The 121896-nt window shown below is 43.5% G+C and overlaps 2 protein-coding genes and 1 long non-coding RNA gene across 4 annotated transcripts; 1 reads left to right on the top strand and 2 right to left on the bottom strand.

Annotated features, from left to right (window-relative positions):
- The first annotated feature begins 866 nt into the window (after positions 1-866).
- On the top strand, positions 867-81515 carry LOC121607431 (A disintegrin and metalloproteinase with thrombospondin motifs 20). The gene is made up of 41 exons (XM_041938214.1): positions 867-957; positions 1111-1472; positions 5826-5938; positions 7445-7484; positions 8997-9017; positions 16049-16291; positions 18861-18944; positions 19777-19901; positions 20010-20050; positions 20401-20506; positions 24074-24220; positions 27315-27456; positions 28026-28130; positions 38550-38695; positions 39028-39209; positions 40093-40229; positions 41252-41369; positions 44596-44691; positions 46992-47158; positions 47253-47382; positions 48174-48300; positions 48452-48662; positions 48852-49016; positions 49551-49721; positions 50656-50775; positions 51756-51863; positions 53073-53237; positions 54009-54278; positions 55949-56110; positions 56399-56575; positions 68459-68626; positions 72883-73056; positions 73931-74101; positions 74678-74884; positions 75087-75216; positions 76103-76197; positions 76296-76390; positions 76559-76692; positions 78107-78198; positions 78456-78560; positions 78850-81515. The coding sequence occupies exons 1-41, from the start codon at positions 867-869 to the stop codon at positions 78937-78939; spliced, it is 5733 nt and encodes a 1910-aa protein (XP_041794148.1). The 3' UTR covers positions 78940-81515.
- LOC121607432 lies at positions 62022-66941 on the bottom strand. Of its 2 annotated transcripts, XR_006006884.1 has the most exons (3): positions 66625-66935; positions 65646-65699; positions 62022-62554 (listed from the first exon to the last, which is right to left on the bottom strand). It is a non-coding gene; the product is annotated as an uncharacterized LOC121607432 (long non-coding RNA). The 2 variants fall into 2 exon arrangements; XR_006006883.1 differs by having other exon boundaries at positions 62022-65699; positions 66625-66941.
- A 23317-nt stretch (positions 81516-104832) lies between the features above and the next one.
- On the bottom strand, positions 104833-106582 carry LOC121608329 (SLAM family member 6-like). Its single transcript, XM_041939577.1, has one exon. The coding sequence runs from the start codon at positions 106455-106457 to the stop codon at positions 105441-105443; it is 1017 nt and encodes a 338-aa protein (XP_041795511.1). The 5' UTR covers positions 106458-106582; the 3' UTR covers positions 104833-105440.
- Between the last annotated feature and the right edge of the window lie 15314 nt (positions 106583-121896).

The following is a 121896-nucleotide window of genomic DNA, read 5'->3' as shown; positions in this document are numbered from 1 at the left end:
ACTACTCTGAAACCAGTAACTCTGCGCTGACCTTTGGCATTTCTGTGCTGCAGTCTTTTGTTATTTACATGCTGCCATACTTTCCATCCAGATATGATCAGCGATGAGCTAATATTGGTCAATATATCTGTCCGATCACTATATCTGCCTGTGCTCTAGAGTGTATAGAGTAAAACAAATATAAACTCACCATTGACAACTGCAGACTCATCACAAACCTCTATAACATCGGACCAATATGCCGACATCACTATTTCATCACAGGAGACGCTGACTGATGAAATAAGACCAGGTTGCTATTAGAGCTACAACATCAGAGAGTTTGTGCGTCTTCACATTTTTATATTATCAATAACAACTACTGTTGATTTTCACATCCTGACTGATGCATTTTATCCCCAGACATTTTTTTGTTTCGGCTCTGCAGCTCTCCAGCCTGCCCCATGTGTGGTGGTCGAGGCGCACTCACCATTGGCTCGGCAGCCTGTGGGGGCGTTGCTTCGCGGTTGGTGAGTGCTTAGGGTGCACGGGGTGTTCTAGGGATGGCTAAGGGAAAGCTTACTTGGCACTGATCCCTCCTTTCAGTGTAGACTGCGGTTTACATTAGGCAGCATTTTTTTTTATTCCTCCGTAATGTCAGGGGGGTGAATGTGTCATAACGTTTATAGCGGGGTAGTGGATGCATGTTTTAGCAATGCGATGAGGCCAGTGCACTTTGCAAGACTTGCGCTGCAGAGATCCTCCGCGGATCCCACGACCTGTTGCTGACAAGCCGCGGAAAAGGAGAGGGAGAGGGGGAGCCGCTCGGGACGGACGGAGGGTACTGCCTTGGAGACGACAGCCCGGGTTTCTTCGCGGAGGAAATCATGCAGTTTGCAATCTGGCTGGTTGGACTCATGTGTCACCTGTCAGCGCTTGTCCCGGACACTTTGCAATACCGATTGCATCCGAAACAAGGTAGCGTTTCGTTTTGATGTGTGAGTGGAGGTGTTTGAGCAGTAATCTGAGTCTGAGAATGATGCTCGTTGCAGGATTGTCAGGCTGCAACTGCGTTCATCGCACGGGCACAAGTCTGAATCACAACTTTCTCATTCTTTCTTTTTGTTGCAGAAAGCTTCATCAAGCAGCTGTCATCGTATGAAATCATCACCCCGCTCCGTGTCAATGACTTCGGAGAATCATTCCCCCACAAATTGCACTACAGACGGAGACGGAGAAGTTTGGATGATGACCTGTCGGGTTTACGGGTTCACTACAGGATTGATGCGTTCGGGGAGCGCTTTCATCTCAATCTGACCGCACACTCCGGCTTCATCGCCCCCTCTTACACAGTGACACACTTGGGAGCGGAACAGAGCGACGCCGCGGACTCCCACTTCCAGGACGCGAGCGATATGCGCCACTGCTTTTTCCGCGGACACGTCAACGCCAACAGCGAGTACCCCGCTGTCTTCAGCCTGTGCACTGGCCTTGTGAGTATCACTCCTTTTTTTTTTTTTAGACGCTTAAATCAAACCATGCTGACAGGCCTCCACGCTTTCTCCCATTTCAGCGGATTCCACCCATGCATGTCCCCCATAACCCGCAGCTTAAGTGAAGTGTGCAGGAGTGTAACAAGAGCAAGTGTTGCTGGACTAATGGTGTCACTGAGGAGGAGAGGGTGCAGCCCTGCCTCTCAGTGCTTGCGCGGTGATGCTGCTGTTGCACAGTGCAGCCTGGACGAGCCAGCAGCGAGCCGCTCTGCTGCAGTGCTCATGAGCAAGGCACAGCCAAGAGAAAAGGCAGACTTAAGCTGCAAAGAGCAGTGAAGTGTCAGTGGAATTTATGCAGGGTTAAACCTTCAGTATGTGCAGCACCTCTTTGAGAGTGGTCAGTTAATGTAGTGGTTGATCACCAGAAATGTTTGACGATCGATTAATAATGGAAGCAATTTATCAATCAATGTGAAACATTTGGTGGTTCCAGCCGCTCAAATGTGACGGCTTGCTGCTTTTATCTGTTTTATATTGCTGTCATTTGCATGCTTTTGCATTTGAGGCTGCTGGCCGGACAAAGCTATTTTTATTATATTTTTAGACTTTTCGTGGAGAATAGAAGTAATTGATTCATGGGAAAAATAATCATCAGATCAATCGTTAATGAGGGTAATCATTAGCCGCAGCCCCAAGAATCAGATGTTGTCATTCGGAGTAAAACAGCTGTTTGCGTCTTGGTTGCCCTTTGTCATATCTGTTAGATCTGATGGGGCTGTGAGGGAGTTATTGGGTTATAATGATTTTACAGCCCCATTATACCATATGAGCTTCCTGAAGCCTAACTTCTTTTCTTTGCTGACTCCTGTGTGAGAGAATCTGATAAGAAGGGGATGACTTCATGGGTCACGTAAGGTTACTGGTCCAGGGGCAGGGGGTTGACCTCAGTCGCGCCAGCCGGATTCTGCCGTGGACACTGCGTGGTGGGGGTGTTTGGCCAGCCGCAGCAGACGGGAGGACCATAGCCTTGGAGTCTCCCCGTCACAACCCCTATCAGTGACATAATCCTTATTTTAGATAGGTGCACTGTGTACAGTACCAGGATAGCGTGTCACAGAGTGTGTACGAGCTGCAGGCTTTTTCTGCTCGTACATTCACAGTGCATGTAGTGATTGTACTCCTGTTGAAAGCTGGTATGATGATAAATAAAACCTTGTTGTGTATCATCACTTTGTTGGGATTAACTCCCATTCAGTGTGGCTTTGTAGGAAAGAGACCACCAAATAAAGTTTTTTTCATGTGTGTATAGCAATTTAAAACGGGAGGTATGCTGGAATTATCAGGGTAATAAGCCTTTAATTGCCCCTCTGCCCAACTTTGATGTATGACTCGCTTATCCAAACATGTTTGCGTCCTTTTTCAAGCAATCTTTGTTGCTTATCCGCATCATCACTCATTGAGAATGACAGCACAATGGAGACAGCACCAGAGGCCATTGGGTCATAAATGTGTCCGTATCTGATCACTGGGGCTTAATGGCCGGGCACATTTTGTTGGGATGAGGTCATTAAGGAATAATTAAGCCCTAAAACAAAGGGGTCATTCTAGAAAAAGCAGGTTCCCCTTTCGTCCAGAGTTGCTCAAAGCCGCCCCCAGGGGGGAATCGGGGGGGCGGGGTTGAGGAGCTTTTGGCCTTTTCAGAGTGAGCTGTGACGGGCAGAAAAGAGAAGGAGAAATGCTGTGAGGAGCTTGTGTGGATTTTAAGGATCGCTCACACCGTGGGAAATGTTTGTTCCTTAAGGAGAACACTCTCTCACTTCTTTCACATAATAGTCGTGTGTGGTGAGTCAGCCCGTCCTGAGAAATGATCGTCATTCCTGCACCAGGCGATGCACGTCTGTGCAAAGATCAGCCTCACGACACCTTTATGTCCTATTTAACTTTAGAGATTGACTGCAACTGTACGCCACTTTTGCATGACTCAGCGCCCACAGGGTTTGCAAGCGCCTTTGTGGGATTTGCTGAAACAGATGTGTGCCAACAGTCATTCCAACCATGTCATGAGTGTGACCTCGCTTCAAATAGGAGTCCCTCAGTCGCAAGGTCCAGTTCAGCACCCACTGCTGAACAGCAACCATTGTGTCTGCCCAAACTTTTGCCAGAGTTGCTGCTGAGCTAATGCTGGGAAACCCTGAAACTCTGCCCCCTCCATTGACTAAACAGAGCATTTGTCTGTTCAGCCTTCCGTTAACACCACATGAGAACTTTTGAAAGGCTCAACCATAATCATCTAATTAAAGTTAACTCACCATAGATAGTGATTTACGAGATACAGGTAAACATCTACCAGTTGTAACATCGTATAAATCATTCATTACATTTAGATCACTACAACAGTAGTTGCAGCTGGACTGCAACACTCTCATGTTTAAGTAAAGCGGATGAGACAGAACAGAATGGTTTAAGTTCTGGGAGTGCTCTGCTGAAGGTCATGTGATGTGGCTGAAAGGTCCAGAACAGTGTGTTAAGGATAGATATTCACTGGCAAATTCATTTGGAACTTCATTTTGGTGTTTTCTTCCTTAAGTCCAAACATATAGAACTTCAGTCTCTGTTGCCTGTAGGAGTGGACTTGAGTGGAAATTTGTTCCTCAGCAGGCTGAATTCCTGCTTTTTGCTCTGCATGTGCTGTAATGGGCTTCATGATTGGCTCCTGAGCAGGTAAATAAACTGGTGAACGAATGAATGAATTGTAATTTCGACAGTAGAGATAGTTTAGCGAAGCGTTTGTCAAAACATGCTTTGTGTCTGAACTGGCAGTCTGATGCTTGTGTGTGTCCCTGCACCTAATGCTGCATTTGTCCTGAGTAACTGATTGATTGCTGCATTGCAGAAGCAGTTTAATTCATCCACACTGGTTTGTCAGAACTCAGTAAACTAAATATTGACTGCTGAGTACAATGAGAAACAATGAGGTGTTTTTTTTTCAGCGGTTCCATGTTTTCCACTGTTTGAGGTCTGACTGTTTTAATGACGTCATCTCGTTGCACCCACTTCTTCTACTCCGGTTTGATGGCATCTGAGTGGAGAAGCACCGTGTTTATCTCAGGGCCCTTAACTAATCTAATATTCGCAAAATAGTGGTGGATTTCTTTTGCCAATTTTCTGTGAATTCAGATAAAATGTGCACCACATCTGGATGGAAACCTAGAATGTTATATGTTAGCTAACAAATAGAAAGTGAATTTGGTATGTTTCCATCAGCTGGTAGAGGCAAATAACCTTAAGAAAGCCTAAGAGGCAAACAGAAATCTAGTTTTACTTATATGCTCCATTGTTCAGTGCCAATAACTGACTTTTCTTCTTCATAAGTGTGCGTGTTAAGCTATTATCAGGCTTATGCTATGAAAGTGGCATAAAATGAGCAGATAAGACAAATTGTTAATTGCAATTTTTTGTATGACAATTCACCATCAACTCAAATTTCATGATCGGACAGCCCTGTGTGACGTGTTTTCACAAGCTCAGTGCACTGCAGCGCTGAACACATGTAGCACCCAAGGCCTGTGGCACTTTCGAGGGAGTGTGGCGCATACGTGCAAGCCTGCTAATCCTTCACCTTTTGAGAGGCGGGCAGGAAAGGTACGCATACAGTTTGCGCACGTTCTCCGTATCCGATTTGTGTGTTTTCCATTGTCAAGCGTCCATCACCTGTGGGGGACGGTTGTGGAATAATGCAGCCGTAAAGATAACATTCCAGTGTCCAATATCCTGTTTAAGTGCGCGCATGAAATTACCATACAAACACCACCGTGCCTCATGGCTGAGTGAGCTAAGAAGCTTTGTGAGGGACTGAGCTGCCAAATCAATATTAGCATTCCTCTGTCAGCGGCTCTGTCCATATATGATGATGTCACTCCTCCCAGTGTCGGGGTTGTGAGGGGAAACACATTTTCACAGTCGGGACGGGCGCTGTTAGCAGCCTGCGCCTGAAGGTGGGAAATGGTTTACTGAATCACGATGACTTGCTGGTGTGTCAATAAATGTATGAAAGGTTTAAAATGTCTCGTTGATTCTCATTGCCACAATAACTGATATTGAGGAATTATATATATGCTCTTACCTTTCTGAGTCAGCTGTTCTTCCCATGTGCACCATTCAAAAGCACGGAAATAATGTGCACAGCGCCGCCTCAGGGTAACACAGAATGGCTGCGAATAGACCACAATAGACGTCTTTAAATGAAACTATGCCCTAATCTGTAAGTGAAACCTGCTCACATACAGTATGCACACATGCAAGCGCATGCTTCATACCAAAGCCATCAATGACATCTCTTTTTTTCTGCTCTAGATTGGAACTTTTACGACACAACACGGTGAATACTTCTTGGAGCCTCTTTTAAATGCTGCGGGGGAGGAATATGACGAAGAGCACAACAAACCTCATCTTGTCTATCGACATGAGAGGAGTAAGAACATCTCCAACACTGACAACAACACAGAGCCCTGTGCTGCCTCAGGTAACAGACTAACTGCCTGTAACCACCGTCTGTCTGACTTTTGCCCACAAACACTTACCTTCTGATGACCTGCGTTCACTTTCTGAGCTGCAGCAGTAAACGCTGCTCTAAAATGTAAATTATACTCAGTCACGATCTTTGGCTTGCAGGATACCCGAGAGATTTCAACCTTGAAGAAGGGGTGTTGCCGAAAACTCCTCAACTTAATTAAGCGAAACGTGCTCCAGCACTGCCTGGTGTTTTCACTCATGTTCAGCTGGGGCATTCAATCCCAGGTCTGTGGCTGGAACTCCGAGGGAAGGAATAATTACTTTTTAGTTTGCAGTTGCAATGAAAAGAACTGGAGAGGTTTTCCGCTTGGGAGGCTGCTTGAAAGTTCCCCCAATTCCATTTGAATTTTTATGGTTGAGGTCTTTGGGTGGCGGAGAGGCCCTCGAGAGAAAACGGGGTGACTGAGTGGAGTTCACCACGATGAAGGGCGTTAGAGTCGTCCTGGCGGGGAGCTCCGTGGGCGGCCTTTGTTGTGCGATGCAATAAATCTTTAATGTGCAGACCGCTTGATTTGCTTGTTGTCTGAGCTCACCATTGTCGCCTGGTGGTGGCCATTGTGTGTGGCGGCGGTTTAAAGAACTTGGACTGACCTGATGGGCCAGGCCAGTACCTCCTTAATATGCTTTACCCTTTCACTCTCTCAGTCTGTGTGTGGTAAACAGAGACTGAGAAATCTGGAGGGTCTCTCAGCCCCCACTCTGAGGCACTCTTAAATATACTCTCCCTAAAGAAGAAGTGGGTGAAAGCTTGGTGAATGACCAATGACTTCTGATGTCCCCAGAACATCCATTGTGATCAGTCATTCAAGTTTTGGCCAGTTATCTTTTAATATTTACTTAACCTTAAATAAGATACATACTGATATACTACCTGTAGAAATCATATTCAGTGTACAGCAGGAAATAGTAGGGAGGAGGCACCTGTAGGGCTTCATCAAAGGGCAGCAGGTAAACAATGAGCAGCAGGATTAAAAGAACCAGTGGGGCTGGATTAGGACTGTGAGGTGTCCCAGGCTGCGGCTGCTCAGCTTTATCAGATAGGCCCCTCTCCAGATGCGGTGATAAATGAGCTCTTTGAAGGCCATACTGAGCCAAGACTAACAGGCCTGTCCTGTCTTTTTATGGGAAGGAGTGCAGTACACGCTGCTACTAGCAGGTTAGACGTAAACACTGGCTTGGCGCGTGTTGTTCTGCTTGCAAAAGGCTCGTAGTGGCTGCTCCTGTTCTTGGATGTGGACATTTGACTTTTGACTTTTAAAGGTATTAAAAATCTTTGAGAAAACACACATCCGGCTCTGTGTACCATGGTCCTGTCCCTGTTTCCTCACTCCACTCTTCACCACGTCTGTACTGTATGTCTGTCTTCTTGTCCTTATGTTCCCCATCAGACTAAATCAGTGTCTAAATATGAGATTCCTAACCACAGTTTACTGTGTAGTTGTCGGGAAACACAAAACCATCAAGTAGAGTCCTCGTTAGCGGGTGAATTAAGACCTGGATCTCTGAACAGCGGTGCCCTGAAAGTGTACCTTTCTGCAGACAGGTACAGCAAAAATCGTAGAGCGTCTCGTCTAAACATCGTAGCAAGTTTAACTTTGTTATTATTGGGTTGCAGAGAAAGTCCAACTGGGTACAAAAACTGATCAATGGTTCTCAGTAGCAGATTATTGGTGAGTTGAGTATGTGTAACCCAGTTGAAAATATACTGTTTTTGAATGTGGTCACATATATACAGTACATTGTTGTAAGTTATGCCTGTAGCTGTAACATTTGGTCTACCAAAAAATTTAAACTGCCTTTCATTTTAATTAGATATATTTACACAGCACAACAAGCTACAGCCTAGCAAACGACCACAGCACGTCTCAGACAACAAATAAATCACTGTGTGGCTTTTGTGTTGGACTGCATTGATTTAGCTGTGCAAAAAAAAATGGCGATTTAGGGGTTAACAAAAAAATATGCTTTGGTCTAAATTGTTTTTTAAAAATTTGTTTCAGTTTAGTGTATTTCTGTCTTCAGTATGACAGAAATTTCAGATTTATCTAATCATAAAAATGATGAAAAGGAGCACTCTTTGTCAGGTCAGTCATCTTATGGCTTTTCTCGTCTTAAATCAAGATTTGTGAGCTGGAGTTCGGGTGCTGAGGGGTTTGGAAGGTTTGGGGTTTGAAGACGTTTGAAGCTTTAGAGGCCTTGTAGGTCTGAAATATGCCAACTCTCTCAAACACATGGGAACGCCGAATGCCAACAATGCCTCCAACCTGCTCGCCAGGCAACCCTTTTCCCTCTGCAAGACCTATTTACGCACTGTGGTGGCGATTATTATTCTCCATCTGCCTTTCTCTTTGCCCTGTGCCGAAAGAAAACATCTTTTTGAAAATGACAAAGACGAAACAAGCTGCTTCTTATCAGGCGGAAGCAGAATGTGTATCAGCAGAGAGATACCTCTGGTGAGATAAGCTTTTCCCTCAGATATGACGTCTCAGGTGTGCCTCAGTGCGCTACAGACAGTGCCAGAACAACAACTGGAACTTCTGTATCTACTGAGGCTGTAAGAGTTTCCAAAGTTTGCACAGTCCCCGCACACCTCTGCAAAAACGTGTTGAAAGGACAGGAAGGCTATGTTTCCACACAAATTTAACATAGATTAACTTTTTTTTTACGCGTGTCACCTCCGACACGTACAAATACTTGACTTTTTCGTACGTGTGCCGTCACCGCCTGTGAAGTGTCAGCAGCAGAAGTGCATTGATGAGGGCTTTTAAAGTGCTACCTTGATGGGAAATGGTGTTCTGTTATTTCAGCAGTACCTGTCCTCAGCTGCTTTTCGTCACTGTGTGTGTTCGTGTGCCGTTGATAAAGCGCCGCTGCGTCGTTCTTTGTGCTGTTGAATGAATGTGAGTTCAGAATGGAGAGAGACAGGCCGACGGTGCAAATCAGAAATGTGAGAGTGAATCGAATCTGAACAACGTGACGATGAGATTTAGTCCAATGTTGCCAGCGACTGTGTGTCAGCCGACCTGGGTGGCTGCCCTGCTGTTTAGAATACCTCCAGTGTAGGTAGCTCTTGAGTGGGTGATTAATGCTTTTAAGTCACAGAGTGCCTTGTTGTGCCTGGTTCTGGCTGTTAAAAGCCTCAGGAGAAGAAGCTTACTGGGCTCAAATCACAACACTGCTCCGACCGGGGCATCTGTCTCTGAGCGTGCATGTGGATCCCTGCGTCGTCCTTCGGCAGAGATAGCCACAAGGATGAGGGTGGCTGCAGATGGGGGCGGATTGTTCTCCCGCTCTCTCTCTCTCTCTCTCTCTCGCGCTGTGCTTTCTAAAAATCCATGCAAAGACAAGAAAGAGACGGAGGGAAGGGGAGCTGTCTGCCTGTCCGAAGCTGTGGGGTGTCATATTTTGTCTGAATTAGAAACAGTGATCTGAATACGGACAGCTTGACAGCAAACATTACCAGCTGTAAACCAATGTTCCAGTGCTGGCTCCCAAGCGCCTCACCCGATTTCTTAATGGCTAAACTGAGGGCAGATAGGACAGCGAAGTGACGGGCTTTGATGTGACAATACTTGGCACACATGGCATCTGTGCCCCCTGACCCTCAACACAATCATTGTATGGGATTCCCCCCTTGGTGCCCACTGTGTATACATGGTGGTTCAAATGCTAGCATCAGGTTTTTGGTCAATGGGTTCATTTACATGGAAAAATACCCTCCCCCGCCTGGGGTTTGAACTACCCGACTTGAATCGCTGCCTGCTCTCCCTTTGCGCTTTCATGTATGTGAATGGAAGCACTTGTTGATTGTGACCTCACTTCCCCCTTTGTTTGGAGTCACTCACTGGACGGGTGGATGTGACCTTGAGTTTTTTCCCCCTCCTAGAGGTGCGTGGTTACTGGCCTCTCTGGCTTATTTGCTGGGCTTCAGTTGGAACTATATATGCATTAAGCTCTTTGTTTTCCTCTTAACTGCAGCTCTTGACAGGGGTCAGTAAAGGTGGCCAGCCAGGGTGTGATGGACGGGTGCTGATCACTCAGACAACCTCTTTCACCTTTAGGGTTTGGCTTTAGATGGTGTGGAGCTCCTGAATGTCAGATGGCTCCAAAAGGCTTAGGCTTGCTCTGTGCCCTCATGCCCCCTGGACACACTGAACCTCCCCCATTCCAGGAAGTACCTATTGTTGTCAAAAAAAAAGTTTGTTTTTGTCCTTTTGTGCACTCGCATTGATGTGGTTTGTTGTGAGTGTGTGCCTGCGTCCATCAGGAGTGCATGTCGTCTCCGCGGCCTGTCCTCGGGCAAAGTGTCCTGCCGAGTGTTGGGAATTGCTGAGCAAGCAGTGCAGAGGAATGGAGAAAGGAGCTCCCTTCTTCATTTGTTTGAGCAGTCCTAGCCTGCACTGCATGTGCCTGTCTGCTTTGCTCCAGAGCTTGGCAGAGGCCCCAGCATTTTTCCCCAAGCTCCCACTGCCCGCCATTCTTCCTTTACACCTGCTTCTCTAAAGTAGCTGTCTCGCCCACTGCCTTGCTCTTGGCCCGACATAGAAGAGGAATCAGAATTTCTTTTGATTAATTGCTTTCGATTGGAGGTAGCGTTTTCTTTGGAACGCCAACATGTATTATGTTAGTCATAATTGTCAAAGGTGTTGAAAAATATGTTTTGCCATGCACCGACTGCCAGTCTTGAGCCAACACGTACGATATGAGTTTTGCGTAATGTGCACATTTTCCCCTTCAGAGATGATGCTTTGTCCCATCATTGCCTCAAATTTCATGACACCGCTTGACAGATAGTATGGCCCATTGCACTCATTGTCGTGTGATTTTAAGATAACAGATGATCTGGACAGGGCTGAACAGGGCTGGGCCGCTACAGACAGTCTATAACTTTAATAGCTGCCATGTGTCTGCCTGCCCCGAGGCCTCGGCCCTATTGAACCCAACGTGTTGTGTTGTCTCGGGAGTTCCCGTGACAGATTCCAGCTGGGGCTATTTTCTGCCACTGTCTACTGTCTGGGCATTCTTAACAGATGGGGGCTGATTGGAACGGTTAGAGCAACTTGAGTGACAGTGACTGACTGTGTGGTGGCATGGGAGACAGTCAGAGGTGAGAGGGGGTGACAGGTGAGCGACAGTTTCCCACTGTGGTGGACAGGGAGGGGCAGCGCTGAGAGGTGGCCAGTGAAACATCAGTGTCATCGCCTGCAGCTCTGGTTGTTTATCATCTGAGATGCCAGACGTCACTCAGAAATGCAGATTTGCTTGTGTATGTCAAGGCAAAACTACTATAGCAGATGTAATGATTTCTTCCATTGTGACTGTGTTGGAAGAGCATTTGAATATTATAATAAATAACAATAATGAAAAAAATTAATAAACTTGTTTGTACTCATGTTGTCATGATAATAAACTTCTTGATAAGAAAAAGAAAAACAGTCCGAGGCACACAAAATAGGTCCACATTTCACTTGTAATACAGAAAAAGTCATGTACCAACACATTTGTAATAATGTTAATAGTAAGAGGTTTTTTATAGCTTCAGCACTATTGATGCTATCAATTAGATAATTAATGGCGATCATATTGTTTTAAACACTTGGTATCGAAAAGGTATCAATACTTTTGACAACTGTAATTCGTGCTGAGGTATAGCCATGATTGTTTTCCTTTTTTTCCGTGTGTACAGTGATATTTACAAGTTTGTCATGCATGAATTCTGGTTTATTTCAGATTCTGTCTTATTATTTCACAGATTTGTCAATCCTTTCTATGCTAACATACTCACCAAAGTAATTTCTGGACTCGCAGCATGGCGACATTGCTACTCAAAAGTCCCTTTGTCTGACTCAGAGATACTGAGCCCAGAAGTTGGTGAATCCAATTTTTTTGTTACCAATAGGGACGATGGTCAAGACTAAGAAAATAACATCCAAGTTACCAATAAGCCAGAACTGTCCTTCAACAAACCATCTTTGCACTGTAAACCATAAACTCCTTTCTCCCTGTGCATATGAGATACAGAACATGCAATAGTAAAGACTAGAGCTGAGGAGCTATGTTCACAAAATAGTCTGAAATCACGCCGGCGGTCATGTTTCCAGACCAAGTATCCTTGTAAATGTAATTCCATTAGTTCCCTCCACCAATGAAGGATCTTTTCACTACTGTTTGTAAGTTTGTTACCAGGACACATAAAAAAACTGGTTAAGTTATGAGTCTGGATCTAATGACCCCAGTACAAAAGAGATTTTCTGCCATTTTTGCCTGTAAATACCCTTAAAAGTTCATCCAGTCTTCAGCAGATCTGGTCCACGATGAGCCTCCAAGTTTGAATCACTACAGCCGTCCATTAATCATTTGATCTATGGTATGTCTGGATGAGTGTCTTTAAATCTGATACTCAGAAACTTTCATTTTGATTCTGACAAAAGAAAACACCCCAGGCCCCTGCCCATCATTAGGAGCGCAGATCCATAAGTGGTGTTTTGTCTCCTCAGAGGAGGTCTGCTACTCCAAACACATTCTTCAGCTGACCACCATGCTGTCTTTAGCACGTCTTAGAAAGCTGAAAATAACAACTGAACCCTGAGAGCACTGTAAGTGCACGAAGCCCGCCGTCTTCCAGTGAGGTCAGAAACCACGCCACTTCACTTTTAAAAGCCTTCTTCAGCAGCAACAATTAGCTGCCTGTGCTGCTCTCTGTCTAGCCACAGAATTGCACTTAATTGTGCCTCTGTCTGCAGGAGTTTCAACATTTTTTCCCCCTCTTGAGCTGTACTGCGGAGTGTCTGACCTTGTATAGAACCAGGGCACTACCTATACTCAATGTAACATATACTGTCTATTTAATTGGCACCCGGGCAATAGGGCGCTTTAACTCTCAGCGAGCAATCGTAAAAGAATGTTAATTAGTTCAACAGCGAAATGTGTGTTCCCCATTGTTGTGCTCCTGGCATTGATACTTTTGACAGAGAACTGAAGGAGAGTCAAAAAGCAACTCTTTGATCTAGATTGAAATCTCCTGAGATCCTTTTGAACACGCAGGATGTACATAAATGGGCTCAAACAGAAAGTACATATACGAGCATCAAAAAAGCTTCCATACTTTAATGTTTATGAATGTGTGTGAGCATATGGTGACATTCAAGCCCATCTGATATCTTGAAATAAACTCCTCAGTCCTGATGCGTGTGGGGTGCTTGGTGCACAACTGAACGTGCTATTGAATTAATAGACAAACGTTGTTTATAATAGTCGTTGTGTTTGATTAGCTTTTGGCTCGGAGATAAAAAGATTTTTACAACTTTACAAATCAAGTAGGCGTTGGAGCAGAAAAGTGAGCGTGGTGTGGGTCTGTTTCAGCTTTGTGCGCTCTGGAGCCAACCAAATTACAACATTTATAAATGTGCACACTCATGCAGCACGGGGACCATTTTATTGTTCTCTGTTATGAGAACCCGCTGGAGATTTAAAGGCTCAGGCTCATGAAATTAAAGTGTGAAAAGAAATGGCATGTATCACATTTGGTTGTTTGGAAATCAATTCGAACGTGCAGAATCCAGAGATGTGGATGTGGATGTGGATGTGATGCCGATGCGATGGCCAGTGAAGGTGATGTCGGGCGGGGTCAGGGCGGTCACCCCTGTCTTCTCATGGTGTAAGTAGCAGCTCACTACCTAGTGAGAGGGGGATTTGAACCTAAGGAGATTTGGGAAAGGTTGTGTGTGGTTAATCTGCACTGATTCAAAGGCTATTATAACAGAGACCATATTTTCTCCTCCTCCTCGTCTTCTCTTTTTTCATCTCGCTTGCACTGAGACTTAACACCAGTTTCTCTAGATGTAGATGCTTTTCTTTGATAATCCCTTTGATGTCAGACCGTCTGCAGTGATGAGTCTGTTTAAGGGGTTTAGTGTAGTGGGCTTGGCCTCGGAGAGATTTTTCCTGGAAAATACAAAGCTCCGTTCTGGCCCCGCTGCCCGGGCTGTGTGCGCGGGCACAGACGGCCTTGGCGCTGACTTGGATGCTGGCGCTGGCATGGGGCTCGGCCTCACGGCGGCAAGAGCTGTGTGCCATTGTGCCAGGGAGTCACGCTCCGCCTCGCGTGCCCACTGGGGGCATCGCTTGAATAATCTCGGAGCGCTCGACGAGTTTTCTTTCCTCTTTTTTTCTTGCTTTTCTCTGACCTAACAGTTACACACAATCTCTCTCTGTTTCGCTGTCTGGAAAGATTGAGTGTTGAGAAGACAATGGGACTCTTCACTATAATCGGGTTATCCAAAGTTGAGGAGGTTGTTTAGGATGACGGACTCCAAACTATGCTTGGCTCGTAAACGCTTGCATATATAATGTGCACTGAGTGTCATTTCAATTTTAATTCATGTTCCACTAGATTCCAGTTCATTTTTTTACAGTGTGTCCTTTAAAGCTGCAGAAAACATGGCAGAACGTTTGCATATCAGTAACTAGCACAAAGTGTATTTTAACTCCTCAATGTTATCTTTCACATAAGTATTAGGACCACATGGATCACTTAAATACAGTACATAAAGGTTTTTACGCAGTCGAGTCATGTCATTTGTCATGTGTGCAAACTCCGGAGCAAAATGCTCGAGAGTTATGATGCAATAAGAACTCTCAAATTGTGTGTTTGCATGATTTACTATCCACTCCTGCTACATTTTTGTGGCGGTTTATCTGGTGGCTGCTGAAATCCATCTTACCCCAGTTGAGAGATGGCAGAAACTACTGCAAGCAATCTGTCTTGCAGAGTATCACATGTGGCTATGCATCAGTGCAAATCTGGGCAGCACAATGGCCTGTATACCTATACTTAGTCCTCTGATGGCCTGTTTTAGCACAAAAAGGCTTTGGAAACCCATCCAATGCTGATAAATTCTTTCCTGAAACATTTTTGACATTCAGACTACACAGACTATCTTTGATTGTTCATCATTAACTTGATTGATGATGTTGTGGAGGTTTTTCCTGACAAAAGTCCATCACTTAGAGTTTTCAGTGTAGGGTAGTATGCTGGCCATTTTTTTGGAGCTTGACTGTGTGGCGACTGGAGACCCTGCCCCCACCTCTTGTTCCTCTGCTCAGGCCACAGTCTTTGGAAACATCCTCTGGACATGGACATATATGTATCTGTAATCAAACCTGCCACGACCTCAACTTTTACAGGTTTCTCTTTTCATTTCATCCAATGAAACAAGCTCTTTACGCTTTCCTAGTCTGTGTCTCTGCCCCTGTCTCCCTTTTTTAACTTCACTGTGTCATGGTGAAGGAATCTATCGCTCATAGCCAGCTCAACACGTGCAGTTCAGCTCAGAGAATGTCAGTCGGGTATGCACAGTATATGGCTGACGTCCTGGTTCTTGGCTGAGGCCGTCGCTGAAAGCCTTCACCTCGGGCCTATAAATGGAACCGTTTGAATCTGGGATCATATATTTGATTTGTTGCCTTTCAGTGTGATTGTCCACATTTCATTTAACATTCAGATTATATATTGCCAGGATTCAGAGAGGTGGGATAATTTAAGGATTTTTTATATCCTCTTGCAGACTGCAGACTGAGGCTAGTCCCAGTGAAATGCCGTCATGGGATTTTCTTTGCGTGGCTTGTATTCAGAGGGAGTGCACACTGCCTGACCTGAAAGCTCTAAGCTCACCACTGACCCCGTGTCTCTTGGTACAACTGTTTTCCTGAGCACTGGAATGACACAATAATTTATGGCGGGCTTTTGCCATAGAAGCCCCCTGTTATGTCATTGGAATTCAGCTAAGCTAAAACCCTTGGCTCTTAACTGTGCATGTACCATGCTCGCTCATGTCTGTATATTATTTATTTATAGCATAAAGTGGTGGATGTCCAATGTGGAAGAATTTGAGTATCTCATAGTCCAATTATCCCATATGCTCATGATTTAACTTCCAAGCATCGTTTCCTTTCCTCATCATCACTCCGTATGTTTTTTCTCTCTTAAAACAGAAGACTCCAAGAGGTCAGTTGCGTTCGAGGGCAGAGGGAATTTGGGAGAGGAGCTGGACTCGCTCAGAGCCACGTTAGATGAGCGACGCGTTCATGACAACGGCTCGACCAGCATGTCGCCCAGATCGCCACGCAGACGCAAGCGATTCCTCTCCTACCCTCGCTACGTCGAGCTGATGGTGACGGCGGATGCCAAAATGGTGCGTCACCATGGACGCAACCTAGAGCACTACATCCTAACAATCATGTCAGTAGTAAGTAAAATAATGTTTCTAAAAATTCTTATTTTGTCTGAATGTTGAAGATTGTTTTTTATGTATTAGTAGTTGGTTTGGTGTGAGTTTGTTGATGTGCTATCGTTGTAGGTGAAGACTTGTCTACCATTCATATAAATTACTGAAACTAAAAACATGTTTTTGTATCTACCTATACTTTTATCAAGCCATGTAGCTCGATATTTTCGTTTTTACATCTGTAAAAAATCTGCAAAAATGACTCTATGTGTCTTTGTGATATAAGTGATACTTTAAGCTTGGGGACATAGTGACTACACACAGGCTAGCTGGTTGGCGAGCTAACAGCTAGCACACCAACTGACTAGCTTCTTGAGCTAGCTATCTTGCTAATTGTCAGTTAACTACCAGTTGGCGCAAGCTAGCTTTGTTTGCGCACATGAAAATATGTTTATTCCAGAGATGTAACCTTTCTGGAGCAGTTCATGCACCAGCAGAGGAAGGTTAAATAAAATCAGATGGTGTAACACAGCTAGCTAACAAGCTAAAAAAAATTCCCTCTCAGGCTCCAGCTGTTTTTCAGCACCACCATGAATTCACGCTTCAAAGCTCACAGATTAAAAGATTTTCTGGACTTTCACTACGAAACTTAGCTGTTTTAAACACAACAAGGCCTAAATAAATCCTGTTACTCTATCAGTCAACTCGCAAGTTCATTGTATTTACCGTCATTGTATTAGGGTGGCGGCACAAATCTTAAAGCCTAAACTATCTCCATGCCATACATTTGTGTAATTTGGTGAACAAAACCTTCAAAATGTGAAACAAAATCCCCCGGTCCAGGTCTGTGTGTTTCTAGCCTCAGACGTTACTGTTTGACATTTTGGTTGTAAACCCTGTTGTGACCCTACATGCTGCTGCTTCAACAAAAGTGGGCCAGTTAATTGGTAAAATCCTGACTCAGCACCTTGACCTCTTTATGAGGCCCATATCTGACTGGGAGAGCTGGCTGCTAATCAGGCCAGTAAGGCTGTGGCTGACTGTCTCTGTATAGAGTAAAAGTGCTGGGGTAGTCTGGGTGTCAAGGCAGGATAGGTTATCAATTGTACTGAACTGCGTGTCCCTTCTGCTGTCTCTCAGCAGTATTACAGGCAGAATATCCAAAACACATTAACTTATAAAGGAGTAATGATTGTCAGTGGAGTGTTGTCCTTAAGTAAAGTGGAGAGGGTCCAGTCAATGTTAAATGTGCCAGGGCACTTTTTATTTCCAGTTTTCAAGTCAAAACACTACTTCTGCCATGCTTACGTCTGCAGAGCAGCGGCGCGCACACACACGAACACACACTTTTTCTTCTTTCGTCTTTCGCAGCCTCTCGCTCACTTCGCTCCAGCCGCAAGTGAACCAAACCAGCCAAAATATGACAAGTTTAGGCAGAACAGAGAAATCTACCAAGTCAGGTTTTTAGGTGTTCATGCTGATTTTTGTGTCTTTATTAACGCTGCTATTTCTGACATTCAGGTTAGTAGCTAGGATTACAGAAATAATAAATACTAAATAAAGTCCAAACTTTCCTAGAGAAAGAGCCACCAACCAAACTCTGTACAATTTTTGAATATTTTAGAAACTACTTTTTAAATTTTAATTGGTATTTTAACTTATTTTTTTGCCTAAAATAAGTCATTTTTAAGAGATTTTCCGTAGAAAACATTAGAATCATGCTTAAATAAAAAAGCACCATGTGTAATCAAACAATGTGAACCCATTTTTAAGTCGATTAATCTCTAAGACTCCCAGAACAATTACTGAGACTATGACCTTAATGTCCTTGATGGATGTAGCTATGGTCTGCTGACATTTCTCTATACCTTCAGAGCTTATTTGCAGCTACCTGGCCATGTGAGATACTGTCATGATGCTCCAGTGCCAGTGCTTCAATCCCACTCACTTCTGCTTCTTGCACTGGTCATGCAGTAACATACACTGGGGCGTAAGCATACAGAGCAATGTCCCGTGTCACACTTGGACTGAGAGCATGCAAAGACAGGCTCTCTTTGCCCACTGTGGACAGGCCCAGGCCACGTTTGCCTCCCCCCAGGCTAAGACAAGCTAAATGTTTATAGTGGACTAATGAGTTCCTGTCAGGAGGCTGCACACGGCCTCAGCAGAATGCTGGCCGACCGTGACTGGGGTGCACGAGAAAAGCAAGAGAAGCGGAGGGGAAAAACTACAGAGGAAATGTTTTGCTGTCCTCACAGAGGGGCTCTGAGCTCCAGATTTGCTGAAGTTTCACATTTGTTGCTGCGTCCAGGTTTTAGTTTATTTTTTCTTTGCTAAGGTCTGTGGGGGAATTGTAATTGGTTTTAATACCCTGTTGATTAAACTTACCCTGAAGGAGACATTTTTTGTTTCTTCTGACTTCAATGAACTGTTGCTGTTATGATTAAACCCCATGGTGCTTAACCAGAAACCAGAATTTTCTCATTCCAAGTAATGAGTTTGGAGAAGTAGACTAGCTTTTATACTGTCTGTGCTCTGGTTCAGGTTAGTGGAGGTTTGCATTTTTTGTCTGTGTGTTTTGTCTTTACAGGTAGCAGCAGTGTACAGGGACCCCAGCGTAGGAAACCTCATCAACATCATGATTGTCAAGCTAATCGTCGTCCACAATGAACAGGTGAGTGCCGGGTCTTGAATACTACCTGTGTCCAGGTCTCCTATATGGCTTACGTCAGTGCAGGTGTCCCAGGCCTGGCCTTTTCTCTGTGGGGCCTGCTCGAAAGGACACTGCCTGCCTTGTCAGTCTCAAGTCCCAAGAGAGGTCTCCTTGGAAAACAAACGATACCATAGTGAGGCAGCTAGCCACCTGCGAGTGAGAGGTGGCTAAAGAGGCCCGCTTTGCTTTGCTTTGTCATAGTAACTGATTGTTACATAGTTCAATTAAATTCCAGTGTTTGCCAACCTGGGTAATATTCACATATTTTTGCCTGTTCTGACTGTTGGTAATAACATTTTACTCACCACCTCAGTTATACAAAGTATAATTAAGGTAAAGAGCATGACCAAAAAAACTTTTTTTTTAACAAATATTGTCTTGAACACGACATCAAATCTCAAATTCAGAAAGACGTCACCTGGAAGTTTCTTTAAATGTTGCTGCAAACTGAATAGCTCAGTGGATCCAGTGATCGAAATGCTACGCTAGGTTCTTCATGTGAGGTTGTGGCCCACTTCCTGTTTAGGTTCTCTGCACGCTACGCAAGTAATTGTAAAAAAAAGGCACACTGAGGTTGTTTGATCTTTGTCGATGTCATTCTTTATGTTTATGTATCTCCAACAAAGACAGTCAAATATTATCGTGACCAGAAGTCATGATGGACAAAAATAGAATACAATAGATCATTTCAACAAGAAATTTTAAGACATACTTATGACAACTACTATTTGCAACACTACAATATGCACACCCAGTTTCTTGATTACAACCAAAATGGCTTCATCCCAAACAGGAAGGGCCCACAGTAAGCTTCAATGCCGCCACGACTCTCCACAACTTCTGTGTCTGGCAGCAGAGCCAAAACGTCCAGGATGACAGCCATCCCTCTCACCATGACACAGCACTGCTCATCACCAGGTACACGCTCAGCTCCCGTCCTCACTTCGAAAGCAAGGCCAAGTCTCTCCAGAAAACTGTCCTCTTCAAAAAAGTGGAAACATCACTATATGCTTGTGTTTTTTTCAGGGAGGACATCTGCCGGGCGAAAGATAAATGTGACACGTTAGGTAAACTCCTGCCTTTGTCTTTGCACAAATATCTCCACCTCAAGTCCGTTTCAATTAACTTTCCACTCTGTTAACCACAGCTCATAAACTGTGCAGTAATGAGTTTATGGTGAGCTGTCAGCTAATAATATTATAGTGACAGAACAGAGTGGTAGAAAGGGGCGGAGGGAGGGAGGATGGAGGGAGCCGGCGGCGGTGCTAATCTCTCTCTTATGGAACAGAAGTTTTGATGGTTTAATCGCCTTGAACACTCAAGCAGCAGATTTTTTTTTTTTTTTACAAATAATTGTTTGTCTGCGTGTGTTTATGTGCATCTGTGTGTTTTTCTGTGTGTGTACGTGACCCCGCAGGGCTTGCGGAGCTGGGGACCATGTGCGACCAGTACCGGAGCTGCTCCATCAGTGAGGAAAATGGAATTAGTGCCTCCTTCACCATCGCTCATGAGCTGGGCCATGTGTAAGTCGCAGCACAGCACTTGCAGCAAACCTCACCACCCCGACATACACAAACACACACACACATACTGCGCACACACACACACTCTATCTCACCCCTGCACAGCCAGCTTTGACCAACAAAAGCCCTCTTATCAAGAGACGCAGGGCGCAGCAGACACAGGTGCAAAACATAATAAAGTGAAAAATTTGACTTTTAATAACATGCCAGCCTATAATACCTTACTACACAGCTCAAGAAGTTAACCCCGTGTGTGTCAGAGCTTTGTCTTTGAGAGGACGACAAGCTCAGAAGAAATTCTGGGTCTTCTGTTCTCTAAATACAGTAAATACAACCAAAGACTCTGTGAAAGTGGCACATGGAGCTTTATCAGACACCGCAAGACTGAATGGTCTGTTTAGTCATCTGGAGTTCGCTCGTTCCCAGAACCTTTTCACGTATCAGCCCCAAATACTGATAAAACAAGCTGAAGATGTCACAGTGCCGTCATATGTTACTTGTCTGCTCGCGAGTAACGCAGTGTTATCACAACACGCCTGTCTGCCAGGGAGTGTTTTCACAACAAGCAAATATTGCCACATGTGTGAAGTGAAAAAATATGCATCATCTCTATCCAAGTGACCAAGTCAAAACATGTGGCTTTATCTCTCATATGGGGGCCTGTTTATTCCAAACATCCATCAGGCAAAATTATGGTAAATCACTCATTACCACTTCTTTATTGTAACCCAGTTCAGTTAATTGAAATGTGGTGCAATTTAAGAAGCCTTGGATCTGACGTTCAACACGCCGGTTGTCCCTCCACGTGAGCGTCTTGCTCTCAGCGAGCTCGCTTTTGGGCATATTTTTTGAGAGAGCTGTTTTTTTCTTCTGTCCCTGCTCTTTCTTACTGCCTCCCCACCTCCCTCGCGGAGCATGAAAGAAAAAGTGAGTGAGAGGTTTTGTTTCCGGTCTGCCTGTCCATTTGCGTAGGACAATAAAAAGGACCAGTGTCGTGTGAGCTTGTGAGCCATTGGTTAAGAATGAAAGATATTCTTCTTCCTCCTCTGTCCTGCTCACACATTCTTCCAGCGGAGGGATCGGACCAGAGCAGCCAGATGGACGAGTGTACTGCCCCCCCTCCCCAACTCTTCCCCTTTGCATTTCGTGTGGATCTGTTTTTGCTAAAGTTCAAGCAGCTGGAGGCCCACTTGGCTCTGCTTCTTGGCGTGGCTAATCGCTGCGTTCACAGGCGTTAGCTCTCGAGGGTGTTTAGCCCTCTGGGAAAGCCAGTGTCAGGTAGTGGGAGCCACTCAAGAGTATTGCAGATTAAAGAAAGACTTAGACTAATGGATAGGAGGCCTTTCTCAGATGACTGTGAGGACGTGTGATTACTAATAGCCATCATGGGGATTTTCAGGCGAGGCGGCGTCACTTGATAGCCGTTCAAAGGTGACACATATAATCGAGTTTGCCGTCAGAGATTGGCAGAGCTTCAAATGTCTTGGATCACGAATAAATCGTCCTGACATTTTGATATGACGCTAGAGTCTGCAGCCTGCAAACAGACTTTCTTGTTTAGCCACAAAACTTCAGTGGCGTTGTCCTGATCACACGTAACCTTAGCAAGCTGGATGAGTGGGTAAAATTACTGGGATTCTCAAAGGTGGTTTCGTTTGCGAGGCACTAAATTTGTAGCAGCTAAAATGTGTAATCCACTGACACAATCCATTTTTCCCCTGTGGTGTCACTGAGCTCTGTCTCTGCTGAAGTGCTGATAAAGGCTGCTCCTGCAGACTGCGCTGTTTTGCTGTTGCTCTTATTTATGTGCTGCCAATCTGCAGGAATTCACAACCAGGTCATCATCGCTCCAGCAGCCTGTCGTGCTCTTACAGTTATTTACGGCCGTTTCAGCACAGAAATCTGTTTTTGTCTTGCCAATGACAAGGGTGTGATTTGCAAAGCGGTTTGTTTTGATGAGAGCTCTGACTAAAATTGAGTGTACTTTAAGTAATCACATTTTAGTCTGGATGCTAATAATTAACTGCTGGGGTTGACACTCTCCCAGTGGAATTGACTCTGCTATTGATCTGTCCCTCGAGGTTGCCAACAGACAGCCACAAAACTTCCTGATTTATGACCTAATTACACTAAAAGACTCTCATCTCAGGATTTCAAGACAATGCCCTCATTTGTCTCCTTAAGATCTGAGCCAGCTAAATCATCATAATCTGTACATTCTTATGTCAAAGTATTGAGATGTTCATTTTCAACTTGCTTGTCAGTGTCTGCGTGGCCCTGGTGCACCTGTGCACCATCGTAAGTGACAAAGAATAGTCTAGAAATACCATTTGAGCCAGATTTGATTTTGTCAGCATCAGCCAACAGCTTGATTTGTGTTTGCGGAGCTCATTACCGTGCCAGAGGCTTAATTATTCCCTGGGTGTTTGCCTTCAGGCCCTCGGCCCCTGTAGGGTGGGCCTCATGCCAGCCATGCTAGGTCTTGTTTATGTGGCTGTATCGAGCGACCCTCAGGATTGGCCCACATCCTGTTGTAAACATCTCAGACATCATACAGCTGCATGGGTTCCTGTGTGTGTATATACATGTGCTAGCATGTGTGCATGAACTACATTTATTTATGGGTATGTGCCAAACCGCAGCACAAAACAGGACATCCGCACTGGTCAACACTATTCTGGACATGGTCAAGAAGACTTGCTTTATGAGATTGCCAACTGCAGACAGCCTAGATGAATTCAGTCATTTGTAAATGCAACTGGACTCTTGTTTTACTGTTCATTATGACTGACGCTGAAACATTTAGTTGATTAACTGATTCATGGAGCAACAGAAAACACATTACAATTTGAATAATCGTTTAAATTTTTAGGTCATTTATTAAGCAAAATACCAGATGTTTTCCTTTTCCAGCTTCTCAGATATCAGGCTTTTTGCTGTTCTCTGTTTTACAGCAGTGCAAATTGAATATCTTGGACTGTTGGTGAGATAATAATAACAAAACACATGTGTGTAGATGTGCATGGTGTTGCTGCCACTACCTTCCCCTCTGCATTAAGCCCTTTGAGAATGTGAGATGGTGACCTTTGACCTCTCAGCCGATGAGCTGGAGGTGGTTCTCACTAGCATGTTGGCCATGATGGTGGAGGGGTGGAGATACTGATAGATGGATAATAATATTTTGCATGAAGTGTTGCACCATGTACAAGCCAGCGACAGTTTTGTTGAAGCCTTTTGAAAATTTAACTGTGTAAACATTTGGGAGAAAGCGCAAAGAGGGAGACGCATATGTTAAGAGAAACACAAGCAGAAAACAGACGAGCGGAGGGAAAGGTGCAGAGTGTGTGGTATTACTCACAGATGTGTCTGTGGCTACATCTGTGTGTGGTGGCCCACGGGGATGGTGAGGGGTGATCCCCTGTTAAAAATGGCTGAATGTAAATCTTGTGACATTTATCCTCCTTGCCACGACTGAGCCACTAAGCAGCTGATAATCACTTTGTGTGTGTTCCTTATATCCCTCTCCCCATCGCTAACACCCTTGTTCTTTTTCTTTCTCTGCACCAGGTTCAACATGCCTCACGATGACAACCCCAAGTGTCGGGAGGCAGGCATGAAGCACCAGTATCATGTCATGGCTCCCACCCTCAACTATGACACCAATCCCTGGTCGTGGTCCAAGTGCAGCCGCAAATACATCACAGAGTTTCTAGAGTAGGTACCAGCTCTCTTTTCCAGTTTTAAACTGATTTATTATCAAAACAGATTCTTTTCTCATGGAACAGAGACGGATGCTTCTCCATTCCTTTTCCAATCTGATGTTATCACATACACATTTTAAGTGTGCCATTAACTTTTACTTGTTGTGACGTGGCCAGCTAAACAATCTGCTTCTACGTCTCTCGCAGTGCTCTGTAGACAGGTCAGCGCAATGTAAACTGTGTTGAGTTGTTATTGCCTGGTGTTGAAAGAGTATTTCCTGTTTGAATCCGGGGGTCTTCCTCAGCTGACCTGAGCGATGGATATTCTGCCGCCCCTCAGCTGTCTCTCCACTCGGACAGAGCCCTGTTCTCAAGATGCTGGGCAAACAGTAATCTAGTCACTAGCCGGCTTTCCACACCAAAACCTGTAGCACGGGGCAACGGCTCATTCAGCGACTCCAACCCGCTGCCACTGACGCCAGTGAAAGGCTTCCCTTTAAGATGGGAAATGTCAGTTATAATTAGATCTTCCCTGGATATGACCCTTTAATCTTTGCCTCCTTTCCACTGTTAATTGTGGAGGCCTTCACAAAGGATGGCCTTGTTGACCAGATGCATCTCGAGAGCGCAGTGTTAGGCGACGCCTCGTATGGGGTTTGAAGGCTGTGCTTCACATAGTTTCCAGCCAGCGATGACCTCTACAACGAGTGGTCGGAACGTTCAGCTAAAGATGAGGAGAATCTCCATGAATCTCTTCATTATTTGGACTGCTTCTACTGCACAAAGCCAGGAAGTACATGATGTAACTTTCAAATGCATTTGTGACTATATGGGATATATAACAAACACATGCAGGTATGAAGAGAGCAAAGCAGTGTGGGAGCTGCAGTGGTGGGAAAAGCCCTTCAGATTGTAGTCCAAGTGCTTTTGAAATCCGTCTCCAGCCAACAATGAGGAGCATTGATACAAACTAGCGCTTCTACAGTACTGCGCTTGCTCAGCGGGCTGACCTGGTCAAGTACGTCAATGTTTTGACTGCCCACTCTCTCCTCCCACCACTTTAAAAAACGAAAGGCTGCGGCACCTCTCAAACGTCCCTTTTCTAAAGGCAAAGGATTCGCCTCCTTCTCCCTCTCATCTCTCTAATAATGTGCACCTGAAAGCCGATGAAAAGCGTCCTGCTGTTGTGCAGTGTTATTATGTGTCAACCGCTACATAAAGCAACCATTCATTCCCTATCTGGCACTGTGCCGTTTGATTTAAGCCTCAAAATCCAAATATAAAAGCAAAATGCAAATCTTTGACTGTTGCCACCCACTAATTGTTGTGTTCTCTGGGTGTTGAAACCACATAATCATTAGTAGTGGGCGAGCCCTATCATTCTCCATTACCCACCTCAAAAATTTGCCTAACAACTCTAACAGCAGCCGCTCTCAAAAACTCCCATGTGAGATCATTTTTAAGTGCTTTTTTTTTCAATCTGACATTTCCTTAATAAAATCAAGATGGATCTTTATGTTGCCCGAAATTCAACAAAATCTCTGTGATTATCTTGTTCTATATCTCCATGCACAGTAATCAGTACATGCTGTCAGAGACGAAACTCTGACATGACAGCATTGCTGCAGTTTGCTTGCCGCTGTTTGATCAAACGCTGTGCGGTGATTCTCTGTGTCATTCAACCCTCTGCACAAACCGTCAGTCTGACATGCGAGCAGACCTCTTGCACTGTTTGCTGAGGGAAACCCAGTATGATGTACATGGAAACTATTATTGTTTAGTCTCTTAAGACAAGCACACAACAGCCAACTATAAGTCATTTTATAAATAAACTCACTTTTAAGTTTCCCAATGGCTGCCAGGTGTGGAATCCATTCTGGTGCCAGAGAGGATTCGCCTCGCTCTTTCGAATACGCACAGCCGATATTTTTAAAAAAGTAACAATTTCATTTAAAAAACGACCACACTGACCCTGTCTCCCTCTGTCTGTCTGCCTTGGTCTTAATGATAATTCCGCTGGATTCCAGGACACTGATCGGACAGATGACCAACTGCTGAAAGACGTTGTAATATGGGACTGTCTGTATGATTCTTTGACAGGCTGCTCCATAGTTTTCATCCACGGTGTCTTTATTCTTCTTATGCAGTCACTCCCCAGCCACCCAGCGCTGTTTGCAGCAGTTTCTTACATTATGCCTGGAAATGAAAGGGGAAAGAAACAAAGTGACGGTAACTCAGGATAATCCGGTGTAATTATTGCCTTGTCACATCAGCTGGTGCTGTATGGAGCAGGTGTTTTAGCAGCTCAATCCTGGATTACATTTGTCAGAGTGATACAGACATGTTGTGTAATTACACATCTATACATGTCTCATCCGCCAGTTTCCTTTTTCAAAGGTAAACAGAAAAAGAAGAGACCCTTTGAGGCTCGGCTCGCTCTGCTAACATGTTTGACTAGTGCCTTTCAGAGCTGTAAAAGCTGATGATTTTATATGCAGGCTTGTTGGCGCATACATTCAGTCCAGCTGTGCTTTTGTTGTCTCTGTTACTGTGTCGTGGCTCAGGGTGTGGCTGACATACAGCACAATCTGTCATTATAGTTGAGTGCTGGCGCTGGCACAGATTTATGTAACTTAATCGAGGTGCTTTATGAGTTCAAATTCTCTTGTTTGAGAGAAATACGCTTCGGATGAAAATGTGGTCAACGTGCAGATCCTTTTCAGTCTGTGTCAAAATGCTGTTTTATTCAGTCTGTGGCGCCCGACTCCAGTTTCATACTGACAGCATTTACTAACAGGCCATTGAGGGGAAGTGGTGTCAGTCTCTCTTTTAGGTAACTTTACAGACCACCCACAGGGGAAAACACATCAGAGGATGATCACAGACAATGACATAAAAATGTTTACTTTGCTCTTATGAAAGATGATGACACATGTTGATACTGTTTTGGGTCAGAAAATACTGGATTATCCTGAAAATGTTCATATCATGGAAGTTTGCCTTGTTTACGTGTGTGTGTACACGTGTGCATTGGTCTGTTTGTGCACACACTTGTATGGGTTTGTGCTTTTTCATTGACTGTACACACATTCTTGCATGCTTTTCAGCACCGGCTATGGGGAGTGCCTCCTTGATGAGCCTGTAGGCAGGACGTACGAGCTGCCCACCCTCCTCCCTGGTCAAATCTACAATGCCAACAGGCAGTGTGAACTGATGTTTGGACCCGGTTCCCAAATTTGCCCTTACATGGTAAGTTGGCTTGCCCTCGGTGCAAGCAAAACCACACTGACAAAGTGGAGAATTAAGTCTTCAGGTGGAAGCAGATCTGAGATGATGTACAGAAGAACCTTGTTTTTATGAACCCTCAGACATTTGAGCAGAGCACTTATTTATAAAGGCCAACAGATCTGAAACTGTACTCAGTTAATTGCGTGACTCTTTATTGTGATATACAATGGAATACTTACGCACAAAGAGGCAGTTTAACTCAGCCTATTGTTGAATGCACAGCCACTAATTAAAACCTGCTGCTGGGCCATTTAAATGCATCTCGCACATGTCTGGAGTATGAAACAACAAGCATATTTCAATCTGAAGTCACATTCTTCCTCCCAAAAGAAGGAAGGCAATGTGGCAGGAAATAGCAGTTCAGTTTTTCTGAACAAAGTCAATAGTCATTGAATAAATTAAGCGCTTCTTGTTATAAGTGTGTCTTGCTTGTGTTGGAAGCTTGTAGAATGTTCTCACACTGTAGATGAGCTCTTTTCCTTTTCAGCTGAAATGATTAATCGCTCGCTCTCATTGGTTTTCCCCCACAGAAACAGTGCAAGAGGCTGTGGTGTACAAGTGCAGAGGGCGACCATAAAGGATGTCGAACGCAGCACATGCCGCTGGCCGATGGGACTGACTGTGGACATGGAATGGTAAGTTGGTCCACATGCCATCTCTTTACCAGATACAAGCACCATATAAATGCCGAAAGTTATCCGTCATCCAGAAATCTGTTGGCTACATCCCAGAAGTCCTGAAACATCGGCTGTTGCCCCCAGAGGCAAAATCATCTTCAGATGATAGCCGATGTGTTCTGAGATCGGCCCGCATGTGGAACTGTTTTGCTAAAGGAAGAGATTATAGGCGTGTGATGGCCTGTAGTGCATGCACTTTTTAATTAACTCATGGATGTTTTAATAAGTAGACTGACACATGTTGTTCTGCTGTCGAAGTTCAAAGCCTGTCAGTTTGGAGGTGTAGGTGAAGGTCTCGATGCAGCTTCAGTCAGGTTGTTGGAAACTTGTAGCACACCAATAAATATTATAATGAGGATGTCAAGTTTTTTGCCAATGACATGCGGTTGATCCCATTGCAAAGAGAAAAATGTAACACAAACAGTGACTAGTAAATATTGTATTTAGGACAATCACTATACCATTAATCATTAATTTAACAACTTTTTATGGGGTAATTTCCCATTGGCTTGATACATTGAATTACCCTGATGCAGTTAAGCCCACCAACTGGTTCTTAAAGCAGAGCAAGAAAAATGCAACACATGTGACATGTGTGCAGCTACCATTAAACCAAAGTCAGCTTTAAACCCAAATAGGGGTTAGATTTAAATATTTGTTTCAGATCACCTAATTGCAACACTGAATGTATTTTCTCTGTTCCCTCATCAGCATTGTAGTTAAAGCTGGCCTGTGCATTTCAGACGAAATACATTACAGACACAAGCCAAACTGCCCATGCAGTGCTGCTTTGAATCCTGATGCCTTTCCCTCCTAGTTTACTTCCTCTACCAAGAAAAAGGAATAATTTATCATCCATTACTCTCCTGCCTGCTTTCTGGTCGCAGGAGCCCATGTAAATGTGGTCAGGTGATGGCCCTAGTTAGAAACTTGAAGCTTTACCCTCAGTGTTGTTACGGGGCCCCAACCCCCATTAGCCTTCATGTTCTCCTCGCTCTGGGATGCTATGCTAATTAGGGCTGAGACGGTGGGTCAGGCACTGAGGATGCATGGAAAGAAGGGCTGCAGGGGAGGGGGGCAAGAAAGAGAAAGAGGGAAGAAAAGAGAGATAGAAGGGGCAAAAAAGAGGGAGAGAGAGTCTTGAGAGGGAAAGGTGAAGACGTTGGCCCTTTGAAAGAGGATGCCGCCCGCCGTTCACAGTTGAGTCACCTTGTTGTGAACCCATGACCCTAAAACCTCTTTAAAAGGCGGGTGAGTGGGTCAGTGGTCAGGCCGTAACAGAGCCCAGGCTGAGGCCAGCCAGCGCTCACACAAAAGACCTCACATCAGTGATTCTGCAGTGAAGGAGGTGGGAGGAGAGGAGGGAGGAGGAGGGCGAGGAGGAGGTACGGGGGGATGAGGATGTGGAGGGCTGGTGTTTAGCATTCGGAACATGCATGAGAAGGCGAAAGAGAGGGAGAGAGAGAGAGACGGAGGGTTCTCTTCTCTCCTTAACCTTCTGCCCTCAAGGAGTCTTTTGCAGTGTGGGCTCATGGAAGTCTTATATCCCTTATATCCTTTCATCTGGCTTCATCTCCCTCCTCACCATGTTAGGTCCTGGATCAGCCCTGTCTAGTGAGGAGAGGTTAACAGGGGATAGCTAACATCTTAATCCAACTACAACAACCGGACTTAACAGTAATGGTCTTGGGATGGCAGCTCCCAGACTGCTCTCAGCCTGCATGTGGGAGAGACGTTTGAGGAGACACGGTGTTAGTTTAATCACACCAAGTGGTTTGCTTTAATAAGCTACAAACCCTTAACTCAATTTGAGCTGACTTAGCTAGATTACAATACATGTCTGGTGTTTACTGGAAGCCTGTAAACATTGATTTGGTCATTTGTAGCTCCGAAGCACCTCAACATGAAGGTTAGAACCAGGTTAAATTTGTTTCAAGGTGAACATTTTTGAGATGTGAACGTATCACACAGAATAATAGTCATGTAAAGGCTCTAATAACAGTTCTTTTTAACCACATTTAGTTGAATTTGTCCTAGCCCTCTAAACGCCTGTGGATTGTTGTTGCTTTTTTAAAACAAAACTAAGAGTCTGCTCGCTAGCTGCTCCGTGATGCTATACTCAGGTTTAGCATGTTAACAGGCTCACAATTACAATGATAAAGCGCTGAGTTTAGAAGGTATCGTTAAATGTTTACCATCTTAATTTGGCATGTTAGCATACTGCAGTATAACTTGCAGTTATGTAGTCGTAAACTGAAGTATTAGACAAAATAAAAATTAACCTGATGATGGTGCTGCATGAAATTTTAAGTGTTTCACCAACGAGATTTTTTTATCCTGTTGGAAAACAAATCATGCCAAGCCTTGGAATAATTGACAGAACATTTTACTAAAATCCAAAAATGTGAACCTTGTGATGGCGGTAGAGGAACGATCACCACCAAAGCAAACGGGAATTATCCTCAATTTAAAGTCAGTCCATCCAATATTTTTTAAGATATTTCGGCCTGACCCAAAGTGGCAGACTGACATCGCCATCCCTAGAAGAAGACTGGCGTGTTATCTTATAGCGGCGGCTGTTTTCTCTACGAACAAACACACAAACAGTTTTCCTTAATTTCTTTGTGTGTGAGCTGAGGCACCACCTTTGTTTGTAGTGCAGAGGGCCCGGTTTCATCTTCATGCAGGAGGCTGTTTGAAGTAGCGTGAGTTGAAAGAGAGGGGGACCCTGCACCAGCACTCACCTGCCCGCACAAGAGCTCTTTTATGTGGTGTTTAGTTATGGTGTGTTTGTGTTCATCCTTATGCCAGCCTCAAAAGTCTGATAATCTGCAAACCCAGATGATTCCTCTTGATTCTCTTGTGTCAGTATTGTGTTGCTCTTTCTTTGTGCCTCTTGGTGCCTCTCTTGCATTCGTCCACTGCGTCTGTCTCGGTCACTTCTTCCTTCTCACCTCCTCTCCCGACTCCTTTCTCATTCTTTCGACAAAGAAGTCATGAGGTTCAGGTCTAAGGCTTTACAGGGTCTTGGGTCGAGCTCCTGGCTCGGAGGTGTCTGTGGAGCCCTGAGGGGGAGTGTGTGTATGTGTGTGTGTATGTGGTGTGTGTGGAAGGGGGGGAGTGTCAGATCTGGAGGATTACAGCTAAGGCCTCTATGGGGGGAAACTAGCAGCAGGTATTGTCTTAGCAACCACAGCTCCCCTTTGAAGATCTCTTTTGTGGCCTATCATTAGACCAAAGCCTGCCGTGTCATTCTAAGCGATTACACGGGAAACGTCATCTCTTGTAAAAAGTACATTTCTTGAAGGGCTAGCTGTCACCTCTTTTGCCGCCGTTGTCTGGGGAGAGTTTTTGTTTTGTCGGGTTACGAAACAAAGTAGTGACCGCATCGGGTAATTGAGGTCAGTGCCCAAAAAGTGGGAGAGAGGCACGTCCCCTAAATGAAGAGTGAAAAAAAGTTTGTTTGTATACAGCTTAGTTGAAATAGGGCAATGGGCACTGCAGGGTTCATGGGTAGTTTCCTCCCCCTCCGTTCCCTTCTCCTCTGACTCTCTCTGCTTCTCCACTTCTGCCTGCCTCCCTCACTCCCTCTCTGTTGCTCAACGGGCCCTCTCACAGGGCGCTGGAGTGAGTAATGCGGTCACATGACCTCTTGGCGGCGCGTCTGTCATCTGGCTCAGTGGGCCGTGCACTAACGAGGGCATCCCATCACTTGTTGTCTATAAATACCGCCACCACACTCCCTCCCCTCCATCCTCTCTTCTCCTGCTCTTTCTCCCTTACTCCCCCCCTTTTCGGTCCCTCTCACTCTTCAAAAGGATCCTGTGTGTGTGTGTGTGTGTGTGTTTTGATTGTGGGTGCATACGTGCATGTAGTACTTTTGTGTGCGTTTGCATTGATGTGCCTGCAAAATTAAATACATGTAAGTGTGAGCACATGTGTGTGTGTGTGTGTGTGTGTGTATAGATTAGGAGCCAGCCAGTATGGTCAATAAGTGCCTGTCAAGCCAAAGGCAGGGACGGCTTGGCCCTGCATCCACATCCCCAGCATTAGAAGATCCCCGCGCTGCTTCTCACCACATCGTCGCTCAGTGGGTGGCACAGGGAAAAAAGTGGCGACGGAGCTTGAATGCTCTGTGGCGTTTTGTTGTGAAAGTTCTTATTGTTCTCAGTTTTGTTTCCTTTCATCGTCAACTTGAATGTGGTCTTGACTGAAAGCTCCCTTGAAATACGTCCTTTTTCGGGGGGATTTGTTGCAAAACGACAAACGAAATATTCAAGTGTTTACGATTTCATTCAGGACAATGGGCGTTTGCTGAGCTTGTTGAGTAAGTGTAAAACCCAAAAAGCTTTCCCAGATACTCTTATTAGAGGCTTAATTGAGTGGTTAGTGTAAGTGAATAAATGGGAAGTTGTTTTTGATTTCCAGAACATTCCTCAGAAAAGAATGACGACCTGCTCTGGTTTCAGCCAATTAGAGTGAGATAGTGAGGTCTTGAAAAGTGAAGCCAGGGCAGAATGGAGTCTGTTGGCGAAGGCGGTGAGTGTTGGCTGCAGCTCCCTGGCAGCCTGACAGACTTGTCGTACGATGCTGGGACAGGGTGTGTGTTTTGTGTGTGTGTTTGTGTGTGTTATTGTGTGTGCATGTGCCTATGCTGGTGCTTGGGATTGCGAGGTTGGTATCAGTGTCACTCTCAGCTAATCTCTGGATATTTGCAGGATGTTGCCACTTTGATTTGCCATCATCACAGACATATCTGTGGATTTGGGCTAACAAGAGGATTGTTGTCTTAGCATTCACGTAGTTTGCTGATGGAATTACTGTGTCCGGTAGCCATTGAGTGGAGCTTTCATTGCTGGCTGTGTGTAAGGAAGCAAGATGTGGTTGTATGATTATAGTGTGGTGTCAAAACGTGGCAAAAATGTATCTACTAATACACAATTAATAAAATCACATTGCTGTATGAAAGGTGATATATTCATTGAAACTGAAATTGGCAGAACATGTGAATAATTATAAAATGACAGGAACTCTGCAAGAAGCTGAAAACAGCATCTGACATACAGTATATATTTAGTTTTTAATGCTAACATATTAGCAAACAAGTGCCTTTTTACACAGGAGAATTTGCAAGCCTTAAAGCTGCTGTGATCAATATTTTCATACTAACAACGGTTAAAACCACTTGTGGAAAGTGTGATACAACAATTGCTGTACTTAAGTAATATTTTAAAGTACTTTAGATTATTTCCATTTTCTGCTGTATTTTCTGCTTCTGCTCCACTACATTTGAGAGGTAAATATTGTACTTTAATTTGACATCTGAAGTTACTTTGCAGATCCAGATGAACAATAAGAAATATAATATGTCATATATAATGATTATACACTCTGATGTAATATTATGGATAAGATGACCCCAGGGTGAAATTCAGCAGCAGTATATGTAATAAAAAAAGCTCCTCCTTTACCAGTTGCAGCTTTAAAGTAATGTACCTATCAATGCACTAATTGTTGTTCAGTAATATACATTATTCTGAAATGGGCCATTCTGCATAATGGGTACTTTTACTTCATTTCGTAGTTAAGCAAAATTGTGAATGCAGGATTTCATTTGGAACAGAGTATTTCTAGACTGTGGTACTGTTGCTTTTACTTCAGTAAAAGATCTGAGTGCTTCTTCCACCACTGGTTAAAGCAAACACATGTAATGTGAAGGGGGCCACTCGTAGTGTTACAGAGAATTATCACATGACTTTGCAGTTTTCTCCGTACTAGTGTTTTTTTTTCTTGTCCTTTAAGGCATTGTTTTGGGATTTATGGCTCACAGCTTCACCATGTTTAGTCACTCTCTTTGCTCCCATTGGCACTGCACTACCAGCCCAGCACCAAAAGGCAGACTGGCAAGGTTAGATATTAGACACAACATAGTGGAGCATTTATCAGCACTAAAAGATGAATATATGGTAAATCAGAGTACAAATAAATTGGCATATTAATTTCATGTGGTGACCATGTTCCGTTTACAGTTTATTGTGCTGCCCCCAAGTGGCCAAATGATAATGCAGATTTCAAAACAAATCATGCTAAAAGAGGCTAAAAATCTCTGTAGCGCAGCAGAGTTGGATGATAGTTCTGGGTTTACCACTGCAAGGGACACCTTAACACATAATCATTCTGTCCATTGTCAATGGAAAAAATATTAAGACACGTTTCAAAAGTTAACAAGACGTGTGTGTGTGTCTCAGCAGTTGTACAAGGATGATAATAAGTGAGAGAGACCGACAGTAAAAGTGTCACTGAGGTGCATGTGAATGGAACACCTGATAGGGCAAAACTACTCATTCGCTCTAATGACAACCCTTACACTTCTTGGAAAGATGTGGGGGAAGGAGGGCTCGCAGGCAGTGGAAAAAAAGGATAGGAAACAAAATAAGGACAGCAATGCAGCAAGAATAGAGGTTGGTTGGGGTCATGGTTGCATCATGTTGTCTCACTTTCCCCTCCCTCTCCTCGGTTTTCCTCCCCCTGTCTTCACACCCTTTAAACATATAGGAAATATTGAACTAACAGGGAAACAATGCATGCCTTGACTGAGAAATTAGTCAGTGGAAATACGGTCTATAATAACAGCTGTCATTTCATGTATTTCCAGTCCCTTACCTGCCCAGAGAGAGCTCTGCAGAGATCTGTCACTGCTGCGTAAACCTCATGGGCTCTCTGTCGCCTCTCACCTCGGGGTCAAGTTAATAGACGTGTAAGAGTGAATGATGCCCTATTGAAATTCAGCAGTGGTGGTCAGCATTGTGCCGTTTTGACGGGTGACTCCAGATGTTTTAGGTTTTTTGGGATTGTGGTCAGTTTTAATTGTGCATTGTGGAGAAGACAGAGGGCTCGTCAGGGACAGGCCCGACAGGCCAAGGCCAAAGTGAACTTCGAACCCAGATCCATGTGAAAGACACCGCAACATGAAAGGTGATGCCTTTTGGAAATGGCCGTGTTAAAATGAAAGGGCTTTTTAAATCAGTCCTCTGCCTTCTCATTCCTGCAGTGATGTATGGCTTGGGTTCAGAAATGAGGTGCTCTCTGCAACAGTTTCCTCGCAATTACAGGGCGGTGACTTCCAAGCAAGCCAGCTGAGGAGCTCCGAGCAGATGCTGCTGTCCTTAGATACTATTCCTGCTGTGGGGGTTAGCATGCAGGCGGCTGCTCTCTGTGGTTGTGTGGCTGAGTTGGTTTATTTCCTTTGCTGGTGAAATCAGAGCAAAAAGGCCAAGGTATTGTGTGTTCTTCCCTGCGTGCATGTGTATCTGTATACAGTGTGCAAAATGCATGCATGTGATGGGACTGTATGTGAGTGGACATATGCACATGTCTCGTATGAGTTGGTGAGTCAGCGTGTGTCTTTGTGAAATTCCTAATTTGAAACACATGCTAGTCACAGCTGGACAGGTTCCTCTCACAAGACCTTCAAATGTCTCACCACGTTCCCAATTGAGGGCAAATTTTGAAGATCTTTCTAGGAAAGGGTCTGCCGGTGTCCTTATTACTTGTTTGAACTTTGCCAAGAATGGCTCTCACCTCTGCGTTTTCCAAGGGTTTATTTGCGCACTTCAGAAAGAGAGGCTAATTGGAATTGAGCGTGGCCCCCAGATGCCTCCAGACTCTGAGCAATCACTCTCACACTTGACACACATTCACACATGTGTGCGCACACACATACAAACACACAAACACACACGCGCGCGCACACACACACTACATCATCTCACACAGATGTTTTTTTCCTTCCACTCCCCCCTTTCCTTCTTTCTTCTTTTCACCCACATCACCTTTTCAAGCCAAACAAAACGGTTGTAAACACAGGGTGCCAGTGGGGGGAGTGGAATGCCTCAGAGGCTTACACAGGCTTTGGTCCTCTCTGACAGACAGTCCGCCTTGTGTTTGACAGTTCCTTGGGTCCTGCCGCCTGGTTGCACGGCGGTGGTCCCTGCGTGGCCCTTGCAATTTCCCATAAGGGGATAAGGGGGATGGGTGGCTGTGGAGAGAAGGTATAGAAGGGATGCACAGGTCTGGGTTGACAGTCCCTAAACTGAGGTGGGGGAGGTGGATTTGAGGGCCGTAAGGGGAGGGAAGCTCTTTGTTGTGACAAAGAAAAACACTTAAAAAACTGCTTTTCCATGAACTCCAGTTGTTAAGGTCTTTTTTTCTTGAGGAGGTTGCTCAACCAACAAGGACCAGCACCTGTTTGCCCGTTCGTGCTGTGGAAGCCATTTTCACTCATGCAGATGTTTTATCACATTCTTTTAGTGCCCTTTATTTGAATTGTTGTCTAAATCCATTGTTAGTGCACCAACAGCATTATCCTTGCCTCCAGTTTGCATTTACAGTGGAGCAAGATGGGAAGAAAGGCCCAGGCCATTACTCAAACCAGGTCTGGATTATGGAAATGTTTGTGGCTTGTTTAGTCCATACCCTGCAGCTGTTAACACCTGTCTGTCATTGTGCACAGACTTTACACTCCATCATTAGACCCGCAAGAGTGTAAAACACACATGCAAAAAAGGATAGAAGAGACAGCACTGCCAAATTCTCTGTGTACTTACATGTGTGTGTATGACTTTGCACTTTTGCAGGTGTTCAACTGGGCTAAAGGCTGCAAGTTGTGAAATTATGTTAAATTAGAAACTGGCTAGATTAACCATGGTCCAGGAGATGACTTTGATTGATATCCTCCCTTGTTTATTAGTGTAATTATGAAAATCCACTGAAGCGGATCTCACGTGGTTCTGTTCTCAGTTCTCAAGAGTCTTCACAACAGGCGGTCTTAGTTTTTTTTATCTGGAGTAGGGGATTGAATGTCTTGTAGTGGACTAGGCATGTGGCCAGTTGAAATGATAGTAGTTTCATTTCTCATCTGGAAAGATCTGGTATTGGCAGTAACGAGTTGTGCATCAGCCTCACAGACCAAACTCTGAAAACATAGTGAAAAGGACCAACCGAAGTGGAGCATCCTCCTTTCAGGTTGCCGGTTGAAAGCTGTTTGCCTGAGTAGGTAGGCTGCTGAACAGGAGGAGGGAGTTCCTGATGTCAAGCCAGTAATAAACTTTGTTCCTCTTGTTATCACAACTCTAGAGTTTCCTTATCACGGTGCCACTGCTCCCCGTGCCTGTGTGCCCCGCCGGCGGGCTACGTACCCAGACAGACGCCGTCTTGTCCTGCATTCTTTCAGTGAACAGGACCCGTCGATATCTTAGTCACTGAGAAGGGGATTCGGTTACACACAAAGGGAAATGGGCCTGCTTTGCTTATGAAAGCAGTGTTAGCACTTCTTGGCAAAGGTTGGTTAGTGGTTGCACACTGTTTGATACCAGGCGTCTTATTTTCCTTGTCAAAGTGGGTCTACTGTATGAAAGATCTGTATTATGTAATTTTGGATTTACAACCCAAGCCGAAGATGATTTAAGGAGTGATTTTAGCCTGGATTTCCTCCACTGTCAGTGCAGCAAATGCAGCAAATGCTTTTCATTTTGATATGTTTCTGGACGAAACTAATATTGTGCTAATATGTTTTACATACATTTGGCAACGTACGAGACTCAAAGAAACATTTTTTGTATTAAATTATCTCTGCAACTTACTATAGACGTCCCTGTTGTGTTGATGAAATGCATTTCTCTTACTCTTTTCTTTGCAACACTTTATATCAAGGTACACAGATTCACCATTAACTAGTTGCTAATTAGCATGCATATAAGAGGATATTGGCATTATAAAGCACTTATTAGTGCCTTTTTCTTTGGGTTAAGGGAAGATCATAATTCAAATGCAACTACCTACTTACTGACTATCAATAAGCATTATTATGAGGTTATGAGGACTAATAACAAAACTATATGCTACTAATATGCAACTAATTAATTGTGACCTTAATATAAAGTGTCGTCATTTTTTACACAAGTTCAAGCCTAAAGGGAAGTGTGTTGTGTGAACTGTTGACTTAGCTAGCCATTTGACATTTCAGTTTCTGGTTTCTCTCATCAGTTCTCCTCGTCTTTTCCTGTCTTTCGCTTTCTCTATTTCTGTCTGTATCCATGTCGCTCCCTCCCTCTCCCATTTCTCTTTGGACAGCTGGAGGAGTTGGACACCTTCTGTGAGGGTAAACAAATGCTGAATTAGGATTCCTTTTAAAATATAGCTTGAGATCTAAACAGAGGCTTAAGAATTCAAAGAGGAGCACCACTCCCAGCTGTGTGTGCACTAATTCTGCAGAAGAGTTGAGCACAAAACAGTCTGTGTTTGTCTTTGGGACCGCAGGAGTCACAGTCATGGTATTTAACGGGATCTATATGTGTGTTTGTGTCTATTCACATGCAGTACTGCAGACATGGGATGTGTGTAAACAAGGAGTTGGACCTGCAGCCAGTTCATGGAGAGTGGGGTCCCTGGGGGCCCTACAGCGTTTGCTCCAGGTCCTGTGGCGGAGGAACCCGGAGCACCAGCAGAGACTGCAACAAGCCAGAGTAAGAAAGGATCAGACAGTTATGACACTCACAACCATTACAGACTGTCAATATGTGTAAGACACTGAACCAGGAAGAGAAGTAGTGAAAAAGAGAGCAGTCATGCCTGATTAAGAGCTGTAAACAAGCTAAAGCGAGTAAGAAATCTGCGTGTCAGAGTCACTAAGTATCAACCTGGTGTTAAACAACAGTTAGAGAAAGCTTAATTCCTCAGTGTGAATTTTAATGCAAACAAAGTTAGTTTGAAGTCATAAAGAACCAGTCAAACAAGAGCAAGCATGACCTTTAAATTTAAACTAAGTGTAGTTCTCCTGTGATCCATCTCACTTTAGGCCCAGAAATGGCGGGAAGTTCTGCGTGGGTCGCAGGATGAAGTTCCGCTCCTGCAACACTGAGCCATGTCCGCGAGGACGGAAAGATTTCCGCGAAGAGCAGTGCTCTCAGTTTGACGGCAAGCACTTCAACATCAACGGTCTACCTCCCACCGTCCGCTGGGTCCCCAAGTACAGTGGCAGTGAGTGCACCAATTTAATCCTGAAGCAAGTCATTTGAATGTCCTGTGGCCACTTGAGCTTCAACATCAAAAGATGAATACTGTTTACGTTCAAGTACGGAAGCAGTTTGAAGCCAGTGATGCAGTTTGGTGCATTTAGCTTAAATGCTGCATGTCAATTTTTGTGTGCATCCAGTTATTCACTATTTATATTATTACTTTGGTAAACTTCTCGTGCCATTTTCCTGCATGTCCACATTGTGTATAGCAGGGATGTGTTGGCCAAGCCATGCAAAACTGTGATGTCTTTGCATTGTAATACAAGAGGTGAGAAGGCAGAAACTTCTTGTTGACATATTGGTGGATGTGTAAGTAGGAGTGCACATCTGTTGTGTGTCTTTCCTTTGTCATACTTTGCATACCCATGGTAAGAGCTGCCTGGGGTAAAGCTTCAGTTGACACTAAACAACAACAACATTAAAGCAACGCACAGCACTTCCATATGAACCTCCTGGCAGCTTTCCCTCTTGCAGCAGCATCTCATTCCTTGCTGAAGTGGCCTGCCCGGCTACATGAGATTACCATCTGGCAAAGCCCACCATGTCTAAGTTACTGCAAGTGATTCATTCATTTAATTGATGCTACACAAGCAAACAGGCCAAGCCCCGGAGCCAGTTTGCTGTCAGACACAGAGTGATTTTTCCAAACAACGGATTAAAATTTGGCAATTCCAGCAAGAGTCTGTTTAAGTTTGCAAAAAAAAAAAAAAAAGTAGATATACACAGGCAAGTCTACTCTAGGCTTCTCGTCTTGTTATTGTTCAGGATTTTTCTTTTATTAATCTCATTAACTTAATGAGCAACAGTCCAACTTTTTCCATAATTTGTTTTTTTTCTGCGTCCAGTACTAATGAAGGATCGCTGTAAGCTCTTCTGCCGGGTTGCCGGGACGACGGCGTACTATCAGCTGAAGGACCGCGTCATCGATGGCACGCCGTGTGGGCCGGATACTTATGACATCTGTGTTCAAGGCCTCTGCAGGGTATATCTGTATTTGTGAATCTGAATTTTGGCTGTTGCACTTTCTGCTTGTACTTTTGCGTGATTCACATTTTGTAATTACTGAAAAGGATGACGCTTGAGTTTCACTGAAGTGTTGAAGGTCGCAATCAGAAACGCCTGCATTTGCCAAGTTCATGGTGTCCACATGATACGCTGCTGGCAAATCAGTCAAACCAATCATTTTAAGTGCAGTAATGTATATTACACAGTGGTGGAAGAAGTATTTAGATCCTTTACTTAAATAATAGTTCTAATGCCACATTGTGAAAATACTTCACTACAAGTACAAAGCCTGCATTCAAAACCTTACATAAATAAAATTATGAAAATATTATAAGCAGTAGTAAAAGTACATCATTGTGCAGGAAAGATAGTCCCTGTCAGGTTGATACTTTTGTTATATATAATGTTTTTAGACTATGTTGCATTTTATTGCTTTAGATTTTTAAGGTTGAGCTAAATTTGAACTACTTTATATACTGTTGTAGTTTAATCTACAGCAATGCATCATATTCTATAAGATCATGACGTGTTTGTAGTGGGTCCTGTCAGAACCATGTATCTTTAAAAAGTCAACTTTCCATGAGCCCAGACAGCTGTTTTCAGCTCTGTGACAATGCGTTTTCCAGTAAATCCAAGAGTGTTTTTAAGTAGTTCATTTAGCTTTAGAATCAGTGGAGTGTTCTCCGCACATTAAGGATCGCTAAATGTTTATCAGAAACATTCACATTCTAAATTTGGAGATACGTGGTTTTCTTTGGAAAGGAACTATATGAAAAATTGTAATCTGAAAAGTCACCAATAACTAAAGCTGTCAGACAAATGTAGTGGCGTAAAAAGTATAAAGATACATAAAATGGAAATACTCAAGAACAACTACAGTACCTTGAATTTGTACTTAAGGTCAGTATTTGAGTAAATCTACTTATTTACGTTCCACCACTGATGTTACATAATCCTAAATCACAAATTTTTCTCTCCTAATCGTCTGTGTCCCTTCAGCAAGCAGGCTGTGACCACGTTCTTAACTCTAAAGCCAGGAATGACAAGTGCGGAGTGTGTGGAGGGGACAACTCGTCGTGCAAAACCCTGGCAGGGACCTTCAACGATGCTCAGTATGGTGAGTCCCGCTGCTCACATTACATGTAAGGTACACTAATAGCTCACAGTTCAAGGTGTTGCTATTAAACATACTGTGTATCAGCAGCTTCTGCAGATGAGCTGTGATGTACCTGATACTCAGTAAACATAGACGAGCTAAGAAAGGCTTTGTATCCACGTGGCTGCAGCGCTGACATGTTACACGCTCATATTAGGTGCTGATGTCATGTCTGGTTATGTTTAAACATATTAAGCTTGATTTTCAGCAACAATACGTGCTTCATCTTAATTTGGAAAAATGCAAAACTCCTATGTTCAGTACAGCTTGAGAAAATGATTAACAACAGCGATCTCACTCTGTCGGGCCTTTTCGATAGCAAGCGCAAACCTGACGTCACCCCTTTGAACTGTCCTGCTTAATGCTTTGCTTCGATGTGGGCCAACTGCTGATTGCATCCAATCCTTTTCTGGTCTGGGCAGCAAAACAACGGAAGCATAAAAGCATAAAAGCCCTGGGTGTGGCCTCGGCCATGTTTACTCCGCGTTAGTTTGGCGCTGAGCTTTAGCGTCTCTATCCATCTGCTTTCTCCCTGCTGGCTGGGGGCACAGGGTTTAAGGAACCAAACCAAGCACCGTCCTCAGCCCTGGAAATCTGGCTTGACCTTAAGAAAGAGAACACAACTGGGAGAGCAGCCCAGGCAGGATATCCCTCTGCTCCTGGGTCTAGGCCTGTCGTTCTGCCTTTCACCCTTCCATCCTTTTCATGCCAGATGTCTCTCTATTTCTTAGTCTCTACCTTTGTCTCCTTCCTTTGCTTTCCATGTATCAGTCTTTGTCCTAATCTCGTTCTATCTTTTCCTTCTTCACCTGACTAGACAAACCAAATTTGCAGACCAGAGCCTTTTATTTTAGTCTTTTGGAGAAAGTGGAGTCACATCTTCATAAGCAAACTGGAAGAAGCTTCCAAGTGTCTGAATGCTCACCATTGAAATGACACAACATTTGAACATTTTCCTTAATTTGTGTAAATGGTATTTTTATATAACAGAGTCCTTTCACTGCATATGCTTTATGATTAAATTCTGCAGGTGTGCAATGGCTGCCTGTTGCTTTTTCCAGCACTATAGCAGGTAAAAACTTGACACTTACATATTTTTTTAGCTCCTCATCTTTATATCGTCATGATTCAAGAAAGTTAATACTTCAAGCCGTCAGGTGTAATGCACAATTCATGTAGCCAAAAAAAGAGTGTGAGGTTCCAGGTTCAAGTCGGTCCCTGGCATCTTATCCCGTAACCTTTGTCCATCATGCAAGTCATGAAAAACAGCAAGCTATGGTTTGTGTGCACCACCATGTCTTTCTCACTATGATCACCTAATCGGACACAGTGATAATCTCACAAGACAAAAAGATTGTGTGGTTTCCTCTCAGCATGAATCAGGTCTCATTTTTTAACTTAAATCTGACTCGACACCCGAGTCCAAATCTCAACACACACACGTCAATAAGTCTGGATAATACCAGAAAGTTAACTTCTCATCACAAACAGCTTCACCAGACCCAGTGGATGCTTAAACATTGTTCTTGAGATGTTTAAGAAGACTTGATACTTGCTTCTGCTTTCTATGTTTTCTGGTTTCTTAACTTGAAACTAAAGTTAAACGCATTTGTAATTAATTCAGTCGCCATCCTCTGACAACTTGCGTAGCTGGCGACACCCTCTAATTTTCCTCTGCAGGCTATTAATTCATCATCTTCCCTCTTGCTAGTGGCAGATAGAAGCATGTTTGAGGTAAACCCTAGCATTCCCTAAGTTCAGCGTCGTTGTGTTTTCTTTCCCCGAGGCTGTGTTCACTGTTCATTCCTGGGTCACTCTGTGGTTGCTGAGGATCGTGTGTGTGGTCAGCTGCTAAGCTGGGGGAATCTCTGAGGCCTCTGACGGCTCGTGGATACCGTGTTTCCTCCGAGGGGGCCATGTTGGCGGTTTCTGAAGCTCTTGCATCTCTGTTCTTTTTTTTTATGAGCTTATCCTGTCCCCAGTGTTTAAGGAGGGAATTTGACATGACACTTAAATGGGAAACTCAATATAGGTATTTGTGTTGCGGTGAAAAGGTTTTGGTTTTATGTTGGAGGAGTATAAAAAGTAATTTATTTTCATAGAAACATTTTTCAGTCATGGCTTGACATTATAGTGTATGTTTGTGTGTGTTTGTATGTGTGTGTGTGTGAAAAGATGGCTGATGTGAGGAACGTAGGTAAACCAAGTGCTGCCCCCGAGTGGTTCAAGGTGTCAGACTAACCATCAGATCACACTGGCCCACACCTTTCCCCTCATTCCATTCAGTTTTTATTTGATTTTGAAGTTAGCGGTAAGTAGATCAGATCAGAAAGGTCAGATGGCAGCTGACCAAACTTGTTGCTGGTTCAAATTATCAAGCTGAGCTCCCAGAATGAAATGATTGAGAGAATATGGACTCCTACTGTATGTAACATTATTACCGTCATTAGCCATTATTGCACCCACAGTAATCTCTAATTGTTCTAACCTCCAATGATTTTAATGGACTCTGATATTATGGGCTGTGTGTCAAGATCAATCTAAAACCAGATGATAAAAGAGTAAGTGATGAAGAGTGCAAGTCTGAGTAGGCGTTCACTGTCAGCTTACAGTTTTTGATCCGTGCTGCTATGGATATATTTCCATCGGTACCAAAAAGCATTTAGGTTTCATAGCTCTCACAAGAAGATACAGATTCTTAATTATGTCATTTTTTCTCTGCTCATTGGTCCCATTTTTCTTATTTCATACCCTTCCCCCCATTCAGTCTCCATCCCCACATTTTTGCTGTCGCCTCTTGGCTTTCACGTGCTCGCTCTCCCTCATGCTCACTCGTTTTCTTTGTTAGTTTATGATTGGACGACAGGCCTGGTGTAGTAATTACAGGCCAAAGGTAGGTCCAGGGAATAATTACATATCATTTCACGGTCGGGCCTCCGAGACTAAAACAAGGCCTCCTGCAGGTTATTTGAGAGGACTAGACCTTTTTTTCTATTTTTCCAAGTGTGACATTTAAATCCCTGGTGGCTAGAAGCGGACTTCCCTGACTGGGGTTTCGGTGTAGCATAGTGAAGCTATTATGAAAATCAAGGTGGGACCGCTCACCGCTGTTATTGTGGCTACTTTGTTCCCCTCTGTGTCTCACTCTCTTCCTCTGTCTGTCTCCCTGCCTTTTCTTCTTCTTCAGGTTATAACACAGTGGTGCGGATCCCGGCTGGAGCCACCAACATTGATATCAAACAGGTCAGCTACTCTGGAAAGCCAGAAGACGACAACTACCTCGGTGAGTGTGCAGCGTGTGTGTCAGTGAAATAAAATGGTTTTAAGCAACACTGTATCAAATTTCAGGTTTTCTCGTGAGAATCAATCCAAAATGGAAGCAGTCCAAACTAATAAGATGTTTCTATTACACCCTTTCAGTTCTCATCTCATAGGTCAATGCCATTATCCCCTAACATGACCATAAACCACCCAGACTTGGTGACCCTGAGCTGCAGAGGCAGGCTTTTAGTGAAGGAGACCTAGGCCAAACTGTTGTCAAACCGTTTTCATAAGGGAAACTGTCATTTGTACTGAGTGTGTGCGGAGGAAACATGGAGGGGCGCTGGTCCATCTGGTCATGGCAAAGACGGTTGGTTGGGAAAGCAAATGGAGTGTCAGCCCCTGAGAAAGATAAATGAGGCAGCAATAGGTGCTAATTAGAGGCATGTGGAGTCCAGGCTGCATGAAAGTGGATATGGGGGTATAGGGTTAGATAGACCCACCGGGCTCAGAGTGTGTGTGCGTGTGTGTGTCTGTGTGTGTGTGTGTTTGCTTGCATGTGAGAGAAAGAGACAGAGAGGGAGGGAAAAAGCAGAGAAAAGGAGTTTTCCCTAAGTTGTAAGGGCGTGCGCCCATTTTCAGATGGTTCAAGTCAGGTTCAAGATGTTTTAAGTCACATTGTCAGAAAACACATCTGGCGGGGTCTCCATGCCGCTGTGAAAAGTTGACTCCCGCCGTCATTGTTGCCACAAGTGCACGTTGAGCCAGTTGTGTCTGTCTTAAACGTGGTCGATATTTCCAACGCCCTGACGATTTTGTCACTCCGGCTGGTACAGTATGCAGAAAATGTTGTGTGAAGACCACAGCACGCAGGAGACACAAGGAGACTGAGCCTTTGTAGTCGTGGCTCCTTTACTTTGAAACACCCACCTGTTTAGATTTGCCTTTGCTTAGTTTTATTCATTTGTTTTTCATCTCTATTTTATGTCTTTCTTCTGTCCTGTGTTGTACAGTCTCTTCTAGAAATGTGCTATCGAAATACATTTTCCTTGCAGTTCTATGGTGCAATAAGGCTCTACATACTTACAATCCAATGCAAGTATTTGATGATGAAGCCAAGTTTTTTTGCTCACTAGGACTTTATCTGGGAATATGCTTCACAACAAAGCTTCGAATAACATCAAGAGAGCAACTACGCCCTAAACACAGCATGGAAGAAAGAGTGAGGACAAATCTACACAGAAAGCAATCATGAAAGGAAAATAATGTAAACAGAGATAATTCCTTTACAATAATGTCACACTGTGGCACGAGTCTGGTGATCTTCCCACAAACAGCAGCGAAATTTCAGAAGTGACTGTCACTTCACCACCATCATCATCACAACACCAAATATCTTTTGGAAAAGAGGCGTTCATGCTTTCTGCTGAGTTACAGACGCTCTCGGCTTAGCTTCAGAAAAACTGAGGCTGTTCTGGAGGCTCATGGTCGATCAACGCATTTTTAAGACACTTCATGTTGCTTTTTATTTTTATTTTTGAACAGCCTGTATCAAAACACACAAATCTAATAGCACGTCCTGGTCAGCACGGGCCATGATGTGATTGTGTGTCTGCATATTTTCTACAGCATGTTTTTTTTTTCCCTCCATTTCTGCAAAGTGTCAATGATGACAACCAGAGTCTGCAGATCATTGTCAAAACCCCACAGACCCCACAGCTGTCTTTGGGCTAAAGACTAACTGGCATCCAACATTGTGCAGACTAAAATGTCAACAAAGTTGCGTCTGGAGACGTAATCACATACATTGTTTTGGCAGGCACGCTCAGATTGTAACTAACTGCATGTTTCTTGGAATCATAGCATTTGAGGTAGAGAAGGAGGTGGTCGACGTTCATTTTGGGGTTATGTGTGAGTGTCTAGCCATGTGTTCCTGCATGTTATTTATATGTTTATGTACTTGTTTGTATTTGCATTCAGTGGAGCTCCCTTGTTTGCATTGCAGTCATTAGGAAGAGTCACGCAGTCTAACTCCAAATAACAGCAATTTAGTACCACCAGTGTTTCAACATACCTCCCCTCAACAATGGCCTTGCAGAACAATAGGCTGTCAACTCAAACACTGTTTACTTAACATATAGTCTGAAATGATAAACGTCAGTTCTTGTAAACATTCCCAAAACCTTATTTCTGCAAGAGCGAAACTCATTTTAGAAACCAAACCTTCCTACACTTAATGCTGAACTCTTTCACATTTGGGCTTCCGTGTTGTTCATGGTTTGCGGTCAGATTTGTTGCTCATCTGTCCGTCTCTTATTCCAGCATTATCTGATAGCCAGTCCAACTCCCTCCTGAATGGGAACTTCGTGGTGGCCATGTTCAAAAGGGAAATCACCTTCAAGGGAACCGTCATTGAGTACAGCGGCTCGGACACGAAAGTGGAGCGCATCAACTGCACCGACCGCATCGAGGAGGAGCTCGTTCTGCAGGTATAAGGAGGAAGGTTGCTCCTTTTTGTTTTTAGTGTGTTAGTGAGATAGATCTCAGTCTAAAAGGGTGATATCTCTGTGTGTGTTTCCGCAGGTCTTGTGTGTGGGAAACCTCTACAACCCAGATGTCCGTTACTCCTTCAACATACCCATCGAGGAACACAGGGAGCAGTTTGTGTGGGATCCCTCAGGCTCTTGGCTCGAGTGCAACCGCATCTGTCAGGGTAAGATCTCAGCTTGGTGTCTAAATCCCCACACATGAAGAACATGATTGTTTCTCTTCAGTAAATCTTAAAAAGCTTTAAAATTGCACAAACTCTGGGAGTTGAGCAGCTATGATATGCATAAGTTCATTTTGGTCCATAGATATTTCACAAATTGCAGTAATTGTTCTTGTGAAGAAAGGTTTATAGCTGTAGAGCTTTGTGGTCTACTTGTGGTATAAATAAAAGAAATTTACCACGAAAAATCTGTAAAAACTGTAAAATTTATAGGAACCATGATGCCTTACAGCTCTTATTACATGGACATGGATCCAAGTGTCGGTGCACATTAGGATTAGCATTTCTCTTGCATCACTTCCACACACCTCTGGATTTAAGAACATACTCACTCATCCCCTTCTTCCATAAATCCCTCTCCTGGCAACCCCAACGTGACCCCGGCCAATCACATCGCCAGACACCTTCCCTTTAGCCTGGCCCTTAACCTGACTAAGCCCATCAAATTTCCCTTTTAGAAGCAAGCTAGTCAGGCTCCCAGCAGGTCAGAGTGCACAGTGGGATCCAGTAAAGAGATGTATTTGTGGGGTCTGAGACTGACATGGACCCCTAAGGCTGTATGATGAAGGACTGGATGTCAGAAAGCTGGTCAGACCTGTTAAAGGTGAAGGAATGTGATATTTTCGCAAGCGAACTGTCTGCCAGATGTTGTCAGATTGAAAACCTGCTTTTCTTCATGTGTCTCTGTGCATATGTGTGTGTGTGTGTGTGTGTGTGTGTGTGTGTGTGTGCAGGTGAGCGAAGGCGAAAGGCGGTATGTGTACGTAAGAGTGATCATCTTGAAGTGTCGGACCAACGCTGTGAACATTTACCTCGTCCTGTTGCTGTTACTGAGCCCTGCAATACTGACTGTGAAGTCAGGTGCGCAGTAATGCACAACGACACACACACACACACACACACACACACACACACACACACACACACACACACACACAAACACACAACAACAAAAACAACAAATTTCTACGCACACACAGCCAAACATTTTTCCACATCTTCCCTAACACAGGTGGCATGTTGCTGGAAAGAGCGAATGTTCTGCTAAATGCGGCCCAGGCTACCGCAGCCTGGATGTCCAGTGTATGAAGTACAGCCTGATGAAGAGACAGAGTGAGAGGATGGAAGCCAGCACCTGTGGAGACGTCGCCAAACCTCAGACAAGAGAGCCCTGCCATGGCGACTGTCTGCTGAAGAGCTGGCAGTACAGTGCCTGGTCACAGGTAGCGTCAATGAAAGAACTGTATTGTATATGCTGGGCAAACAGAATGAATCTAATTTAAAAGTGTCTTGAAGAATATTTCTGATTTGCACTATAATTTTAGTATCATAATCATTTCATTAATGGAGAAAGTGCAACAAAGATGAACACAACAATTAACTGAACATGTTTAATGCATTCTTGCACACAGTGCTCCAAGACATGTGGACGTGGGAGCCGCAGAAGAGAGTCTTACTGTATGAACAACCTGGGTCGACAGCTGGCGGACAGGGAGTGCAACGAATACCAGAGGGTGGTCACTGAGACCTGCAATGACCAGCTGTGTCCGAAGTGGACTGTGAGCGAGTGGAGCGAGGTGGGAGACTTTCATACACATCGCATACGCAGAACCACACTTACAAAAGCAGCAACAAAGTTTGAAGGCTTTGTTGACCCCCGGAAGGAGACCGAAAAGCATTAGTCTTCAAATTTTAACAAGCTTACAGCAACAAAATTAGCCTTCAGCACAGCTCAGCAATAATAGAGGTTAGCAGTAAAGTCAGGGGTGTATCATATAATACAGGAGGTGGACCAGATTGCAATAAAATATAATGCGGTTTTAAGGTTGCACCATGCTATAGCCTGCAATAAATCCTGCCTTTATGAAGCTTGAATTCAGCTTTTATTGTGTCTGTCTGTGTCAGACAGTAACTCTATGATCATATTAAATGATGTAGTATAAATTGCTGTTGATTTGTATTGCATAGTATTAAAAGGTGTTTGTGATATGTTGCCCTCCTCCAGTGGCAGTAGTTTGTACCAGAATGTCTTTTTTTGAATGTGACTTTGATGTTAATGACTTTTTCTCTACCTTTTCCACCATCGTGCCACACCCTCCTTCCTCACGCAGTGCCTGGTGACTTGTGGGAAGGGGACGAGGCACAGACAAGTGTCCTGCAGCACCGGAGCCGGGGAGGAAAAGCTGAGTGAGCACTTCTGCGACCCATCCAGCAAACCTCCTGCTGTGGGGAGCTGCGAGCTGGCCGAGTGTGCGTCCTGGCAGGTCGGCGTCTGGGGAGCGGTGAGTCCTGCGCACGCGCACACACACACACACACACATACACACACACACAGATAAGACATAGGCAAACTGGGGTGAGGTGACTTGACCAGTGTTTGACCGAGGAAATGGGTTTCACGTGTGGCTTGTTGTCTAGGAGTTTGACTCATATCTGTTCCTCTCTCTCTCTCTCTCCCTCTCTCACTCTCTCTTTCTCTCTCTCTCTCTCTCTCTCTCTCTCTCTCTGTGTGTGTGTGTGTGATATACCGGCAAGTTACGGAGGAGTGTGTGCTCTTACTCCATTTCCTCCATGATGCTTTCACTTTGGCCTCATATCCTGTCAGACTAAACCTGACCCACACACACTCACGCACGCACACACACATGCGCGCACACACACACACACACACACACCTTCCTACGCTTTCAAAATTTAAACTTCAGCTGTATCTGTGTAAATTTAGCTCTGTTAGGGTAAAGCACAAACTGAATGAAACATGCATGAATGGGCGTCTTTGGCCATTCATGGTCTAGTTTATACATATAGATCTAATGCCCTCCCAAACATCTTTGTATAAAGTCAGTGATATTTACAGAGCTGGAATGTATTGGCCAGTTAATGCCTGTGTAATTATAATTTGCTGCTCAAATAAACCTATCCTGTGGCACTTCCTCTGCTCTCGTGTTGTACCTGAACGTGGTCAGATCACCTCGTGTGCAAGTTAAAAATTGGGTAAAGGGTCGAGTCGAAACTGTGGGTTTGTATGTGAACGCGTGTGTCCCTATGTGTGTGTGTGTGTGTGTGTGTCAGAGTCTTACCCGGGCTCTGTTGAGCTGAACCTTGACTGTGGCCTTATCTGAGGTATCAACCTTGACATACTTCGATAGAGTTAGAGATAGCTTGCGGTTGACTGGACTAAGCATGTGCATGTATGTGTGTGATTTTGTGTTTCAGTGTGCGGTGACCTGTGGCCACGGCTACCAGATGAGAGCTGTTAGGTGTGTGTCGGGGGCCTACGGTGACACAGTAGATGACAGAGAGTGCAATGCTGCGGCGAGGCCCAGAGACAGTCAGGTAAAAAAAAAAAATCATTCAAGGTTTCACCCTTATATGTGCCAGACTTGGTGGTTTGCTGTTGGGGTAAATAAATAAAACAAAAAGCATTAAATGCTGCACACAGGAGTGAATCCAGATGTAATATACAGTACAGCAGCTTAGATGCAACAAGACACAAGGCTCATTACCATTGATTTGAATTTCACTGCTGAATTTATATGAGTTAAAAGTTGTTTTCATCCTGTTCTTGTGCTTCCAATAAGTTTGAAAGTCGCTGTTTACAATAAGCAGGACCCTTGTAGACAGTTTATAAAATGCATCCACAAACATGAAAGAACTGCTGATTGTCACTGTAAATCCTGCAACCAGAAGTGCCAGATCTAGATCAGAGTTGAGCCAAGGAATTTAGGCTGCCTGGGTTATTTTAGCCTTTGAATCGACCCTACAAGATAGTACCCACTCTTAGCCAAGTTAAAGCAGCATTAAATGATTTTTTGACTACGTTGGGGGCAGTGAAACAAGCTGTAAACTGCAACCTGTTAACATCAGCAGCCTCTTTAAATGTTTGCCTGTTCTGCTTTGCTGTGACCCAAAGTCCAGCATCAAGGTGGACGAAGACCATAAGGCTGCAGCACACTTTTACCTGAGTGGTTTAAGTGCATTGCATAAGGTCTCTTAGACGCTGATGGACACAGAGAGTATTGAGCCGATGACCTTTCAGTCTCCAGATAGATGATCTGTTGCAGCTGTTTGGCTTGAGGTCACCACAATCTGGACAGACATTATATATACAAACTGTGGGAAAAGGAACTAAACAATAAAGGAGCTTTCTGCAGCTGCAGACATCCTGAAATGATGTCGAAAAGACCTTTCAAGCATCTTTTGTTATTAGGACTTCACATGTCCTGGATCTTTGCATCCAATGAAGTCTCTGAAACGTGTGAGTGAATGTCACAATGATAACTCATTTTACTTTGTTTGCATGTCTGTTTGTGCAGGACTGTGAGATGCCGGCGTGTCCATGGGCCTCCCCGGCACAAAGCACGCCCCGTCCTGAAAACTCAGCTCAGCTCCTGACTCAGTGGAGATACGGCTCCTGGACTGCGGTAAGGAAACAAATAGGGTTTATTGGGTCCATCAGAGCACATTACAGCTGGTAGGTTTACCTTATGGAGTCCAAAGAATATACAAAAGCGGTGAAGTTTTTGTTAAAAGGTAAACAAATTCTTGTACTGTTTCGTTCATCTTTCTGTGTGTGCAGCTAGAGCGAAAATGGTCTGCTCGGCTCTGGGATCAGATTTAACTTTTGACAAAGAAAGAAAAATGAGAATACTGATGAAAAAGTTGTGTTTAATAGAGGAAAACCGCACAGTCATAATGGGTCTCCTGCATGTGTGTTTGCAAATATTAGGTTGTCATATTGAACTTTATTGTATATCCCAACATTCCTTCATACATGCTGTTTAGGACCATGATCCTCTTTGGCATTGTCTCTTTTACCCCCTGCTGCATCTACACACTCACACACACATATACATATACAGACACACACACAGGCTCCACTGTCTGGGCTGAGAGGCCCCTCTGTCTCTCTGATACTTTGCATTGTTACTCATCGCAAATGAAAACCAGATTTCATCTAAACACGAGTCTACGGTTTCTAAGATTGAACCCCGTCTGTCAGTCTCAAAGTCGGTGTGAGCTCACATGTCAAAGAGGCCAGCGCCAGTGTGGTCTCAGAGACGACACACACAGAATACACACACCACACGGCCGCATACACATGCATACATTCCCCCCAGGCAGCGGAACTGCCACCCTCTATAGAGTGTCATTGATATGAGCGAGATATTAACATGCCTATTTGAGCTGGAGCCATTTGATTGCATTAGGCATTCATCCGCTTGCAGATGAATGCTGTGATGTCCAACTGAGGTGGCAGGGGTATGACTAGAGAGTATGAGCAGGTGAAATTGATCAGGGTGTCATTTAAGGACACAATGGTAGAAAAAATCATAAAGGCACTTGTTTGTGACACCAAGTAAATCCACAATGACATGACATGGTATATATATATAGTATGCTCTTATTAGCATCCTGAGCTACCAGTTTACAAAAACTGTTCGGCACAGCTTACATGGCACTTAAATTCAGTTTTGTGGTGCATTTTCTAAACAGTTGCACTCCACATCATGATAATTTTGAATCAGGAGAAGTAGAATGCAGTTAGTGAACCACATGATACAAACATTTTTTAAATTCCACGTAGGGTAAGTATTTATCTCAGCTCTGCTTGTGCCCGCATGTCCTGTCAGTGCTCGGTGTCCTGTGGCAAGGGGAAGCGGGAGCGTTATGTCAGCTGCAGAGATGCCCAGGGAGGAGTGGCCGACGAATCACACTGCGCCCACCTGCCCCGTCCCCCGGAGTCCTCTGCCTGCTTCAGCCCTTGTGGCCAGTGGCGTGCTGGGGAGTGGTCTCCTGTGAGTAAAAACATCCATCACTGTGTCCAATCAATACAGATGTTCTCCACTCCAGAGACCCTTAGTAATCACTCACATGTTCATTTTTCCAGCAATGTTAAAGTCACCCAGAAACAGAACGGGTATTTGGTGCTGCTGTGATCTTGGACAGTGTTGATTTGTGAGTGTCAGCATGGCAACAGAGCCAAAACGCTTGATAGATCACTGCCAGTGAAGGAGCCAGGGATGATTTACAGTGATGCTGCCGTGATCTTTTAATCATTTGTTCATGTGAAATGGAATATCTCTGAGGACAAAGTCTTAAATTCGTTAAATTGATGTCATTTTAAGTTGATTTCTACTGCCGTTGTATTAACACTTGCAGGCTCTTGGGGCTTCACATCACAAGGCTTCACATCATGAAACAATACATGGGAGCAATCAATGAAAACAATACTCCCCAAACTTAGGGCTGATTTAGAACCTGGAAAATGTCCCACAAAAAATCTCAGTAGAGAAATAAAAGGAATGGAAACTGAAAGAGGGTAAGCAAAAATTAAATGTCAGGATAGTTTGACATTTAGAAAGTATAGAACCAATGCATCACATCAGTCTGTTGTGTGGTTCTCACAGCAATGCAGACATGTAGTTGAGTTTTATTTTAAATTAGATCTCTGTCTTTGGGAGACATTTAGCTCTCAACGCGAACTTTCAGAATAAAAGGAAAATCTTCTTCCAAGATTAAATTACTGTTCACCTCAGTTTTTAACACCTTTGCTCTCTCTCCTCCAGTGTTCAGTGACTTGTGGCATGGGAAGAATCACCCGGCAGGTGGTCTGCTCCAACTACCACCAGCCAGTGGACCAGTCCTTCTGTGACCTGGATGAGAAGCCAGCCACAGAACAGGAGTGTAATGCTGCACCCTGCTCCTCCATATACAACCGTCAGCGCATCAATGACCAGCCCTACGGATATCCCCAGGACCCAGGACGGCATCCTGGGCACAGCAGCTGGAATGTGCCCTCAGCAGACAACCAGTGGAGGACCGGACCCTGGGGCGCAGTATGTTCAGCATGTGATCTTTGGGGAAATAGATGTGCAGAAGTATTCTGTCTTGTGGGAGATTTGTTTTAGAAAATTGTGTCATTTATTTGTTGTGCACAGGAAACCAATTAAGAACTTTATAGGCACACAAATATTAGCTTCCATAAGAAAGAACTGATGAATTGAATATTTTTTATGTATGGACAGCATAGTGCACAGTATGTCTCAGGTGTTGTTATGGAGGTCTGCGTGTGTCTGGACACACATTCTTGTGAACACATTAACTTGGAGGTAGCAGATGTTTTCATTTCCCAGGACAGAGGGCCATACATGGTAAAGGACTTTACAAACAGCGCCAAGGGACTGAATGCAATGCATACTGAGGACTGCAGAGTGTATATATATGGTGTGTCAGCGAGTGTATAGACGTTAAGGACTGTGCAACCAAGAAAAATTCGGACACAAATGAACCCAAATGGTTTGGAGTAGTCCAGGCTTTTAATTCTCTTAAAGTCCTTGGCCTTGAATCGAATTGTCAAAAACGTGGCTCAATGTGGCGTATTTTGCCCGACCAACCTTGTCTTGGACACTAGCGATAAAAAACCTATTTCTAGTTTTGCATGGTGGAGGTGCAAAATAGACCTGAACAGCAATTCATAGGTAGCAAATGAGTTAAAGTAGTCCACATGCAGAATGCATGAGTCCCTTAATTTTTAGTTGTTTTATGCCTGTAGCTGTTACATAGTATGTGCTCTTTCAATCTAAGCTTGTGCAAATGTTTGTATTTGTGTTGTGTTTTGCTGCTAATGCTGATGTTATTAATTTGTAATAAGCACAAGTCAGTTAGGAGATGTCATCAGTCATGTCAGTTACTCCATCTACCTGGTTATTTTACTGGGAAACTCTATTTTAGAGAAGATGAATGTCTTTTTGTGGTTTTATCTTGTTCTTCTGAAATCCGTGAGAAGAACATTGTTATATTTTCTAAATCCCCCCCCCCCCCCCCCCCCCAAGCAGAGCCATTCATCCCAGCACTGCTGTTCAGGCTCACTCTGTGCTGTCCTCCCTCGCATATAGAGAGCACTGAATGTACTCACTCCCACTGACAGCGGGGATGTGCCGTTTTAATTGGATGCAGAGTGTGCCTACTGCTCTGCTCAAGGCTGTGTTGTTCAGTGTTGGAGATTTTCCCTCATGGACGGATGTTTTCCATCTTTAGAGAATCATTTTGAACAGGGCAGCTGGGTTTGGTCTTGGTTAGACTCAGGTAGATTCAGCAGAACATGTTTTGTATGTATTTGCCTGTGTTTGTATATGTGCACCTGCATTTTCGGGTTTGTAAACACTGAAAAGGCGAAATTTTAATCAGTGGAATCTATAAAATACTTGACCATGCTGTAATGTGTTTTATTAGACCCTTGTAAAAACAAGAGAGGGGTGGGGGGGCAAGTGCTTCTACATATTTTCTAACTTTGTAGGTGCTAAATGCCTGTGAGTAACCACATGCAAGCTTATTTTTGAAAATGTAGTTCTTACAAAGATAAAGTATCTGTTGTACCTTTGCTAAAGCTCAAATTAAAATAATCAAGATAATCAGCTAGATCCAGCCAGTTATGGCCTGTGAGTTTAGGCATCTTTATGTGTGTGTGTGCTGCTCTCCTCACTGACACACTGTGTGTGCTCTGCAGTGTTCCAGTACCTGTGCAGGAGGCTTCCAGAGGCGAGTGGTGGTCTGTCAGGATGCTGATGGACGCAGTAACAGCTACTGTGATGAGAGGGTCAAACCTGCCGAGTCTAAGAGCTGCGACTCTGGGCCCTGCCCGCTGTGGAACTACGGTGTCTGGGGGGAGGTGAGGTTCAAGCTAGAGTTCAAAACGCTGTCATGAACCTTATTACATTTCCCACACAGCTTCAGAGTCTCATCCTTATCCTCTGTTATGTCTTCTCTGTGTGCACGTCTGTCTCTCTCTTATCACTTATTATACAATGTTCATTTTCAGTCTGAAAGTCTTTTTATTTGGGTTAGTTAGGTGAAAGGAAACCGGTTTTATAAAGTCACACACATTATAAAACACATTATTATTATGTAATGTAATAATATGATATTGTTTAACATGATTTTTGCTTGCTAACCTCAGTGCACTCAGACCTGTGGTGGAGGGAGGAGGACTCGCCTGGTGGTTTGTCAAAGGCCCAACGGCCAGAGGCTCAACGACTACAACTGCGACATCCTGGACAAGCCGCCCGACATGGAGCAATGCAACCTGCAGCCCTGCCCAGGCTCTGCCTCCTGGCACCGCCGACCATGGAAGCCGGTACGATAGTACTAACTCGTTTTCCTCCAACACTTACCTTCCTCGCTGTGAGTAGACACGGTGTGTGCTAAAATGTCGTCAGGCCTGTGTACTGAGTGTGTTTTTAGCCTAAAACTGTAGGAGATCCTGAAGTGAGTGCCGGGTATCTCCCGCCACTGTTGGCTCCCCAGCTCCAGCCCACCCAGATGGGCCCTGCAGTGGCATGGTGCTGATTAGAATCAAGAAAAAAAAAAAAAAAATACACAAAAACACAATGCTGCTCCACTTAGGGGATCATTAAAAACACATGGATCCCATTTTGAGCCAAGGCTCCAAATTAAAACCTATAAATCAGGGCAGTGTTGTCCAACAATGCCATATATTTGAGAGGCATAACTCTAGAAAATATTTATTTCATATATGAGGCGTGAAATAAATGTTCTTTGTTGTTATTGCTGTCTTCACCCTGTATTCGAAGTACACAAGTGTATATTTGTGTATAAGAGTTAATATTATGACCTTTATTGAGCAGCAACAAATGACTGTCAGTGTATTTTGTATATGTATCTTTGTACAGTATGATTTTGTTTTTCAAGTAGATAGTGTCCGTTACTGATTATTATATTTAATATTTTTGCTGGTGCTCTTGGTCAGACCTCTCGTATCTCTCGATGAGTAAACACAGTTTGTACAGAGGAAAATATTTTCAAAACATGTTCCATTCGTATTTTTTTTGATAATGTGTTTTTTACTCAAGTTGAAATGCAGTTTAGAACGGCTTCATCTCTGTCAGGTCAAACTGTTTTAAACTGTCTGTGTCACAGCAGCAAAGAAAACTATTCAACAAAAGACATGAATTAACCTTAAAAAATTAATGCAAGAACTTAATCAAAAGTAAGTGCCTTGAAATGCTGGATGATTGACAGATAAGCATTATTGGAAAGAATATTTAGAATATTGTAATAATAGTGTCAGTAAAGTGTATTGTCCAGTATATGATGTAGTCTATATCACATAGGAAAACAGGCATGAATGCTTCTAAACTACACTGTAAGTACACATTCGCACATCTTTTTTTCACCTGGTTTTCACTTTACAGTCAAGCCATCGGGCACGAGCAATTTGCCGCCGTGTCCGAATGAATCATCTTAAATGTTGATTGAGTTGTTGTCTAGCTTCATAACCTGTGAAAGGAAATCGGGCTGAGGTTTTAATCCATTCAAAAACTTTAAAATGCAGTTCATAGTGATATTGTGCCATTAAGATAAGGTGCTATTACATGTTACATCACGTAACGGTGCATTGTCGGTGTCATGAAGACAGAGTTTTATCATGTTTCCAGGCTTAGAATGAATTTATTTATTCTGGCGGCGGTAGGCAGCAGCGCCAGTGCAGCTTATTGAACATAAAAATGACGCAGCGCAGTAAATCGAGGTCATCATTGAGCCGTTCATTTCCAGCTTCCATCATTGTCCATACACACTAAAGCACACAGATACCTCCTTATAAATATTATAAAGTTATAGTCATTTGTTGCTGTGTCTCTTTATTCCTTTGGCCAGTTTTTGTATTTCTGAAGGATTTTTTTTTTTTCAAATTAAACTTATTTATTTGTTTACAATAGATTATTAATTGTTGCAGCTTTAATGTTTTGTTCCCGTTCAGACTGATGTAACACTGAACTTGAATTATTTGTCATTATACACACCTGTCACCTGAACGCTGCTGGTCGGGGCCTACAGAATGCAAAAATACAGTCACTGTCTGGAGTCACGTGACCTGATCAGTCAACATGCTGCTCCAAAAGGCAAATACTGTAATAGGTAACGCTTATGGGTAACATAAGCGGCTTTGGCCCTGCTGTGTTATCCTGGGCTGGGCTAGCAGGTAGAAACTATTCATTCTTGGCAGGTTACAGCTTCACATCATCATATACATCTGAATCTCTTTGGCAAGTCAACCAGTACAAAGCATGAAGAGCAGATCAGAACAATAAGGTCACAGAAAGCTTAGTGGCTTTAAAGAGAAACGAAACACCAGCTGAAAATCCTGTTTTTTCTGAACTTCAGTGGTTTAACCTGCAAATTCCTGCGGGCACGCCTGCGTCGCATTCCAGCTGTGACATGGCTGCCAGAACTGATCGCGACCATTCCAGAAAGAAGCAGCGGCTCGAGCCAGGCAGGAAGTCAGACACAGGAAGTGCATAGAGAATCCGGTCAATTTTCAAAATAAAACACCTGTGTAAATTGTATATGAACAACAAAAATTACAACAGATAACAAAAGAACCACAAACATCAAGGAAAAATGTTCAAATCAACACAATCTGATCAAGTCAACAAAATTGGGCAGGCGAAACGCTCCACTTCTGAGACGCTGTGTGAAGCCATGCAGAGGATGAAACGCGTCGCAGCTGTGCCAGCTGCAGTGATGTGCTCAAAGGTGTGTCAGTGCACCATGACCACATGATCACTGACAGGTGTGGTTACAGCTACAACCAGGCAAACTTCTGACCACACCCAACCCGAAGATGGGCAACAGACTTGAAACTTTTAACTAGAGACCTGCCGACCACTTAAAGCGCTTTACATTTCAACATTCATCCATTTACACACACGTTCATACACTGATGGCAGAGGCTGCCATGCAAGGTGCAGACTCCATTCAGACACACTCACGAAACAACTTAGGGTTCACTTTCTTGCCCAAGCACTCTTTGACATGCAGGCTGGAGGGGCCGGGCATCGAACAACCAGCTCTCAGATTAGCATCCGACTCGCTTTAGCTCCTGACCTCTTTGTAATAGTGCTTTTCAGCCTGGTGTTAAGTTACTCTGTACGGTCGGTTCAGACTCTATGTTACAACTTAGCAGCTTATCCAGCCAACTGTGCAGCTCTCGCTCATTGCAGGATCCACAGTACGTTTGCCATATACAGTCTGAGTCTGTGCTGAAGTCTGAGGATATTTGTGACCAGTTTGAAAATGTGACATCGAGGCATCCTGAGTTATATTTTGGTAGCGTGAATTTATCAGGACACATATTTCAGGTGACGTGTTGCAGTCGGGTCTGTATTAATGTCGCTGTCCTCTCAGTGAGGATGTCCGCAGTCTCCTCCTTTGTTTTCCTTTGCTTCTCCTGCTGTGTGTGTGGTTGTGTGTGTATGTGTGTGTGGTTGTGTGTGTGTGTGTGTGTGTATGTCATTCTCAACCAAGACTTCCACTAAAGCCAAGACTCCTCAGAAATGGCAGTTTCACTACCACTCCTTCATTTTTTTTTTTTTAACCCTTCGGTGCAAAGTTGCCAGATTCAAGGGAGCAACTCTACTTTATTTTGCATATTTTGGTTCGTTGTTTGTTCTTTTTGCTATTTATTTCATTCACGTGCAAACAATACATAAACATGTTGAATTAGCTTTTTCCTAATGTAAAGATTATTAAAGAAACATAACTGTGAAATTTGTGTTGTTTCTCAATGCAATATTTTACTGACAAACAAAATGCAGGATTGTACCTTTAACAACTGGAGTAACTGCTTTGTAGTCTAAAGGCAGAGCACAATTTATGTTATGTAGGCAAGACACACATGTAAATCATCACTGTGGGGAAAAGCCTGACAAGATAAGAAAACAAAATAAGACAGCGCACATTAGTTCAAATGGGAAAATAAAAGTTTATTGCTTTAACAGGGGAACATTTGTTTAGACACAGCAGTCAGTGTTTAAGTAGGTTCTTAGTGCACTAATATGCAAAACATATACATCTTGTTTATGCAGTATATAGTGTGTAGGGGAGTTAGACGGCTCATAGAAAAGACTTAAGTTGGAGGTCATTATGAGGTATTTTGGCATTTGACCCTCAGTTGACTCCACTCTGTTTAGTGGCCCCTTTCAGTAATCTTTATAATAATGAAGACTTTTGGGGGTATGTTTGAAATCAGTATCTGCGGAATTTACATACTTCTGCATAATGTAGTGTAAAAACACGGCAGGCCTTGTCCTGTTATTATGCGCTTTAAAGTTTTATTTTGTAATCTCCCTGGAGGAAACATACACAGTCCAAATCAAACCTTGGCGCTGGGTGGCACATCTGTTTACCATTGTGTTAATGGTGCTCTGGCATGAGACGGCCTTAGCATTACTTTTACTGCAACAATAATTGGTATTAATTCATGCTGGTAAGGTTTGTTTAGTTGAGGAGATCCAAAAACAAGCCCTGGAAAGCCAGCATTTACAGGATTAATTGAATTATGGAGTTGATATTGTCCTGCTTTCTTTAAAAGGGGTCATTATTTGAAGGAAAACACATTAAAGTAGCTTTTTAAAGCACCTATGTGAGGAGTAACACCAGGCGGTATATACGTTATCATAGACTTCAACTCAAAATAGATAATATTATAAATTGTACAATGTGAAATATGTAATGAACCGACAGCAGTGAAGCCTTCATTTGATGAAGCTCAGTCTAAAGCAGCAGTTTAGCCTACACACAGAATCAATAATCAAAATGCTTCAGCTTCAGCTTCATTATCATATATTACAGGAAGCCTTCACACCATTTTTCAATTTAAAATCATTTCATACATCAAAAAAGTAAATGTTTTCCCAGTGAAATGACAAATGTTCAGCAGCTGATGCTCTTCTAGAGGCCAGAGGGGATTAAAAAAAAATGGTCTGGGGCTTCTTGTATTACATAACATTGTCCAAATATGTCTCATGGCTTCAGAGGGTGTCTTACCTCATGTAACGGCCTCTTCTGTTGTTCACGTCCCCAAAATGTTTGCCTGTGCTACCTAATCAACAACGTCGGTCACATCCGTTTGCAGCATTAGCTCATGAATTAGTTTTCGTCATTATTATTTTTTATTTAGCAAATATATTCTTACAAAAATATGTCTCCCACACGCTCTGTATTCTCTGTACTCCCTTCTTCTTGTACACGGTTTAATCCCTTCTGGGGAATGTGGTGAACACATCTGTTATCCCGCTGATACAGTTACTAGTAGAGCATTTAGTCCAGCCATTCCCTCAATAATCCATTTTTTTCTCACGTTTCAGAAATAGGCTACATTCCAGGAAATAAACCTAGAGACTTGTTAACAGGGAAATGGCTTTATTGATGATGGCAGACTACCATCTCCACAATATTCACAAATGTGCATCGCTTCCTGTTAAACATTTGATAAAGAAGAAAATATTTTATGTCGCCATTCAGTTACAAAAGGACAATAATGTCCCAAAGCAAATCTTATTAAATCTTTACTTCAGATAAGATAAAACTTTATTAATCCCACAATTAAAATTCAATAAAAATTGAATAATAATTCAGTTTATGCCTCAGTTTTTCCCCCCCGAACTCTTCATCATTTCTAATCTTGCACTGACTGCTTTAAAAACTCCAGATCAGTGATTCATTTTCCAAAGCCGGGTCATCAAAACACATTTGTCACGTATAAAAAAGAAAAGACACAAAACAATTATCACATTTATTGCACAAATTTAGGATTGCAGACATGAAGTTCAACATAAACGATCAGGGATGTGAATGTCATTAACTAATGGCGATTGCCGTAAAAGCAGTGTCGCCGTCAAAAGCAGCAACACTAAGACTGTGTGTGATAAATTAGCAACCAAGGCACCGTTTTTGGTAATTTATGCTGTTTGTTGCTAACAAAAACACACCGTTTCCTGTGGAGAGCGGGTTTCCCATGGAGGGGGATCGTCTGTGAACTAATCATACTTCAAATGAAATCCACATGCACAACACTGACATACTTGACTTTGGCCCGAGGGCATTGGGCATGATTACTCTCCAAACCTGTCACCCTGGGGTCAGCCGGTCGTGACATCACTGGGCTTGTGTTTCCTGATCCTGCCCATGCGCCAGTCGAGTGTGAGCGATCGAACCGGCGGCTGGAACGTCCCCCACCCCCGGTCCTCACAGGCATGGTTCTTGTCATGGCTTTAATTTAAATCTGAGTCGGGAGATAATGTTTCATTTCGGCCTTTGAGAGAAAGCAAAATAGGTCAGTTGATGATTTGCTGGTTAGAAGTCAAGCACCGTGGCCTACAGATTTTGGCAAAGCGTTAAGACTTGGGAGGCAGAAAACCAGATGCTGTGAGATGTTATCTGAAGATTCAAAATATTTGGATCACAGCATGGCGTTCACATTAGGAATGGAAGTCTCTTTCAGGTCAAGCAGTTGGATAAAAAGAGAAGTTTAACTTATTGCACATCGCTTCCTTTGCCAGCGCTCGCACAAACATCCTCACAATTTGTCGTATGTTAGAGAGCGGTTAAAAGAGCAACATCCCATTTGGAGGAGGAAGACTCTGAGCCACAGCGAGGTTTTTTCACGTCATTGGGAGAGATTAAGAAAGGAGCCCATCTAGTCAGGGTAGATGTTATTTTGTGGGTGATCCAAGTTGGGAGCAGATGCAGTGAGACGAAATGAGAGGAGACAGGGCATGAAAGTCTGGAAGCGTTTAGGCCGGTCTACGCCGGGCTCATCGAACGATCGGCGACGCCTCACTTTGACACACACAGAGAGCACCTGCTTTCCCTCAGCTCGTCGCTCAAGCATTAGAAAGTGCTTCTAAGCCTCTAGGAGTCGCTTCTTAGGCTCCACTTCAGCGTCCTCACACGAGGCTCCCGCGTCAGACTTGTTGGGGCCTGGTCCTGTTTGGGCCTGTCAATACTATCAAGTTGACGGAGTGAGTTTGTGGGACTCGACGTCTCTGTCAAAGAGCTTTTTTCCCCCTCTTCTGCAAGCGACAGTGATGGATTGGGTGTTCTAACCCACTAGCTAATAGTCCGTCATTCAAACTGGCACATACACGACTGTGTGATATTTTAGCGAGACCGAAGAGGGCTGCAGATTTAGTTGTAGGTGTATCGTACTATGTGAGTGCGAGTTAGCTACCTGTCAGGTCTGTTTCTAATGGTTCATCATGGCCACTGGTTTCCAGTATGCCAGTCAGTGCCTGTTGTTAACTTATTTCTTTTGCATTACTTTATGTTTTCATGTTTTTTTCTCTCATAAATCTAAATGTAAAGGTCAGGATCTTCCACTTTTTATCTTTTCCATACTTACACCCTGTATGCAAGCCGTGTCGAGCTGGAAGCTGTGACAGATTAGAAAAACAGCTGGGTAGCATTTAGCAGGAAGAGGGAGTTAGACTTGAACGTCCTGTGTCAAAGGTCACCACTTATAACTTTACGGCTGGTCTGCTGTTTGTATTTTTCAAGGTCTGTCATCAAGAATTTCCTTTTTTCTATCGTTTCTGTAGTTATTCCTCATTTGCCACATCTGCAGCAGAGTGCTGAGCAGGCCTGCATGTTTCAGTAAAACACAGTAATGGAAAAAGCTCTCAGTGGAATGTTTAGACAGGCGGAAAAACTCGGCTGTTTTGTCATTTCTTTTTGACTTATGGTTGCTTGGTGTATCTTTTCTGAGTGGCGTTGACTTAAAAAGGAAACCATGTTGAAGAAAGTGTATATGCCGACTCAACCGGTTGTTTATTTAACTCTCTAAAGATGACAAAGTCAGACCTCAGGAAGCATGTGCCGTTTAGTTTCAGCCAATCGGAAGTGACTGTCTGTCAGGGTTTGCGTTGACAGAGGCAGGAAATGATTTCCACATCTTACAATCAAGTTCCATCGTGGGATGAATAATATGGCGAAATCAACTTCTCACATCTGAAACTGATCATTGCATCTATATTTTGTATGTGGATTTATTTGCATGTACTTTGAATTCATCACGTTATTTCTATAGTTCAAAGAGGTTGCTTAATGCCCGAGGTTGGTTAAGGTTAGCGTTAGATGTGTTGGATATATAAATGTTAGGATTTCCCACTGCTCCTGTGTGTGGTTTCAAACAAGCCTGGGAGGCTGTTCTGGCCTGATGGATAAGAGATCTATGACTCTTGGCATTCCTCTGCCCCATGACGCCGCTCTTACCAGCTGTTCACATGTTGACAACATGTGTTGTTTTGACTTCTGTCTTTGAAACCTCCCTGCAAAACAAGACCATGAACAGAGAAGCAGCCCGAATGTTCTTTGACCCTTTATCTTCCTCGCGCTCACCTCCTTCTTCCTGCGATTTGCGATTTAATCTAAGCAGCAGAGAACACGGTGATACTGATGAAGCTTTGAGAAAGGACATGACGCTATCTTAGAGTGCATTCAGTTCCCAACTATTACTGCTTGCTCCTTGCTTGATTTGGTGTGCAGATAAATGAAGACTTTGTGCTTGGAACGTGATTGGTCCAATAGAGCATTTAGCTTTAGTTGAAGATTCTGTATCTCACGGCCTTGACAACATGTAGCCCAGGGTATAATTCTACACTCCCTTCACAGCCTGCACTTGCAAGTTTGTTCTTGCTCCGGGTCAACACTGAGCTCCTTTGAAGAGTCTATGGAACTACAGTTACCATATGCTTGGTATTACCATCCTCTTGCATTGCGAACATGCTGCAATGTGATTGGAATTCGACCTTGGCTCTCACATTTTGAGATATGGTCTCACTTAGAACCGCTAAATATAGGAAAAATAGAACAAAAAACTTGGTGGTCTAAAAGAGCCTTCGCTTTAATTCCTTCTTTTGCAGTGCATCATCATAACAGCTGGGAAACAAGCCAAAATTTAGGGATAAGCCAGCATGTCAAACAAATATCTCTATCACTAATCTGGCAAAATCTGACGCTGGGAAAAAAAAATGTGCATTATGATGTTTATGAGGGTATTTTTCATTTCTAAAGCCCCGACATAAACCAGTGTTTGTTTTCATAACAGTCGATTTGGCTTCTATCGCCAAACAAAAAGACTTTTATAGTGTAATTATAGTTCCCACACTAATAAATGTTTTCATGCACTGCTTCAGGGCAGACTGATCGTCAGCGATCAAATGAAGGCACCTTTACGCACAAAGCGGTTTTGATCTGAGCCAAAAGGCTTAGTTGGATTTGTGGAATTCACCTTCATGTGCAGTTTTGTACAGTATCAGCTGCTTTGATTGCCACATTGGCTGAGTGACAGTTATTAAAACTCTAGCTTGGATGCCTGAATGTTTCCATGTGTCTTATTGGCTTACCTGTTCGCAGTGGAGCAATGGGTGGGGTCTTCTTGAAGTTGCTGCCTGCAGGTCCTAGACAAAGACATTCATGTTTAAAAAAAAAGTGTCTGAAATCAGTCTGATGATCCTGTTAGAATTTATCTGTAAGAAATCTGTTGGTATGAGGTCATATATTGTTAATCGAATCAAAATCAGGCGTCTGCTCAAACCTCTGCAGGCTGTTTTATGGTTTTATAGCATGCAGAAAAGGCATGAATTAGCTGGCTCTGGTTTAGCACTCAATTATGTGATTTGTTCCAGAACTGTGAAACACTGTCAAATCAAGAATGGCGCTTCAGAGCCACTAAGTAGAATAATGAAGAGCTGCCTGTTCATTACGTATGGCTTTAAATATCAATTATGTCTTTCTCTGCACAAGTTCTGTTCTGCTTGGGGAAAAAAAAAAAAAAAATCCTGTTTCACAAAAGCTGTTGTACTTGGCTGATTCTCAACTTTGTGCCAAATCCAAAAGCGGGGAATCATTCCGTTTTATAGTAATCCACATTATGCCTAGATGAACCTTGCCGGATTATACTAGATTTAACCCAGCAAATCATGTGAAATTAATTGCTGGGACAACGTGGGAGGGCAAAACTGCCTCAAGAGTGGTTCATTTCCCATGAGACGCCGTTCATTTATGTGTTTTTCTCAAGGACTTGCTCTTCTCCTTCATGTTAAAGTGACCCTGAGAATTTTTCCATGTGTTCAAAACACTCTCGCACAACACAGGAGCGACACAGGACGAGACCAGTTTGACCTGAATATGACGTACATAGAAGTCCAGATAAAGTACGTGTGATGGCTCATAGGTTTGAAGCACCAACTGCAATCATGATTAACTTTCAGACATCCATTTCAGATTTCTCCAAACACAGGCAGTACTGTCTTTTAACCAAAGAGATGTTAACTCGTCACACTTGTAGCGGCTGACAGAAAGTGATAAGTGGAATACTCTTACCTGAGTGGGTGCTGGTGAGTGAAGCAGCCCAGCTGTGGATCGGTGAAGCCGAGGTCCCTGAGTCCTTGCCCTCTTCTTGCTCTCAGAGGTGAAGCTGTCCTCTGGTCCCACGAGCCGTGCCAGCTCTCTGTGCTCTGTGTTACCAGCCCTGATTAACTAATGGCTGACAGATGAGGCTGGCAGGGTGGAGGGAGGAGCACAGCGCCATATAGCGTCTTTCTTCTCCCACCGTTCAAATGCAGATACAGTTCAGCCGGGGGAGCGTAGCCCGTATGGCTGCGATTTCCTTTCTTCCTCCCTTTTTTTTCTTCTTTCTCTTTTTCTTCCTCCTGCTTTTACAGCAGTAAGGAGGGGCTAGCCCTCCGCTTCATCCCCCCACCCCCCCACCCCCCAACATGTTTGCCTGTCTCTGCTCTTGTTTGAGGTAGAGGGAGTTCTGTTATCATTTTTGAGTGAGTGTGCAGCGGGTATGTGAATCCACGCTCAGGGACTAGTCGCTCGGCTCTGGCCTCGGCTTTGATGTTCTCCGTCAGCTGAGGCAGCCCTGTGTTTAAAATGCCTCGGTAATTACAATGTGTATGATGCGTGTGTGTGCAGTGTCAACCACAGCCCTGCACCACACTTAAGAAGAACAGGCTGGAGGTTGCTTTGTTTGAAGGGTTCAGCTGGAGACCCAAACCTCGATCCGTAGATGTTAAATTCATTTTACCTCCTGCAGAAGGAAAACCTAAAATTGCAAAGTTGTCTTTCCACGGCCCATCATCTGTAGTATGATCAGTACCATGAGCACATAGGGGAAAGAAATCATGTGTTTGGTGTTATGCAACATTCTGAGATCATAATTAGAGGACAATGCAATATTATGTTGATTATCTGGACTGGAAAATATGCTAAGACAAAATGTAACTCTCCTCGACTTGTGTATTCGATTCCAGCACCCCATTTTTGGAGTGGCTTTGTATGGGGGCGCTCACTCGTCAAGCAGAAATAGCGGGCACCCTAATTGCTGTCTGGCCTCATGGGGACCGAAGAACATTTTCATCCACGATCTCAGGCAAAGGCCTTTTTCAGAGCTTTCATCGGGGTGTCTGGTTTTTATTCATCAGGGTTTTTTTTCTTCCTCGGTTCCTTATTCGTACCAGATGATTGTCTCGCCGTGCGCATGCATCCGTGTTTCGCTCTGCGCGTTTTCTTCTTCTGGCCTCTGCCGCTCACAGCAGCTCTAAAAGTAATTCCTCTGTTTGCAGGTTAAACAGCTGGCTGCATTCCAGCGGCGCGCGAGTGTTTTGGCGAAATCCATTTAAGTTGTTTGGCCAGATTTGTTTGCGGCGCGTTCACTTGACCGTGAAATGCAACGAGGAAGCTGTTGGGTGCACCTTGTGTTGAGGTCTACATGCAGTAGATGTTGTACTAATGGAAACGTTTTGTTGTACGTTTATATCTTTACGTCTGTGGCTCTCTTTATTCTTTATGTGTCTAAGTTCTCTGAAAGCAAATAGAATTTTATTTGTGATTTCATAGCAGATATTCAGCAGCTGATTGGATAATCCCTACACCTCGATATCCAACATTTTCATTGAAACTACTTTCTAGATGGTTAACAGTTAATAGACAGTTAATACATTACCCTGTAATTTACAAAAAATATTAGCTTCACTTAAAAATCCATTACAGCATAATCCAACGTCAGTATTTATACTTCTGTAATACCTGTTTGTCACTATGATCGTGACCACCATCAGCAGACGCAGAGAGCTGTGTTCTTCAGCAGGACTTTGCTAATATCCCCTCTCATTCTCCACCCAACACCCATCCCCCCTCTCTCCCACTCCAGTGCTCAGTGAGTTGTGGCCGGGGGACCAAGCAGCGGGAGATAGCCTGTGTTTATCAGAACCAGACCAAAATAGAGGAGGAGCGCTGCAGTCATCTGCCTCGGCCGCGGACACAGAAGGCCTGTCGGGCGCGAGGATGCCCCAGTTGGAAAGCCAACAGGTGGAGGGAGGTATGTTTGCTAACGTCGCCGTCTCCTTCGGGGTCCGCAAGCTCGCCCGGGCCTCCCAGGGACCATACAAACAGTAACTGCTGCTAGCAGCTGAGACGCAAGCACAAACACTTCCCAGAGGTTCGCAGATGTAGGACATGTACACACAGAGCACCTGTCCAATCACCGCTCAGTTTATTCTTTTTCAAGAGTAATGTGTCATTTCCTCAAGTGTGAACTAAACACCGCAGGCTGGATTTGTAAAACTGTTTAGATGTCAGGTTTAAAATATTCACACTAAGTGTTGAAATAGTTGTTTAGTGTAATCTGCAGTCGAGCTTTATACCTTTATCCCTTTGAAGCTTTTCATCAGACCACACACTGAGCAGCTGTTATGTATAAATTATCTATCTATCTGTCTGTCTGTCTATCTATCTATCTATCTATCTATCTGTGTGTCTCTCTGTCTATCTATCTGTCTATCTGTCTATCTAAATTAGCTGTCTTAATGAAACACAGTTAACATGGAGACCCAGCTGAGCTTGGCCTCCCACACAGATGAAAGCATGATGTTAAGAATGACACACCTCCCGCAGCACAGCAGGTTTCTGTACAATTGTACACTAGTGCAACCAGACGCTGGCAGGGCAAAGGCCGTGCCTACAGGAGCCTCCGAGGGTGGGTGGGTGGCGGGTGAGGTCGCAGTCATCGTGGAGCCGACCACACAGCCGCGCTATCTCCTACAAAGGGGAGACGCAAGTCACGTCGAGTTCCCGCGGGGAGGAAAATACTCCAAGTCAAATTTATCACAAGTCGTAGGGCGGTCTGAAAGGAGGAAGGCTCTGTCGTGCTCTGTGTCATGCTCTGTCAGATTACCCTGAGGAAACAGCGCACTTCAGTGTGCAAAGATTAGTACAAAGAGCTTGAATTGTTTGCCTCTCAAACCTGCGGTATCATGGGAAACATCTGTGAACACAACGCTCACATATTACCAGCTTTTAAGTTGATATTGCTAACTTGTTAGCAAATAGCTGCCTATTTACACATCCAGCAGATGCTTGTGTCCGTTTGTTGAATGCAAATCCAATATTCACTCTCTTCACCAACTCTGAAGGGATATATCCGGCTGCTTAATGCTCCAGTATGTTGCACGACTAGTTGCTAACTTTGTCTGTCTGCTGCACGGTGCTGGGCAGGGAGTGCATTGTGGGTTTTTAGAGCTTTTTCATTTAAATCAGCTGCATGCTGCAGCTGGAGATGCAGCAGATGAGCGCAGTGACAAAATCAGTAAAGTAACGGGCTAGGAAACCAAAACAATAGGTAAGAAAATGGTATAAAGCTGAGGTGAAAAGCAGAGTTGTGTGATATTTATTTTTGGGTTCATCACCATGAGTGGCCCCTTGGTTACTGATCACTCATTTTTTTTTAATTCCAGTTATACTCAAAATTGTTCCATCTCCTCTTTGAAAATCTAGCATATCCCTTCTTCATTTCCAAGAAACTGTTAAATCCCAAAAGATCCGTGAAGACCCACGTCTGCCTCCCTCCCCTGCCACTCCCCACTCTTTGAGGGTGTCCTCCTCCCCTCTCACTCTCTCCCTCGCCGGTGTCTGGAAGCAATCATCTTCCTCCACATACCACCAGCAACCATGAAATCCTCAACTAGAGCATAAAGACATGTTTTATATCTTAATATCCATGCATGTGACAACTTTGAAACCTCAGCACCCACTGTTTGAGTTATTCCACAGCTAGCCGGCCCTCTCCCACTCACCTCACCCCCTGACTGGGGGTGTAATGGGCAAAGCTGTGGGGGTGTGGACCGCCCGTTGAAGCAAGGGCACAAGAATCATTTCCTTGCATTTACTGGTTGTTTGTAATGCTGTGCACACATATTTTTTGTGTAATATTTTAAATTGATATTTGAGAGTTGGTTCATCCAAATTGCATTAAAATATATTTTCTATTGTTTGCATAGGTGAGCTAGGTGAATTAATTACCCATATTTCTTAGATATCCATATCTGAAATATATCTCCCTGCACAGAAGAATTACATTTTGTTTGTAGGGCATACAGCATTGCAAATAAAAAAATAAACAGCAACATCTGTTTCCAGAACAGTGTTCCTGTTTAACTGGATAATCTGCAGCTCAGGCTGTCAACACTTTTTATATGGTCTGCAAAGCGGTTCCAAAGAAAACAATTTTGTTTTGTGGATTATCCAGAGGGACACTTGTTCTTGAAGACGCATCGTTGTTGGAGTTTTCAGATGTAACATTTCAATGCTGTGTGCAGCACGAATACCGTTCAGTCACCAGCAGCAGAAGTCTCAAAGGTGGCGAAACCCAATCATCGCTGCACGCAAGTGAGAAAGTGTGTTTTGTAATTTGGGTGAAATGACCCTTTAAAGTAAGTCAAGGCTGACTCAACACTGTAATGAAATCATTAAACGGTTTCCTCATTTTTCATCTGTAGTTTCATGATGTCCCCGCCGTCCCTGATAAAGCGGCTCCGGTCCTTTTGCACGTATAGAGAATCAGGTTTCTTGAGCTGTAGCAGTTAACAGTGACTATAATCGCTTTAACAGCAGGTTCTGTTTTCATGCTTTGTAAGATTTAAAAAAAAGCATTTTTTTGATGTGAAGGTCAGATTTCCTGCGGTCCTTTTTGTTCTCTTTCCAAAGCCAAGGACTTGACCCTTCACATTCAACCACACTGCAATGATAACACACGACTGCAGCGAAACACGAGCAACGCAAATACATCTGGAAGTTTTCGGGAAATTTGATACTCGCTGTATAATGGGCAGATTTTCTGACTGTGTGAAATCGCTGAGGCTCTTTTGAGGTCTGTAGGAGAGCCGGAGAGAAATCAGGCTGATCAGCTCGAGCCTCGCAGACTGCTTCCTCAGTATGCAGGTATGCTTCTCAAAGCACATCAAAGAGATGTTTCAGATATACCTTTGTGTGACCCCCAGATATACTACGTCGCACAAAGGCGCGACAAACTGGCTTTGGATTTATTAAGTGCATTGTTCAGAAGCATCGGCAGCAACTCTGCACACCACAGACCAAACAAACATTTTGAAACATTATCACATGAAGTCTGTGAAACAAGAAGAAATGACACAATCATTCCGACAACTTGAGTTTGAAAGCAATACAAGATTCCCTTACTTTATTAAATACACTCACAGCTCTACTTGGTCGGTTGTGACCAGCAGCTTATGGTGGCTCATGTTAGCAAATTTTGCCATTAAACCGACATTATACCGAGTCAGTTCTCTGACTTTATGACCCTCCTCGGTTCCACCAGAAGACGTGTTTGTCATTTTCTGCTTGCTGTACCATCATGAATACATTAAGATGTTACCCAATCATCGCGATGAAAGCCGCCGACCCAGCACCTGTGTCACGTCTTGGTTTGCTCTTGCACATTGTGCAGCAAAATGCAGATACAACTCTTGTTTCTTTGCCTGAACCCTCCAGACCATGCTATAGACTTTACAGTGAGATGACATCAAGCACCTAAAAATAACTAGTCTTTGGCAAAGTTTAACAAATATCGAATCATCATGGGATAAAAATTCAACTTGCAAAGTCTTATAAAATAAAAGAAGGTTTTGCAGACATGTTCTTTTTTAATGTTGGTATGTGGGACAATGGTTTTGGGCCCCAGAGGATGTTTCTTGTTGCAGTACTGTGGTTAGCCACTGGGACAAGTTTGCAGGAAATAATGCATCAATGCATTTGACCTGATCAATCAGGTCCTCTAATAAGGATGTCTGTAATGAAACTGACCTAAGAGAATCTTGAAGGAGATTTCAATGTGCTGTAATTGCCATGTTACACTCCAGTGTTTAGTACTGCATGTCCATAAAGTTAAGGACTCACAAGAGACACGTCAAAATCGAGGCAGTAGAGGCTGACTTTAAATCCAAAGTACTGTTCAAACTCCGAAAACACTCCATTCTACATTTCCCATGATGCAACTGCCTCCTAAATGACCCCCAAACAAATCCAAATAAAGAAACTGAAGTGCAAGCTGAAAGGTCATGTGGGTTATTTTTTCCAACATTGTAAAGCTCCCTCCAGAGCAGGAGCAGAGATTATACAACTGTTTACACAGGCTGAGTAACACTCAGTGGGCTCCATGTGTAACATCAGCGGAACGCTCCTTTAACATCAGAAACACAAACACAAATGTGCATACCACGAACTGAGTTACCATCGTCTGCCTTGTTCTCAGTCAGATGTGTGTTGTGTCTGTTTTGCCAGTGCTCTGTCAGCTGTGGAGTCGGAGTTCAGAACCGGGACGTTTACTGCAGACTAAAAGGCAGCGGACGGGTCAGAGAGGATCTGTGTGATGCTCACCAGCGTCCTGCCACTGTCCGGCCATGCCAGCCTGCAGAGTGCACACACTTCACTTGGGTCGCTGGTGAATGGGAAGCAGTGAGTGCAGACTCATTCTTTTCTCCCCTGTCCTATCTACAGTCTCCCTCCCACTCTCCTCGCTCTCGGTCGCCCAGATGAACAGATGTTAAACCATCTTATTAAGTTTTTTATTGGCTGAGATCTCCGCTCTTCCTCTGCACCATTAAACAGACGACACGCAGGTACCTTCGCTCTCTTGCGTCAAACCGTAAGGGCTTTGTTGATAACCATCAGTCGTTAAATCATATCAAACCTCAAAGTACTGATGGCCATCATCTCTTTTGTCCTGCTGAACATCACTGTTCTGTGTCACGCTAGCCAGTTTTTTTTTCCCCTCGCTCAGTTTTCTTTAATGTTCCGTGCTTTGTCCTCGAAAGTGAGGCATAAAAGGGGGGCGCCATGTAGGGACATAGCGCTGTGTCCTCCTGCTGCAGGAATGTTTGCAGTGTTCAGATTCCTGCCTGTGTTGCCTCGAGAACTTACAGCCTCGTTTCTTTCACAGTCTGGCCCTGAAATCTTTTCGCTTTTCAAGAAATCCAGACAGCAGACTTTTTACAGACACTGGTTTTAAGATTCTGGTCCATATCATCGCTCTTAAATGCTCCTGCAAACCATTACTGGGCCAGAGGGAAACCTGCGTAACTTCTTTCTTTTATGGTAACCAGAACACATGTTTGGGACTGCGTTCCTTGAGAGTTAATGTTGCCATTGTCACAGAGCACTCAATACTTGTGTAAACCTTTACATGATACAGTTTTCATTTGGAGAGCTAAAGAGGCAAGCAGGAGTCTGAGAAGTCAATGATGCTGTTGCTGAAAGTACAACACTGCCCCCCCTCTGCCAACTCTTCCTCACTCTTGCTGATTTCTTCCCGTGTTACATTTCCTTGTAGTGTAATGCCACCTGTGGAGACGGCGCGAGGAGCAGGAAGGTGGCGTGCATGGGCCCGGGGATGACACCTGTGCAGGATGATTACTGTGAGCCGTCGTCGCAGCCGCCATCACACCAGCCCTGCAAAGCGGCCCCCTGCCACTACATGTGGATTACAGGGGAATGGTCACAGGTAGGAATCAAAGAAGAGATAAAGACTGAGCTGTTCAAACCCCAAAGTATTCAATTTTTTAAATTATATAAAATAAAGACAAGTAGGAAATCCTCATATTTGAGAATCTGGAACCCTCCTGGTTGCTGTTTGAATGTATCTCCAGATTGTGGCGGCTTAGAAATTTTCAGATAAACTGAAGAATTGAGTGTTGCTTTATTGGTTAAGAAAATTCTCCAACTTTTCATGCTAAATTATCGATTTAAAACCCTCCGTTTTAACCAAAAATAAATCGGCACCAAGCTGAAAACAGGGCTGTTTTTCTTAGCTTGTGAAATATTGACATTTTTGGAGATACATGGACACTGATTAATATTTTTATTATTATTATTATTATAATTTTGCTTGGTACATTTTCTCAAAATTATGATTGATGAAAAGATCTAAATGTTTGTTATCTGACTACTAGACTACAGCACAACATCAATAATTCCACTGAGATGAGTATAATACAAGGGAGAATCAATGGAAAACGATTCTTCTTATTATTATTATTGGTAGTAACTGTCAGTTTGTGTGTTTCCTCCCGTTGCTCAGTGCTCTGCCAGCTGTGGTGTCGGCTACCAGCAGCGTATCTTCTCCTGCTCCGTGATGCCCTCCTCCCGGGCTCCGCGCCCGTACGCCGCTGCCCAGTCCTCCTCCGCCAGCGCCCGCTGCTCCGAGCCCCACCCTCCTGGCACCCGGCCGTGCCTCCTCAGGGACTGCCCGCACACAACCTACTGGAAAGTTGGCCCGTGGAGCAAGGTGAACCAGAAAACACTCATTAGGCAGTGAGAAATCCTCTCCAGCTAATCGCCGCCTTCACAAAACATTTTGATGACTTCTGCATTTTTACGGCTCTGCTGATAAACCTCATTTGTGGATTTGGATCCGGTCGCAGCTTGTTCGTTCATTGTTGCGTTGCTGTGCGATTGAATGCCTCTGTGTGTATTTGTGTGTGCACCAGTGCTCGCAGACCTGCGGGGCAGGAGTGATGGAGCGCAGGGTGGAGTGCGTGACCTCCAAAGGCCAACCATCCAAACACTGCCGTCCCTCAGAAAGACCTGAGTCTCAAGCTGCATGTCAAGACAGAGAATGTGAGCCAAACTCCTTCTCTTCTCTTCCATTATTTCAAATACCCAGAGGTCTTGTTTTTCCTGCTAAGTACATGACTCCAAAAATTCTACCAACTTTTCTGATCTGTGTAGCGCTTACTGCCAACCAGGAATGTGTAGAGAGATGGTATTAAATTGACTGTGGTGTGTATGTGGCAGCCAGCGCCGTATCTGATTGTGTTTATAGAAGCTCAGCTTTTTGCTTTGTTTTAACACATTAGGCAGAACAGCGACCTCCACTTCCAGCCTCTCGGAGTGATTGCTTAGTGGAACAATAAATAGACAGTCAGCAGTTTTCTTCAAATCGTCATGCAGTCTGTCAAAATGCCTCAGGGGTGTGATCTGGGCCGAGGCAGCCTTCATTGTGAACTTGCGAGCGCTGTAAAAGCCGGCAGCGGGCCAAAGTTTGTAGGTTCGCTCCCCCGCATTTCTGATGTTTCAGTACTGGCGCACTGGCCTGTTCATTCCCGACATGGCTTCTGCCAAGTCAGGCACTGGCGAAATTAAAATGATATGCTCGGGTGACAGCCAGTTCTGCCGTCAAGTATTAATGCTAATCAGCTAATCAGCGTGATATGAGCTCTACAGCACTCTGGGAAAACAGAGGAGGCAACACAAACAATGAAACAGCTCTCATTTAAGGAGACGAGAGCCAGCTTACAGTCCTTCCTCATAGTTGTGTTTCATTTATTAGCTTTTGCAGTCTTTCTGGCATTTGCTGACGACAGATTTACGGACTGGAGTGCGCACGCAGAGTAGCCAAAAATCATGCCGTTCAGGCTGGTGGCAGGCCTCACTGTCAAAGTTTCCTGTTTCCTTCCGGTTGCAGTCAAATCTCTCCCTCCCGCATTCATATTTCTTCTCCCAGGCCAGTTGTTCGCTTCCTGCCGAGAGGTCCAGATGAGACGGGGCGTGAAGATAGATGGGGAATACTATCTGAAAGTCAAGTCCCGGATCCTACAGGTGTGTGTGTCCTGTCAGAATTGCTCCTTCACACTTCATGACTCAGCCCGCAGCTTCCCCGCAGGCCCTCATATGTGTCTCGATGTGTTTGGCCTCAGATTTACTGTGCTGAGATGCAGACTGATTTCCCCAAGGAGTATGTGACCTTACGCAGCGGTCAGACAGACAACTACTCCGAGGTGTATGGGCACAGGTGTGTAATGCAGCGATGACTGACAGCTTTGAATCAGATTATGTAATGTGTAAACCAGAATTATCATGTTTACACCATGTGCATAAAATCTAGCGTGTGTTTAGCAAGTGTTCAGATCCCTTTGTTTGTCTTAAGTAAATTCTAATACTCATTCTCCTTCATACAAAGGTTGCTGAACCCCTTTGAGTGTCCGTATAACGGCAGCCGAAGGCAAGACTGCGACTGTAGGAACGACTACTCAGCAGCGGGATACACACTCTTCCACAAAGTTCGTCTGGACCTGAGCTCCCTGAGGATAATGAGTGCGTAATTACAGTGTGATTGCCTCACATTGTCTACTGTAATGAGACCACACATCGGTGTTGTTTTAACCCTCAGATGCCTTGTGCAGTGCTTAATAACGCCTCGTCCAAAAGCCCCAGCTGTCCGAGTGCAGTACGTGCCGCTCTCCCCTCACTCTCTCCTCTAGAATCAAAGTAACGACCTCTCCGCGCTCCGTGTTCACATCGCCAGGCGAGGACTTCAAACCCGGGCCTCTCGGCACAAACACGTGAGCGCGGGAATAAAGGAATGCATGCGTGCACATACAGTGCAGACGTGCGTGCCTGCTCTGGAGCGCAGACGAACAATATGCGATGCCGCCTCGCACGTCTTTTCTTTGGCGAGACGCAAAGATGCAAAGACGTGAGGCGCACACACCCATGCATGCATCAATATCAAACACTTGCTCAAACTAGCACGCGAGCAGCCACACATCCACAGACACACATACACTAACACACACACACACACACACACGTCTTCAGGGCATAGTCCTCTGCTCATTACTAAAGACAGCTCCACCTTCCCTGTTGTGTCCAAGTATGCCTTTGATTAGCAAATGCGGATTAGTGTACAGTGTGTGTGTGCAAGCGTGTGTGTGTGTGTGTGTGTGTGTGTGTGCTAAGGGGAAGTTGGATTAGAACCTACACAGTCATCCTCCCATCCTCTTCGTCTGGTCTGGGTCCTGACAGCACATGTTCCCACCCTCCCTCCCTCTGCATGGTACTAATTTCGCTTTCAGGCGGCTTGACGAGAGCTAGGGTGGGGGGTAATGAGTTCAAGATGAGGGGAAGCATCTAGTGAATGTTATCATCGCTTTATACAGGCAACGTGAAGCGAGGGCAGGAAAAGGTACCGGTCATGGTTATCATGTGTGACAGTGCAGGATAAATCAGTCAGGCAGACAAGGTTCAGATACAGATTAAAGACTTGATTTACACCAGTTTACTCACAAATCTACTGTAATGGGGGATGTACTGTATGTAGGGGCGGTAAAATACCTGGATTCATAATCTCCAAGTGTAATAAATCTCTTTTTTATTTTATTTATTGCTTTTATGGAGGAGCAATGCACAAAAAATGCAGGTCGTCTGCATTTAAGAGCTACATTTCATAGCAAGTAGGAGTATTAGTTCATAACTTTTATGTAAAAAGTTAAATAGGTTTGAATTGATAAACAGATGAATTATTGAATGGATTTAAACCCCAAAATCTCACTTTAAGAGCTTTTTTGTGTAATAAAAACATGTAAGTGACATCAGCCCTGCAATGAAGTTCAAATCCACAAACTGTAGTTACTGATGCTCTGTGTGGTTATTTAGCTGAGAGCAGCTGTCTTCAGTCTGTGTTTGTTGCACATTATGACTCCGGATTTGTATCTCTGCTGTTCACCAGTCACAGACCTGCAGTTTTCCCAGACTCTTCTTGGTCGACCTGTGCCCTTTGCTACAGCGGGAGATTGTTATAGTGCAGCCAAGTGTCCACAGGTTGGTGAAAAACTGGACATTGTGGCCTCAGAGAAATGCTTCATTTGTCAGTTTTGTGCCATATGTACGGTTGTCAGAGACTTCCAATAACTCTGATATTGCATCGGAGGTGCTCACTGCATAGTGCAGTATATTACAGCAGTGTGTGCTCCGTTTGCAATTATTCCCACAGACCTTTTTTTTGCAAATATGACTGAGTTTGGCCTTACTGGTTTAATAACTGCTCAGAAATAACTCAGTCCGATGTGTGTTTTCAGGGCCAGTTCAGCATTAATCTGATCGGCACTGGCCTCAAAGTGGCTGAGGCCACCAAGTGGACATCTCAGGGCAACTATGTTTCTGTCAAAGTCCACAGATCTGAGGTAAGAAGCTACGAGTAGATTTATGAAATGGTTGTCTTTTGAATGAATGATGCTATTTAGTGTTTAAGGAGTGGATTATGTTTCAAATGTGTAGTTCCTGGGTTGTAATTGTGCTTCATGTTGAGTTTTTGAGGAGCGGAATGAGATTTGTTTGCTCTGAAAAGCCATACCGTATTTCTGTCTGATTCACTGGAGAGGAATCCCCGCTGACATTTATGAAGCTTCCATTCTCTGCGTAAAAAGCTGCCCTTTGCCCACTCTTTCCTCTCGCATTTGTCTTTGTCTGTAGGACGGAACAAGAATCTACGGTCGCTGTGGTGGTTTCTGTGGGAAGTGCATTCCCCAGGCTCACAACGGCCTACTCCTTCAAGTCCACTGAGGGCCATGCAGAGACCAAACCCCTAAATCTATCCCGAAGACAGTAGTCCAGGAGCATGCAATAATCGTGATTTGTTGGACCCCGTAGTCATCTGTGAGTGTGGCGGAGGAGCATTTAACGGTAATCATCCCACAGTAACATCCCCAGTTCCCGAATGGCAGCTAAAACATGCACGACACTGTGCCACGTGCCACTGCAAGGTCCTTCATCCAAACTGCTCACTCTGAAGGAGAACTGGCTGTATTTGCTTTGCCGACAATGTTGCAACGTAAAAATGCTCTCTTTCTCTGACGCTGTTACGCATTTTTTAGCATCATACAAAGGGATACAATCTTCAAAACACTGGGAAAGCAACTGCTCAAATGGCAGAAGAACCTAAATAGACTCTCTGTTCAAGAAAGAAACTCTCATCTTTAAAAAACTTCTAATGGTATTCTGTGAAGTGAAGCGTATTCTCGAAACAAAAATGTCTGGTAAAGAAAAAAAGGCCAGAATTAGAAGCTACACTGTGAGCATTTAGCTACCACTTACATAACTGACTTGCAATCAATGAGACAGTATAGAAATCAATATTCTGTATGTATCTAATAATCATCACAATCCTCTGGTGACAAAGAAGTGCTGCAGACAGACATTGAAATAGTACGTGAGGGATGGTTCTGTTGTGTTTTTTTATATCTGGCATAAAAAACAAGTAATAAAAACTGCTGAATGAGCTGCTCTGTAGATCCTCTCGCCCTCACACAAGTTCAAAGGAATAGTTTGACATCTCAGCTCATTTACTGTCTTGTCGAGAGTTAGACGAGAAGATCGAGTCCACTCATGTATGTACAGAAAACGTGAAGCTACGACCAGCAACCAATTAGCTTAGCCTAGCACCAAAAGAGGGAATAGATGTAAACAGCTAGCCTAGCTCTGTCTGAATCTGCAGGACAGTTTCTCATATGGGTGCAGTAACATCAGGGCTTCACTCAGAGGTTGCCACGCAAACCGGAAGTGACTGCACCTTTAGTCCAGCATCTTTACCCCGGACAGAGCCACACTGACTGTCTCCCCACGTTTCCAGTCTCTATGCTAAGCTAAGCTAACTGGCCGCTAGCTGACTGGCTTCATATTTACTATACAGGCACGTCAGTGGTATCGATCTTCACTGTTAACTTGCTCCGTTGGGGTTCAAGGTTCCTAGGAAATAGCGACTAACTACTGATATCCTTCCAGACCTGCCTTACGTCAGAGGTCAAACTTCGTGAGGAGCCGTTAGAACAACTACAGATAATTTTTAGTTTTCATTGTTGTGTATTTCTTAAATATATTAAAGTCTGTCTGCTGTCAGGTATTTCACAACACTGCTTAAACCTGCGTGGACAGTCGCCTGACTGTCGCCTGGAGATAGAATAAACACTCGTGCTGTGAATATTCCAGATTTTCTAGTGTTGAAGTACAGTGTAATAGTTTTCTGTGGCTTTTTTAAACCACGAGGATGTGTTTTTCTTCAACTGCGCCACACAGACGAGTTCTCATCTGTTACGCCGTGACACAGTATCAGGTGGGATGTCTCACCTCACACCCTCCACTGGGCCTACTGTAGGTTCCTGCAACCCCTACCTCTCACAGACATCCATACTCTACTGAGATATGTGTTGTAATATATTTATGTTTGACCATATTTATTCTGTAGTGACTGTAGATATGTTCTGTGTTTTAAGATACAATGACTACTACCAACGGAGAAGCCATTGTCTGATGTTCCTTGTCTTTTTTATGCTTTGCTAAAAAAGGTATTAGCCGACTACTATTAGTAGTGTGTAACCACTAACCTTAAATGAGGATCTTTTGAATGGTGCTTTTGAACTACTGGAATTACCTCTGATCTTGAGAAGGAAAACACTGGCTTTTGACTCTTCAGCAGATGTGGGATCTTCCTGTAATGCATGTAATGGTCCTCTCGTTAATGTAGCCGAAAATCTAGCTGCAAGGTTGCCAGATATATCAGATAAACCGCCGCACGAGGAAATCTTAACTCATCATAAATGACATTCACCGTGACCACTACTACAGCTATCAAGCAACCTAACACGTTTGGTACTCTGATGTTAAGCTTTAACCAAAGTTAGAAGATAGATGCAGATTTTTTTTTCCTCTCAGACAATGCAGCTTCTTTTTGATTTAAAGAATGGCTGAAAATAAAGTCAATGAGCAGCTAGAAAACCTTTGGCCATCATTCATGTTTATGATGGTCAATTGTTCTATGAGGTCTGTATCAGAAAGTTAAAGAATACTTGATGCACTATGTGCCATAAATTTTGTAGAAATGTAATCCTGTTTGGTTTTTTTGTAATAACCGTTAAGATTTGTAACTTATGATATATGTGTATTTTTAATATTCATACTTGAATTGTAAACAGTGTGCTAAATATTGAATGGGCGTTGGTACTGAGTAGAGAAACCGTGTGCTTGTTTGCCATGCTTTATCCAAAGATGTTTTTAAAAATCATATGTACCTACAGTGTGTATGTAGCCTGTATAAAAATGAATGATTCTGGTGCTATGATTACTAATCGTACCAATACTGTACGTCTTCCAACTGTACTAACGCTGTAAAAAAATAAGTAATAATAAAAAATGCTTTGCAGCTGACTCACAAGTTGATTTATGTTCATTTTAGTTGCATAATACGTGTAAAAAAACAAAAAACAACTTTGGATGGATGGATGGATTTCCATGACATTGTGGTCCCCGTGCAGCCCCACTGACTTTGATGATCCCCTGACTTTTCCTCTAGCGCCACTATGATAATATTTTGTTGAATCTCCTCAATGAGTGACTGCATTGCTATGACATTTGGTGCAGCTGGTTATATAAGTAAGTAAAACATTATACCTGCTAAACATCAGCATATTAACATTGTCATTGCAGGCGTGTTAGCCTGCTGATGTTAGCTTTTAGCTTCAATCACTGCTTTGCCTAAGTGCACCCTTACAGAGCTGCTAGCATGGCTGTTGTTAAAACATCAAAGATCCCCTCAAAACATGTTTTCAGAAAAATAAAAATATTTTTAATTTTCTGTAAAAAATTCATAATTTGTCCTTTTGCAATCTATCAACTTGTAGGTGTTGTTTATTTCCAAATCTCAACTGTTAGACACAAGATGTCTCCTTCTTCACTGAAAAGGCCTTTCTCATTGTCACAGTGGAGGCTTCAAGTCTCCACATCACCCTTGTGTAATTTGGACCACAACTGGCTTCAAAACTAGATGTGATGTCACAAAATCATGCTCCTAAGTACACTTCTGAAACGATGAGCATGATCTAAGATAACCACAGAGACATTTTCCCCCTTCAGCCGGTGGAAAAAAGCAGCCTTCTAGTGTCAAAGTCTGCACATCCATCATTCTGCACAGTGAAGTTCAAACATCCAAGTGACGTAACATGTAAAATGAAAGAAAGGGGAGCTTGTGACATGGAGACAATAAGCAATGTCTTAAAATAAAATTTAGTGTGTAAAAGACTCCAGTCTTTGCTATCACTATGGCAAAGTTTCTCTCCACTACAAAGAGACCAATTGCTTAATAAAGAAGGGCAGCAGGTCAGCACTGGGTGGGTGCTTGTGCTCGCCAGATTGTGGCGCCATGTGCATTCACTTAGTGCTGCAGGTTGCATTTCCACAACACGACTTTCTAGAGTTCAGTTCCACTTAGGGGACACATAAACAGAGCAAATGCCTTTAAATCCATTTCTCACTGAAGTACACGTGATCTCGAGCTCTGGAAACAGCTGTCAACTGCCCAGTGACTCATCAAATTGTTATGTCAAATCAAAGAATGAGGTAAGTTCCCCGCAAGCTTTGAAAACTTCACCAAGAGGTGGAAAGTACCATTTTCGTGGAATTATGTCACCGTAATGACTCGTAATAAAGGCGCAGGTACTTCAGCAGAAGGCAAACTGTTTCTATACAAGCCACTTTTCCAGGGCTCATTGCACAGAGATAGCTTTGTACATTAAATGAAAACAGATACTTTGGTCCCTCAAGAACTGCTTTGATTTCTTGCCAGAAGCCGGCCTTGTTTCCTAAAATCTAATCTGAGGATTTGGAGGAGTCCTGAAGCGCAACAACAACTCCCCTTAAAAGCAGATTTCCAGTGAAACTTAAAGACTCTCCAGGCTATGGATGAGTTAGGAAAAAGCCTCCCTAGCCTGCTTGCTGTGAGCATAAACCAGACATCTTTTAATGACTGTGCCGAAAAACACGAACCTGCACAGAGAATCCTCATAAAAGACGCTAATGATTGATGTTTACCATGAAGCCCGGTCTGCTTTGAGCTAACAGCACAGACATTCCAGAACGATCTGCACCTGCACCCTGCTCTAAAGAGCATGCCACATCCAGATTTTAACTGAACTGTATCTCAGACACTTGTCTGTGTTGTTGACTGCTTACAAAGCAACACTATATGCATCATTAAAAGAAGTACAGCTGCATCCGCTGAATGTATGTGTTATTCAGTTACTGCAACACAAAATTACAACCATATCTGCAGCTTAAAATACAGGTAAATAAGGCTAACTGATCATAACACATCTCATTACACACATCTACTTGCAGTGACTTTCTGGTGAATTATGCTGTAAAGGGGACCAAACTAGGTGCCCAACTGAATGTAAACTGAACAAACAGTGACCCCTGTTGTATCAAGCAAGAGCTTACATTCCCTGTCCCTGCTGGAGGCTGCTGTAGTGGGTTTTGCTATATGTGTAGTTCATGGAGCAGAATATAGAAAACTTCTAAGGTAATAATATAATAAGTGACATGCAGAAGTTACACATAGCCTAAATTTAAACCTTAAATAATAGGAGGTGATGCTGAGGACTGTAAAGTCTGTTTGCTGTGCCAATGGGTCTGTACAGGTTTTCCACTGAAGAACAGGTGCATTAAATTCCTCCTGGCTGGCTGACACTGGAGTTTGCGGATGTGTTGCAACCCAGAGGTCGTATCATGACAATGTGTTTATATGTCTGTGCCTCATCTCTGTGTGTTTGTGGATCTCTCTCTGTCTCTCTCCGATCAGTGTGTAATAGGCTGCAGGTGAGGCTCTCTGATCAGCGGAGTGGATGATTGTATGAGTGAGTGTGTAGGTGAGTCGGGGACGTTGATTGGTCCTAGCCTGAGGGCTGTGCGTTTAAATGCCGGCTTCCCCCCTTCACTTCTATTTTATGAAATGCTTGTTCGAGTAGGTCATTTTAAGTAATTTTGTCTTTTGTTTGCACAAAACTGCACCTAGAGATGGTGACAAGACACAAGCTGGCATGAGGTCACCACCAAGAGCATGAAAATGAGTTCAAAATATCAGGAATTAGCAGCACCAGGCTTCAATAAATTGCAGCTCACAACTGCAAAGAATTGTGTTGAGTGTTTAATCTGCTGATCAGTGAAAGCAGCAAAAATACTGCCATCTCTTCTCTCTTAACTGCTGTATTTACTGCACTTTATTCTTCCTGGTTGTATTGAGTACAATATCTTTGGGTGTATGTGCTGGTATGGTTATTTTATGTGTATGCTGTATGTCTTTTTTTATATTTCTGCACTTTTTCCCAGCAGACATAAAGACTTGCCATTGAAGGAAAAGCACAGGTGTTACTAATAACATTAACGTTGGGTCTGTTGTATTCAAGCGTCCCACTATGCCATGCATGACAGTGTGGCAGTGAGCCAGCATGCAAAGACCCTGACGCTTCAGCAGCTAAATGGAATTCAGCCATCAATAATCCTATTATTCACTCCTGTGATTGTCCTACTGTCACATGTCTAAACACCTTATGTGATGTGCAAGGAAATGAGTAGTGATTTATTAAGCAAATAGATTTAAATTGTGAGGCACAACTTGTTGAAGCACCTTTAAAAGTCAATATTCTTACAGTTAGGTTTAACTTTCACACACTTGCAGACACTGGAACTGAACAAACACAGCAATATGGTAAACTTTTCTGTTGCAATGCCTCTTGCTGACCAAAAGATGGCGGTAAAGCGCCATATGACCACTGGCTGGCAAACTTCTACAGCTACTATAGAGGCTCATGCAACATATTTTTTGTTTTTTCAGTAGTTATTCATACAAATGTATTCTCTACTGTACACCATGTGTCATATTGCTGCCTCTGTGGTATCTGTGTGGTCCTGTTTTCTGTCAGTTGGTGCTGGAAGCGGTTCATTAGTCTGCATAAACACATTTTCCCGTGTGTGCGTACTGTATATCATAACTGATTGACTGACTGATTGATGTACTGGGCTGTATGCACTAGGCTACTGTATAAACAGTGTGCAGAAGCATCAAGCTGCCAAGTCCAGCTGTTGAAACAATTTCACAGTGAAAGTCACTGCAGTAGGAGAATGCAAGCTCACATCCTCGTATACCTCACACATACACACATCTCCCACTTACTAACACAGACCCATCCATCCCATAGTGGAACAGTTGTCCTTGAACAGTATCAATTTCATCTTTCGATGCACCATGTCTGCTTCAAAATCCATGAAAACCACACAAGATCACACAGTTATCTCTCCTGCCAACTGGGCTATCAGTAGTTCAAGGATGGAAGCTGTTGGCACTTTGCCTCACAGGCATCACAGACTGTACTGTCAGCCTGGCTGCCAGCGCTTTTGAAGGAAATCATGTCAGCTTTGACTTTAACTGGCTGAGACTGAATGAGGTCATTTTTAGGTATTATGTTACATAGTCTAGAGTGTCCATTTTGTAACAGCTGCATGTGATGTGTGGCGGACTGCAGCCTCAGTCCAAAGCTGACCACCTATTCGCTGGGTGGTATGTTGCCGGAGACAGGCACGGCCCAACTGGACGGGGTACGAAGGGGTTGGGGGGTTGGTGTCGGGCCCCTGGGGTCTGCATGGGGGTGCCAATAGCCTGTACGCACATGTGGTGCGGTGAAAAATCCGCTTGCATTGTTTGATCCACGAACACGAGACTCTGGCGTGAATCACACATTAAAGCTAGCAGCAAACAGAAGACGCTCACCGAGGGATTTTCTTATCTGCTCAGGGATCTTTGTTAAGACTCCGTAAGAAATAATGCAAGAATTTCTGACAAGTCATATTTTGTATCCATTATTGATGTCAAGGACATCGATTGGTTGCACAAACAAAGATTTAGTTCTCACAGTGAACAAAGCAAAACAGTCATAAAAGCCTGTAAACAGTCGTTTAGGAAATGCACACATTATGACCAGTGGCAGTGTTTTCGTTGTGGAAAATACTTTCCCATTGTAAAACTTGTGGCTGTTAAGCAGCCTGGAAAATGTTGCCCCGTGTCAGCAGAGTTAGAGTGAACGAGGCAAAGGCCAGACTCGGCTATAGCTGTGAGCTGTGGCCTCTCTTTTGTGTGTGGAGCTAGCAGGCAAGACACTGGATAACAGGAGGAGGGAGGGGGGGGCTAATTATTTTTAACAGCTTAACGCTCCAATCAAATGAGCTTTCTGGAGATTTTAACACGCTGTCGTGGCTCACGTCACCGGGGTGTATTAAACCTCTTAACAGAATGTCGCCTTTGTTCGGCCGCATTTCACACTAACAAGAGGCGTGCGAGGTATACACGGTGCAATCCAGTTACTCACACACACATGTGATGACGCAGACAACAGAGCATGCAAGCAACCAAAATCCTCCCACCAAAAAATATCCTGCATTGTCTGGTTAGTGGCTGCAGCATTTTGTTGCCCTCCAGCTTATGGTCATGAGGGAATTCTTCTCAAGGTAGAACAGATTATGTTCGTGTTTCTGTGCTCAGTTGTTTTCCTGCTGCAGAGGACCAGACTAGAGGTCCCAAGTCCTCTTCAACAGCTCCAAAGTAGTGCTTAAAATTGTTTTATCACCTTGATACCCCACAACTTCTGCTTACTTCATGAGAGTTGCTTATAAACCTGATTTTGAGCTGACAGTCTGCTGCAGACAATGAAGCATCACTTCTGTTTGGGCTGTAACACATGGTTAAATACAAATGATGTTCATCTGTGACCGATGTTGACAGTGCTTTTGTTCGGCACCACCCCTCTGGATCCAAAATATCTGCTGAGTTTCTGTTATTGGAGAACAGTTTGTTCATAAAAGGTCCAACAGGGAGTTACGCCTCTCCAGGCTCTAACTGACCCCAAACAGAGGTAGCGTCACATTGGGAGGACAAGCAGAGGACAACATACTGTAGATGTGTTTTGACTTTTTTGTAAACAGAATATTTTTTTCATGCACACATGAAATAGCACCTTATTAATCTCCTTATCTTCATCAAATGTTCAAGTCTGGTTTGTAGCAACGGGAAGGGAAGGGCTACCATTTCAATACTGCAGCTATTACTGTTACTTTTGCACATGCAGCAGCCGTCAGACGATGAGGAAGTACAACAAATGTCAACAACACATGAGAGTGAAACCTGCAAAATTCACTTATTTGAGGCTGATGCTCTTGTGAAATTATTGCCAAAATGCAATATATTTGGAATATCCTGGAGTTTGTATCAGGAGGATATTCACAGAAGAAAAGTGCAAACAGTGGCCTCATATGAGGAGGGCACTGTTGTCAAGTGTGCCCTAGATTAATTTACTGCTGGTATAAAAATACCTGAAATTGCAGGTTGATAAAGAGATATTCCGGACATTCATAGAGGCAGGGAAGAGAGCAAAGAGTGTATCAGTCTGATCTGGCAGTGGTAGGTAAGGCCATTTGGAAGTGATTTATGTGCTGTTTTGCACTGATCCATAACCCTGCATTTGACAGGGTTAACTCACATCAATCACTTCTCTGAAGGTCCTCTGCTCTCAGAAGCCACTTTTCCTCTGCGCCTGACTAAATAATAGGTTCTGGTTTCTTGTACCCAAGAGACATGTAGACTAGCCCTCCTCTGTCATAGGGAGATACAATCTATGGACATGAGAAAAATGGGAAATTCCTCGACTCCTAAACGTTTGGTTGCCCGCTCTCTATCACTGCGACTCGATGAAAATAACTTCTGTTGGCGTCATCAGTCATTCTGTCTTTGCAGGAGAGTGTGATCATATTTAACCCACAAGAAAGGCCCGCTATTGTCCAGCTATTCATCCTTCAAAAGGCCCTCAAAACCCCAACAACGTCCTCCCCCACAAAACATCTCCACCCCTCAGTCTACCTGCTCTAATTAACAGCCAGCCTATAGGCCGCTCTCATGTGTGGAGCTCGTCTTCCTGTCTGGGCTGCAGACTGCAGTGTGTGTGAGTGTGTGTGTGTGTCTGGGCATCTCTTTGAATAAGACTATTTGTTTGATTGTGAGTGTGTGTGTGTGTGCTTCAAACACACTCAAGTATGACCACACTCACACACACACACACACACACTCACTCGTGCAGCAGGTCTATTAGCGTGGCAAGAAGGGCACTCATTCCAGTGTGTCTCGTGGTGGTGCTACTCAAACCCAGACAAAGCCTCTTCAATAGGCCAGTACAATGGCCAATGACAAGCGTTTATCGCAGTCTGGTCCATAACAAAGCCCCCCAGCCTCCATTTGGTGTCTGAGGATGTTCTAATTGTCTTTATTTATTTCAAACATACTTGCATTAATTCAAAGCACTTCTTTAGCCTCCACTCAGCGCCTGTACTGAGCTTTGAGAGGAGGATTCGGGGGGGGAATAGATGTGTTTTATGAACTTGAGTGAAGGAGGAACAGAGATGCTGATTGGCCCAGACTGCAAAGTGTGTGTGTGTTTGCTCCTTAACTGTCTAGATTACATGGACACACACCTTTTATTTTACGTTTCTCTGTGCTTGAAGCAGCTTTTGCCTTAATTGGAAAATTAACCAATGCAATTAACCACCTTTGAATCTGGAGTGTTGCTTCATTTTTAATCACATTTCCTCATCCAGAAACACAAGAGCAACATTGTCTGGAACGCTTTGAGGTGTGTGTTTATCTGCTCGAGCTGCTAATTTTACAGCAGCAGGTCCAGCTTACCATCGTGCTACCCGCTGCGGTATCCCAGCGTTACTTCCTAGACCAACGCCAGCAAATGACATTATTTTGTTTGGTTCAGTTTAGAAAAAGCTTCAGGACTGACACCTTTACTGTGTGAGAGCTGGTTCGAGATGTTACCATAACAGAGTTTAGGCTAATGTTATTGGCTCTGTCCTACTCTTCACTTAGACTGTTAAAAAATTGACTGTTAAATCTTATAGCTGTTATTCTTGTATGGGCGGTGCTATACAAACACAGTTTATTATCATTATTAATATTAGAAATAAGATCAATACGGAATACATCTCTGTCTTTGCTTGTCCAAGTATGTTTTTCTTTGTAACCATATGAACAGGGTTAAATTACGACAAAATAATATATTACATTTTTCATAATGATACTGAAGGCTAGATCAGGACTAACTCTTTGAGAACGAAGCTGCTCCTTCATTTCCACGTGTTCTACACCATAAACTGGCTGTTGTTTTATCTGGAACGTGTCACTTTAGCCACTGTCTTTTTAGCGTGATGTACGTTATATTATAGCCGTCAAGTGCATATTTAAGGCCTTTTTACATGGTTGGAACCATCAGAAGTCTTGAAAAAGTTTTTAACCTACTCACACAGCTAATGTTAATCAGCTAGCCAGCTGCAGCTGTCTCTTAATCTCTTGGCAACAGCCGATGTTTCAGATAACAAACCAGGAAATAAATTTTACTTGAGCTGCGGTTCTTGAATGGAAAGTTGGACAGGTGTACAGGTACGTACTGTAGATGTGTGAAAAGTCGCATTTTGAGGAGTGCATTTCAAGAAGTTAATGTTCCTCAGCAGACCCAGAGTCTTTTTAAAGAAATAGAGCAAGTTTGTTAAGGTCAGAATGTGTCTGCTGTGAGAAATGAGGTGTTCTGTGTAGTTAATCAAAAATAGTGGCTGCTTTGAAACGTCCAGAACAACCAAGATTTATTCTTAACTTTCCACGTCAGAATACTTCTGATCTTTCTGCTGCCACTTTAAACACAAACCACGTAGACACCTTCTGCACCGAAGCTTCCCGGCACCGTTCTCAAAGCGACCTCAAACTCAAGCCTCACGCCATCACCCCTGGCCCTTTTTCCCATTCTGCATATGGACGTCACACACGGCCCTGAATGAAGCATAATGTGTCCTGCGAGAAAGATTCATGAGCGCTTCACGTGCCACGATGGCAGCAGGATTTTTGATTCAGTCTTTGCACTCCATATGGTGCCGCAGCTCAGCAACGTACACCACCCAGCTGCCTGTCACACATTTACTGGCACAGAGTGCAGCATCGGCGGCCGCTTTGACCAGACTGTCTGTCAGCTGCCATAAGGACAAGATTTGACTCAGATTAATTGGCCCAGAAGACTTGTTAGACACATGATTACATGTATTCTAATTAGACAGTCATGCTCGGTACAGTATTGACCCCTGCATAATGATTTATAGGTGAAATTTGTATCATACACATATGATACAGCAGTCACTAGTCATATTGTAGTATATGATATGTACTATTGTGATAAAGTATTGTATTATTGTTATATTATTTTCTATTTCTGTGTCCTGTTTGACCTCTTCTGACTGCAGACAGCTAAAAATACACTTTAAAGGTGACTCGTTATAAACGGCTCATGCTCCGTTTCTGTTATTTCTGTGTTTAGGCCTGAATAAACAACATGAAACACTCATTTGTCTCATCCAGGAGCAATTTAATCTTTCTCCTCTCATTTAGAGATACTGTAATGTCTGCTGTTTGCCTTGACGAACTTGAATCTGTGTGTGTTTTTTTTTTGTCTGGGTAATTCACTCAAACAGTTTGTCTCCATGGCAGCAACAAATAACCTGCAAACACACATTTTTTTCCCCCTCTTATCTATTTTGGTGATAAAGTACTTTTCAAGGCAAGTTTCCAGCACGAGGCCAGCGCAGAAAGCCGAGCAGCTTTCAAAGACGTTGGAAGAAACCGAGGCCACACAGAGAGGCCACTGGAGTGTTGTGCTGATGCTTTGTCAGATAGGCACGGCATAGCCAAAGCAAAACCGTGTGTTGTTAGCCCCCCGTCGCACCTTTACACCTCTCTCATCTTGAACTATTGTTGCACGGCCCTTCACTGACATGCTGTTATCCCTGCATGGATCCACACACACACAATGAGGCTTAAGGGATCCTTTTTTCCGAGGGGAGATAGGCCCGGAGACCAAGACAAAGGCATCAAACTATCCAAATTATCTCTTCTGGGTGTTCCTCAAAAGGCATCGCAGCTATCTCGGAGAATCATCTTAAATGCCTTTGCCCCACATGTCAAATCAAAAAGTCTTATTGTGCAAAATGCACATCATAAGCAGTGGGATGTATGGGTTTTTTTTTTCGACTTTATTTTTTGCCAGGTTGTAATTTTGTGTTGGCGCGCACACACACACACACACTATATCTCCAAGAATGTTACAGAAATGTTTGATCTTTGCATGAATGTTGAGTCTGTGCACACAAGATGCTTATTAGAGCAGGAGGTGGAATTTTTCCTCCATCTGATTTATATCAGGTGCAAGACCATGGATGGGTAATTTGGCTGATAGAAGCATTTTTATTACAGAGCTCTGTTAGTAGTGGAAATGATAGGCCTGCTTTACAGCATTTGTGGACTGGAGTTTACCCCCTTTTCTTTTGTCTACAGCTGATTCCCCTGGAATGTTTGCTTAGGCTCATCCCCTGAATGCGAGCTCCACCTGGAATTCAGAGCAGCGCCCGAGATGGAGACGAGCTGCGAGATACACCTGGTGAGGGATAGCAAACAGACAAGACGAGATTAACCACCCTGTCGTGCATCATTTAACCACCCTAAATAACACTGAGTGAAGCAATAGAGGCAGAGCTGGAGGAGTAATCTCTTAAAGTCAGTAAAGTACAGACTTTGTATCTAAAGCTGGTGTGATGTTGATATCTAGACTGACTCAATGTTGGAACAGAGATCAGGTAAAACCCATTTTAAATTTTTACAAAAAGATATAAAAAATATGCCCTTAACAGCAACAGACAGTTTCCAGTCGCTCATAAAATAAAAAAATAAGAGAATTAAAGACATTATTGACAGACTTTTTAAAGAGTTTAAGGTGATGTCAGTTACAACTTTATGCCCTTAAGCCAATTTCACTTAAACAGCTTGGTTGTTTGCACAAAAGCTCCAGAGATATCTTCACCTTCTCGCCTGACAGTGTGCATGAGATGTCTATCTTGACAGAAAGCTGTTCATTTTGTCCTTCCTTACATATAACATAAAGTGTTACACTTCTCTTCTTGCTGTGATTCATATCCAGATATGTGGAAATGGTGGTTTGAGAGAAAGAAAGTCACGCGTTAGTTTGGGTGGATCGTCTTAGTGATCAAAATTTTTATTTGATATGTTCACAGAAACGGAAGAAGGCTACTATTAATGAAACACTAGTTCAGGTTCAGTTCCTGATAGCATTACCTACAGCTTGGTTGCATCTTTCCACAAATGGCAGGTGGGAAGCCAGGAAGCACATTTCCATCCACCATTGTCCTGTTTTTCTGCACAATTCAATTTGCTTGTAGAAATAACGCCCCCTCAAGCATTGGCTCCAGTGAAGAACCTCTGACTGCATCCTCCATGAAACAAATAAATGGCATATTTCTGCCATGTGTTCCTTGGTCTTCGCGCCGACTTCCTCTGTAGGCTAATGATTTAATGGCACCTGATTAAAGAATTGTTATGACAGTCAGAAGAGCTTTGTTTAAGAGGTCAGTAATGTCATTCACAGAGTCAAAGACATACACAAATTAGTTATCAGAAAAATGCCCGTTGTCACCAACATGGGGAGCACATAACACCACCAACTGTTTGTCCAGCTGCCCTTGACTTCTAATATTTGCATATAAACGGTAGCGGATATAAACACATTCATTTGAATTTTCTTTTGTAGATTTTCTGAAAATTTGTTTAAAATTTGTGCCTCATTTGGATGGAAACCTGGCTGAGGAGGAATGAAATCCTGGCTGCCACACCAGCATCTCCTACTGGTTAGTCTGAGTGCCTGCATGGCGGGGTGGAGTGGGATCTCTGGACAATAGCATAAACCTCCTGAAGTTACAAAGTCTTGATGAAACTTCTGACAGGCAGGAGAAAAGAAGATAGTAGTATTTCAACAACCTCTGCAGGGTGGAATAATAAATGTGTGCTATTCAGTATTCCCGGTGGATCCACACAGTGTCTTCAAATATATTCAGCATATTATTTTTAACCAGTGACTAACACAGTACAGCGAGTTACAGCAGTTCTTTGCTCCCCTGAACTATTTTTAAAGTATCTGCTGAGAGCAGTGATGTTCTGTATCGTGTCTGTAGACCTTGGTGCTGTCACATTCCTTCACTGGATACGAATGGCAGCAGCGCTCCTGTCTGTCGGGCTGCGTCTGACAAAGGGCTGTTGTTTTCCCAGCCTTTTCTCTTTTCACACGCCAGCCTCTTTGGCTCAGAGCAGCTGCTGGCATTAGAATGAAATTATGGGAATATTTGTTCTACTCACTGTCAATTATAGTCTGAACATTGATGCTGTCCTTCTCTTCTTCCTGCATGACCCCTGTATCTCATGTCCTGGATACATGATATGGAACCAAAGTGATTTACACATGCATTCCTAACCAGTGCAGATGCCAAATTTGAGACTGGACCAGCAGGCTCCGATTAGGATTAGTAAGTTTTTAAGGTGATAATTGTGAATTTGCCCCACAGAAAGCAGAGGCCACCACAGATTTCTCCTGTGACCTCAGCAAACCCATTCATGTTTTGATGAACTGTTGTTTCAGAAGTGCACGCGTTAGCAAGGACTTTGCATCAAAACACAGAAATGAATCCAAAAACCTTTCAAGGCAATGTTCCTCTGTTATTTTTCTTCCTACGCCTTGTTAAAAACATTGGCTTTCTGCAACTTGGAGTCATCTATGAAGAAAATCATAAAATTGTTAGGCTGCAGATCAGAGATGTGCTGGAAGCCTGTTCGTCACGGGTTTTCATGGAATCAGCCTCTGCAGGAGTCTTCTTCCACCGTGTCACAGTAGACAACGATGGAGCATTTGGCAAGGGTGCAAGTAGCAGACTGAGAAACTGCTCTGCTAGGGAAATCCGGTAAAAAAAAAAAAATCCTTTCATAAACACAGATTCAACAAGCTGTCCTTGTGTAACCATGACAAAGACGCACACACTACACTCAAACTTTCCTAGGACAGGATGTGTTGTCATACAAGCTTTTCGGTTTACATTTTATTTCATCCGAAATGTCAGATGACCTCCTTTCCCAGAGGATACTAAGCCTGTGCAAAATTGATTTGAGCTACATGTAATACTCTTCAGGTTCTTTAAGGACTCGTACTGTACCAAAAGTCTTCTAGTCGGAGGGTCCTGGCTCCCATGATCTCCCATGATTCCAAGGTCTGTCCTGCTGATACTGGCACTGGAAAAAAATCCCTTCTACAGTACATCTCTTCAATTTTTATTTCCTTTCCTGGAACCTTTATTTTAACTTTAGTTTAAGACAGACTTAATATCCATAAATCAAAAAGGGTTGCACCAGTGGATGTGTTATAGGAACTGAATACCAAACCCAAAGATGGCGCCCGCTCACTTGAAAGAAAATTGCTCGCCTGGCGCATAAGCCAGAAAGGTTTTCTAGCTTCCACATTGTGCGGCCTATTGCACATGCAAATCAATGACTGCCCTGCTGGCCTCGCCCGCACGCTCATGTTCTTGGCCCATTGACTTTACATTGGGATGATGTCATGCAGATGAAATTCAGCTCGCTGTTTAGCTGCACAGCCTGCAACTTGATTGTTTTGTTTCACACTCACCTCTCTCATTGGATCATTTTCAGACACTATTTTCAGAAAAAAAAACTCAGTAAAGCCTTTGCTACACTACCTGCTCAGCACAGAGAGGTAGACGATGCTGATGAACAAACCGGAGACCAAAAACAGAGCTGCAAGAGAGTGAGACTTTCATTCATCAGGTTGACAGGAACATGACTCTGAAGAAAACGTTGCTACGTAACTCCTGGAAGTTCGCCATATAACCTGAAAAAGGTGATGAAAATCCGTGTTCACAGCCTGTTTCTGCTGCCCCCAAGTGGCCAAGAAAATAACATTTTGTTTGGCCTCCAAGAAACAGTTGTTCTCAGATGTTACGTGTAACCGGGTGGAAATCTATTCTTAATATAACAAAGTCCGCCAGAGGAGTGCGTAAGTCCGGTGATGTGTTGCGTCATCACGCACGTACCTGGGAGGTCGCGGCTGTCCAATCGCGTCGCTCGGAGCGCGTATTTCAAGCTGTCGCCCTGTCTCTCATTCAGAAGGTGAGGGGAAGCGTGCGGAGCAGCTGCTACAGGTCGGTCGCTACAAACAATTACTATTTTCACATATAAATTCTTGGTTATATCGTTCTAAACGCCGCCGTTACATCATTCAGCCTTTTAGACATTAACCAGCGCGGGGAGGGATAAGTTGGACGTGCAGTGCGTCGGATATATTCTGCAATCGGTGAGTCTGCCTGTTGTTGTTAGCGTTAGCATTAGCGCTAGCATCGGCACTTTCAATGCTACAGCACACTTCATTTCTACATGCTAATGCTCTTTCATTGATGTGATTGATGTGCCACTACAGCACAATTACACATGTGCGATTATTTTGGTGAATATGCACATGTTTTTTAAGAAATGAGTGACATGTAATTGTTATGCTTATTTATGAAGTGGAGTGATAATGTGTTTAAACAAATGCACTTTATTGATAAATGTTTTTCCCTATTGCTACTTATGAAGTATTGAACCTTGTATTATGGTGTACATCTAACTAGTTAGTGAAATGTTTATTTAAATATGGTCCTGTTTACATTGTACAGGCCAGGTGCTTGTACGGAGGCAGAATCAAACTCGATGGCGAGCTAGACACTGTTTTGGAGCCGAGCAGTCCCAGTTTAAGAGCTCTCCTGGTCTGGTAGGAGGCTCTGGCCGCCTTGTTTCCTCCTCACCTTCTCTTGCACCCATACATACATACCCCCACACACACACACACACTCGCAATTTGAACACACACACAGTGGACATTTTGGATTCTACCCTTGTGGCGCACAAACTGGATTGTTTTTCCCCAAGCGCCTCATCTCCTATGAACTCTGTGGTTTGCGATACATAACCTGGTGTGTGTGGAACTGCTGCCCTAATGGTTACATCAGGGATTAATGTGACTTAAATGTTGTTGATGCATCAAATAGGTCAAGTGCACTGTACTAGTAATTATTAATCTGCAGATTGTAAATATTGGGATCACTGTATATATATATTGTCACACAATAATACTTTCTACCAACTGCATCTGCTGTCTGTGTGTGTTATTGTACCACTACCTCCGAGAGTCGAAACCTATCTTCTGAAGGCCTAGCCCCATTATACCTTTTAGAGCTATAATTTAGCCTGTGTACTTGCTACATAAAGTGGCGAGCTAGCCAGGAGGTTTTGGTACAGTATTCACACACTGGTTGTTCTTTCTTTTTCAACAACATCCAGACTCACCAAGATAATTCGAAATAGATATGGAATTTGATATGCTTTCCATTAAAATACCAAATGCAGTGCTAATAGATGGGGTTAGTAAAGATGACAAAGAAGAAGTGGGGCAGTTTTTAGAGCGTTATGGACCACTTAACAGGGCGGTTTTTGTGGACTCTCCTGAGTCTGAATTCCATGGGATGTGGGTGGTAGAGTATGTGTCAGGGTCTGCTTTACCTTTGTTAGATCCACTGCTGCCGTATACTTTTACAATGAGGGCAGGGAATCAGTGCTACATCAAAAATTTATCAAAAGTTTACTCGGCAAAGATAGGAAGTTCAAAGACTAAGACATATTTAGCTGACATTAAACAAGTGGCTAAATTGTCTGGAAAGGACTATGCTGAGGTGCTGCATGAAGTGATGGCCCAAATCAGTGAATCCATTGCAGAGTGTCATCCTGTCGATCCTGCTAAAATGGAGGAGACAACTGAGGAGCAGACAGCTCCAGACCTACACAAAATGGCTGCCACCTCATCACCTTTAATCAATGCCAGGCCCATGCCCACTGTGAGACCAAAGGAGCAAACTTCTTCAATTAACATTTCTACTGCTGATCTAAATCCACCTGAGGTTCAGAGGTTTGTTGTAGAGCATATTGTGAAAAGTGAGGACACTGCTATGCACACACGCTTATCCCACAGACTCCGTGTTTTCTCTGGACGAGTGCCGCGTCCACAACATGAGGTCGACTATGACACTTGGCGCTCAGGTGCTGACTTGGTTATGAAAGACCCAGCCATCTCTGAAATTCAGCGGTCACGTCTCATCCTGGACAGCTTACTTCCCCCTGCTGCAGACATCGTGAAACATCTGAGTCATGATCTATCCGCTGACATCTACATCAAGCAGCTGGACTCAGCGTATGGTACAGTGCAAGATGGGGAGGAGTTATGTGCTAAATTTATGGGCACTCTTCAGGATGCAGGAGAAAAACCATCTACCTACCTACAGCGGTTACAGGTGGCATTGAATCTCGCTGTGAGGAGAGGCGGAATTCCGGAAAGTGAAGTAAATAAGCAGCTGCTGAATCAATTTTGTAGAGGCTGCTGGGATAATACCCTCATTTCAGAACTACAGCTCAAGCAGAAAAAGTCCAGCCCACCATCATTTGCCGAGCTCCTGTTGCTGCTCAGAACTGAAGAGGATCGAGAAGCTGCAAAGATCCAGAGGATGAGACAGCACCTAGGGACCACAAGACAAAAAGTCACTTCCCAGGCTCAATTTGCATATGAGGAAGAGGAGAAGGGGATGGATGCCACGTTGACTACACTCACTAAGCAACTCACTCAGCAAATGGCAGCCATTCAACAACAGCTATCTGCCCTGACTGCAATCCACTCTCATGGCCAGCATGGTTCATGTGCCCCCAGATCCAGTCATGCAAATCCAAAGCCCCAGAGTAAACCAAAAACTGCTGCTGCAAATCCAAAGCCAGGGTTCTGTTTCCGTTGCGGTGAGGATGGGCATATCAAGCCACAATGTGACAATCCACCTAACTCTGCATTGGTTAGTGCTAAGAGAAAACAATTCAATGACAAGAAACAAAGATGGCAAAAACAAGCTCTAAGTTCTGAACAGTTAAACTAGACTCAGCTCCTGTTGAGGGACAAACAGGAACTGTGCTGGACCCATCCTGTCCCGCCATGTCGAAAAGAACTGTTCAGTGTGCAGAGTTGCAGCATCCCAGACCTAGGGCATCAGCCAAACTGCCCAGAGGACTGGTGGGATCTCGATGTACAGCAGAAGTTACAATAACAGGTCACAATTGTCAGTGCCTGTTGGATACTGGGTCACAGGTGACTACTGTACCCGCATCATTTTTCAACCGCCATCTTCACAATCAACCAATCCACTCACTGCATGATCTGCTGGAAATCGAAGGGGCTGCAGGCCAGTCTGTCCCATACCTGGGCTACATTGATCTATCAGTGAAGTTCCCAAAAGACTTTCTGGGCCGAGACATTGAAGTTTCTACTCTGGCCCTTGTGGTTCCTGATCCCAGCCCTGACTTTTCATCAACTGTGCTGATTGGCATGAATACACTTGAGCCTCTGTATGAGCAATACATGTGTAAAGAATCTTCAGCATTTCAGCCAAGTACTCAAGGTTACAGAGCTGTATTAAAGACACTGCAGCTGACGCATCAGCAGCGAGACACTGGTAATGTTGGAGTAGTGAGACTCTTAAGCAAAGTCCCAGTGCGAGTTCCGGCCGGCCGCACTTTGGTCATCGAGGGCACAGCTAGAAACTCCTCTCCAGCCTCCAGCCAGTCCGTCCTACTTCACCATCCTGTGTCAGCCTTGCCTGGTGGGTTGTGCGTCAGCAGCTGTTTAATCTCACCTCCAGCTCACGCTCCTTATAAAATTCCAGTGATCGTAACCAACGAGTCAGAGCAAGACGCTTATATTCCACCATTAAGTGTGATTGCAGAGCTTGAGACCTACCACTGCATCCTGTCTCAGCATCAGGTGACTGATTTTCCAGCCAAACAGTCTTCCCGCTTGAACCTGAATTTTGGCGACTCTCCCATACCATCAGAGTGGAAGGAGCGAGTCACTGATAAGCTTAATGCAATATCTGAAGTATTCTCCCACCATGACCTTGACTTTGGATGCACTAACCAAGTTAAACACCATATCATTCTTCATGATGAGACCCCGTTCAAACAACGTGCCCGTCCTATCCACCCACAAGACCTCGAAGCTGTACGCAGACATCTTCGGGAGCTTCTGGACGCTGGAGTGATCAGGGAGTCAACATCTCCATTTTCATCCCCTATTGTAGTCGTCAGGAAGAAAAATGGTGATGTAAGGTTGTGTATCGACTATCGCAAGCTCAACCTCCAGACTATAAAGGATGCCTACGCCCTGCCGAACTTGGAAGAGTCTTTCACTGCCCTTACTGGTTCAAAATGGTTTTCTGTACTCGACCTAAAGTCAGGATACTACCAGATCGAAATGGATGAGGCAGACAAGGCCAAGACTGCTTTTGTTACTCCTTTAGGCTTCTGGGAGTTTAATAGGATGCCTCAAGGGATCACTAACGCACCCAGCACATTTCAGCGGCTGATGGAACGATGCATGGGGGACCTCCACCTCAAAGAAGTGCTGGTGTTTCTTGATGATCTGATTATATTTTCAAACACTCTGGAGGAGCATGAGAGGAGACTCTTGCAAGTATTGAACCGGCTGAAGGAGTATGGGTTAAAGCTTTCCCCAGAAAAATGTAAATTTTTCCAGACTTCGGTTCGTTACCTGGGGCACATCGTGTCAGAGACCGGCGTTGAAACAGATCCTGAGAAGATTGCCACCATCAAATCCTGGCCAACTCCCACAAACTTAAAACAGCTGAGATCTTTCCTGGGGTTCGCAGGATACTACCGTCGCTTTATCAAAGACTACGCTGTTATTGCCAAGCCTCTCAATGATCTAACTCGAGGTTACACCCCAGTTCGAAAGACCAAGTCGTCCCAGGTGCCCCCCAAATCACACTGCAGCTTAAACCAGCCTTTTGGCGAGCGATGGAGTCAGGGTTGCCAGCAAGCCTTCGAGACCCTCATTGAAAAACTTTCATCTGCACCCGTCCTCGGGTTTGCTGATCCTGCGCTTCCTTACATCTTACACACCGATGCAAGCATAGCTGGTTTAGGTGCTGCCTTGTATCAAGAACAGGATGGGAAGCTTCGGGTGATAGCTTTTGCCAGCCGAGGTCTTTCTCAGAGCGAGAGCAGATACCCAGCCCATAAGCTAGAATTTCTAGCACTTAAATGGAGTGTCACAGAAAAGTTCCAAGACTATCTGTACGGAGCTGAGTTCACGGTAGTGACAGATAGCAACCCCTTGACCTATGTCCTGACCACCGCTAAATTGGATGCTACTGGTCACCGTTGTTTGGCTGCTCTGTCTACCTTTTCCTTTAAACTACTCTATCGAGCCGGAAGGCACAACTATGATGCAGACGCGCTGTCTCGGCGACCTCATACAACCTCTGCTGAAGAGTCACAGTCACCCAACGATCACGAGCTTATCCATCAGTTTGTGTCCCATCATCTTGCAGACGCTGATGTCATTGCTCCTGACGTTGTTGACGCAATCTGCCGGAGCCAGCTGGTTAAAGCTTCTCAGCCAGTTGATTCTGGTCAGTGTTGTATGACTCTGATTGAGTCGCTTTCCCTCAAAGCCGATGCTGTTCCAGAGATTTATATCTCTGAAGATCACTTACCTGTTGTTCCAGCGCTGTCTCACTCAAGCCTGAAAGGAAAACAGAGAGCAGACCCAAGCATCCGAGAGCTGATTCATCAGATGGAGACCGGAGAAAAGGTCCCACCAACAGCTAGGGTGGAACTGCCTGAACTCCCTCTCTTGTTGCGAGAATGGACAAGGCTGGAGCTCATAGATGGTGTCCTGTACCGCAAGCGGCACAACAATGCAGCCTTGTCATACCAACTTGTTCTCCCTGATGAACTCCGCCCTTTTGTACTCAAGAGCCTTCATGATGATATGGGCCACCTTGGAATCGATCGCACCCTTGATCTCGTCCGTGCACGGTTCTATTGGCCTAGGATGGCTGCGGACGTGGAACAAAAGATCAGGACCTGTGGCCGCTGTGTGCGAAGGAAAACCCTTCCTGAGAGGAGCGCACCGCTTGTCAGTATCACCACCTCACGTCCCCTCGAGTTACTCTGCATGGATTTCCTGAGCCTTGAACCTGACTCAAGGTGATAATTGTGAATTTGCCCCACAGAAAGCAGAGGCCACCACAGATTTCTCCTGTGACCTCAGCAAACCCATTCATGTTTTGATGAACTGTTGTTTCAGAAGTGCAGGCGTTAGCAAGGACTTTGCATCAAAACACAGAAATGAATCCAAAAACCTTTCAAGGCAATGTTCCTCTGTTATTTTTCTTCCTACGCCTTGTTAAAAACATTGGCTTTCTGCAACTTGGAGTCATCTATGAAGAAAATCATAAAATTGTTAGGCTGCAGATCAGAGATGTGCTGGAAGCCTGTTCGTCACGGGTTTTCATGGAATCAGCCTCTGCAGGAGTCTTCTTCCACCGTGTCACAGTAGACAACGATGGAGCATTTGGCAAGGGTGCAAGTAGCAGACTGAGAAACTGCTCTGCTAGGGAAATCCGGTAAAAAAAAAAAAATCCTTTCATAAACACAGATTCAACAAGCTGTCCTTGTGTAACCATGACAAAGACGCACACACTACACTCAAACTTTCCTAGGACAGGATGTGTTGTCATACAAGCTTTTCGGTTTACATTTTATTTCATCCGAAATGTCAGATGACCTCCTTTCCCAGAGGATACTAAGCCTGTGCAAAATTGATTTGAGCTACATGTAATACTCTTCAGGTTCTTTAAGGACTCGTACTGTACCAAAAGTCTTCTAGTCGGAGGGTCCTGGCTCCCATGATCTCCCATGATTCCAAGGTCTGTCCTGCTGATACTGGCACTGGAAAAAAATCCCTTCTACAGTACATCTCTTCAATTTTTATTTCCTTTCCTGGAACCTTTATTTTAACTTTAGTTTAAGACAGACTTAATATCCATAAATCAAAAAGGGTTGCACCAGTGGATGTGTTATAGGAACTGAATACCAAACCCAAAGATGGCGCCCGCTCACTTGAAAGAAAATTGCTCGCCTGGCGCATAAGCCAGAAAGGTTTTCTAGCTTCCACATTGTGCGGCCTATTGCACATGCAAATCAATGACTGCCCTGCTGGCCTCGCCCGCACGCTCATGTTCTTGGCCCATTGACTTTACATTGGGATGATGTCATGCAGATGAAATTCAGCTCGCTGTTTAGCTGCACAGCCTGCAACTTGATTGTTTTGTTTCACACTCACCTCTCTCATTGGATCATTTTCAGACACTATTTTCAGAAAAAAAAACTCAGTAAAGCCTTTGCTACACTACCTGCTCAGCACAGAGAGGTAGACGATGCTGATGAACAAACCGGAGACCAAAAACAGAGCTGCAAGAGAGTGAGACTTTCATTCATCAGGTTGACAGGAACATGACTCTGAAGAAAACGTTGCTACGTAACTCCTGGAAGTTCGCCATATAACCTGAAAAAGGTGATGAAAATCCGTGTTCACAGCCTGTTTCTGCTGCCCCCAAGTGGCCAAGAAAATAACATTTTGTTTGGCCTCCAAGAAACAGTTGTTCTCAGATGTTACGGTTCGGCTTGTGTTGCTACAATTACTCACATAAATCGATGCGATCTATGAACAGGCCAGATCGGAATCGTGAGATGTCAGAAAACTCGCGCGCACTGAGCATTGCTTTGTCCTCAGACATCCAGTGTCTGTGAGGTGCTAAATCCTGCTGAGGTCTGGAAAGTGGTTTATTCTGCCTCCATTAAAAATCAGTGCAGCCTGATTCCTCAGCAGATTTGTGAAATTGATTTGGTGTGTTGCAGACAGCCACAGACTGTGCAGAGCCAGCCCACAAATTGCATGTGTGGTGTGAAAAAAGTGTGTGAAACTAAGTGTGAGGTGCACAGATGGAGGAGAGCAAATAAATAGGACTGGTGTGTTGACAGATACAGTGAATTTGATTCCTAATGGGACATTTGAAAAGGGATTTAACACCATTTTAATACAATGATATATGTTCAGCAAGACCACAACCCAAGCTTTCTACCCATTTTCCACATTTAATGACTTTTAAAAGGTTTTAAAAGTCATTACATCTCTGTCTATTTTCAAGAATACTTGCAAAGTAATCGGCCACATTTTCAATAAATTGGGGACTGATTGGAGGATCGTGGCTTCAGCTAACTCATTACTTTGTGTGCTTTAAGTTTCAGGGAAAGGATTGAGGTCACAGAGTGCTAAGCTGGCTCAAGAATGCTAATAGGTCATAATCATCTGTGCATTTTCAGGCAAATCTGATGAAAAAGGCCACAGTGCTGGCTGACCTTTGATTTTCTGATTTGGTTTGTACTTTCCCCAGACTTGGCAGCCCGTGACAACGAGAGAACTGTAATAAGAATTATCTGACATGGGTATAAATACTTTCCATGGGTAATTGACCCTTTTCCTGGACACACACACTCCAAGATCAAAAGGGTATATCCTCTAGACTCCAAGAGCCACTGATTAAACACATTTCAGAAGTATTTCCCCTCCATTTGCAGGCTATATGAGATGTGTTTCATTAAGTTGTATCATGAAATGTAGCCCCCTGTGTGTGTGTACTGTATGTGAGAACACAGTATGCCTGTATATGTGCATGTGTGCTGTCCGTCTGTGTACATGGTGCACATTTTTAGCCGGTGAGGGGAAGTGACGAGGCGTGTTGCCCACCAAGTCTCAGCGTTTCTCAAGAAAGACTAATGGCATTGTTCCAGGAGCAGATACCAGCTTTGCTGCCAAATCCCTGCCGGCTGGACTGAAATTTCAGCCATGTAAAGAGAGCAGGAGTGGAGCAGGGCCTGACAAAAGATGACATTGGCTTGTAAGTTTTAGGCGATGACGCTCAGGGGGATTCCATTATGTGGCTGTCACACAGCATTAGGCGAGACAGCAAACACTTTCATGTGTGGATTACCATTTACCCATTGGAGATAATAGATATTTGCCTTAGCTAATCCATTCCTCTATTGATTTTTTTTCTCCCTTTAATAACTTCTTGCAAGCAAGCAAATTTTAATAAGTGCAAGAATGCTGACATGTAAGAAGCTGGAACAAAAGGCTGTGTTTGACACAGATAAGCTGCTTAATGTAGTTTTCCATACAAATATGAGCTATATGATCATCTTTGACAACCTCATTTATTTCAAACACAATATTGGTAAAAATATAGCGTGATTAGAGAAGAGCAAATTGTTAATTTTGAAAGATTACCATGTAGAGTGTATGTAATTAGCAGTGTAGCTGCTAAAAACAGTCTTCATTCGGTGAAATGCTTAAAATGAAGAATATGTCTTTGTTGTGACACATACAATAGTTCTCATATCATACCAATCAATATTTACAAAAACAGACTTATACACAGATATGTCACATCAATAAAAAAAAATTCTATAAATTTTGAAAAAAAGGGATGAAAACCAACATGAATCAGTCTGATATAAGCCTGATATAACTCTCTGTGCAATAGGCCGCCATAATCTTCCCAAAACTATTAAAAACACACCAGTGAGCCACGCTGTCACATGTTCCTTCATTACCATGAACACTGCCGCCGTAGTCTATTTCTGAGTTGATCTCACACACACTGCCAGAGCACCAAATACGTATTAATCCGCTGCTGAAATTAATTCCCAAATAAAGCACAATGTACTCAATTTATTGTGTTTTATAAATTATTTAGCTTTTTTTTTTTCTTTTTTCAAAAAGAAGCACAGTTGGAGCCAATGAGCCCGTGGCCGAGTGCCACGTTCAGGGTTCAGGAAGTTGGAAAGTATTGAAAGACAGAATGATGCTTTGTTGATTTTGGATTTTTCATGAGATGTGCTGATGATATGAAAAATGTATAATATCGCCGGCCTTACGCTTTTATGTATTATATCAACACTGTTATGCAAAAATCTCCTTTTTTGTCTGGAAATGCTAAAGTGAAAGTGACTTCATAATAAAACAGAGAACATCTCTAACGTTAACAGATCGGTTTTTAAATTCATCCCTCAGTTTCTTGTATCAAAAATGTGTACAACTCTTAACTCCACCACCATAACAGCTACATTTAAAACAGTAACCACAGAGATAAGCCATGATATCACATTCAATGCTGCTAAGAAAAATAAAGATATTGTTGCATCAAGTTTTCCCTCCCAAGCTCACTCAAGATTAAGCCAGCTGATTAACTAAAAACATTTCCTCTTGTCTTTGTTCCACTTCTTGCTCCAGGTCTTCATTCCGCATTCAGACGTTTGGCGTCTGGGGGCCCTTCGTCCTCGGTTTCGGCACCGGTGAAGGTCGAGGTTCTTCGGCAGCTGCCGAGAGCTGTGGAGGTGTGTTTTCAGTCGGAGCTTCAGGCAGACAAACGCTGTCGTAACAGGTTCTGGGTGAAGGCTCCGGGCTTGGGGTCGGAGAGTCCTCAGTCGCGTGCATAGTCTCATACTCTGGACTGATGGGGTCTGGCTCTCGTTTGCTTAGAGAAAGCATCCTGAGCTCCCCTTTATCCCTGACTCTGATCTGAGTTTTGTTGCGTCTGTGACAGCAACATAATGTGATGATGATGGTGAGCAAGAGCAGAATCAGACCTGCTCCTCCTGCGAGCACTGCCACAACGGTTTTGGATGCAAAACAAAGCAAAGTTGGTGGTGTTGGACTTTTACAGGTTGCGCGAACACTGTCACTCTTCTCTTTGCTGACTTTGTTTGCCACACTGCATGTAAAGTCCCTCTCCCCTTTCAGCTGTGCCAGTGATAGGCTCAGTTTTTGTCTTGTTTCGCTTGTTAAGGTATTTTCATCGAGCGTCCATGAAAACACCAAACCCTGAGGATTAGCTACATGGCAATTCAGATTAACAGCACTAGACTTGAAGTCACAGCTATATGTGAGCTGAGGTTTTGATACCTTGTCCATCAAACAGAGATTGCCAGTCCATGTTTTAGCCAGCGTACCATTGGGATGCAGCACATTTGCTTGGTAAGCACCTGCACTTAAGGGTTTTAGGTTCTTCAGCAAAAGCGATCCGGTTGCAGAGATGTCCCCTGGCTTTCCGACAGACACTCTGCCTTGCTGCCTGTAGAAAATAATTGTCTCATTATGTGTCCATCTCAGCACATGTGAGGTTGTCAGTCTGTCGTAGACAAAAGGCAAAGTCAGACTCTGCCCAACAGCAGCATAGAGCTCACATGTGTCCTTGTTTGCTGCTGAAAGGCTGATGAATCCTGACAGAATGGTAACTCCAAGTGTGGCAAGAAAACAAGCCATGATGCACAACTGATAGACCAAGCGTTCGAGTATCTCCTCAGGCCGTAATCTAATCTACTGATTAGAGTGAAAAGTAGATAAAGAAGCAGTCCTCTCAGGATTTGTTGTTATATTTGCAGCCAGACCAAAACCCGTCACATAGAAGTGAATCCTCAGCAGGAAGGAAACACTGTTAGTCAAGAGTCTACTTTCAGTTCTCTGAAGACGCCAAAGAAAAAAAGCTTTGTTGAAGTGTTGCAACCACCTTTTTCCGCTCACATGAATAAATGTGACTTATGTCGTAATTCGCTGCAGTGATTTCAAGCATGATCGCAAAACAATGGTGGTCAAAACATTTCTGAATGAGCCACAGAAACCACGTGAAGCTTGTTTAGCTGCTATTTTAAGAATGCCGTGTATATAAATAACTCTCAGCTGAGTATGTTCTACTACATTGTTCATCTTGCTTACAGAACATTTGAAATTCAAGTATAGGTTGCATGGAATTTATTTATTGATTTATTTAAGAAGCACGTACACTGTATACATAGAGTGAGGGGAAAAAAACAGCGTCAGGAGAAGGATTAATGTGTATGCATTTGTTGTCACCCTAATATAAAGAAAGAATCCAAAAGATCATAAAAAAAGCTTGAGCTAGAGGTTTGAGGATGTGACCACAGGCTGAGTCAGACAGAGTCAGAGGCATAACTGCCAAAACTCTGCCTGCCAGTCTAAATGGTGGCAGACCCATCCGGCACAGCGGCAGATGTCCATCTGTTGACTACACTTTGTAAGCCAGCGACTCAAACCCGCTGATACTATACTAAACATATAATATGTATTAACACCAGTGCATGAGAAATGCCAAAAAGGGTAAATACACCCTCAAATTCTGCTGGGACTCCTGCTGGACAGTCTGGTGGAGCCACTAGAAGCATGTTTATGGCCTCTTGAAGAGAGTCACTGTGTTGGAGCTGTGCGAGGAGAGGATCTCCTGCTGCGTGTGCCAATATAGAACCGCAGCCCTGCTGTTTGTTTGTGGTTAACATTAATGCTCTTCAGCCCTAAATATCTCACCTGACTCTGAATGTATCACAGTTATCGGTGGGCTCAGTGGTTGTGTTTACTGCCACTGAAGCAGAATAAATCTTGATGATGTGACGGCATCATTTTTGACATCGTCCTTCCAAAAAACACGGACGTGTAAGTCGTTTGTGCAAACAGTTTCTAAAGACCCAGATGTCTGTTTATTGTTAGGCGTCAGTCTCTAGCAGCCAGGAGACCGCTGTTCATATGTGAAGCAAAAAGTCAGCGTTGATTTATTTTAACTTTTGTACATAAGTTAACTTTACTTAACAGACATCACATACGTAGCACAACTTAACTCAAGTACGTAACTCAACTTACACAATTTGTCTAGTTATTTTCACACGTTATTGATAAAAATAATGTTTATTATTATTATTATTATTTCTAACCCAAATCTAACCAAACTGTGACAATTTCATAACATTAACCACATAATGGCGAAGGTCGCGGCCGTTCCTGGTACCCTCCAACAGTCATTGATGTCGTTTTGTTGTCTAGCTATGAGGACATGGTGTCGTTTTTCCTCTGGCGTTGATCAGGCTTGCTAACGCTAACCCTGCCCGCAGCTACAGCATGTACGAGATGCACAAACTGGGTTTTACAGTCCGCCAGTCGTTATACTTGAGAAAGAGTTGACTGGGGAGAGCTGAAACAAACTTTCAAATCCAAGCAAACTCATAAACTTCATTTTGAACAGAAAAAGCTCTCTTTGCACGCATGTGTTTTGTTGCTGAAATGAGCGAGTGCTGAAAAAAGCCGAGCATCTACTTTTGAAAGCCAAGGACGAACGAACTTTGAGCCAAACATGAGCGGAACAAGAACAAAGAAGAGAAAACAGGAACAAGTCACTTTTTTTCATTTACCACACAAACACAACTCCAGCGGGAGCTCAAGCTGCTCTGCATCTGCTGGCTAGCAACTGTTTGCTAACATGTTAGCACAACAACTCGATAAGCTGACGAGGTGTTTCTTTGTGTTCGTTTTGAATTCATTCTGCCCTCTAGTGGTTGAGAAAATCACACAATGCGACTTTAATTCTGCAAAAGCTAAACGATTTATAGGCCTGCTTTAACTTGACATTTACGCAGCCTGTTTTCCTACTCTGTGCTTATTTAAAACCCAGGCTGATGTCAAACTGCTGAAGTCAACATACTTTGAATGAACCAGGATCTGGAAGACATTACATGAATAACTCTGTCAGGTTATAACTGGGTTGGTGTGTGTTCTGCAAACAGGATGCAGCCAGCAGTACCCAGTATGATATTAATATAGTATATTAAGTTACTGAAATATCATGAAAGGCGTTTCAAGATTTATCATCAGACAGATATTTCCCTGCTGGCTTTTGCATTATTTATCCTGGTTATTGGTTTTTGCCTGTCAAAGAATACAAATGACTTTTATTTGTCTACTCTAAATTGGTTTAGTCAGGGCTGCCTTTCCTGATAAAGCAACTGAATAATGAGAGGCCTTCGTCTCATGTAAATATCCGTTGCAAATGCTTTTGTTCTGCTGCCTTCAGTTGAGCAGCTCAGCTATAGGGTTTGTGCATTTTGTAATTAGAGACGGTGGCCATGCTGTCATTTTCCTTTGGTTTTTAATTTGGTGACTAAGTTGGAATTTTTCATGTTATTAAATTTATGGCATTAAATTTAAAATTTGAAACGGACCCCAATCATGAAATCATCATCAAGTGAGCTTTCTGTAAATCCCCTACAGCATTTCCAGTAAACCAGAGTCATTGTTTAGTTCACATCTAAAAATACCCTTGTCATTCTATAATTCACGGCATCTCCAACCCTCGAAACTACTACGACGACTGTGTTGGCTGGTGCTACACTAGAATGAGTTCATTTTGCACCCCACAACTATAATTTCATGCAATTAGCGGTGATTCACAGTCTTTCTGTAACTCTCAGCACCTTCAAAGATACCCATAGCAAGAAGAACACCTGTTTCTTCTAGTTTCACCGTCATTACACTTTTTCCTACCCTGAGGGAATAGATTGATGTAAAATGTTAGCTATTCAGAGGGGGGCGTACTGAGAGCTGAATGCAATGAATTCCCTGTTACAAATGTTGTAAAGATTATATCTCCAAGAATTTTCCCTGCCAGCTCACGAATAGGCACATGTGCGTAAATGTGCATGCACGTGTGGTGCATAGAGGGGGAAAGAGCCGAGCAAACATATGGTACGCTTGTGTTTCATGTCATAGCTGACATGATCCAAAGGAGGTGCCTGTTCCCAACTCTCCACCTTTTTGATCACTGTCTGTAAGCAAAACTTACGCAGAGATGCAGTGAGGGCTGTCAGCTGGAACAGTTTACCGATCCAGCTTTTTAATTTCCCTGTTTCAGCACCTGCTGCAGTTGTGTCAGCACCACCAGCAAAAGATCAATACTTCAGGCCATTATGTAATGATCCAGCTGGTTCCCATTAATTGTACGCCTGTGGATCTCAATTCTCACAAAACAAACACCTTGCAGTAATAAAGCCAATTAAGGGGAAAATTGCTCTTCAGGAGACAAAGATGAACATTTCATTCATAGGAGGAGCTGAATAATGTTTCACATGCACGACGATTTCTAAGTATTGTTTTACTACTCTGTATTTGAGATTAAATTATAGTAATATGAGGTCAATGTTGAATTCCATCTTTAACTTAAGGGGAATTTGAATCCACATCTGATAAACCGTTGAGAAACTGTACCCATTTTCATACAGTATACATCCCCCTCCACTTCCTCCACTTTAATCGCATAGCAAGTGTTTCATTTCAGCTCCAGTGTGCTGGACTGGAGCCAAAACAATGAAAAGCATCACTGTCTTAATACTTACGCACAGTACAGAGATACATCCTAGACATTATTATGTGGGGACACTCATAGCGCCACTCTACACCCTGCAAATGTTTTTCCCATTCACAATCCAGTGAAACTGATGTTTGCACCTCATAGCTCCTCTTTAAAAATCTATTTAAATCATTAAAGACAAGAGACAGAATGACCATGATTATTTTTCTTGACAGAAAAATACATAATTAAGCTTCTTTAGTGGCATGATTTGCTCAATAGTATCTTTTTATTGTATAACAACACACAAGGTTGTCAGAGTGGAGGCTTCATATTTGTGATCATCTCCATCTGTTACCATATTAGAAGAAAACAACTGTCCTAATTGTGTTCATTTCTCCTCCTCTCATTCACTGTGTTTGCTGTCCTTGTCTCATCTGCAGCAGTATTTCCTCACGTCAGAGACGGAGAAGAGGAACCGAGCTGTGCTGAAGACAAACTTGTGTCTGATGACACAGTGACATAATGTGGCATCGTGCCTGATGTCAGAGGTTTCGCAAGACTTTCCGTGTTCGGTTCATTTATCGTTGTTTGAAAGCTCAGACCTGTGAGAGCGTGATGCAGGGCCCTTGTGACGAGCTTGCTATGAGTTATTATATCACAGCTGTAATATTAAAGCTGGTTGCTTCTTGGCAGGTTGATGAAAGTGTGCGGAGGTTTCGCAGCATAGTTAAAAGCTGAGAGTTTCACAGTAAATAAAAAGAAAGAGCTCAGTTCTCAGACACTGGAAGCACATATTGTTGGAGGCTTTAGGGGTAACAAAAGCTTGAGTTGACCTAATTATTATAAATGATGATCCAGGGCGTTCTGAATGTGCTTACTTAGCTTATGATGACTGCAGTCATAGCCAACGACAAAATGCTCCCCGTCAGTCACTATGATTATATGCAAACAGTACCCTGTGTGCCTGATGTCAAATTAAACCCAACCGTTTTATCATCCCTTTTGATCCCCTTCTGTAATATGCCCTCTTAATTGGCTACAAAGTAAGGTCTGAATAGACTGGGCATGGGTTAATTGGCCCTGGTTCCTGGTCCCTCAAGCTTTCAGGCAGGGAGCCCGTCTGCCCAGCTGATGTTTAATTCAGGGGCCCAGATGGAGGCGTAACAGCCTGGCTGTGAGATCCTCGACTCACACTTTCACCAGACGTGGCTGTGGCTCTTGATGGCCCCAGGGAATGAGGGGGCCTGGGCGGCCCCTCCTGCTATCCAAAGTCAATACGATCGAGGACAGTGATGTCACTCTGAGCCTAGTGCTTTCAACTGGATGGACAGATGCTGTCTACGGGCCACAGTCACACGTTTAAAACGTGCCGATTTGTGGTTTAAATATGTCTGAGTAAACTTTAAGCTATTGTCCAGGATAACATGGCAGGCTAGCACTAGCATGTTGCTGGCAAGCTAACACATTACCAGCCACAGTAGCTTGCCAACGTGTTAGCTCCGTCTCCAAGCTAAGCACCTGTTTCAAGAGGACATGCAAGTGAACTTCACTGTGCCACTTTCTGGTCTCCAGCAGCCACAGTCAAGACCTCAACATACTTTATGCTTTCTGTCAGTCAGCTGAAACAGAGGTTACCGAAGGCATCTTTTGTTTGCCTTATTTTACATTACAAAGTCCCATCATAGATTTACAACTTAACACATGGCCAGAACTGCTAATTTTCTGAATGGATGTGCATCAGAGCCAGATCAGCCAAAGTGAGCAGCGTTAATGATATGAGATGGTATTTTCTATGATTAACTTTTGATTGACAAGGTAAATGTCAGAGGTTATCTGACAAAAACACATGCATTAACATTAAGGTAAAAGAACCTCATTCGGTCTCATAGGTAATTCAGACCCGGCACCAGGATGAACTGACTGAGGGGGCTGTTTAAAATTGTGAGGACGCCATTGTTTTCCATAAAAAAGGTAATGATTTAGAAAGGCAAAAGGCTAAATCCAACAACAAGAGACTACTGTTTCAAAACCAAAGAATACGTTTATTTATCAGAGCACTGACATAAGAACATAGCACCAGCAGATCCCCAGGTATGTTTTGAAGTTATGAAAGATACTCTGTGGAAGTCAGGAGTGGGAGGCATGTGGAAACAGCTGTTGCATCTTGCAGCTCTCTCTTTGGCGCTCTCTCTCTCTCATTGGCTGCCGCTTCACTTCCCTGTCATTTCCCTTCTGTCTGTGGATTCATAAAGTTTGGGGCAAGAAATACAACTGAGAGGGCTAAGTGAGGGGTACACGGCGCCGGGCCCAAAGTAATCTCATCAACCTACAGTGTGTGCGCACAATAATCATATTAGCCCTTTCATTTACATAATCCTGCATAATCCCTCACACAGCTCTATCCCATTAACCTTGTCATTTTGTTTGGATTATGTGAGAACAGCAGTGTTAATGGACAAAAAGTTGATTCCCTTTGAATCCTGGTTGCTATGACTGAAGTTATAAACTAAGGAGGCCAAGGTAACTTCGATTCCATGTTTAGAAGAAGTAAATATCTGGTGTCTTTGTTCCTGGCAACCTCTGAAGTTAAATCCTTGCTTACCCCGGTGTCTTTCAGGCCTGCAGCACTGTCAGCTAAATCCAAAGGGAAATTGTGCATTCCCTGAAAATGTTTACCTCTTCCTTGGGCACCGTCCAGGAAAATTTCCTCTTTAAAAAAGATTTTCTGTCCATATGTAAAGCCTGCAGCTGCTGCAGCCTGTCCTGCTCTACTCAGGGTGAGTCAGTAGGTGTGTTGAAGTAGCATGGGAGATGTCAAGAGTCTCCTTCAGTCGTATTTGTTTCAGGAAGTGTGTGAGCAGGTCGCAGAGTACTGCTGTGTTTTTATTGACGCTGCAGGGGTTTCATGATGTCCGATACAAAATGAGCCCTTCATATCTTCCACACATCAGAGTTCTAACTCAAGAGAGGAATCTCTTCATACACACATACATCGTTTTATGTCTAATCATATCCTGCGTATCTCCGTTATACTTCCTTGCTCACATTACGTTCGAAAGGTTTCACAGATCACAAACACTGCAAGTCAAAGTCACTCCCACTGTTTCCCCAAAATGGTCACAGAGAGAAAAGCCAGACCTTTTCTTTTGACAGGGTTCAAGAGATCACAGTTTATATTTCCTCTTGCATTACATGGGTCTCTAAATTGTCTGGTTTTGGTGGTGGTGGGGGACACTGCGCTTCAAACACAATATAGGCTGGGGCTTATCATAGTTGACTGCTCTGGTGCCGCCACCGAGGAGGAAGCCGCTTATATCATCTTTGTTTTGCTCTGGCCCAGATGTTTTTGCTCACCGGGCTGACCAGCTATCTGCTGATGCTGAGGACCTTTGATGTGCGCAGGGAGGCTCTGCATACAGGGGAATCACTCTGGCACCGATGACCCCAAAACCTACCTCCCATCAGCCTGTTGGAGTTCAAGTTTAAACAACTCAGAAGGACTGTTTTTGTTCCTCTTTTCCTTTTTCAGGGGGCATCTGTTCTCTGGTGTCTCACTAGCCAATGAAAGCAGGATATTTAGGATAGGATATTAATGTGGGACATTATGTGACTGACCGTAAGATCTGGACATGAGCAGCTCTTCATTAAGTTCATGTGGCTGCGTATAATTACGTTAGAGAAGCTACATTCTTCACTAGTGTAGTTCATACCAAAACAATACCCCAACAATTACTTCCTTACCTGGTTTGTTACACAGAAACATCTGGGAAGTCGTCCTTGGAACTGTTTGGAAAAGGGCACTCACTTTCAAAAAAACTTGCCAGGTGATTGGATGAACCATCTATCACCATCTATCAACTTCAACCAATCAGATCCACAAACAGTATGATGCTGTAGTAGGAGTCTTCGCACTGCCGGACAGGAGAGCAGCAGAAACGTGTTTTACATGGAGAGAAACCTTCGGTGCCGTATCCGGTGCTGATTGATCCAAACCACTGTGGTTTGGCCACAATCACACAGCTCGAAGCCTGGCAGGATGAATTCTCGCTTGATCTCGTGCGATCATGGGAATCCAGCTGTCTCGTGAGGTAAATTAGTTGTCAGTTCGCATTGAAACAAGATTTGTAAGTCCTTTAAAACCAACTCTAGAAAATAAAGTTAAGTTTGTTCAACAGCTGGGGAGAATGAACCAACAGTTGTTTTCTGAGATTTCACAACAGATTATGTACATTTGTACTTGCCTGAAGGTTATCCTGTGGTCTGCACTTTGCTTTTATGACTAATGAACACTTAATCCTCCACAGATGGAGCATCCGACTTGTTCCAGGGCTTTTCCTTTTGTTTTCTCTTCGCCAACAATGCTGCCAAACCTGATCGTTATAATCAAGACCTTTCTCCTGATCAGCGATTTTGACTTGTGTTCCTTTCATCTCCCCTGTTTTCTTACTCTGCACTTTTTCTGAGTCTGAATCTAAACTAACACCTTAATTACTTTTGTTGAAACTGGGTTTTTCTTCTCTCTCTGCCTTCTCTCCTAATTATTGCAGCTTTGTTTACTTACACGTGACACTTTTTGACACGTGTTTGCTGCACAGTATCCACACAGATTGTTTGTTATCTGCCTGCAGATGAATGCTGACAGGCCGTGGAACTTAAAAAAAAAACAACTATCAGTGAAAGGTGGAGGTTTTGGATAAAAGCTGTGCAGGTAAATTGGGAAGCCTGTGATTAAACGCTTGTATTTCAGCTTAAGTGACTCTGTTGAACAAGCTAAAATACAGTGTGCGACAGACAGGCCAGAATAGACACAGTACTGGACCATAAATCACTGCACAGCTGCAGGTGAGAAATAGCAGCCTAAGTGCAATGAAAAATGGACAATTTCATCGTGTTGACAACCCACAAGAACACATTGTCAGTTTTATTTATTGTAAAGGTCTGCTGAAGTCAAGAGCTTGGGACTACTGCTTTGTCAATCCCATCAGCATTTAGCGGCGGTACTTTACAGAGCTTGTTCCGTCATTTTTAAGTTTGGAACGTGACACCATTTGTTGATATTTCTATAAACAGTGGAGTGCTGGGTCTTGGTGCTTTTTAAAATGGAAAGGCGATTAAAAGTGTTTTTTTCAGGCCGGCTTAAGCATACACACAATAAAACCTTTTATTTCATCCAGGTGGCCATCACTGCCATGAATCTTTATGTCCTATATCTTTTAACTTTCCCTTTCTTTTTTCAGTGAGCTTACAGGCAATGCTGAGCAAAACAGTTTGCAGTGTCATTAGTAAAAAGTTGTGTAATGAGTCACATCTGGTGGCTTGATTTCAAACACCTGCCCACTAATTAGGAGTGGAGTTTATAAAGAGGAGCAGTTGGCGGAGCCTGCTCTTCTCTGTGGGAGGTCTGGGACAGCATGAGCCTCACTTTTGATGGTGTCTAAAGATTTTTAGCTCTTAAGAGCTTCAAGTCTCTGAGAATCTGGAAAGGGACACGTGTTTAGTTAGAGTTAGTCATAGGTTAAGTCACTGCTGCAGATATACCTGCCACGAAACCATCTCAAACTCAAAGGTGTGCACAACGGTAGACCACAATCAAACCTGACCTAAGCCTGATGATTCCCGACAATGTATTGGCTCCAAGTAATATATGTTGCAATTAAACATGCATTGACCAGCCCATGCATTGGGGTCAGGTGAACTTACACAAACAAATGGAGCTAAATGCTGTGCATAGATGCACATGCTCCCTTGATCAGATTTAGATGAGAAGATTGATACCACTCTAGTTTGTGCATCAAGCATAGGAATGGAGCCAGCATGTTGGTTCTGCCCAAAGTTAAAAAAAAAAAACGCCATCCAGTACCTCTAGAGCTCACTAATTAACCCTTCATACCTTTTGTATCTGTACACAAACGGACGTGTAGAAATAAACACTTTTGGTTTTACAGGGAGTTTTCATGCTGTATTTCTTGGCGAACACTTTGACTTCCTGTAGTGCCCGAGGTTACCTGAAATCCTCACAGTAACGATAAGTCTGATAGCATGAGACAATATTTCTGTCTTTGATAGATTTTTAAAAGTTAACATTTTATAGTTGATTTTACAATTTAAATTGGTGAGAAAAGTTGCATCTAAGTGATAAATCTGCATGAACATGAGGTAAAAACTACTCAAGGCTCCAAATGGATAGAACTGAAAACAATGAAGCTTCAGGTGTGTGTAAAACAAAAACATAAGATATCACCAGCTGATCTGCATGGGTTGCTGTAGGAGGGATGTAGGCATCAGTAACTACGTAACTACATTCCACTGTGGAAGCATGAAGAATGGAGATCCATCAACTCACCTCCAAACAATGACGGTCAAGTTGCTGTGTGACAGCTGTGCTAGTAGCAGTGTAGTTTTGATGCAGGAGACTAGTTGAAGTCTGATTTGAGCGGCCAGAGAATCCGGACTGAAGCACATCTGTAGAAATCTGATTTAAATAGCATTTGCTGCGTTTGTGGCTTAAATCTGATTTGCACAAATCGCATTTCATGTGTTTTTTGCTGTCCAGACTAAAATCAATCTGGATATGCCAAAAAAAAAGGATGTGGGCTGGCAGTCTGAACAAGGACAAAAAGCCTGAATGCAATGAGTATACAGCCTTCACAGAGCTCCATTTCTGGCAAAGCCATGATCTACATCCATACGCCAGGCCGTCCATCAGTCTTCGCCCCTCACTTCTGCTTCCTCCTGGCTTGGATTAGCTCATATGAAGACAGGATGCCGTATTCTCCACCTTCTTTGAATAGCTTAAAGCCTTTGATGTGGGTTCAAATGTGAGAAACGATCAAGAGATCAAAAACCTACTCACATCCAAGAGGTAAAGCTGCTGGTCATGTCTGTCAGTCGAATCTGTCAGAGCAATAGAAAGGCTGTGTTCCGGGTTTGGTGATAAGGTTGCAGGGTTTTTGGCGAATGAGACTAGACTAGATAGCTTGTCTCGAGCGATAGTAGGGTGTGGCCCAAACTGATCAAATCCGTGCAAACAGTTATTTACATGCAAGAAATTCCTCAGAGAAGGGGATAAGCCAAAAGGAAACCAGCAATTCTGAACGTGATTGTTCTCCTCCCAGTGCTTTGAAGTGTTTGGCCAGTGTCTGCTCACGTCTTTAATGTGAGGACGACAAGGATGGAGCCTTTCCAGAGATTAGCCTGTATAAGATTCAACATCGTCCAGCCACCTCGATCTGTTTCACTGCTGAAAGACATACAGGCTTTCTTGGTTTTTGCTTTGGCAAACTGACAGAACAAGATGTCACATTTTGAATTTTCCATGTAATCAAACATGAAGGGGAAAAAAACAGACAGCTTTTTAAGGACATGATTACATGTTGCTGTAGGTTTTATTAAGTGTTTACCTTCAACCAAGGACATCTTTCTCTAGGGAATAAACCGTTTGAATGTTCACAGTGATGAGAAAACATCCTTTGACTCGATAGCACATTATCATCGGTCAGACAGTCATTTAAAAAGCTCCAGAAAATCCAAATTACTTTTCAGAAATGACTGCATGAAAATTGTGAAGCATTCCCAGAACTCAGATTCAGAGAAAACAGATTTGAGGATAATTAAATGCTGAGGTTGAGTTTGTCTAACACTGGGAACAAAAGACGATCTTCCTCCCTCATGCACTCTTGCCAAAATGTACACACAAACTTCACAAAAATGTATCTTGTCTTGAGTGGTGTATATTCTCAGAAAAGCTAATCTGGCTTTAAATACAGCTATATTTCATACATTTTTTTTATTTAATCACCAAACCCACAAAGAGAAGAGGCCTCCTGTAGAGTATGTCCTATCTATGCAGACCAGAGATTCATTTAACACAGAGCTTAACTTCAAATGATTGTTGGGAAGGATATGGTGGCCAGAAAGAAGAGGTCATCCTTTCTTTTCAGCCGTGACACTTTCATGTAGGTTAAAGAGCTTACAGCACCCTGGTATGGTGCCCTGCCCCTGGCAGCACAGACTTGGCTCTCTGTGGATACAAAGAGAGGCAGAAAGAGGGGATTTAATTTAATGCAGGAAGAAGGCCATTCTGTCAGTTACTTGTAATCCTTGTGCTCCTTAATTCATGGGTTTTAATCAGGCTGTAACATCAACCTTGCCAAACATTCCTTGAATACTGAAGCTCCTGTGTTTTGGTGGTGGGTAAAGTTAAAAGACAGACGAAGAGCCAGTTGGCTGCATAAATGGCGTGAAAGAGGATAGTTTGTTGGTCTTCAGCCCAACAGAAAAAAAGCAAGAACAGTAGGATTTCCCATTTGCCTCTTACAGAGCATGAATCAACTGCTTGCATGACCTGACGCATAAGGAATTAATTTGGCATTGGTTGCACTGGACTTGAATGCACCAACCACCCAGTATAGTCCCTGCAAATAGTGCATTCTAAAACATGCATTTCAAAAATGACACCTGCTAAATCAAAACAAAATAAATAAACCACACATGCAAGGGGTAATTTGGTAGACAGATGAGAACTCAGCTCTGCAGTAGTCAAAGTTTGGCCTGGTCACACCAGAAAGGTGAACAATGTGTTAAAATCTCGGCAACATAGTGACCACACACTGTGCAAGTAGGTGAACTAGCTGGGAGGCTAACTGTTAGCACACTCGCCAGCTGGGACATGCTACTGCAGAAAAAACAAGAGTGTGAATTCACTGCTTGCCAAAGTTGAACTTGAACATAAGAAATTGCGTAGATTTCGGCTTACCTATGAAAGCCAGTCCTCTTACTGCAGTGGTTCCATTGAAATGAACTGATTTGCCAGTAGAATTAAATTGGTGCTGCAGCAGTACAGGGACAGGCTTAAATATCAATGCAAGACACCAAAAACAGCGCCCCAGTTCCTATGACAAGCACTTGACTGCCCCTCTTCATAGTCACTCCAATGGGCAGAGCACAAAAAACTGAGTCCATGTCTGCACCAATAAACACCCTTAACACATTTTAACACAAAATAATGATGATTAAACCACCAGGTAGAAAACAAGAAGGCAATTTAGTCCTATCATAGACGTATACTCTGCACTGACAGAATGGTGGTGTTCTTAACAGCGCTGACATAGGAGCTTTGGCCTGCTGGGAGGAGGAGGTTTTGAGGCCCAGCAGGGGGAACATGGCTGGACTAGGACTGAACCCAGCCTCAGAGACTGGCCAGTTTGACATTAGGGAATACAGTAGAGGTGATTCACAGCGGCTCCAACCAGGACTCTGACTCTGGGGATGACGTCGCCAGTTCAGGCGAGGACAGGAGAGGCGTGAAGCAGATGAGGACAAGGTTAGGCTATCGGGCTACCGCCTCTTGAGGTTACAAAGTAGTGTTAAAGATGGGAGGGGCTGGGGATAGCTGATTAGCATGCTAACTTCAGTAGATACATCTGCAACACAACACACAGATCTCTATGACATAATGTGAAAAACTGCCATTTCTTCATAGTCTGTTGATCGTCAAATGAGGCAAATTCAAGAAAAGCCAACAACTCACTGACCCTGATGGGGCAGTGTAAAAGAGACAGATAACCTGAGTGCCAAATTGAACACAAAGCGTATTCCTGAATGTATTGCAGCCTTGTGTTGTGCCAGAGGGAGAAGAGGTAAATGGGAGAATTTCAAAGTGGGCTGTACCTACAAATCATGGAGATAGCGGGCGCAATTGTAAATCTTGTCGATGAGAGTTTAGAAATGCGGCTCCATTTGCCCTGCAGTGGAATGCAGCATTCTCCGATAAGAGTGAGGTCTCTCTGTAAAGCCTGAACATGCCATGGGGGCAGAGGCCTTGGAACCACTGCTGATCTAATGATATGCTACACTTTTACTTTGCATGTCTGCCAAAAGCGAGAGAGAGGGGCAGGGAAAGTATGAAAAGAGAAATCCCCTGTTTAGAAAAGCATTATTTAGAAACATCACTGCAGCATAACAGAATATTTCAGCCTAGAATAAAATGTATTTTACTAGAATTATTTGACTGAAATTGCAAAAGATCCCCAGTTAGTTTTGGAGTCAATTTTGGGTTGAGGTCACATCTTGGATCTCAAATGAAACTGTATGGGAACCATTTATAGTCAAAACCAATAAATTACAGAAAATGAATGAAATCCCTCTCTAATCTGGAATAATAATGAAATAAAGGCCAGCAATGGGTGTCATGTGACCTATCTCAGCGTCAGCAGCGGTTGCCAAGTATAGCTTACCGACCACAGGTAACATAGAGTTCAAGGATAATCTGGGGATAGCAGAGGTCTTATAAACTCTCAGCATGCTGTGTTTGTGATAACATTCCCAAAAGCCTTGACAAAATATCGCCTATGGTTCCAAAATCAGCCTGGAGCGATTGAGAGTAAATTGATGTTTTTCTTTGGACAGTGTCGAAGACTACAGCTCTCAGGATACTCAAAATGCAATCAAATTTGGCATGTTTGTAAAGGCTTGCAAACTGTTGTCAGATACTACGCTGCAAGCTAATGCCTCTGCACTCACCGTGACTCAAGCCCTTTCCATGTGGTGGTGTCCACGGCAGACAGCGGAGCCTGCGAGGTGAGCAGTGCGACAGGGCTCTGCGAAAATGTGTTCTGCTGACTAACCTGCGTGCATTGTGGCATTCAATGCTAAATGCTCGTTTTGGTTAGAAACCCACTGGTTTACTTGTGGGAACACAGCAAATTTGGTTTCAAATTGAGCATACTGCGAGCATAATAGGATGTTTTATTTGAATGTTTTTGACCCCATTTATTCATACTCAGTGACCTTTTCAGTCTGTAGGTTAGACAGCTGATGTTTACAGGCATTTGTGCACCTGCCTTCATGTAAAATGTTACTTTTAAATGAAAGCTGATCTTTTAACACACTGTTATCTGGCTGTGACTCTCCAAGCAAAGGACTTTTTGCTTTCATAGTTCCACATGAAAAAGTCATGTGACAGCAATTCTTTGGCTGCACAAAAGACAAATAGAAATAGATTTAAACAGAATTGCCCTTTGAGACGCAGCCTGTCAGGTTGTGCTCTTGGACTTGAGGTTTTTAGTTTCCAGTTGACTCAAAATGCCACTCAAGGATGGGATATGCTTGAAAGGAACCAGTGTACTGAAGTTCAAATCCTGCATGCTTGCTAACCTCCACACACCTGGCTAATTTCTGCATGAAATGGAAACTAACAAAAAGAGAGGTGTGGAAGGACTGGCTATCTCACATTGTTTGCCTCAATCTATTGCACCTAAAAACCCAGTTTCTCCTCATACATGACAACTACTGCAGGACAGACAGCAGTTGCCAATGAACCGCCGTCACAAAACATGCTATGTACCTTACATTTTGTCAAACTGTCAGCTTTTATGGCTTCTGTGGGAGAAGTGGGTAAAAATAGAGCTATTATTTACACACTCCCTGCCAGTCATCTCACAGTCTTTGAGTTTAACCCAAACACTTCGGTTCTGCTCACTGCCGATTTTTTTCCTCTTATATACAATGTAAGAGCTCAGTATGGGGATCAATGGTGCTCGGCCAGCTGAAAGCAATAACTCCAGAGCGAGTGAA

This window comes from Chelmon rostratus, chromosome 6 (genome assembly GCF_017976325.1).
Source record: "Chelmon rostratus isolate fCheRos1 chromosome 6, fCheRos1.pri, whole genome shotgun sequence".
NCBI classification, from domain to species: domain Eukaryota; kingdom Metazoa; phylum Chordata; class Actinopteri; order Chaetodontiformes; family Chaetodontidae; genus Chelmon; species Chelmon rostratus.
Note: the sequence above shows the minus strand (reverse complement) of the source record. Positions and strands in the feature narration are given on the sequence as shown.

Excerpts from the sequence above, each read along its gene's own strand:
- LOC121607431 (XM_041938214.1), top strand. The coding sequence starts at position 867 with ATGCAGTTTGCAATCTGGCTGGTTGGACTCATGTGTCACCTGTCAGCG. Across the intron at positions 16,292-18,860 it reads TCCTAACAATCATGTCAGTA|GTAGCAGCAGTGTACAGGGA; the intron begins GTAAGTAAAATA and ends TTGTCTTTACAG. Across the intron at positions 78,561-78,849 it reads TCAAAGTCCACAGATCTGAG|GACGGAACAAGAATCTACGG; the intron begins GTAAGAAGCTAC and ends CTTTGTCTGTAG.
- LOC121608329 (XM_041939577.1), bottom strand. The coding sequence starts at position 106,457 with ATGGCTTGTTTTCTTGCCACACTTGGAGTTACCATTCTGTCAGGATTC.